The sequence below is a fragment of the Athene noctua genome, chromosome 4 (assembly GCF_965140245.1).
Source record: "Athene noctua chromosome 4, bAthNoc1.hap1.1, whole genome shotgun sequence".
In the NCBI taxonomy this organism is placed as follows: domain Eukaryota; kingdom Metazoa; phylum Chordata; class Aves; order Strigiformes; family Strigidae; genus Athene; species Athene noctua.
This window is the reverse complement of record NC_134040.1, coordinates 28,893,581-29,037,759: the sequence shown is the minus strand read 5'-3', so window position 1 is coordinate 29,037,759 and position 144,179 is coordinate 28,893,581. Positions and strand designations below refer to the sequence as shown.

Sequence of the window (144,179 nt, the reverse complement as noted above, 5' to 3'; positions counted from 1 at the left end):
TTCAGAGGCTGTGTAGGGCTGACAGGCCAGTGTCTCTCTCCCACATATAACTGTGAGAACAAACTTTGATAAGGGTTGTTCAGTATCTGACTTGTGAAAGAAGAAATATCCAAACTTGAAATAAATGAAGATTCTTATTTAAAAGTGACTATCTGTTGCAATGGCTCGTCAGAGTGAAATAGATTCCTCAGCTCCGAAAGGTGTCTAGTGTTTGGACACTTTTCTAATTTGTGTGTGTGTTATGTGCCTTTTTGTTGTAGTTGTTATTGTTTTTGTTTTGTTTGTTTGTTTGTTTGTTTGTTTTGTTTTGTTTTGTTTTTTGTTTTTTTACTATTAACATTACATATCTGTTAGCATTTTACTGTCAGTCCTAAATGTTAAACAAATGTTAATTAGATGGATACTTGCTATTTCAATGTATCAGTGTTAGGAAACAAAATCTTTCTTTTCAGCACATGGGATACAAAACCAAGGTAGTACTGCCCTACTGCTGTGTGTTCTCTGATGGATTTACAGAAACTTCTTATGGCTTTTGGTGGTCTTAAATTAATTTTTTGGGGGCTAGGCACTATATTGCCTGACCATATAGATTCCCAACACTGGAATCTCTGAGAACTATAGTACTAAAAATTTTACTTTTAAATTAACTGGAGATGTTTTAGATCAGAGGAGTACTATTTGACACTGTGTGTTCGTGTTTTTCACTTGATTCTCATTTATCATTACAGTTTCTAAGTAGCTCACACATACATGCTAATCATTCCAACTTCCATAGATCTGTGAGATACGAAGGGGGTAATCAATGTTGTGTAACAGACTATTCCAGATGAGAATAACTTTGTGCCTTGTGAATTTTGTCTGAAGTCAATGCAGAGAGCAGAGGACAGGTCATAAAAATGCATATCTAGTGTTGCTAATGCACTGAAGGTGTAATTGCTTTCACCTCCGGAGTAGGAAAGCTCTTGGAACATCTTTTGAATATTAACTCAATTCTTAGACCATCTTTTTTTCTTAGGGATATGTCTTATCAATTTATTAGACTGAAGAGGTTTTCTTTTTTCCTCTATGCAGACAGACAGAAAGAAAGAAGCCGGGAGGAGACACAACCAGTACAGCTGATCCAAACTGGCCAAAGAGACATTCTATACCATATGATGTCATGCTCAGTATATAAAATAGGGAGAAAGCTGGATGGGGGCTGCTGCTCAGGAGCAAGTTTAGCATTGGTCAGTGAGTGGTGAGCAATTGCATTGTACGTCCCTTGTTTTGTATATTCTAATTATTATTATTGTTATTATTGTTATTGCTATTATTGTTTTCCCTTCCTTTTCTGTCCTATTAAACAGTCTTTATTTCAACCCACAAATTTTACTTTTTTTCTGATTCTCTCTGCCATCGCACTGCGGACATCAGGGAGTGAGTGAACGGCTGTGTGGTGTTCAACTGCTTGCTGGGTTAAACCGTGACATGTATACAACATTTTACCATTTATGTAGCCAAGGTTTCATGCAATTATATGAAAACTTGCTTTTTAGAGTGAAAGTATCTGCAGGTAAACTTGTAAAATAAGTGAGATAATTTGATGTTTTGGCAACAGCACAGATTTTCCTATTTTAATTGAAACATGGATTATACTGTCTTTTAAATGTATCACAGGTATATTTCTATAGCTAATACTTGAATTTTGTTAAAACTTTTTTTTTTTTTTTTTTTTTTTTTTTTAGCCAGAAGGATAGATGTGAGAAAGCCAGATGACACAGTTTTCAGCTCATAAAATATGCCATAAGCATCACTAAGCATCACTTCTGTTTCTGTGGTTGCTATCTGTTCAGTGTCATTTTATGCAGGCATATCCCCTTCTAAAGTGTAAGCATGAGTCTATCTTTTTGACAAGTTATCTCTGTAACTTGCTGCTACCTTTACAAGAGTGATGTATGCTGTATAGTGAGAAGATCCCTTAGTTGTATTTTTTGTGTTTTGACCAAATAGCTTTTAGATTTATAAACATTTCTAGAATGGTTATAATGGAACCCCTACCAAATGTTCCATACTTGTTATGATTCATAGTACCACTTTGTGTATATCCTTGCAGTTATTAAAAAACCCTAATTTTAAAAAGTACGGGATGCAAAGCAATACAAAATTTACAAGACCTCCTTCCAGAATAATTTGTATTCCTTTAGACTGAGTACATTTGGGTTCAGAGCTAAGAGGGTGGGTTCCCTTTTGCTTCTGTTAGTAGAAAACAAATCACATGTTAATTCCCTTAATTAGTTTAAATATTTCATGTCACTAAGAAAGCAGTCAAAATATAACCACATGAGCAACTGCTCTTCAAGAGTTGCAACCATGAAATTCACTGGAAAGTTTCTCACAACAGAATGTAAAAGCAAAATCAGGATCAAAATAGTGGGAATTATATGAACAAAATAATCACTGGTATCAATATTGAAGTCTGAATATTGTATACTTCCAGAAGATAACACATTTTGTATTGACTCCTTGGTTACTGTTTTTTACCTTGTCCTGGTTCAAACAGAATATGAAAGACAGAATAAATCTTGTCACCTATGACAAACTAAAGGTAAAAGTTTAGCTCAGGAAAATAATGTGCTTATTTTAGCAGGAAAGTCTGATTTATTTATTCATTTCCTCAGAGTTTTTACTTTGTGTGTATCGGTGTGTGTGTACGTGACTCCTGCAGAAAATCAAAATGCATAGGACTGAGGGTGATATGTCTCAGAGATGCTATCTGAATTATTTCAAGATTATCAAGCCACTGTTCACAGCCCGTAGGCACTGGTGAAGCTATTCATGTGCATTGTTGTAAAATAATGTTCATCATCATTAAAATGGACATACTTTTGGCTTTTTGGTTCCATTGCTTGTGGCTAGTTTAAAATTGATGTGAAAGCTCTGAAATATTTCCTGAATTATTATTTATACATAATTTAACAGAACTGTTAAATACGACTTATGAATCAAGTGACTTGCCCACTGGATTTCAATGTTCACAAAATTCATAGTTTTAAACTTCCTTTGTTTCTTTAGGTGTTCTTTAAGTTGCTTTCTATTCAGCTTGGAATGTTTTTTGCCTTCTCCAAATGCCAGTGCTTAGTGTCCACACTGATAGATTTACATGTCATGTAAGTATCCCTTCAAAAACAGATGCCTGTTATGGAAAGTCAAAACTGGAAAGATACAGATGTACTGAGGCTCTAAGGGAGCTATAACCATTAGCCTCAGGCACATGGCACATGCAGTCACTGTTACCTGGTGCAAGTTTAGCTAGGCAGCAGTGCAAAACAGCTTGCTTCCCTTTCATGTGTTATGGCTTTACAACACATTTAGGCCACAGAATGAAGTACTTCCTTACATGCCTTAAACTGAGACATTATTCTACATGGTAATACTTCCTTTCATTGCTACTTTACCCTAGAAAATGGAAGTGACATACAAAGATTGAACACAACAATTTTAGGCAGCCAAATAATCCATTACTGAAGTTAAAATGAAGGTTTTTTCTTCCATTACAGATATTTATGCTGATAGAGTTGCCTTGGCAGAATATTACCCTTTCATACATGAATATCAGATCTATCTCAGTAATTTTAAAGTTAGTAAGTCTGCCAGACAGGAGCCATTAAGCACTCCAGAGAAGTCTGAGAGTCAACTAAGAGAAATGTTCTTTATATCCTTTCTGATTATAAGGATTAACTGTATGCGTCCTTTCCTTTATCTCCTACAATCATACTGCCTTGATGTGCATTGTATGGATTAGCAAAACAGAAGTCTCAGAGGAGCTGTGTTTTGTTGGTAAGTTTTAGGTGAAACATGTATCTGCTCTTTGTTGTTGGTATCCTTACTCTCATTTGTATTGCGGTGAAATGAAGCACCCAAGTGTTCTTTGATTGACTGGTACTGGAAGAGGCCACTCCAGCTTTGTGCCAGGTGATACCACTGCTTTAGGGGAATATCGATTTTTCTTTTTTTATTGGTCTGCCTCCGGGAAAAATCTGGAAAACCTGTTATGAAACTGTATGCATCTTTCTTGTAGAGACTAGTCCAAAGCAGTGCAAAGAGCTGTGAGCACATCTGTCGTGAAACACACCACCCTAAGACACTCTTAAACTCTAAAAAAGAGTTGGGGAATGGCAAGTTACACAGGGTAATAATCCGTTCTACTTAAAGGAGATCGAGTTATTTGTATTGCATAAATGATAGAAATCAAAGGATAAATGTAATAGGATATGTAGTAAATGTTAATCGTATAGATGGCTGATGAGATTGTTTGAAGGAATAATCTAATATCAATGGTTACTTTGGCTAAAAACCATGCAGACATTCTCTGATGTATCTGAGGAAAAAAGAGCTTTAGTCAGAGACATAGCTGTTATTAAACATTGATTATAAATAATAATGTAGAGAGACAAGGAGCTCAGTAGCCAACCCTATTCTGAAGCAAAGTGAATAGTCCATCATGTGGTAGGTAAGTCACCAATTGTAGCAAAGGGAGCTGTGAGGCATTATCTATTAAATTCAGCATTTTCAAATCTACATGTTTGGACAGCATATACTTAGACTTTTTAAAGGGACTCAATAAGCATATATATTGTTATTCCAAACTACATTTCTTTAGCCAAACCCATAAGGATGTTAAAAAAAATATAACTGGGTAATATTAAAAGAAACCTCCACCAAACAAAAAACCAACCTTGTCCTGCAACCCAACATTCAGTATGTGACCTGACCAAGAAGGAAGGAAAACACACAATTGCTGAGAATATTATCCCCGTCTCCACAGATGGGCCTTCAAGATGGAAAGCATTCCTTTCTTCACCACTCCTATCTCCAGCAAAATTCAGATGTAGGGTGAAGTCAGAAAACTCCACTTTCAAAGAGACAGGCTTCTTCATATGAGGATAATTCAGTGTTTCAAAAGAGTAGCACTGGAGGTACGATACTGCTCCTCTTTCTGAAACATTAAAAAGGAGGCAAAATATTTCCTAGAAGCATTTTGTTTGTACTGGCCTAGATTGTTACAGCACTTTTTGGACTTTAAAATCTGTGGTGTTATGAATTCTATTTCTCTCTTTTTTTTTTTTTTTTGAGGATCCACATTTTGCAGCTATTTAACAAGACAGTAAGTAGAACTGCATCTCCTGCTTCACTTAAATCTCCAGTGTATTCATCCAAGTGTAAAGCTTCTGCATAAAGCAAGCGAGAGGGCTCCGTTTAGGTGTGTCTGCAGGAAATTATGATGATACATGACAGCGGTTACCCATGTTTTGAACACACATACATCACTGTGAAGCTTTAGTTTTTCTTGTACTCTACCATGAAACTCATAAAGAAATGAAGAATTTGTACATTTTGTTGTTTAGTAAGCTGTAGATCAGCAGTGATCTGAAGGCCAGCCTCGAAGTGTAGATAATGTAGTGGCTTCCTCTTTGTTTGAGCTCTGTGAACATGGTATGAAATTGAAATTTTCTTTTGTTTTTTTTTTTTGTTTAGCCACCTTTTATTAGTTTCCTTCTTTCTACCTCTATTTCAGTCTTCTTTATTACACTCCTCGCCATTGCAAGAGATTTCTGTGTAGATAACCAGACCAGAATTGCTACTGGTAAGAAAATTTGCTGCTCAAGGACATTCTTTCAAATACTTCTCTTAATATTCTTAGCAAGCAAAGAAAAGTGACTTCCTAAAACAAATTAATTTAATTTCTTGACATTTTTTAAAAAACGAGTACTGAACCATCTTTGATCCTAAGGGCTCAGTTTTTAACTTAACAGTAGTCTGCGTGGGGGAAGGCATTGAGAAGTATTTATTGCCTGAGAGACAAGAAAATGTAGGAAAAGCTGTGATCTAATGCAAGAGTAGAGAACATGAATCATGGTGGCTTTGTGTTTGTTTTTTATTTTTTTTCCCCAATCTAGTATGAAATAATGTAAACTAGACAGATAAACAACTTCTGAGTGCCAGGATTCCAGATAGTTCTGTAAAAATTACTATGACTTGAAGAATGTGTGGAAACGCTTTATTTATGTATCTCATTTGACACGTTAGAAAGCTATCACAGAATGACTTCACATCAGTTACTGTTTATTGAGACATTGTTCCAGTTAAGAAAGGTGCATACAAAAAATGGGCTTGTCATTATAGCAAAATATTGTCCTTTCCCATTACTTTTACTGTTCAGTGAAGTATGAGTGAAGTTCAGTGAAGTTATGATTTTTTTGTTGTTGTTGTTGTTGAAGGTGTATTTGACATACTAAATTATGCAACTGAAGTTTAGATGGTGTGATTAAGTGTTTTGTAAAAATAAGTCTGCCAACTGTATACAAACTACTTTACCTTGCATGCTTGATTCAGATATACTTTAGGTACAGCTAAGGGTGAATTCTTGACTACATAAACTCTATTTGACTGATGCATGTATTTATATTCCTGGATCACTGATCAAGGGCAGTTAATTGCTAAAACCAAAGTCCTGCCTAATTTGAGTCTGAGTCTAAAACATGTTGTGTCAGCAAATCCTGACCTCCGCTATGCCTCAATGTGTGGCTGGAACTGTAAGGTTTATAGCCAGTGTGCAGGGGTTTGGAGACCCTCAACAAAGATATATACTCTAACCAGAAGAGAAACAATTTATTCTGTCATTTTGGAAGAAAGCTAACATGGAAGGGAAGCTAGGATTTGCCTGAAGCAATTTTTTTTCCTGTGAAATATTCAGCATACTTGATTCAGTGGCTTGGGTAGTAAAAATTATTATTTTTTTTTTTTAGATTATCACATCTCTTTTGACACCGATACTACTGTGAGACTGATGGGAAGGATACTATCATGGTACCACTATATAAGAACTGCTTTGGTAATATTGGATTCAGAAGCCGGTATGATTTTGGTCCTGATACAATAATGTTAGTGGTATGAACTTGGTTTTGGGGCTCATAGATTAGTGGAACCCATTCTGCGAAGTGATTATCTTCATGAGGAGACCACACCTTTGACAAAATGATTGCTCCTGTGAAACTCTGCTGAACTCGGGGGAAAATCAGTTTTGCTGTAATAAGCTCCATCAGAAGGTTGCCTTGTACTCTTCACCAGCAGATTTAATTTTAAAGAAAATATCTGTTATAAATGTTTAGTCATCTTCTCTACTTTTAATCACCAAAAAAGGAATCCAGAAGAAAAATACACTAAACTAACACTAAGGGTCTGATTAAACTTGGAAAATACGGGGGTAAGACTCAACCAAACAATTCTCATTCTTGTGCTGAAGTATTGTACCTCGTTTAGTGTGCAAGATTTCCTTCCTTGATAGACCATAATAGCTGTAATAGCAAACCTTTAATGAGTTAAGGACTGTTAGCCTTGACTGCACATGATTCTTACTTTATGCTCCCCTACTTCATCTATATCCTTGAGATACATCCTTTCATGTAAAATGTTTATAGAGTAGAATGAAAAAAACAAACTTTAAAATGTACATACTAGCAGAACTTTAAATTTCAGCCTCAACTCCTTTGCTAGGATTATGGTTGATGAAAAATTACACTTGAGCACTCTCACTGTAAAAGTGGTTTTTGACTAAACAGAATTTTTATATGAAAACAGGTGCTTTCCCCAGGAGGAGAAACTGACCTACAAAGGACAACTAATGAATAAGGCACGCAAATTGTCCTGGAAAAGCAGCAGCAGGGTTTCCAAGCTTCCACCAAAATATTTGGATTTTTATTTTCTCTTCATCCATGTTTATAATCCAATATTTTGCTTATGGCCATCACCTACACCTAGAGATATCAAAATCAGACACTGATTTTATGTTTAATGGCAGTCAGGAATCATGGAATGGCACTATTGATGTTGTCAAGATATGTGAAATTTGTTAGTTACTGTAATGGTCCACCTTTGTAATAATAATAGGCAATATTTAATGGTTATTGAATTAAAGAAAAGACCAGTTATTTTCAGAGAAAAAAAAATAGCACATGGTGTTCGTTCACTGTATATAACTTAAAACTGAAAAGTTTAATTGAGGGTAAGTGATATTTATGCACCTCCGAGAGACAGATTATTCTAGAATATTTCACGTGGTCTAACTCCTTCATGTTCACAGTTCCTAGATGCTGACAGCAAGAGAGCATTCAATCAGTTGAACATGAAGCTGAGTAAAAAAAATATATACATTTCTTTGCAATGCATAATTAACCTCTGTCATGTTTTGCCCTAAGATATTGCAGACAGATGGTAAGCAGGAGTCCAAAAAGTCTTAAACTTTTATACATCTCTTCATAATATTTACGGTTGCATTAGAAGTGAGAATTATAGAAAGGATATAAACATTCAAACTTCCACTTATTTACAGGATGGGAAGATGAAATAAAATTGGTTAGTTTCAAATTTTCTTTTTTTAGAAAACCATACGTCATTCTATACAAGACAAATGCTCAAGATCTGTGTGCCAAATTCTGCACTCCTTAATTAAGTGATGGCTTTTGCCTGACAAAGACCTATGGAATTCAGCCCAGTTATGTTATTTTTTTTCCATGCAGTGTTCTGTGCTGTAAATTAGGATGCAGTAGTACAACAATGCAAGTCCTAAAAAATTAATCTATTTTCATGGGTAGGAAATTACATCTCTTGCCCATCATTAACCAGAAAACAGCCGCTCTCGTTCAGTATTCTAATCACCACTGAATAGTTTGACACATCTTTAAACGGCCATTTTAACATGTTGGGTTTAAAAGACTGTGTTGCTGACAGAGCAATTGCACAGCTGGCTGGCTGGCTGTACTTTGAGCACTAAGTAGTTGGAGCACAGCTGTGGTGAAGTAAATCATGCAAAAAATACTGACATTTAAGGTTAGTCTGGTTTGTGGTAGAATGAAGAACATGTTCCCGTAAGTTCATTGTGATGAATGCTTTCAAACAATCTGTTCTGAATGATGTTGATTTACACTACTGAAATGAACAAATTTAGAGGTGTCTTGTATGTACACTATCCATAGTGCATCTGAGTGCTGCATATGCTGAGTGCCCCATACCACCAAAGACATCAGTGCATTGCTTCTCGGTGAGATGCTTTGCATTAAGATTAACACATACTGCTGAGAGGAGGATTATTGTTGTTGTGAGGAAACAGTGTGGACAAATTGGGTGGGGGAAGAATAGATTTTTAGCCCAGGGCTTATTGTAAAGAAATAAAAGGAGTCAACTGTTTCTTAATGTACTACATTGTAATAGAGTATACAATCTGTTTTAGGCTTAAATAACTTTATATTTTCCAAAGCATGTAATAGTTTTTATGTTTTTAATGTGTTTCCAATGTCTTAGCTAACAAAATTGGTATAATCTTTTTAAATCCCTCAGGGCTATTCCATCAATTTAGTGACTATCCCATGAATCTGTCAGAGAATGTGTGAAAATATATCCAGATTTTGGAACAGATAGGAGGTTCCACTGTAATTTCAGATATGCCCTTCGGATCTTGGGAACTGTTACTGAGCCTAAACAAAAGTTTTGCAGTCTCATATCATATTTAGATTTTTTATTATTGCGTTGTGAATGACCTAAAAGGACTAGAAATGCAAGGAAGTCTGTTATGAGGATGACACATGCCACATTATGCTGAGGATGGCATGTCACTGAAATCTGGTGAGAAAGCAGAAAAGTGCCCCAGAGAGCTCTAAACAGGTAATAAAATAAATATTTTTAAAGTGGAGAAAAAGCAAAAGTTTGTGTTGCTCTTTTAAGCCTCCATAGGAGTACTTCAGCTGTAGAAAAAAATGGCTCAGCTTTTGTGGTTATTAGCCCAGAGAGAGCTGTCAGTCAACTTGACTCCCTTGAACTACTCACTGCAGACCCAATTACAGTAATTGCCAGCTTGTCGCTTATACTCTGGCAACAGAAAAATGGCTTTGGCTTAAAATTAATTTATAGAGTTTCACTTCTTTTTTTTTTTTTTTTTTTTTTTTTTTCAGAAATATTTCCATCTTCTGATTTGAGGTTGGTTGAGAGGAAAGAGGAAAACACTGGGTGCCTACAAATACTGGGGTGCTAAGGCCTCCACAAATCTATGCCCAGCAAATGTTTCTGTAGCTTTCCATCTGGGGCATCATCTCTCCTAGCTCTACCAATATTAAATTAAATTATCTTTCACAAATAGAACAGCTGGTTAATGTGAGAGGTGTAGTGAGAGCAGAGTAAGCTAGACAGTAGAGAATAAAGGGAAGTTTCAGGAGGATCAGGAAGGGCGTTCAAAATAAGAAGAAAACAAAGAGCAGCCCCAGGGCTGGAATATATTTTAGCTATTTGATTAAACATTTGGCTTCCTGCTGCTTGATTTCTCACCAATAACGCAAAATCCCACACTCCTGTTGAAGACTGGAGACTCAGCAAAAGCCTCTTTTCCTTGGCCTGTTCAGGCACCCATCTTGTCCATGGCTCCCGAGCACAGCAGGTTTGGAAATGCTCCTCTTCCCACGGGGAAGATGAACACATGGCTCTGGATCCCACTTTTGAAACCTGCTCAAAGAGAAATACAAGTGAGAGGCAGGAGACTTGTTTTATTAACCGTCAGTGCAGAAGGGATGAAGGAACAGTCATTTATTATTAGCTATTGTAATTATACACATTAACTGTAACAGTTACCAAAACTCTGGTCTTCTGGCTAGAGTAGAAGAAAGAACTTCTTGGCCTTTCATAAGCGAACCCCCATGTGAGATATTGATAGATTTCATTCATTCGTTCATACTTTCATTAAAGTACTCAAAACCTGAATTATTTTTATTAAGAGAGGAGTAGGAAAATGTACCATTACTGTAGATACTGAGAGGTTAATACTTGTAGTAGGAAGGCTTTGCATATCTGTTTGAAAAGAGAGGGAAAATTTGTCCCTAGAGATGGAAAACTCACCAATAAATCCATTCTTTACATTTTTCCAATGACTATGCAAAGTAAATGAAGTTAAATCAGTAAGAATTTTCCTGATATTCAGATGAAATACAGCTCATAACAAAGTAAGTGCTTGACACATTGCTGGCTGAAAAATGTTGACGAAATTTAGACCCAGCTTCCTGCATGTAGTAGGATTTAATATCTTGTTCCTAAGTATCTTCTTCTAGTTCATTATTTTGTAAAAATACTCGTTTCAACAAAAAAATTAAAAAGTTATTAGAGCTTAAATTTATAAGGAGTATTTGTTTTGCATAAAGACGTAATGTTAGAAGAACTGTTTTTCTTATAGAATATAATAGTTATTCCAGGAATATGAGAATCTCTTTACAAACAAATGCTTAAGATCTTTAGTTAATTATATACACTTGAGTTTTATAATATAAACCCTACTAAAATACACATGTTTTTTTCAAGTTTGAAAATCATCAATGTATCTAAGTGGGCCTCTATTTAAACTAAGTCAACTTGTGCTTTAATACTTTCAGAAACCTTATTAGTTGACTATGTCAAACTACTGAAAGAATTGGCATATGTGGAGCTAATGATCCTTGTAAACGGCCTTGACTTGTGAACCCATCAATACGCCATATATGTCATTTTAAATATATGACATGAAGTTTTATTCTCATTAAACAACAGGCATGTAGCTCCCAGAAAAAGTGGTTCAAACAGATATGATACATTCCCAGCCTGTACCAGTCTTACCATGAGAACAGGATGGGCAATGATTTATAGTTTCTTCAGCTATAATGTCTTAATTAGATATATGTGATGAACAGATTTATATATGGAAAACTTAAAATGCTGACTTGTTCCACTTATCACTTAAACTGCCAACACTTCATATTTTCACATTTAATGTTTTCACATAAACTAGTAACATTTTCGGTAACCCCTACTGAATCACTTTAATTGCTGTATGGAAGAAAAATAAAAATGTTACTTCAGGAAGGACTGAAAGCACTACTGTTTGGTTTGAGTTTGAATCTTTCCATGTAGGAACAATGAAATTTGTTTAATAACCATTTAATTGGACTTTGTTCTGGTGACAAACAGTACTTGGCAGGAAAATACTGCCATTATCCTAGCAATGTATGATACTCAAAGGCTATCCCTTCTTGGCTGCTTTTTGAAGCCCTCAGAAGAGACATAAGTAGTAACTTTTCCTTTTGGTTTTGCTGCTAGGTCTAAACAACCTTAGGCTAGTGGATATTTCCATGCCCTTTTCTCAGCTTGTCCTAAAATATGAGATGAAATAGAGGTGCTGAATTAGTTGCAATGACTGCAAAAAACTCAAGGGACCTCAACAGAAGACTAAAAGGAAGGCTGCATGTGAGTATGACATAAACAAGAAAAAGAAGAATCAGAATTTCAGTTGTTTTCTTTCTGGACAGCAAATGTGGGAAGGCAGCCTGCTCATGAGTTAACTCAAATTCAGTCCATAGCAGTAATTTCATGGAAACTGACAAAAAATGCTGGGTTTTGGTGTCTCGGTTCCTCAGAAATTCCTGGAAGTTGTGGGATACAAAGTATTACGATTTTATGTTCTTGATTTTTGTACAGGAATGGGTACACATTCCTCAGCAATTTATTTGTTATATCCTTTCTTGAGTTCAACACCACTGGAATAATTAAATTTTCTTCATATGTATTAGCACAAATAATGATTTCCTGCTCTAGGTAGATACAAATACTCATTGAAAATTATAAGTATGAATTGCCTTAAATCTTAATGTAATTCTAATTAAAAATGTGGATTTCAGCACCAGTAACTTGTTTCCTTATCAACAGTGACTGCGATCTCTTCCTTACAGCTTGTTTGTATTTGTGTATAGAAATACAATATAAGCCTTCAGTAACAAAGCAATGAAGAAATCAAAATATGGATAGATTACTTGAATCATGCTCAACTCTGAACATAGCTGTAGCAGTCTAGTCTTATGCAGCAAGCTTTCTTTATAACTCTAATTCCAGATTCACATAATCTCCCTCCTATATTAATGTGTCAATTCAAGTACTCTTTACTCTTGTCCTACATTTGATTAAAAAAGAAAAGGAAAGAAAAACCCCAAACCATCTGGCCTATATAATTTTAGAATAGGTTCCATTAGTAATGGTGACCTTGGTTGACCTTATTTTTGTTTTAGAAATGTGCATGCCACGTAGTCGAGTGAGCTAAAGACCTATTTTCTAAGAGAACACAGAAATGAGAACATAATGTTAGTGAAAGAAGAGTGAGCCTAAACTGAAATCAGTGTGTAACATACAGTCACAGAAGAGGGCAGGGAGAACAGGAGGCATGCATAATCCAGCAGTTGTGCCTAGTGACATGCAATATTAAAAAACTCTGCAAGTAGTATGGATAGATTATCTTCACTTAACTGTGTTTCCTCTCACCTTGCAATATATTGCCCATAGGACACAACATGCAGCTCAGCGTAATGATGAGACTGTATAGGGAAGAATTCAGATGGGAATCAATTGATGTAGTTGCCAAGCCACTCTCCATGATATTTGAAAAGTCATGGCAGTCAGGTGAAGTCCCTGATGACTGGAAAAAGGGAAACATTGCACCCATTTTTAAAAAGGGTAGAAAGGAAAACCCTGGTAAGTACCAACCTGTCAGCCTCACCTCTGTGCTTGAGAAGATCATGCAACAGATCCTCCTAGAAGCTATGCTAAGGCATAAGAAGGACAGGGAGATGATTTGAGACATCCAGCATGGCTTCACCAAGGGCAAGTCTTGCCTGTCCAACCTAGTGGCCTTCTAAGATAAAATTACTATATCAGTGTACAAGGGATGAGCTACAGATGTTGTCTATCTGGAATTCTGTAAGACCTTCAACACAGTCCCCTGCAACATAGAACCATAGAGTCATTCAGGTTGGAAAAGACCATCGAGATCATCATGTTCAACCATCAGCCCTACTCTACAAAGTTCATCCCTACTCTACAATGTTCTCCCCTACACCATATCCCCCAGCATCTCATCTAAATGACCCTTGAACACATCCAGGGATGGTGACCTCACCACCTCCCTGGGCAGCCTATTCCACTGTCTAACCACTCTTTCTGTGAAAAATTTTTCACAGAAAAAATCACATCCTTCTCTCTAAATTGGAGAGATATGGATTTGATGAATGGACTGTTGGTGGATAAGGAATTGGTTTGATGGTCGCATCCTGAGCATAGTGGTCAATGGCTTAATGTTCAGATGGAGATCAGTGATGTGTGGTGTCCCTCCATACTGGGACCAGTACTATTTAAAATCTTCATCAGTGACAGAGACTGTGGGATTGAGTACATCCTCCGCAAGTTTACAGGTGACGCAAAGCTGAGTGGTGCAGTTGACACATCTGAGGGACAGGATGCCATCCAGAGGGACCTGGTCAAGCTCGAGAAGTGGGCCTATGTGAACCTCATGAAGTTCAACAAGGCCAAATGCAGGGTCCTGCACCTGTGTTGGGGCAACCCCCAGTATCGATACAGGCTGGGCGATGCGTGGATTGAGAGCAGCCCTGTGGAAAAGGATTTGGGGGTACTGGCAGATGAAAAGCTGGACATGAGCTGGCAATGTGTGTTTGCAGCCCAGAAGGCCAGTTGTATCCTGGGCTGCACCAAGAGAAGTGTGGCCAGTAGGTAGAGGGAGTTGATTCTCCCCCTCTACTCCGCTCTTGTGAGACCCAGCCTGGAGTTCTGTGTTCAGCTCCGGGGCCTCATTATAAGAAGGACATGGAGCTGTTAGAGCAAGTCCAGAGGAGGCCACGAGGATCATCAGGGGCTGGAGGACCTCTCCTGTGAGAGAGTTGTGGTTGTTCAGCCTGGAGAAGAGAAGGCTTGGAGACACCTTCCTGCAGCCTTTCAGTACTGAAAGGGGGCATATAAGACATATGGGACAGATTTTTTAGGATGGCCTGTTGTCATAGGACAAGGGGTAATGGTTTTAAAATAAAAAAGGGTAGATTTTGATTAGATATAAGGAATAAATTTTTATGATGAGGGTGGTGAAACACTGGAGGAGGTTGCCCAGAGATGTGGTAGATGTCCCAACCCTGGAAACATTCCAGGCCAGATGGGGCTCAGAGCAACCTGATCTAGTAGAATATGTCCCTCTAGATGACCTTTAAAGGTCCCTTCCAACACAAACTCTTTTATGATTCTATATATAAAGTGTGAGCCAAACCTGCACAAGTGTGCCACTCCAATGTGGGAAAAGTTGCACTGGGACATACAGTCTGCTCTGCCTTTTTGTAATTCCTGAATTAGACCCCTGAAATCCTGAGCTTCCCATTCCAGGATGCTAATGGCTGTAAAAAGTATTTTTGTATTTAAATGCAAATTGTTGCTTTACTTGTCCTCAGAAAATCAATACTATCCCCAGATGCAAAGGTGGGAGGCATACCTTCAGAAGCTGTGAAAAAGAGTTTCTCTGAGGTTGTTTATAGAAGATCATTTGAAGGTTTTCTTTTTGTTTTCCTCCTCTAAATGGTCTAATCAGGCGTATGAGGTTTAGAAATAAGAGGCAAACACAAAATCCAAACCAAATGCCAGGTCCCAACTTGCCTAAACATACAGCTTCTGTTATTCTTTGCCCTGGTTTGTGGACTCTTCTAGGCAGCAGGCCCCCAAAACATGCTTCTTTACTGATGTGTGGGAGACCTTCATGCATTGGAAAAGTTCTGCCTTTTTCCTTTTTGAGTAACTTTAACCTTACCAAGACATTAATAAATGAAGAGGAGGAGTGAATTAATCATGGATTAAAATGGCAAAGATTGACATTCCCTGCAAAATTTCTTTGTCATATGTGCACACACAAATTAGAAAAAAGGTAAGGTCATACAGAAATGATTTCAGGGGAAGAGAAGGGAGCAAGTGAGGAAACACTTGAAGTAGCAGAGCCTGAGGGGATTGCTGCTCCGGAGAATTTATGGCATAAAGTTTTGGGGGGAACACTTAACCAAATATATGTATCATGACCTATTTTTGAGGAGCCCTCACAGGCAACTTAAGATGTGGACTGGGCATGAACTTTGATCTCTCCCTCTTCCTCTGCTTCAGTACCTGTGTCTCTTGCATCCTGCTGTAGGAGCATGCACACCAGACATTGCCTGCATGTGCCACTGACATCCCACAGTGAGGGAGTGGAAGTGGCTCTGTAGCCAGAAGAAGCTGGGACAGCCCCTGTCACTGGTTAAAAATGGGAGAAAACACATCTAACTGTACTGCTTCCTAAGTTGGGACTAGAGAGGAAAGGGGGATGGGGGGAGAAGATAGTCACGGGACTTTCTTACATTTAGCTTCTGCTTCTAGAAACATAATAGAATAGTAGGGAAAAATGTTTCTCTGAACATATAAGAACACTTGGAGCAGGAAGCCTCATGTTTCTTATAAAAGTTTTTTATCAGGCATGTTTTTAGTTGTTCTTTTATGTTGAAAGTACAACAGAAAATCTGTGGCTGCACAGGCTGCAACAGCTGAAATGTCTTTGGATTTTATTTCAGGAATTCCTTTCAGCCTATATACTATGAAATCAGCTAACAAAAGTTATTTCACATTTAATTGAACAAAAGTGGTACTGCTTGTTCCAAAAAAAAGGGCTGAAAGATCACCAGATGTAGTAAAAATAATATATCAAACAAGGTAGGAGATGTTTAATGAGCTGTCTTAGGGACTAATAATTTAGCAGTTGAAGTAACATGTTTCTTATGGAAAGGGTAAAGCATATCTGTGAGTTTCAAACAGGCAAAGTGAATGGTAAACGTTGATTTAGAGTTAAAAGACTGTATATGCAGGCAAAAAAAAAAATATATGAGAGCACTGATATGGAAAGATGTCTGTTAAAATGAGTGAAGTAATTCTGTAGTTACTGTAGACATGGTGAAATATAACTTACCCCTCTCATGAGTGTCTTTCCAGGGGAATATTACATGAAAGAAAACCTGTTCAGAAACAGGCTTCTCTATATGCAATTTTGGCTGTAGGGATTGTATTGTTTATTATGTTAATTCTACAGGATTCAGAGAGATTTTTCCTAGAAGTGGAATGCTTTGGAAAAATATCTTTAGAGGAAACTGTGAAGTTCTCCTCCTCCAAACCCTCCCACCTAAAGATTTCATCATGGAATCTGTCCTTACGCCATTACAGATGAATCAGGCTTCACTGGAGAGCGAATTACCGGATATATAATTGGCTTACAGGTGAAGAAGAGCAACAGAAATAGAAGGAGTGACATATGGAAAAAGATAAAATGGCGTTAAAAAATGCATAGCTTGGCTTCAGAAATTACTTCGGCTGTGATGGGGTTTGATGATAGTTTGCAGCTATTGAAAAAGTGTGAAATAAAAAGGAGGAAAAGAAATTGTGTGATACTTAGAGTATTTTTGTTTACACCAAGATTGAATTCAGCCATATGCTTTCTGTAGAGGTGCCTGTACATTCCTTTCAGCCTATATCCACTAGATTTTTAGCCAGATAGCTTGAGTTCTGTGCATAAAGACGATATACAGACCTAATATTTCACCAGTTCTTTGCCATCCATATCTCTGTCCGAATCACATCTTTATAGGACAGATTTCACAGATAGGAATTCTTCCAGTGTGACTGCAGAAGCATGTATGTATCCCAGTTCAGGCTTGTGCATCACCTGCAGAGCCCCATGGAAAGCCATACCAAGGCTCTCTGAACTATGGTCTACTGGAAGGAGAAGACTTGTCTAAAGTGGTTTATAAAAGTTTACTCCAGAAGTGTGTGGCAGGGCAGGGAATTGAACCTGCTTGGCATGATATGAAATAATGCTGTGGTGTGAAAGGAATCCTATCCTATGAACAGAAATATCCCTCAATTAAATTATTTTATAAACAGAAATGGATAAGCAGTACAGAAATGGATAAGCAGTTAGTCAGAGGTGGTAAGTAATCCTGTTCCTATGATGATACCTAATTTTCTCCAGTAGCAACACAGATTTTTCTGCACCTGGAAATCAGTCCATTTCATTGTGAAAGCTACATTGAATCTATGTGAGGCTGTAGTCAAAACTGAATTAGTTTCAAATGTCTGCGGTGTGGCCAAGACCCTCCTGCAGCTTTACCTTCAGGCTTCCTCTCTTGCTGTTTTTTTCCACTCAATAGGTCTAGTAATTTTGTTGGTATGTGTAACTGGCTGTTGTTTCCTTTTCAGTGGTGCAAGGTGGTCATCATTCCTTTGTGGTAGTTTTATTCCAAACAGTTGGCTTCCTGATAGCTGGATGTCTTTTCCCATTAGCTGGCTGTTTCTTCTTAATGATTGGACTGCTGCTTCTTGTTTTCTTTTCTTTTCACAGCTCTCAACTTGTTGCTTTAGTTGACATATCAGTAGACTCCCTGACAACATCAAGTATCTCCTTGTGTTACCTCTCTTCCTCCTGCTGCTTCTGCTTTTTGCTATATCTCGCATTCTGGTTCTTGTTCATTGAGACTATTGTTTGGAATAAAAGTCAACATTTCCTTGCTGATTTTATTTCTTTTTACTGATCTATTACTTTATTTCCTGTTGCATTATTGGCCTTGAGCTCTACAATTTTACTCAAGACAGTTGGGCTCTTTTGAATCCTTCTATTGCATATTTATTGTATGTCCTAAAACAACAGGTAATTCTGGGTGGGCCAGAGTGATTAACTTATGCATGGTTTAGTTGTGCAAATGTTTTAGACGTTTTTAGAGTTTCTGTTCCTAACCAGCTCTCTGTGAATCTTAATGGTGTTAACAATGACTTAAATTTGAAGCTGGACTTTATCACCTATTTCAGAAATGTGATATAGGTAACATAATTAAACTTCTTGTTAAGGAACCAAGATATGTTTTTAACTGAAAGATATAGGTTAATTAGCATGAAATGTGGATCAGAGATACTGAACAGCAAGACTTTGATTTTTCAAACTCTGATCTTCAGAAGATACTATGTACTTTTCTGTTGATGATGCCAACAAATGGTGTGTTTTTCAAAATCAGATTTTAAAGTAACCTGCTAGCAGTGACGAATCATTTAGAAAAGAAATGAACTTCTCTTAAATTCTGTATGTGTCACATGGTTCCATTTTTGTCAAAAAGGGCTCAGACTGAGCATTCTGTCTACCCTCTGTTTGTGAGAACAGTGTCACAAAACTATGGCTGCTTCATATTTCTTATAATTATTTCTGTTCAAAGAGGCACATAGCAAACATTCTTAGGCCACTGAACAGTTTTTGCCTTTACATGCTTTGGCCTTGTTTGTGAGATGAGATAATTTACAAAGACTAGCAAAAGAGAAAATTCTCTGGGATATAGTGATTTTTTTTTTTTAATTTATTTGACTTTCATTAATATTGTATGTGCACTTCATTATATTGCTACTATTTATAGTCATGATATGCTGGCATGTGGCAGGTGCTCTCACCCAAACAAAACAGGGCTTCTTGGCTGCTGAAGTGTAGCAGGTATTGATTGCCCCTCTTCTTAGGGCTTCAGAGTAGTTGGGGCCTTTGGTCAATAGGAACTGCTATTGACTACAGATGAGATTTAGCTGCACATAAATGGAGTCCCCTGGGGGAGCCATTTTGAGTTAGTCCCCCTGGAGAAGCATGCAGTGGTTGAGGACTCTCCTCTTGGGTTGGGATGCTGCCCAGGGAAACTCCTTGATGTTACTTGGGTCAGGATGATGCCCTGAGAACTTCCTTGAGATTGAGAGCTCTCACTTGTTAGGGAGGCAACAGGGAGTTTTGGGTTGTCATTAAACCCTAGAAGTCATAGAGCATTTTGGGTTGTCGTTAAACCTACGGAGTGGTGATTTGTTCTGTGTTTTGAGTTGTTGTTAAACCCTAGGAAGTTGTTTTGTTCTTCTCTCAGGGACATTTGAACCTGTAATTGAATAGTGTGGAGAGCTAGTTAATTGTGTTTACAGTAAATTTTAATTTTTGGTGATTTTTTTATTTGAGAGCCTCTGTAACACAGCAATGGCTTATACTAAATTATTACAAAACCCAGGTTTACAAAGTGATCTGCAGTAGCAGGTTGATGTGGAAGACAGTAGTCTCCATTGCCCATTATTTTCCTGATTACCATCATGTGACTAAAAGGTTTAAAAGTATAAATCATGTGACATGCAACATTCACAACAAGTGCAGCTGGTGGGACCTGGGTGACAAAGCCATCTTTGGATGACTGAACTTCAGTTTTCAATTAGCCGCTAAGACCAAAGGAATCTTGTCACTTATGCTAGAAGCCAGAGTGTTTTTTGAGTCAGTGGGTACCAGCCCATGATTTGGGCATTGGATGATTGTGTCACTTTTACCTTTTCATGTCTCTTTTTATGCTTCAAACTGTTTGACTCTTCCCATCCCATGAACAGTAAAATCTAAGCTATTCTTTTGTGCTGTTCCAGAGCTTTATTAGGACACAGGAGCTGTCAGAGCTGTCTGCAGTCATTTATGTGGGAGGTGTGTGAGGGGACTTACGCATTAACAGTACTGAAATAATTACCGTATTTTACTTGGCTAATAATCAAGTGGTATTTGTTGCCAAAAAAACCACCTCTGGACAGGGGATAGAGGACTATCTTATTCAATAAACTTTGTACGCAATAATTCTACAAAGATGAAAATATAAAATGCTGATGGAAAGAAGCAATTACTTCTAAAAGGCGTAGGAAGCACTATTTATGAAATAAGCACCGTTTGTTATGATTTTTCATTCAAAGTTTGAACTCAGAATACCAAAGCCTTTGGGGAATAAAATGTTAAGTAATTCTGCAGTCTTAATTTTTTTTAGATGCTGCAGTGTCCCTGTGTTGCCATGGTAACACACTTTCTGTGTAATTGCCAGACTGCCTTACAGTGATGCAAATAAGTAAAGTAGTTGTCATATGGCATGACCCAGGATTATATTTGAGAGGAGATTTATTGCTCATAGAGCAGCAATAACACCAAAGATATCTGTCACCTGCAGGACAAGGAATTACATGTTGCTGAAGTGCTGTGGAAACAAATGGCAGTGAATGTGAAGCACTGGGCCTAGGTGTTATGCCAGAGGATTAGAAACCCTCCCCCAAGCCTGCTCTTGCTGAGCTTATTTTTACTCATGCTTTACATGCGTGGAGGATCAGAACTTCCACAGCTAACACCAGCCCTAAGCACATTATTTAGGAATTTCATTTGTCTTGGAGGTACAAGAAGTCTAGAAGAAAGAGATTTGCAAAGAAAGAGAGATAGCCATGGCATTTGCTGGCAAAATCTGGCCCCTTCTCTGAGAGGAATTAGTGTTGAGATCCAAAGAAACCCTCTCAAAAGAAAAAAAAAATTAATAAAAGGGTAAAAATGTGAGGGGAGGGAGGGGGAAAAAAAGGAAGAGAGACATTAAAGTTTTCCTTAGTTTCTGTTTGACAAAGGCAGCTCTTACATCTTGCACCTTCCTTAGGGTATTTTTGATGTGAACCACAAATCCCAGTGGTTTCTGGGAATATCTACTTGCAGGAATCCTTCTCACAGCGATGTTTTCTTCCCTCAGTCCTCACTGTGTTTTGATGTGTTGCTCCATAAGAAAGAAAGCACCTAGCAATTTCTTAATGATGAACCCTGGCCATTTCTGATGAGCAACCTGAGTGCTCATCATCCCATTCAGTTCAGGCTGAAAATGTGGTCAATTTCTGGAAATACAAATTTTAAAACATAGAAATCAGGAAAGAAGAAAACCCCAAACCTGCAAAAATGCATTTCTGCATCAGTCTTGGCACTGCAAGAATTTCCTAGTTGCTCCAAAAGTGTGGGGACACAGCAACTAGCTCAGCTGTTGTGTATATCACTTTCTCTGACGCCTTTCTCTCTTATAGGCTCTCTTTGTTCAGATGGATTCTGCTAAAGCTCCCTCTTTCACTGCCTCAGCATTTCAACTAGGATGGGTGCTGAAGGATTACCCCATTCTTCCTCATAAAACTGGTTTTTATTTATTTGGTTGTGGTTTTTTAGCAGCTCTTTCTATAAGATCCTTTTCAGTTTTTTTTTTTTTTTAAGCTATGGTATCCCCAGAGTGATTTTTTGCTTACACTGACTCAGACTGTCGGATTCTGACAAAGACTGAGAGTCTTTGCTTACTAGACTTTCCTTGCTGGTTTTCTTAAAAATGGCTGTGAAGTTACTTCCTCCCTTGTGAGTCTACTTGGACACTTGTAGTAAGCAGGATGGTTTCTCATCCCGTGCTACCAAGGGTTACGTTTCTTTTCTTCTTCCCTTCAAATTTACATTTAATTAATTAAAATTAAAGCAATCTAACACTGTTATTTCCACTGTGTTCCTTAACTAGCCTTTCTTGCTTCTGTTTCTGCAAATTATTTTAAGGCTGTAACAGAACTTTATCTTCCTAGATCGGGAGTAGGATTTATTGCTTATGCACAACAGGGTTTATGACTTCCAGCTTACCATTAGCTTCTTTCTCAGAGACCATATGTGACAAAATTGTAAAAATAAAAAATCTGACATTCAGAGTCTTGTTTTTTCCGAAGTTATTCTCTCCTGCTTTTTGGCTGTCTGGGAAAGATCTTGTCATTGCAATATGTAACACTATAAATTGTGAGTTAGTATGAACAAATCATGACTGTTTTCTCCGTATGAGAAGCATTGTAGAATAAAATAATAAAAGCACAAAGTAGGGGAGCTGCTATCCATAAAACTACAGAACAGATTCAAATTGCATAGAGCCCATAGCCTCACAGGAACCATGATAATCTTCTTCCCCCCCCCCCCCCCTCCTTTTTTTTTTTTTTTTTTTTTTTTGAGGAGAAAAATGTGATGAGTGGCCATATTTCATATCATGACTAGATTTCAAGAATCACTCTTTGCTTTTACAGTATGGTTGGACTTTGTTCTGCTCTGGATTATCAACTGGAATGATAGAATACAAAAAGCAATGTCTGAGCATATTTAATTGATAGAGACTATTACCCAAGAAAAATTGTTATCCCTCCTGTGTAGGAACAGTGACAGAATCACTGTAAACATCCTGATCATGCAAGCTGAAGTCCACAGGCTTATGCCACTGACACTCATGGCAGGATAATTTAATTTTTAATGTTCAGGACACTCAGCTGTATCAAAATCAGATTCTTCCTTTTTATGTGTCCTAGAACTCTCATATTTACAAAAATGTTACTAATTGATACTGAATAAAAATTACTGTGTCCATAGTCATTCTCTACTAAGCTTGTTTTAAATTTCAAGTTATTTTAGATGTTAGAATTAGAAGAAAAATATTGTCTTTGAAGGTTCTGTATGTGCCACCATTCAATCAGGAAAATCACTACAGTTCAGAATGGTTCTCATTATAACATTTTACACATCCCATTAAAAAGAACGTGTAAGTTGTTTGAAGGAGGAATGATTTTGTTGTTGTCTTTATAATGGCATGTTGGGCTATTACTCCTACCTAATGCTAGTAATAAAAATAATAGTCTATAATTGGGATGTCCAATAAAATGCTTTTAAATGGGAACACGTAAAATTATTTTGTGAAGGCAATAACCTTGGTAAGATAGATGAAGACTTGCTTATATGAGTCTGTTTGGGAAAAAAGGAGAATATTGTGAACATATGTGATACAGGAATTTTAAATTACAAGCTAAATTCCTTTTCTCCACTTTCTGGTTATATTCTGTTTTGTCCTTTTTCACATTCTCTTTATTTTGTTTTCCATCCTTTGGTGCTCACATGAACCACTGATAAACCCAAGGGAAAATATGAGACATTTTCAACTCATGCCAACACTTGTCTCATCCTCAAAACATAGGCAAACAAATACCCTTCTCTCCTACTATTTCTGAAAATAAAATAATTTGTTACTTACTTCTTTTACTATGTGAAATCACCCTCATTATCTATTGGTCATAGCCCTGAAAATCAAGAATGAAAACTATGCATTTCCAGCTTTACAATTACACCAATATTTTTTAGATATCTTTCCATATGGGACTTCAGTGTCTGAGATCCACTCTTAGGCACAGAACGCCCAGACAAACACAAAAAATAAGTGTGTGTGCTTATTTATCTCCCACAACATTCTGATTCTGCCACTTGTGACAATGTGAATGCAGAACAGAAATCCAGAACCTCAGGAGTTCTTGCCCTGCTGTTCTTTCAAAGTGCTCTTTAGTCTTGGGCATATTACAATTACAGCTTGTTTCCACACTTGTAACCCCTTCTGTAAACTGAGCAGGAGACTGTTTCTTACCAAGGTGTCTCCCTGGGGTGTCCTAAGGATTAATTGCTGTAAGTGCAGTTCCTGGAACACATAAAATTCCCTATAAGTATCCATTATTAAATGTTATATCCCCTCAAGTACTTATTCACATTAGTTTTTTTTACTTAAGTAACCCCAGTGATATCTGTTTCTATTAATTATTTTTACTATTTGTCACTCTTTTTAAACACAAGATAAATGTCTTTGTGGGAAAGCAAATTCACTGGACAGCTGTTTTCTTCTGTATTTGAAATATACATAGCACTGTCTTTTTCCATTGCTTTATTCACTTACGTTTATCTTTGTCAATTAAGTTTTTACTCCAGTGGCTTTCTGACCCTTATTTTCCTTATTGGGGAAGTACATAAGAATATTGGAAGTGAAAATTGCACAACTCAATAGCAGAGAAATAGAGTAGAAGAGAATCAAGCATCATACATCCTTGCAACTTGCAGAGGTCTCACAATTTCCATAACAGTCTGAAAAATGAGAAAGGATGAGGCGGCAAGGAAGGTTTCAGAAAGCTACGACTTGAGCTGGCATGCAAAAAATGTAGGTTTTAAAAACAATTCCATTAACTTATAATTAGTTTGGCATCCAGTTAAAACATTGCTCAGAAGGCTGTTCTTAAAACTGGCATTCCTTATCTGCCATTTTTCCGCTCCTTCCATTCACTGAAGCTGCTCCCTCTCTCCATGTGTAGTCTTACATAAGCAGACACAGAAGTTGTCTGTCCTGGCATCCTCTAGGCAGAGGGCTCCATTTCCTGCATTTTTCTGATTTCCTATTAGCATCCCTAGTGTATTTACAAACTTGTCTAAACAGAGTTAATAAAGTTGACAAAAACAAATCAACCTGTCCTCTTCTCTCCACCACCTTTCCACTAAACAAATGTAGTGACTCCCTCCATTAAGAAAACAGGATTTGAACTACTCATTCATTTTAATCTGCAAGAACATATAGGTAGAGAAACCTAATCTGATGACCTAAATTAATTCTTCACCAACAGGGAAGTTATTTCATTCTTTATGCTGATGTGGTTGAATTCCTATTTTAGGAGTTTTCTTTGTTTCATTTTCCTTAATTTATTTTGTAATATTAGCAATGTCACGATAAATCCAAATTTAGGAGTCTCTCCCTCTCCTTATTTAAAATAAATAAATACATAAATAAGTGTCATCATGAAGCTGGTTAATAGCTTAGGACATTCATGGCTAGACCAAGATAGGCCTGGTTCATGATGAGTTTGAAACTTTCCAACCATAGTGTATTCGATATCTTCCTTGTCTTAAAAAGTGCTTAGCAGTATTAGAAACTAATTAAGGCTGAATTCATCATTATGCATAAGCATGTTCCTTAGGTGGGGGACACAAGCAGTTCTACTGACTCCATGTTCTTATTCATAGGCTTTAATTTGAGTACCTTGTTGAATCAGAACAAATTATTCATATGGTAAATGGGAAAGATAGTTCATTTGCTCTAAATAAAAGCATATAGGACACACATTTTGATTCCAGAAAAAATATGCCGTCCTCTCCCACTTCGCTGAAAAATCCCAACATATTACACTTGCCAGATACTGAAGTGATATTAAGGACTTATTACTTTCAAATTTAAAATCTACCTTTGATTTATCTTGGTTCAAAGCCTTGGAGTTGTAATAAATTGTTGAATGTTTTTATCTGGTTTCTGATATGTCCTTGGCAAGGACACATATAGCAGGGAAATGAAAATCTTGGACTTTTTGTAGGAGAACTCTTATCCTGGGATTCTGTAAATAAGAATTCTGTTTAGGAATTTAAACTAGCCTATACTCATGTATCAACCTGTTAATGTGCCAGATCTGACAATATGTTAAGCGTATGAAGCTGCCCAGAAACTAATTGAAATTACTGGTAGTCAGTACACCAGGGAGCACAACCCACATTTTTCTGTACAAGCAGTGATACATAACTATGCAGCCAATGGCCAAAGTTCAATATTATAAAGCAGAAGGAGAACCTCCCCACCCCTAAAAAATCACATAAAATAATCAGATTATTTCAGCAATTTTCCCCACACTCCATCCGCTGTATAACACTGCTTTCTAACTGCATTCCCTCCCTTTTTTCCATTCAAGAGTATCCTGTATTGTAACAAGGGCAATCATCATCTGGCTCCCAGCAGTAAAGAATGCAAAGCAGATGGAAGCCAGCAAGTTACACAGGCCAGCAAACATTGGCCTGGGTGAAAATAGGCACGGTGTCTCATTTACTACATGCTAAGATGGCTGTGCCGGGAAAGTACTAATTACAGATGTGCAAAATGGAAAAATCTGTGTCCTTCATGCCTTTTGGAAATCTTATACTTTGCCTTGATCTGACCATTCTCCTCCTAGACCCACAGCCTTACTGACTCACAGAAGACCCTGAAATTAATCTTTCAAATTCATTTGTAATTCTTCCATGAAAGCTTTAAAATTTTTTTATATGTACAATTTTGCTGCTCTCAGATCACCTTGTTTCAGTGTGAATGTGGCTCTCATTCTCAGGCTAGAGGTCAATCAAAAGAGCATGCAATTCACAGTTCTTCAAAAAAATTGTAAGCTACAGATTTAGTGGCAACTCTGGGATCTCTAGCTGAATCAGGTTTTCTAGCAGAAACCTCCATGGATTCCAAACATGTTCATATATATTAACAGAGGTGAAAGATGTTGGATAAAGATTTTAGCATCATGAATTAGAATTGCTACATTATTTTTGAGTTAACAGTTTAAGCCTATACCCTTATGCATATTTATTAGAGTATTCCATTGATTTTGAAGGGCACTGCAACACGGTCATCTGTTCTCTGTACATATAATGGCATCTGGGACAAGCCAAACTTGTTCAAGTCCTGCCATTTCTAAGAATACAAATTCTTGGAACAATGACCAGTCTAGGCTGGGATGGTGAAAGAAAGAGAATACAGGTTTCTTATGGTGTGATTATCTGACCATGAAAAGGCATATTTTTACAACAGAACGTAGCTCAAGATCAGGAGAAAACTTGTGATTACTTTCCCTTTAAAGTACTTCATGCATATGCCACAACAAAGTTGGGGTCATAGATGATGAATTATCCAGATTCTGCCTAATGTGGTGGGGTTTTTTCTTAAAGTCTTATAAGTTTTGTTGTTAAAAACTCCCTCTCAGTCTTTATGACTTACTCATCACAGTGGTTCACTAACGGATGACAATGATTGTACATCAACCTTCAGGCACCGAGCCACTCTGGAAATGTGGATTTCCTGGCTTCTTCTCAAGAGAGAAATATATTGAAAAGGCCAAATAGAGAAGATGGAGTAATGGCTCTTAACAGTATATTTCTTAGGATATCAGTAGGAGAGAAATTATGATTGTGAAACTATAGGGTTGGCATCCCAGATATATTTGTCCTTATAAAGTATTAACTCAGTCTCTGAACATCTCCCTTTGGGGCAGTAATGACTTGCATTAGGAGTCTTAGATACTTCCACCAACAGTCTGACAGCCTTAACAATCCCAGTGAACTCAACTGTTGGCATTAACAAGGACAAGCAGGCAGATTACATGTAATTGCCTATTAGGCTAAAAGTTCCTAAAATCAAGCAAAAAACCCCAGGTGGCTGATATTTTTGAATAAAGACAAACTGTAGACCATGGCGGCCAGGCTATGGTCCAAATATTCACCAAGTCTACAAAAAGTGGATGTCATGGTACCCTTGGGGGACACAGTCCCTTCTGGAAAGTGGACATTTTTGCTCTTGGGTGCACTGGAAAGTGTTCTATTCTGTGGCTTTTCTTGTGGCAATAGATAAAATAAGCCCTTACTATTCATGGAGGTTTTTTGGGGGGTTTGCTGCCTGTGTCTTGATAAACAACTTTCCTCAGTCTTGGACTCCATTCACAAATGTGTTCCCTGGGCCCAATAAAGTAAACATAGGATAAACAAAGTCAGCAATGCACATGTTCAGATTATGAATGAATCGTGTTACTGCAAGGTATGGAGTCCATTCCTCAAGCTGCCAGAAGTGAGTCAGTGGAAATACAGGTTCTTCCTAGGTGAGATTCTGTCCTGATACCAGGCTCTTATTTATCATTCTCAGGAGAAAATTCACTGTGGTAAGCAGTCGGTTAATGAGAAACAAATTCTACAAAAAAAAAAAAAAGTGAAAAATACAACTTGGTAAGTATGTTCCTTTTTTACACAACAGTTTGTGAACACATAATTAAACACTTATTCGACTGTGGACTTGATTTATGGCAGACCAACTCAGTGATATATAATCGAGTTCTAGTCTTGTCTATTTAACTGATCAATGAGAAAGTAACGTGCTGTAATTTAATAAAACTGAAAATATCAAATGTTTTCAGAGTGTTGTTATTTGTCTTGGAAGATTGATCATAAAATATGCAAGATGACCCTCAGATCCAAAGGTCCAAGCTGCCTTTTATACATTTTTTTTCCCTTCCCCCCCCCCCCCCCCCCCCCCCCCCAGCATGTCTAAAAGCCATGTCTTTCTCCCTTTTTAAACACACAGGCTTAACAGTTTCAGGCCTGAAGTCTTACACTTTGTGAGCACTCAAACTGCTTTATTGTTGCTTCCCCCCCCCCCAAGATTCTCATCACTTTCTTCGTTTCCCAGAAAAAATATGGCTTCTAATGTAATTTCCCTGTTCTGTCTCTATGAATCCATTGCTATTGATCTTTCTTAGAATCCTCATATCCACTGATGTCCATATCACCATCCATAGCAATTTTTTAATGAAAAAAGTAGCAAGCAGAAAAGTCATTACTGTTCTTTATTTCTTAAGATAGTTCTAAATGTTAACTTAAATCCTTTGTGCAAGCATTTTTTTATTTGTGTATGTATGCGAGGCTATGACTAATGAAGAAGTCATTCAGCCAAAAGAAGCCTCAGAACAGAAAACATATATCCTCTGGTGACACTAAATTAACTGTTTTTTTAAGTGAACATAGCACATTATCATTAGGGCTTTATTGCAAAATATTGTTGTATATTTTTCAGTTATAGAGAAGGAATATAAATATTGTATCTAGAGAGTAGTAGCTGAAGGACATACTCTTTCTTGCTCCTAGAAAAGGCACAGAAACATATGTTTGCCACTGTCATTACCTTTGAAAGAGACTAGGTGCTGAGGTATTATTTTTACTTCACAAATTTCCGCCTTAGAACAAATATAATCGTTGAAAAACATGGTGGTAGAGGACAGCCCTTGTGCTGGCAACTTTCTCAAATCCAAAGGTCTGAGTGTGCCTCATATGTCTTGGCAGTGAGGATACCCTACAATATATGCTAGCATTCAACGGAAAATTAGCAGCAGCAGCATCTGTGGTGGGAGGTGGTAGAAGTGGGAAGCCATGACTGGAGAAATGCAACAAATCAATTTCCAGATGAACTTAAAAAGCCTCTTTAGGGAAAGATCCAAACAAGGGTGACAATAAAATCTGCACCATGACGGTAGTAAGGATTAGCATTGCCTAGCAGCTATCTGTTTTAGTATTATGAAGATACAGGAATTACAGCTGTGTGGGCAAACCATGCACAGAGAGCAATTAGTGCTAAAGGATAAAAATAATGTAAATCCGAGAAAGGTGGTTGCAATCCAGTCTTAATTTAGAATCTGTTCTTTCTCTAACTAGCTAAATTGAATCAGCTATTAATAATGCAATGACCTTCTGAGAGATTCAGCCCATAGATGTGATTTAGTCTTGATGTGCCTAGAAAATGGTGTTCTAAAAGGGTAAACAAAAGTTTCAGACTACAAGGTTCTTTGCTGCTTTTCTACTATAGATCCTTCACTGGAAGGGGGCAGCAAGTATATGCTGGCATCTTTGATATGAGATTCAAGGTAAGTCTGAATATACATCAGATCCTGAGAAGCAGAAAGTGCTTGAGTTTCAAATTGACCCACATGTTTGAGTCTATTTATTAATTGTATTTTCACGTTTTAAGGAATTAATATGACTCCCCCTTACAGGGGAAAAAAAAGTAAAGTATCTGTTCCTGCTTGTATCATGATGTATGTAATAATAAACATTGTTAGGTCCAACAAAACTGTTGAATAAAAATCTTCTTGGCTGGGAGTATGGCTGGAAGTACAGCTGAGCCTGTTAAATAGCTGCTGGCATGATACAAAGGCCAGTCCTGTTCCTCTTTCTGCCTCCCTGTTAAGCACTTTCCTTTTTGGGTTCCAGCACAGGCTCATTATAATGACATCCTGTTCAATGGTGAATTTGTTCAGGGTGCTGATCCAGCAGAAGTTAGGGTACAGTTGTGGTAGTTTGGGATTGGTTCACTGCAAGTGAGAGGAATGAGAAGGTTATAACATAAGGAAAACGGTGGGAGCACTTGGCTGCAGATAGGGGTTAGTTTTCCTTGGCTGCAGTACATGAAAGTACTGAAAGTGCATCTTAATTGCATATAAACATACATGCATATGCATAGATGCAAATCTACTAACAGACTTTAAGGAAACTTCTGTATCAGTAGAACTGGTTATTAGAAGGGCACAGCTTCTCTGCCTTATATTTCCAGACATCTGCTGTCACTTCCTTTTTGCTGTTTTCTTCCTCTTCACCCCTGTGACTGACACAGTTCCCAGCAGCATGACCCAAATATTAGATCAGTGTCCTAAGCCAACTGATCTCTGAACAGTTTGGGAAAAAAGAGGGAGTCCTATGCCATCCCCAGCAGAGGCAGCTGTTGCAGAAAGGCAGGCATTTGAAGACTGTGTCTTCAGCCATGGTCCTGTGCAATGGGTGTACTAGAGCAGTCCTATCACGCCTCTATTTTGCTAAAAAAGAGGCCCAGAGATTGAGATCAAATATTGGTCTCCTGACTGTCTGCATTACCTAACAGTTAGCTTTTCTAGCTGGCCCTGTTTTGGACCACCTATCTCACTTTCTAAGGCTATGTCAAAGTGTCCTTAGTCATGTGGATACATGCCTGTCTGGCTTTTATTTAGCATTATAGACAGAGCTTGTTTGAATTAGAGAAAAATCTCCAGAGAGAATTGCTCTACGTATCCCACAACAGTAATGTAATCCCAACCCTTTCTTAATCAATAAGTATCTTTTGTAATCCATCTGATGTGTCAAGTCCTTAGTTCTGTGTGCAGGGCTAGGGTGAAGACTCCCTTCCCCACGTCTTATGACTGATGTGAGTAGGTCCTGCCCCTGCAGGCATGATGTATCACTTGTCCATCCACAAAGAGGCTGGGTTTTTGGGTGAGGACCCAAGTCACAGCCAAGCCCAATTTGTGTATGCAGAGAAGGAGAATGCTGCTCTGCAGTTAATTAATAATCCAGATCTTGATATTCAAATTATATTTACTATCACATCTGTGAATCTAGCTGAAGTTAGGTCATGGAGTGTGTTTCCATGCTTATTTTTCTTCAAGTCAAATCAGCTACTGAAAGAAAAGGGAGTTTTATCTGAGTCATTGCTGAATAAACCCTCAGGTCACATTCTGGCACCCCAGCCAGAATGTTGGTCCAGCAATCCTATTGCGGTTGTATTAATAATGAGGATATGACCTCAGGAAAACTAAAAACATCTGGGTCTTCATGAGTCTTTGGCAGTGCAGTACTTTGAGATAAAGGCACCACTAAATAGTGAAGGTGCTAAAAACTTTGAAACAATATTAAAATTAATTTATTATCTCTTGTTCCTTTTGTAAGCCTCATGGATAGGATTGTGTGAAGAAGTTGACTTTGTTTTAATTGAGACATGACAGAGGGAAGTGTTCCTCTGACGTTACTTTAATTACAGCAGAAGGAAAAATCACAATAGCAGAAAGTACTTGAGTAGTAATTTCAGCAGGTGCATTGGTAGTTATAAGAAATCTCATTCTTGCTTATCAGTGTTAACAGGGGGGATATTGTTCCTTCAGCCCTTTGCAGTGAAGAACCAGATTATCTCAAATCAATCCCAAAGTGCTATTTCAATAGCATGAATTTGGGAGACCAGCAATTTCCTGATGTATTCTCTTTCTGTTCATTTTAAAATTACTCTTTCCAGTAGATAATATGGGAAATTAACTTCTTATGTCCTCCTGGTGCCACCATAGACACATTATTTGTGGAGACCAATATCTCTCTGATGTACACAGTGCAGTGATGTTCAACCATTACATGTCACCATGAAGACTATAATGCTAGCCATACTAATTCCTGTGCAATAGTGAATGGGAAACAAGAAGCTTGGGATAAATCTAGAGGTCAGGAATGTTTATTAATTGTCCACATTAAAAGTATGTTCATTTAGAATGGATAGTAATTGGAGCTGTTTGATAGATGTATGATAGGACAACATTTCTTTAAAAGTAATTTCTTTATCCATTTTCTTTAAGATGCCAAAGCACATCTCCCTGATGAGAAAGAGCTCAGATGGATCCCCAGAGATGAGCATTATATAATGAGGGCATGTTCCAGGTTGGTACAAGCTTTAACAGAAACTAAATGCAGCAAAGATACGGGTTCAAAATATATTCTTTTAAGAGCTGAAGCTAAAATTTCGAAGGATTGAAATAATCTTCTTTTTCAAGCTCTAAAAAAAGGTAAATATTCTCACATGAGGAAAAGAAAAGCTGTGTTATCTTAAGAGTATCCTCGCAAAACATACAGGGTGGGGACTGCTTCAGCCATACACTTCTGCATATCATTCCCTATGTCAGAGCTGTCTAAAATATATTTGAAAAAAATCACTTTTATCAGTTAGGGTTTTTTGACTGCAAGTGCTTTTGACTCTAAGCACTGGGATCCACTGAAATGTTTTATCAGAAGTTTCTTTCTTTTTGAGATAAAGCAGTTTCAAGGAAAAAAAAATAGCTAATGTCAATAATTCAACATTCCTGTGTTCCCATCACTTTTCTGGTGTTGAAGCTAAAGCCATATTTGCAGAAAAGGTAGTATCTTTTGAGTAGGACAAGCACAGTGAGCAAGCTATTGGTGTATTTCATACAGCAGCTGATACTGTTGAAAAAGACAAATTCCTGCTCAATCAAATTAATTCCCCTTCCTCCCCTGTCCCAGTACCTAAACATTTAATTGGCTCAGCTGTAGCTATTTTGAAATGTCAATCAAAAATGTTGAAGTGAGATTACTGGAAATATTCTTTTTAATCTCTTGAATAACAGTGGGCAAAATAACCCCGCCTATACTTTCATAGCATATCATAGTGTTAAAATTAGATTACATGTAACTCATATTTCTCTAACCTGTATAACTAGTGTGATCTCTGCAAAAAACCCAGTGATTTATTTGTTCAGTGGTGCTTGTGGGATGGAAGTAAATATTACAAATCAGGGCTGAAATGTGCACTCTGTATCACAGGAGTTCGCCTGCAAAGATACTAATGAGGTGGAATAGTTGTCATTCCTCTTGGAATCAAAGAGAAAAAAACCTCCTGTTGAGCCATGATGACTGAATTTTCGAAATTACTTTTTAGTTTACTTAAATGAATTAATACTAAATTGACCTTTAAATATTAAGAAAGGCCATAAATGAGCAAAATTTACTCATGTAGCTGGTCTCAACTAAAGTCTGACATATTTGTGTCCCTGGTTTGATGAAATTTAAGAGTTGTTTAAACTCTAGCTGTCTGTTTAAGCCTTCATTTGGATTGGAATGCTTATTAAAGTTCTTATTCCTTTTTCCCTGCCTCAAAAATTCTATATCACAAATGCACCTTAAAAAATCAAGATAATAGAAGAACTATAAATATATAAAGTTAGAGCAGGATGAACACAGCAATTGCTTAGTTTTTATCTTCCCACACGTATTTTAAAGACTGATTATTTAACACACTAGTTCAACCTTATTAGGCATTTTAAAACTTTACATAAAATCATATGCACAGCATCTTAATGTATTAATATAACAAGGGATAAAATCTGTTTGAAATGGCTAGGGAGACATTTGCTTTATGTTCTAAAATGAGTTTTTATGAAACTCCTACATGGGAATGAGAAGTTGGGTTAACGGCTCTTTTAAGTACTCTAGTGAACTAGTTTTGGAAACTAGTGCTTACTTTGCAATCATCTCTGCATAGCACAGCTTGCATTTTCATGCAACACTTTCGCATGTCATGTTGCATAAGCCATTGAATTTTAAACTTTTTCTCCATAAAACGTTTTGTGTGACTTTGTTATTAGATACCTTCGGCAATAGGAAGAGAATAGTGTTTCTGTGCAGCACAAGAAATTCAAACACAAATGTCTTTATTTTATAGTGTATATTAATTTGAGGTAATGCATTGATTAAAAGGATTTGTATCAATGAGGAATAGAGTCTGTCACCTATAGGCAGAAACTTGGAGGTTAAGTTCAAGTAAACATTTACAGATTTTGCTTTTTCTACTTTGCTAGGTACTTACACCTTTCTGCTCTGCCAAAAATGGTATAGACGCTGAGCTTTTATACCATCGGAGCAACTGTCCTTGCAAATCCACAAAACCCACCCACCACTCTTCATCCAAATTAGACAATTCTGAAGCATATGGGGAAAAAGAAACTAACTTTTCTCATAATCTTTTTTTTTTTTTTTTTTTTTTTTTTTTTTCCCTCCCTCCAGAACACATAGCTTCTGGAAATAACCTGTACAAAGTTTCTGCAGGCTGACTTCCAAACCTGTCTTGATCACAATACTCAGGAATCTTCTCATGATCTCCATCCCTGTTTGGTCATTCTTCATGTTTCTACATAACAACATGGGGTACCATAGTTGAGATGGGGTTTGTTCTGTTGCTGTATGGTGATAGACAAATTTCCCTAGTGTCACACAGAAATAGAACAGTGACTGAGGTGCCATTATGGAAGAGGTGGGCAGATAAATATGTGCCTAGAGTGTAAGAATGAAGTGTCTTGGTATTTTCTAAAAATAGATTCCAACTTGATTTTTATAGTTGTAAACTCAGGAGAAGACGTGTATAACTACCAGGTGACTGTTCTGGACTTCGAGTTCTCTCTCTTTCTGCATGCCCTGTGTATTAAGGTATCTAACATGGGGTCTAGATTCTGCTTAAGTCATAGTTTGGATAGAGCTGCAACTGCCTGTCTTGGGACAGTGTGCCTAGGACCTTGTGACTGTGCACACACCAACAGATTGGACCATGGCAGGTCCATTTTCCCCCTGGGTGCAATACCTGATATGACAACTGCACATGCAGAGGGGGTTTGCTCTCCAGAATACTACTGCTTTGGCCCTAAAGAAAGTACATAGAGTTAAATTGATTTATTGAGTTTGTTGATAAGTTTTCCCTTTCCAGAAAGGAATAAAGAGACTGTAGCTGACTCAAGGAAGAATTTCTAGTAGATATCTTTAAAATTATTCACTATTGGCAAAGCTCTGATTATGAAATACACAATTCTGTCCAATATATATAAGTGAATTCTCACCAATTTAATGCTGTTTAAATGGGGATTATATCCTTCTGCCTCCAGGCAGACCTGTAAAAACAAATGGTACAGTTACGGCCACATGACACATTTGATGGTTGTTTCAATCAAGATAAGGCTTGGACACTATGGTGTTTTTACACTTGTAAGTCTGTGGATTCATCCCCTGAGAGTCTGAGAAATGGAACCATGCAAAGTGTTTTGTTTGTAGGCTTAAATTCACTATGTATCTCCACTGGGAGGTTTCTAGAAGTCTGCAAATTGAAAAAGCTTGAAACCAAACTGCATTAGGTCATTATATAAAAGGAGGGACAGCAGGATGATAAAAATATGTATTTCAAAGATGTATTTGGAAATACAGGCCCTTTATTAGAAACATAACAGTGTACAAGTTAGAAGATGATCACTGTGCTTTCATAGGCCAGTCTGTACTTGTTAAATGAAACAGAGAATGTCTAGAGAGGAGCAAAGGTTATCCTGGTGGGTAAGGGATGTAGAGGAAGGGAGAGGAAGGCTGGCCACTGACTGACTGCTGATGTCAGCCTGCCTACAAACAACCTGAATACTGTTGAGATTTAACTGTATTGTAATTGCTGTATAATTAATTAATTTAAGCCTTGGAGAGATGCCTTTGTCATTTTAAAACTAAACAAATCCCTTAATCCATTAGGGCAAAATGCAATAGTTTGGAGGGGGTGTGCATTTTTTGAAAGCTTGGGCCCTTAACTGAATCTCCAGGTGGAGAGCTTTCATGCTGCAGATTAGTATCAAAAGCAAAACTCTACCTGGCAGCAGCACTGCCCTGGAGGTGCCTTTTCTGCGTAACTAAGGCAGTTTCTGCTGGGCAGAGCATGACTCAGACTTCAGCAGTCCCTCTCCTGGCCGAGTGTGTGAACGACTATTCTTTGAGCTCCAGAAGACACTTCTTTTATTTTATCCTGATACTTAATTGCTTTTTGCTGCAGAAAGGCATATATTCTAGCTTTAGGTTTTATGAACACCCTGATAAATTTGTTACCGTATTTTCTTCTTTAAAATAAGGGTGTTGTGTTTTACGAAATCGGAGAACAACATTTTGCACAAACTTTTCTGTATTTCTGGTACTTAAATCTGGATAAGGAACTGGAAGTGAGTTGATAGTGATTACAAGCTACTCTATTAACTGCATCCCATATAAATAACAGCCTAAAGTAACTGCAAACTATTTTATTCTCTGTATTTACTCTTACCTATTTATATTTTTTTTAACTAATCAAGGTTGAAAAGAAGGCCATAGAACTCTTTGGGGAATACATCCCCTTTTAAGAAAGGAAGAGAGGGGGGATTCCTGACCATTGAGAAAGGCTTTGTCAGATGATCACGCTGTATAAAATATGCAAATGTTAAATCCAGTTTTAACACAGGAAAACAACAGTACCCAGCCCAGCTAGTAAAAAAGCTTTTGCATTTGAGTAAATATTTCTGTCCTTTTTTCACCTTTGTAAAAGTGACTTGTCTCTACTAAAAAGCATTTGTGTTCTACATTTTCTTATTTCAATAAAATACAATGCTACATCCAGGTATCTCTGAACATCTCGATTCTACTTTTAGCCTTAGATATCAAAGTTCCTAACTGAATTAGTGAGATAATTTTCTTACCTTGTTATGGTCTTCCATTAACCTTTCTCATTTCTCTGAGATTTATTATCTATTCATTGCTCACCAGTGGCTGGAATATATTTGCCATTTGCTCTTTAAAGGTCTGGGTATAGTAAGAGGGATATGGATTTTAATCACATTAATTCTTAAATGACTTTGCTAACCTTTTTCATTTATCTTTTACTTTCTTGATCCCTTTTTGGAATGGAAATGAATGATGCATGTCTGCTTCCCCAAAATCAGGCCTAATGAATCAGTTCTGTAGAGTGTGTGTGTGTGTATATATATATATATATATAAATCACGGCTCACTGATGAAGAAAAAATATATTTGAGACAGTAGCATTTAAAAGAAATTACAGTGATATTGTAGGATCAGTAATTCTTAATATATGATAAAATTATAATAAGATGCTTTATTATTAAATATATTGTTTTAAAAATACTTTGGCAGTTTTGTAAAAATACTCTCCCATTCAGTAGAAAACCTCCACACAGATCTTCACTCATGCATACATTTTCATGAAACTTGAGAAAAATCACTTCTGATTTATGTAAGCACTTATTTTACGCTTCCAAGGCATTCAGAATATATATTTTTAGAAAATATACAACTGTGAATCTATATTGAGCATTAAGGGGAAAATCCTAAGCTTATTAAACAAGGGAATGAGCTGTAGTCTGTTATCTTGGAAGAAGGTAGAGTTTGTCTCAACCAGCTAAGAAATCTTTAAAGCAAGTCATTCTACGTTTAAAAACTCTAGAGTAAACAAATGCTTACCTAACATATTTTAATACTATACCTTTTCCTTAATCATTTCCAGGTGGCAGAGTGAGGTTTCTTGAACAAGGGCAAGTTTCATATGATGTTTGAGATGGAATCAATATATATTGCTTGTTTTACTAAAATACAATTGTCTGCAAAGACAGCTCTGTCCAAATTCTGGACAGACTTGGTATTTAAATACCTGTGCAATAAAAGTTATCATTGTTGTCAGACTGACATTCATTAAAAGTGTCTCTTACAATAAAGTGTGCTTCTCAGTTTTGTAGCATGTTTATTATAATGTTATTGTTACATTAATTAGCTTTTATTTTTCTTCTACCACCAGACAATAGTGCTGAAACATTCAAGATGTATAGAGCTAAAACACTTTGCTCTGCTCCTGCCTAAAGCTTTCCCAGTCAACCCTGTTTCAGTTGACCATACTGGTGGAGATGATGAAAGAGGGGTTTCCACTCAATACTTTAAAAGTTTAAACAAAGAGTGAGAAACATGTCCCAAAATAGAAAACATCCAGGAAAGGGAGAACTCTGTTCAAACTTCTGCTTTGTTCCCTTTTACTTACCAACTATTGTGCGTGTCCCTCTCATAGTCTCCTATTACAGTTGTTCCACTTTGCTAGAAACCCTCTAATTTCTTGGGTACGTCTTTTCAGGACCTGTGGATACCCACTTCTTTTGCCCTTCAGTGGCAATAACTCTTTTTTACTTTGGTGTTTTCTAGAGACACCTTATCAGAGTTTCCTTTCTCTCTTTGCCTCTCCTCCTTAGGCCTTCACTATAGTAGGTACAAGAAGACAAGTCTCAACTTTCCTCTGCAATGAAAGTGGCCTTTTCAGACACATGTTCCAAGTTTCAATTCCTCTTTCTGAAACACCAGTTTAAAAGCAGATCCATATTATTACTTACAGGAATAACAAGCATCTTATACAGAGATACTAAAGCTTTATTTCTTGCTTTACAGTCCCAGTTTACATCAGTGATTCAGAACCATCTTTCTTCTCTGTTTCTGATTAATTAACACTAAGTTTAGTAACACTCTAAAAGGAGCTACTTACAGAAGTGGGACATGCTCTACACTGAAGACCCTGCCATGATGAGGCAGCCACCAAACACACCACCTAAGGGGAACTCAGCATGCCTGGACACCTGCCTGTGTTTCTTCAACATTCTCACTGCATGCATGTCCCTATTCATAGTGCAGTAGTAGTGGTCGCTATCTCCTGAGTAGACCTTGAGGACCTTAAGGAATCTTGCCCTTCTACGAATACAGTAAGAGCTCTTCCTTTCTCTTTGCTATCACTGTACACACAGATTTATGCTTATTCCTCTTGCCTTTGATGTTTCATGCCTTCTGAAAAGAATTTAGTCATCTGCAAGGTCTTAACTCCTCAAGGCTGTAAATGCTGCATTTTAAACTGTTATCCTTAAAGTCTTTGAACTACCCTCAATTTAACATTAATTTGCCTGGGTTACTTGCCTTGAGTTAATTAGTCCTCTGTACTGCCTACCCACATTCTTGATTTGTTTTAAAGGCTTCCTTACTTGTACAGAAAAAAGATTTCTTCTTTCTTCATGTGAGTGAAGTGAAATAATGGTCTTCAGCATTCTGCAAGATTATTAATTCAGGAAGTTGAAAATCATATTGTCATTCTCTATGGGGAAGCCTATTATTATATCACCATTAAGTACTGATTAAATATACATTGTCCTTGTATAAATATATTATGATAATAGTCCTTCCATGATCTTATAATACTTCAGGATTATTCCAAAATCAATACATGTAGAAATCCCATTTTTTTGAAACTATAATGTGTTAACTTTCCTTTACATAGTTCATCAGATAACAGGTATAGAAGAGAGACTGTGGATCATAGGCTAAACTTTGGATTTGCAATATATTTTATAAAAACTGTATCAGCATCCTAAAGTTTGTAGGGGTACTCATCTTGATACAGTCAGTATAGAGTAATCTGCAGATGAACATGAATTTATAGCACTGAAACCAGGGTTAGTTAAAGTTACTTCCCATCATATGTTCACCCTGCCATCTAAAAACTGCCAATTTTTATGAGCAACTTTTGTTGCTCGTACTGCCAAATTCTACACTGTTAACAGAATCTGAACTACTTCAAAGCTTCTTCACATTTATCTCCCTAATAACTACAGTATAGGAATGCTCTCACTCAACCATAACTTCATTTAAATATGGCACAGGTATTTGGGTGGAATAATGTGCTAGTCCCTGCCATTCTTCTGTGAAAGATATCTGAAGGACTCACCCTCAAATCAGTCTCTGAATTGAAAAGTCTTGGAAAGAATTATGGGCCATGTGAAAGTCAAGAGCATTGATTTCAATGTGATTGGGATTTTAACACTACAGCATGGTTTGCCTGATGACTGGAATGCAGAAGTATATAAGAAGTTGTGGAGACATAGTAATAATGTGCAATTAGATACATATGATTAAGATCAACATTTCGCAAAATGCATTTATGAGGGAGTCTAAGTACAAAAAATATAAGGTCATGAAAATTGCAAGCAAGCAGAGTTTATTTAAATAATGTGTGGGAATAGTATCCAGGATCATCTTACACTTACTCTGTCATTTTCAGCCAAATAAAACCATGTTATGTCATCTGAGGAGAGTTACATGGCTTTACAAGTACTATTCACACCTTTTGAGACATATGTTTTCAACACTTGGTGTATTAGTGAGGTATAAACTTCTTTATTGCAAGAATATTTTTTCAGTTTCTTTTAAGTGATGGAACACCAAAGACTGACTTTCTGTTTAAAATAATGTACATGAATTTAAATGAAAAATGTTGAATAATATTTAACTCTGAAATACTCATTTTACCAAAGTATGAAGCAACAGAGGAGCAACTTGAAGCCCGTGTTTTCTTTCTTAAGATGGAACAGGCTGGTAGAAAATGCAGGAAGCTGAGAAGAAAATCACCCTGAAAAAGGAAGACAGTTGGGTAAGAGTGACGTATTTGAAGAAATGATTCTTTAAGGTCTCTTCGGATAACTCAATCCATGTGCGTTTTGTTTTGATGGTTTCTTTTTTTTTTGTTTTCTTTCTTTATTCAGGATAAGAATGAATTTGAGGAAACACTGTGTTTAGACCTGAATTAAATAAAGGCATGCTGCTGTGCAGAAAAAATTAATTTAATATCCTACATTTCCTGAATGTGTTCATGAGGGCCTGGATTAAGTGACACAAAACCAGGGAAGCAAGATGTTCTCTGAAATCCGTACTCCAGTGAAAATGTGAGAAAGCTACAAGTGTGCCAAACTGTACTGCAGGTGCATCTCTAACACAATTGTCTAAACAGTGCACAAAGACTACTTCTCATATTTTCTTCAAATTTTTGCACATAGGCTGTTGGTCTTTTTTTGGCAGACTGATCTCTTAGTTTAATACTTATTATAATTTACTTCTTAGGCTCAGAGCTACAGAAAGGTCCTTATGCAAGCAGAAACTCCTGCTAGTCTTTTTAGAATTTCAAAAATTAAGACTCCATTCAGCTACAACTTTTTCCTTGAAGAGGAACTGTGATTTGGAATTGTAACAGTCGTCTACACTTCTCTGTGGAAGTAATCCTGCTGGGCAAATACTTAATTCAAAAACCCCACAAATAGTCAAGGATATGATGATATGAAGTTTCTGCTAAACTGTTGCCTGCAATAAATGAGAAGCAAAAGAGAAGAGTGGGAATTCTGTGAAGAGTGTGGAGTTGGAAGTTGGAGATGTGTGACTTGGCAAATTAGATTTAAAAAGACTTTTTTTGTCTGTGTCTCTCCAGTCTCTTGCATCCCAGGTCACTGCCCCTCTGCTTCTGGTGTTTGTGAGAACAGATTCAGGCTTTTAGGGACAGGCAGCACTGGGAAGCATCTTGCTCCAGCTAATAGGCTGGAGCTTTGTGACTTCTGGCCATGCTCATGCCTTCTTTTTGATACAGCAGCAATCCGGGTTAACTAAAAGCTTCCTTCATCAGATGTGGTACTGCATTCCTCAGGAAGTGTGGGGGAGGAGTTGCCCCAGTGCTCCTACAGCATCCCTCAGAGTTTCTCAGGAAAAAAAAAAAGGGACTTGCAATGCACCACATCAAGCCCCTGAAGCCAGATGGTGCAGTGAGAAAACTACATGAAGGGCCACCAGGAAAAAGGGGAGAACCTGTTGCCATGTTCCCAAAATGTGGCATGCAACTTTGTCTACCAATGCCAGGCACTCACCAGGTTGAGGTGAGGACCTGTCCAGGTTCTTAGTTAGACAGTAGGGACAATCACCAAGAGCTTGGAGAGCTAAGCCAGGTACCACCTAATCTGTTAGAAAGGACATATGTTCTCAAAAAATCTTAGTAATGTTTAATAAACTCTTGCCCTAGGTATCCCTTTTTGTGTGGCAGATTTGAATAGCACTGTTCAGAGCTTTTGGGTAAGACAGCACTTACTTTCTAGACAGCAGCATAATATTTTGCTAGCTGCTGCTCAGTTTTTCTCTTGTGTCAAGCAGTTGCTACCCAGATGCTCTCAAGCACAATATTGTGTTGACACAAACTCTCTGCCAGGTGCAATGACTTAAACATTCTCACTATGTTAGTGAGATATGAGGGCAGATCTGTTTTTCCTTAAAAATCTCTTTGTACTTGCAGGCAGTTTTGACTCAGTGTTGTGGAAATGAATATTAAAATGCAACCTAGTTTTCTTCCCCTATAAAGCATGGATGGCTACTGCAGACACACATGTGAAAGAGAAAGCATTCTTTGGATTCCCTTAGTGAGTCACCTCTGTTCCACTAGTAATTCATAGCAATGAATTGAAAGGAAGAGAAGGAAGATCAGGCCTGCTTACACCAAGTGTCATCCATTTATCTAGTTATTTTTTATTTCAACCCAGGGAATGCTTAAAACACTAACTGCTGGAATGCAGCTGGACTGAGGTCTGCCAAAGTCTGATGCTTTTTCTTGAGCCCTGGGCTGTGCTTGACACTTTTAGGTACAGAATTAGGTAGAGATGAATTGGAGAACCTTCATTTACCTAAAGGTCTCTTGCACTGAAGCATATGAAATAGTGGAGGAAGAGCTCACACTGCCAGCTTAGGTGCATGTTAGGAGCATTCTGAACTCATGCATCCTTGGGTACTTCAGCCTCCTCCAGCATGGGCTGACTGAGGATCCATTTAATCAGCTCCTTGGGAGCTGGGGTGGTTCTCATCTGCCCAGCTAAGGAGATTTCTGATCTCTCTATCTGTTAGTACAGCAAGGGACAATTTAGGAAACAGCAACACGTGGAGCAAGTACTGAAATCTAGCAGTTTATTTATGCAAATGTCTTTACTATGAATTAATTTTCATCCTGCATAATATGTGATCTGCAGTGTGCAGAAAATATAAATTCTTCTTTTAAATGTATAAAAATACTATAATGGCGTTTACTTAACCCATATATATCTATAAATAGCTCAGTGTTTTTGCAAAATGTGAGCAAACTGTCACAGACTACAGCTACACCTATAAGCAATTATGTGGTTTATGTTTTTTTCTAGCAAACATGGGACACAGCACAACAGTCTTCTTCCTAAATTTTGCTATCTGGACTTCATAGACAAAGAAGCTACATTTGTGTTGACTCAGGATGGAGCATTGTGATATTTCTGTTCTTGTTGAATCTAGGCAAGACATTTCATGTTAGAACTGTCATTGGATTATTTGTTGTTAGTGACAGAAGAACACCATAGCGTGTGTTTTAGCTAACATTAGTCACAGACAGGAGAATTCTTTGAAGTCCTGGGAGGCAGAATAATTTTAGAATGCAGATTTTTTGCCACCCAAGATAAGGTAATCTTGGATCAGCAATAAAAGCTTCCCTGAGTAGGAACAGCTATTGAACAGACTGCTAAATAAATTCTGGTCATTCTTTTAAGCAGCACTGAAATTAGGGCAAGGGCTGAAATGTTTTATCAGAACTTCAGAAAAGCATCTTTTTTTTTTTTTTTTTTTTTTAAATTCAAAATTTCAATGCCCTTTTAGTAGGAATAATAAAAAAATAATTAAAAAAAAAAACAAACCCAACATTATTTCAGCAGTTTACAGGCAATCTGAAGGTCTGTGTTGTGTTTCTTGTTCTAGAGTGACTTGTGTTTGTTCACAAAAGACAGTACCTTTTAAACCACTTTGTCTGGAAAACTCATCTCTTAGTAATCCCTTTGTTTGTCATGCTGTATTCCTTTTAAGTTTCTGTTTGTTTTTATTAATCTTTCACGCTACTGACTCTCTAAAAGCAGACTTTAACTAATTAATTAAATATTTTAGACATAGAAGTATCACTGCTTAGCTGCGTCATCTGGCTACAGACTGCATTATAGTGGGGGAAAAAGACGTGCATAAGTGCATCCCCTTAGAAGTCATCTGAGGCCTTGAGGCTTAGGCAAGTCCATTGGTCATTGATAAATTCATGTGCATTGAACATCATTTAAGATGGCCAATATTAGCCAGTGAAGAGAGCAGATGAGGCCTTTGTGAAAGCAAAAACTGCTATTGATGAATGATTCCTGGTATTGCAGTCACCACATGTCATGGGCAGCACAAAGTCTCTTCTGTCTTCATATAGCTGGAAAAAGGTTGATCCTAACTGGTCCTATGTCTGTAACATTTTCTCTGAATATCAGTATCATTGTAGCAATAGAAAAACATTTGTCTTTGAACTTCAAAATATATTCAAACAAAATAAACCTCAAAGTAGTTCCATGTTGTCATGCTGGTATTTAGAAATACCAAATATTTCTATCCCTCTAATAAGTGCTGCTTGCCCCAAGCTGGACACCTGGAACATGACAACATCACAAATCTATGAGAAACATAGTCCAGGGAATATTTGAGTGAACAGCTGAAAGATAAAATAGATTGTATTTATACAAGTAACACAAATGTAAAGACATTTATGAAATTATTTAACATATATTTGCATTTTCTGCATTCTGTCTTGTCTATCCAGAGTGAAGTGTTTTGCTGTAACTTCCTTTAAGCCTGCTGGGATATATGCGCTCCCCATAGATGTGAAAGGAAAACAGGAATTTGCAGCTGAAGAAAACTATTGCTCTTTATAAAAGCAGATCTCCCTTTCCTCTTCTCACTCAAACCAAGAGTTATGAGCCAATTCTATTTATCTGAGCTTTCCCATCCCAGTTGGTGTGTGTGTTGCGTTGCCTTCTGCTGCTTGCCTTATGTTTGTCCTGTCAAGGAAGATCTACTCTGAAAGGATGATGTAAGTCTCATTGCTTCTGATAGTTAGCAAAGACTTTCTGCTCATTCCTTCTGTAGGTCTTGGTGTAGACACTAAAAATCCTTGTGTGGGTTTTAAGGTTCAAATTTAGGGGAAGTATAATCCTGGGAAAGAAAAAAAACCAGTCATCAATGTATAAGATGCGAACTTGCGAAAGCTCATTTCAATTTCCTGTTCTGCTGAACGTACCAGTGCAAGTCATCAAGTGACTTAAAGCTGATTTCTGCTCTTCAATCAGGAAATCTGTATAACAGGTAGAGCTTTTAAACAAACACCATCACTCTTCCCAGTCTTGGAGTGCCACAGTTAGACAGAGTGTCCTGAAGACCAAAAGTTGCTCAGGTGCTTACAACAGTGGGTACCATGTAAGGCCATAAGATTTTTCTTGCTTCCTTGTTTATTTTACTAGCATCTGTTGTTGAATGGTGCATTTAAAAATAATTCACTTCTCTGAGGAATCTGGTGAAATCTTTAAATATTGAAATAAGATTGAATTCTAGTTATATATTTCAGCAAATATAGCAGAAAAGAAATAAAACCTTTTAAGTAAAATAACTTTTTTTTAATCTTGAAAATAACAATTTGTAGAACTGATGCCTTCCAGTCAAGCGTTTCAAGTCCTATTCAAACCAATGGCATGACTCCTTACCTTCCAGGGCACTTGCATCAAGACTCAGGAGAGTCCCACAAACCCAGATGACTGTTGGACACCGCATATGACTCAGAGTTAATTGAAATTCAGTAATGAATGACAGCATCCAATACCACTCTGCAAATAATAACGCAGAAGGGAAGAGAGAGTTCTCTGTTGACTACTCACCTGAGGACGCACAAGTACACTCTTTCTAACCAACAAGACCTAACACATCCAGTGTTTGTGAGACACGCATACATGCAACCCAACAAAACAATAAAATCGCAACAATACCACACTTTTCTCCTCAAATGCCTTCCAGTTCATCAGCAGCATGGGTTACAAGGGTGTGGGACTATCACAAAGAACTTCTCACACACTGCCTCAGTAATCTGTCCCTGTACTCAGTGTTGCTGTGATTTGGGATCCCCCATAGGGCTGTCCAAGTTGTCTGAGAATGCGAATGAGGAGTTACTTTCAAGTTTCTGATACATCTAAGGTATGTGGTTCACCTGAAGTGTAACTTCAATGCATGAAGCTATGGTCATAGCTCATGATGCTCAGAGAACATTACAGGTAATAATTGTGACTAGAGCCTAAAACCCAGAACATTTCTCTGGTGGAAGGCTTTGAGCAAAAGCTCATTATAAATATATGCCTACCCCATGTGGCTTTTGAAGAATGACAGTATGCTCTCACAGCAACAAGGAGCCACTGTGACTGCTTTCCTTAATAAATGTGGTTTTTTCTATTTTTTCATGCAACTCATATAAAGATTAGACTCTAGTCTGGTATTATGGTTACTTGAAGTGTCTGTAGGGAGGGAATGCCATGAATACCCATGGAAAAAATTATTCTGCTTCTGTTATGTAATGTATTTCACATTAGAATAAATCACAAAGGCTCTTCATTTTCAAAGTTGTATTTTTTTTGTTGTGGGTTGTTTTTGTTTTGTTTTTTGGTTTTTTTTGGTGTGTTGTCATTTTTCTTTTTCTGCATATTGATATTTGTGAAGTCATCCTATCTTAGGACAAGTAGTTAAAACTAGTTTTACTATAAGGGTTGATTCTGCCTTTGGTATCAGTTGTTAATTCTGCAGTTGCTAAAGCCTAATACGTGGGGACTTGCAGGCAGATCCAAAGAAGACTTGGATTGTAGATGCTTAACTAATCAGATAATGAAGAATTGTAAGCAAAGGAATTTTTCACACCTGGAAAGGGAAAAACAAGGGCCTTGTACCTTAGGCATGTCCAGGGTTAGACAGCTGCTGAATGAGCGTTCTACAGATTTCTGGTTTTGCACTTGTGTCTTTACCATTGTAATTTCCCACAGTTTGGACTGTCATTTTACTGGTTATTTAAAAACAAAGAAATCCAGTTTGCTCCATCTCTCTTCCCAGTTTTACTGCAAGTTATAAAATATCTCAAAGTTGAAAGTAACAGGTCATCCTGTCAGCCCAAGTACTTTTCTTCTTTTTCCTCTCATGCTCTGCTGTGGAGTCATTAAGCCACTAGAGAAGGAAAACAAGGGGACCTCCAGCTGCAAGCAGCAACAATTAGGAGGCAGGAAACGGGGAAAACAACAGAAAGAAGGGTAGGAAAAAGAATCCTCCAGTTTTTATAGTTGATTCTATAGTTAACAGAAGAATTTTTTATTTTTTTTTCCCCCACTATGTCTGTGCATGCAACGTCACATGCTCATTTTGGAACGGGTAACGATTCAGAAGCAAACTTCAGCAAAACAACTTCAGTCAAAATGTGATAAGCCGGTAGGCCAGTGATGTTATAAGGATAACTGAGAGATGTGTTTTCTGCAATTAACAGACTGAAAGGAAAGGAGAGAGATGGAGGTTAGTTAGAAAAAAACCAAAAAAACCACACACACACACACACAAAAACAAAACCCCAAAACCACACTGTTATCACTGGTGTTAACACAATGTTATCGCTGGTGTTATTTCTGAGTTAAGAGTGCAAAATGAGGGTACGCTAAATATAAACCCTTATCTGTAATTATCAAGCTTGTCCTGATCTATTTGCGCTGGAAAACCAAAAGTGAATGAGAATGGATCCTAGCGGTGGTCCGGTTACTACCATAGGAGGACTGGGTATAGGAAAGGAGGGCAGTGTGCTTTAAAAGACAACACATCCGAAAGTAATGCAATCTGAGCAAAAAAGCAAGGTTTGTTTTCTTGGCTGCCTGCATCCTGAGCTCACTTTAAATGACAGACTTTTCTTCTCTCTGCATTTCAATTAGACTGTGCCAATGGGCAAGTGGGGAAAGGAATATTAATGAGGCAGCCTCGGAGCCGGGAGCCGGCGGTTGTTCCCCCCGCAGGCCGAGAAGGGCGCAGGGTGGTGCTTGGGTGAAGCCCCGTCAAACGCGCACTTAACGGGAGGTGATGCAAAGGTTGAGAGGGGCCGCGGAGAATGTGGCTTATCGTTCCGGGGACCGCTGCTCGCCCACTTCATCGTTCGCGCACCGGCGGAGCTACCGCCCCCGCCGGCTGCGCGCAGGCGGCGCGGCCACGGGAGCCCCCCTGGCAGGAGCCGCCGTTGAGCAGGGTGACTTGCATCTTCCCTGTCCCCCGCGGAGACCCGGGGGCGGTGGGCCCGGCGCCGTGACGCGCCCCCCCGCGCCCCGCGGAGCCGCCGCCGCCCGGGCGCGCCGCCACGCGCGTCCCGGCCGCCCGCCAGCCCGCCTCCGCGCACCGGCACGCGCGCTGCCCGCCGCCCCCCGCGCGCCCAGGCACGCGCGCGCGCCCGCCGCTCGGGAGCCGCTCGCCGTCCTGCCCGCGCCCGCCGCCGCCCCGCGCTCCCCGCCGCCCGCCGCCTCCTGCCCCGCTCGCCCTTCCTCCCACCCTTTGCCCCCCGTCCCCCGGCCGCCAGCCCGCCGCTCCCAGGTAGGGTCCCCGGGGGGGTCCCCGCCCGCCGCGGGCCACACGGGGCCGGCGGCGGCCCCCCCCCCCCTCTCCGCCAACTCTAGCCCCCGGGCCGCGGGCAGCGCCTGCCTGCGGCCGGGCTCTGCTGCGGTCCGCAACTTGTGGCCCTGCGGGGGTTACCCCCCCCGCGCCCCTCGCGGCGGCGGCGGCGGCTGTCGCCGGTGTTTTGCCGAGCAGCTGTCAAACGTGTTGGGCGCTCGGCGGCGGCTGGGGGCGGCTCGCCCGCGGTCCCCGCACCGAGCCCCTGCGAATGGCATGACTCGCCCTCGCCGCCCGCCCGCCCCCCGCGGCTGCGGTGTGCCGTAGTGAGGCGAGGAATGGTTAAACCCCGGCCTTTTTATACGTACGTTTTTTCTTTTTTGTTCCTTTTCGTCTCGGGGCTTTCAGCTTACGGAAAAGGAAAGCATCTGATGCGTCTGCTCACATGCCACTTTCGATCATACGTTGCCTCTTTGCACAGAGCAGGATCGTTGGGAAAGATGGAGATACAATAAGTTGCTAGTAGTGAAAAGTGCTGCAGGAATCCAGTGGTTTCCTTTCTCCACTGAAGTGACATATTTTTCCTCGGGTTAAGTTGAAAGCACTGCTTGGCGGAAACTGTAGCTGAGAGTGGGTTTGTGTTTTTCTTGCACGGTTAGGTTTTGCAAAGAGCAGCGATGAAGAGGAAGCTGGCACTCTCCGAGATGCAGTTGGTTCTTCTCGTTTTATTGGTGTGGCTACCAACAAGGTGAGCGGATGTTTTTGTTGTTCAGTACAAACATGTATGTTACGATCTGCTAAGGGTAAGCTTGTGCGAGAGGTTATAAAAGTATAGTATGTAGCAATGTAATAATAATAAAAAAATCTTCCTTAGCTGTTTGAATGCAGTGTTACACAGTTTCCAGAGCAAATGCAGTAAAAGGTAGTCTAGGGACCATGCAAGACCAATCTCTTGTCTTTAAACAATTTTTGAATTGATGCTTTATTTCACCATTAAAAAAAAGAATTCCTTTCAATGCCTTATTGGATTTTAAATATTTATTGGAGTTACTGTATCACTGTGATTCTATACCATACAGAACCGTTAAGATGGAGAAGTAGATTATTGTGAAGTCTAATAGCAAATCACAGTTCTAAAATAATGCTCGCATATTTTTTAATATGGGCATGTCTCATGTTTTTTTTTTTTGTTGTTTTTTTTTTTTTTGTCAAAATAACAGAATTCAAAATGATACTTAAGCTTTAAACCTCTAGGTGGAGATAGCATACAACTTCACGATCATATATAATAAAACAATACCCTAATTTATTAGTCAACTTTTCTTATGTTTTTTAAAGTTCTCTATTTCTAAAGTGACAACATAAAAGAAAGTAATTTTAATTACATAATAGTTTTGTGTTGCTCACAGTCCCTAAACATGGAACTAACTGTAGTTTGTAACTTCAGTTTACTTGCTTTGGTTCTTACTGCAGTAGGTCTTGTCCTAATATGGCAAGGGTCTCAAGCTAAATAATGCAAGTTTCCTGTGATTTAAAAAGTCTGCATTTATTTTAGTCTATTTCCTAGTGAACAAAATATTTTCTGAAACTATGTTTCCTATTTCACTTTATGCCTAACTATGATGCAGTATTAGTTGAGTCACAGTGGGCCAGATCCTGCAAACCCTACTCAAGTGAGTAATCTCACTGACGTCAAAAAGACTACATGCGTAATTAAGGAGTTTATGCCTGAGTAAAGTTTTCAGGATTCGACCTTAATTTGATATAATGCTATGATCTAATTTTTTAGTGGTATCTTGAGTTCAAAAAACTATTGTATCTCGAAAGGAGCTTAAAAAATGGCAGACTTACAGTACAGAAATATGTTGTCAAAATAAAAAATGAGCCACCCAGTAATTAAAACTGAGAAAAAACTCACACTTCAGTAAAATTACACAGGACATTTTGGTATGTTCTTTATAACTTACCTGATTTTGGTCTATTCTATGGTTTATGTGATGGAAAGCACAGACTGCAATGATTTACATTTAAGTACTTCCTCCATGCTGTTGAATTGGGGACCAACATAAAACCCTGTCTTTAATCATTTTATAGCTTGCTTTAGAGAAAATGTCACCCAAACCCACTTTTGGTTTGGAGGAGGAAGAAAACATACTTGTTTTTATGGCATTCAGAATGCTTTGATCAGTAGTTCATTTAGAGATGATAAATACTCAGACATTTCAGGTTAAGAATTTAGAGGACTGAAAATGATTATGAATGATAATGCATGTAGCATATGACACTTTCCTTCCTTGATTCTAACATTCCTGTGTTAAGTAGGTAAGACTGATGAGCTCATGCATTTCACATGCATGGTGCTTAAGACTGTTGGCACAGTAACGTTTGTATGTGTAAGGCTTTCTGCATGGGAGTGTTTCCCTAGTACACAACACCTTTGGTCTGGGTGTCCAGGTCTGAGAGGACTGTTTGGCACCACAGCTGACTGGGCAGCAGATTCATGTTCCAGCCCCTAGTGTTTTCCACAGAGATATGACCCATAAAGTCTGTAACATCTTCTTTATCGCGGAAGTCTGAAACAATCAACGACCTATAGATTCTTCTTGACACTTCATTTATTATTTTTTCTATACAACTTTTATAAGGTTTGTCTGCATCTAGTGGAACATCAGCTAGTGCTCTTTGTAACAAAACGGCATTTTAGAAACATGAAGGCTATTTACAGCTATCCTGCAGCTTGCTAGTCAGCAATCGACGTTCCCACCCACCAAATACTGACATCAGAGGACTCCCTGAGCATGATTGCTGGAGTTTTCCCCTCATGTTATTTCTTCTGGTCATGTACATTACATGACCATTGGGTGGAAGTATATCCACAGGATTTACCCAGAGACATAGTTAGGTGAGAACAAATAGGATAGAGCTGGAAGGAGATAGTTTTGTGTGTGGGAACCCGGGTTGTCAGTCTGGGAGTGACATGCCACTGAGGCCTGGGGAGCTCTTTTAAGCTTTTGCACCTGCACAGCCAAATGCGTTAGTGGAGCCTGAAGTGGCACTCACGGTGATGCTATGCTGGCTAGAAGCAGAGGCTACTGGAAAGTGACTTCCTGGAAATTTTAAATAGTATATCATTGACTCTTATGTTTCTGAACATGTTATATATAAATTGTGTATTCATATACCCTTAACTGCACCCTTCCTGTTAGAGGGCAGCAAGTTAAATATTCAAGGCCAGTCTGCAAAAACTGCATGTTGAGTGTACATTTAAAAACATCTAGCACTTTCTAAAATGTAAAATGTCCATTTAGATCAGTGCTGGCTGACTCCCTGGAAGACGAAGCTAAGAATAACATCACCATCTTTACAAGAATTCTAGACAGACTTCTGGATGGTTATGATAATCGTCTCAGACCTGGATTAGGAGGTAATAAGAACAATTAAAGATTGATTTTAAAAGATCAGTTTTAATGTTCAGATTTTATGCAGTGATATTCTTCCTTCAGGTTTGGGTGGGTTTTGGTTTTTGTTTTTTTGTTGTTGTTTTTTTTTGTGTTGTTTTTTTTTTTTTTTTTTCCCTAACAACTGGTATGTATCTTGATAAATTATTCATAACTCTATATTCACCCAGCTGAATCATTTGAAGTTTGCGGAAGATAACATCTATGAATGGAAAGGAGGTACTTTCACACATTTATCTTAAGTAAAAAGGAAAAAAACCCCTTGGTTATTTAACATAGTAAAACAGAGTGAGAACAAAAATAACATCTAAAGCTGTTATTCTAGTCAGGGAATTTTGGTTGAACAAGGAATGCAGGCTTGATTCCCTGCAATGCGATGAGTATATGTTTTCAGAAATCTGCACAAGTGTTTTGTGTGGTGTGTGTAAAATCCACATTTTAGATTAATTCCTTGTCCCAGTAAATTCAGTGGGAATGTTGTATTTTTGACTTGCTTGGAATTAGGCTTTCATTGGTAATTAGCATTTTGTTTCTGGGTACCTTGCATGTATTTGCGCATTTGAAAAAAAAAAAAAAGAAAAAATGGAATATTGGAGGACAGAGGTCACTGCACTCTTGTGCCATGACTGTCAGTTATTTTTCAAAATGTCAGTTCACATTTTCATTTCAAAGCTGTATGCCAACTCATGTAAGTATGCAAGCAAGAAATTTAAATAATTTATTTGGTGTTGGAGGTATTACTGTTCAAAAAGATCTCTATGGCATAGGGAGGGGCAGAATATCTTGGTTTTGATAATATTTTATCTTCTATTATTGTTTATATGCCATTTATACTATCTAAAAAATATATATATATCAAATATAACACTGTTGCTATTATTATTATTATTATAATTTGTAACAGGTAATTGTAATTTTCAGCCTGGAGACTGTTGCAGCTTGCTAAAACTAATTCTGGTGCAAAATCCCTGGGAGCCATTCCTGTTCCTGTTGATTTCAGTAAGATCTGACCCAAAACTAGAGACCTGCTCTAACTTTCATGGAAATTAACAACAACTCTGATCAAATTAGGAATTAAAGCTCAGGTTTTAGCCAATGCTCTTCCACCCTGACCTGTGGCTCTGCTGTTCTGGTTCTGGAGAATCTTGGCTTGCATCTGACACAGCATAACGTGGGACCTGGTGCTAGCTAGAAATAGCTAATGATACATTAATCTTAACCCAGGATATCTTTTCATTTCCATTTCTGTCCTCTGTACAGTTGAGACTTGTGCAGTTTTTTATATTTAAAGACTTTTTAATTTAGATGATCATTAATGAGACATACAGCACTGTTGATGTGAGAATTTATATAGTGATGTTTTACATGGAGATTCGATTTCCTTGCAAAATACCCAAATTTATGAATTTAGACATAGTATAAGCATACAACGCCTTGCACATGACTTGCAGAAACATTTCTTATCACAAAGCTCATGTTTAATTGGCAGAGCTTTTAAAATAATGGGTTTTATTAGCAAAATAATGAACAATTTTTTCCTTGTTTATAAAAAGGAGTGTGCCATTTAATGGGAACAGTCTGCAGTACCTTTGCATATCATTTTTTTTTTTAATATTAAAATTTATATTGCTGAAAACATCAATTTTAAAAAATATTTTTGTAATGGATGATTATTTTAAATTTTCCTTTAAATCTCCTTCAAAATACCTCCCTCTTTTTTCTTTGCCAAGCCTCCTAAATAATTAAAATATACTTTGGGAGCATAAAAATTAAAGAATTAACATCTGTTTGATATTGGCATACATGGTAATCAACCCATGCAGAACATGTGTGAAATGAAACTGTCATGCATATTAAACGGTGATGATTCACGATACATTAATCTTAATCTGCAAGAATACTTCAGTTGTGGATGGATGGATGGATTCTTATAGTTTAAAAGAAATCTTATAAAAGCCAGTTGTGGTAATCCGTGATATGAAATATACCAAACAATGCTTTTGTACATAGTGCTTAATATTTATGGAGTATTGTATTCAGGAATTTTGTAGCACTTTATTCCTTTTTGTCTATTAACATGTACTCTAAAAGAAAAATGGAAATCATTCATCCTTTTTTTCAAACACTATACGCCTAGTGAAGCCTGATCATTTCTAGAAGTGTTTTTGCATAGACTACTGCATTTTGACCATGCCACATGTCATTCATTTAATATACTTAATCTCAGTTCTGTTCCACTTGCATTTACATGAATCTGAAATAATTCAATTGAAACCAGTAAAGCGTTTACTTTGGCATAGCAGCTTGCATTATCCTGCTACACTACTATGACTGAGACACAATCTGGCCTAACTTGTGCTATAACAGAAATAGTCTAGGCTCTGAGACAGATTCTTTCAAAGTCTTCTGAAAGCAAGGGTTGATCACCAGCCCACTTTCACCTGTTGTAAAAGACATTTTCAGAGATGTCTTATAGCAAAAATTCAGCTCTTTAAAAAATTTATTAATTTCAAAAAATGTTTTTAATAATGAAAACCGTTAGCCTAACAACTGGCATTTCAGCTAGTTATTGATCAATAACATAGACATGTATAGGCTTCTTCAAAGACTGTATAAATTCAACTAAGTAATTGTTTGGGAATTCATTCTTGAATTTAGGGATAGATTTATAATTAGTTTTACTGGGAGACGGTGTGAGTACTTACAGTACGTAACTTGATTCTTTACTGATACATCGATACACTTCAGAGCTGAGTACTATTTTCTATAGACTTTTAAGGCAGAAATAACTTTCACTGGTGATGCAGCTCTGTCATATAAAATGGCTTCGGCTGTTGTCTATTGGCTGTCCTAGTAGCTGGGATCCTTGACTGATGTATGAATACTATATTGATTAAATATCCTGCAACATGGGTGTGGGCAGGGAAGAGAAGACACTGCACTGTCCCCTGAAGCCAGAGGCACATGACCTAGATAATACCCTGACCTACTGTGTTGATATGGATAAGCATGAGGGTATACAAGAGGAGATAAATTTTTCTCTGTATTCATTTTATGCTAAGCACAGGATTGCAGTTGGAACACTTGACTGCACTTTCAGTTCTGACATGAACTATTTTACCCAAACATTCCATACCATTTCTCTTTACACATCAAAATAAATTACAAGTTCAGTTTCAAAATAAATTCCCTATGTTGTTAGCCGTAATCTGTATGAAATACAGCCATGCAAATGATAAATCATAAAGAGTTTGATTGTTTATGATTTTCTTCAAAATCATGAAGTTATTTTCTTCTACTTATTTGATGTAATGTTTGCTACTTAGGGTAGCAATTTTCCATAAATCCTTTGAGTTTTATTAGCATATTGAAAAAGAAATCCACAAAATAATGGACACTAAGCAAGAGACCAAAAGAGAATTTAGATCTTCAAATAATGAGACAACAAAATGTTGAAGCTGAGATATATCTGCATTCAAATCTGGAAGTGATTGACTTATTTGTCTGCTCTGTCTGCTTTACTCTGCCCCATGGACAGACATGATTAAAGGAAAAAGGGACATATATTAAAACAATCACCTCTTTTAATATGTTGATGTGTATTAGTTGTATCAGCAAATATGTATATATGTTTTAAAATGGTAGGTTCTTTTTAACGTTGAAAAAGAAGAAGGGAGAAGGAATGGAGATGGTGCTAGGATCTCTTACCATCTCCATAAGGTGTTCAGCCTGCTTTACTTTCTCACACTTGAAATTGGTTATTTCCAGCAACTATAGAACTTCTGTCTCTTCTACTCTTCTAAATTTATAAAATATAATGGAATACAAGACTTAGAAAGTATAAAATTTCAAACTTGGAAAAAAACACAAAGGGAAGTTACAAGGACAGAGGGCTGGACTTCATAGCCTGAAGGTCAGATTTTCAGCTGCCATATTGACATTGAAAAGAGCTATGCAAATTTGTACAGTTTGAGGATCTTTTAGCAAACTGTGGTCAGTCTCATCTGCTTCAGGAATGGCATTCTCATTGTAACCAAAGAGGTGAATGTTGGTTATTGAAGAAATTGAGGAAGATCAGACAGAAGGCAGGTGAAAACTAAATGCCACCATGGTTCCATTTTGAAGGATCCACCTCTGCTGCAAGGTGACTTTCAGAGGTTCTGATTGCTTTAAACAAGAATCTCCTTTGCATTTCACTTATAGACATACCAGAACCTTTTTTTCTTCCACAATATTTTGTAAATAAATTGAACAGGAAAAGCCAAGGAGAACTAAGAAGGTTTAGTTCTATCAGAGAGATGGTGAGCAGTGAGCAATTGTGGGTATGATGGTTCATCTTTGCAGTACTGGGGATATATCATTGCATAGGATTGGTGTACTAATGTAAAGTATCAGACTGTGTGATTAAAATCATAACCAATATGAGCTAATAGGGAATGAATATTTCTTCACAGAAAACTTACCCCCCCACCCCCCCACCCCACCCCCGATCAGGAGAGCTATATATCTATGTATGTGTGTATTTATTTATCAAAGCATTATATGTCTTCAGTTGCCAGAAAACAAGGCCATGATCATATGTTGATAACCTGGAATATGTAAAATTTAAGACAGTGTATTTATTTATCTCTGTGATTCAGTCTTTAATCAGCTTTAGAAGAGTTTGTAGCTGTAGCAGTCCCTAGCTGGGCATTCAAAACTTAGTGGCATTTTTCAGCTTCATCATCCTTAATACACATTCAGAGTATCCTAAAAGAAAGTCCTTTGACTATTTTTGTTGCAGAACACTAAAGGAAAGTTTTCACTAAATACTGTTTTTAAAGGACAAAGTGCAGTTCCCCTGCTCAGTTCTGGTTGCTTCCTTAGCCCTTCTTTGTTCCAGTTCAATCTTTTGGAAATGGTAATGTGTCTCTGCCAGTGCTAGTGCAGAGCAATTCAGAGCAGCACTTGCATTTCCTGAAAGCCCACTAGCTATGCAGTTATGCCAGGATACAGAGGAGTAAACTACTTTATGTTCTTTCTTGGGCATACCTGGAAAGGTCACATGGAATTTAGCTATCACTGAGCTTTCAGAGGAGTCAGTGAGAAACTCATATTAATTTATGTTAGAGTTGTGCATAAGCCAGAAGACGGATACTTGGAGAGTAACCCCCCTGCAATCCAGGAAGAGCTAGTCAGTGACCTACTGCATCACATAGACACACACAAGTCTGTGGGAATGGACGGGATACACCCGAGGGTGCTGAAGGAGCTGGCTGGGGTGCTCACCAAGCTGCTTTCTATCATTTACCAGCAGTCCTGGCTGACCAGGGAGGTCCTGACAGATTGGAAATTGGCCAGTGTGACACCCATCTATAAGAAGGGTCAGAAGGATGATCTGGGAAATTACAGGTCTGTCAGCTTGACTTCGGTGCCCAGGAAGCTGATGGAGCAGCTCACCCTGAGTACCATCACACAACACATGCGGGACAACCAGATGCTCAGGCCCAGTCAACATGGGTTTATGAAAGGCAGGTCCTGCCTGACAAACCTCATCTCCTTCTACGACAGGGCGACCTGCTTATTGGATGAGGGAAAGGATGTGGATGTTGTTCACCTTGAATTCAGTAAGGCCTTTGACACCATTTCCCACAGCATTCTCCTGGTGAAACAGGCTGCTCATGGCTTAAATGGGCACACGCTTTGCTGGGTAAAAAACTGGCTGGAAGGCTGGGCCCAGAGAGTTGTGGTGAACGGAGTTAAATCTGGTTGGCGGCCGGTCACGAGTGATGTCCCCCAGGGCTCGGATTTTGGGCCACTCCTGTTTAACATCTTTATTGATGATCTGGACAAGGGGATCGAGTGCACCCTCAGTCAGTTTGCAGATGACACCCAGTTGGGTGGGAGTGTTGATCTGCTCGAGGGTAGGGAGGCTCTGCAGAGAGACCTGGACAGGCTGGAGCCATGGGCTGAGGCCAACTGGGGGAGTTTCCATAAGGCCAAATGCCGGGGCCTGCCCTTGGGCCACAACAACTCCCAGCAGCACTACAGGCTTGGGGAGGAGTGGCTGGAGAGCTGCCAGTCAGAGAGGGACCTGGGGGGGTGACTGACAGCCGGCTGAACAGGAGCCATCAGTGTGCCCAGGTGGCCAAGAAGGCCAATGGCATCCTGGCTTGTGTCAGCAATATTGTGGCCAGCAGGGACAGGGAAGGGATCTTACCCCTGTACTCGGCACTGGTGAGGCCGCCCCTTGATTCCTGTGTTCAGTTTTGGGCCCCTCACTACAAAAAGGACATTGAATGACTCGAGCGTGTCCAGAGAAGGGCAACGCAGCTGGTGCAGGGTCTGGAGCACAGGTCCTACGGGGAGCGGCTGAGGGAACTGGGGGTGTTTAGTCTGGAGAAGAGGAGGCTGAGGGGAGACCTCATCGCCCTCTACAGCTCCCTGAAAGGAGGTTGCAGAGAGCTGGGGATGAGTCTCTTTAACCAAGTAACAAGCAATAGGACAAGATGTAATGGCCTCAAGTTGCACCAGGGAAGGTTTAGACTGGATATTAGGAAGCATTTCTTTACAGAACGGGTTGTTAGGCATTGGGATGGGCTGCCCAGGGAGGTGGTGGAGTCCCCATCCCTGGAGGTGTTTAAGAGTCGGGTCAACATAGCGCTGAGGGATATGGTGTAGTTAGGAACTGTCAGTGTTAGGTTAATGGCTGGACTAGATGATCTTCAAGGTCTTTTCCAACCTAGATGATTCTGTGATTCTGTAATATATATTGGCAAAAAACATTTCTTGTAAAAAATGGAAAGCAATAGAGAGGAGGATATGAAAATCCCATTTCATTAGTTATCTGCATGCAGATGGTGCTAAAATCCAATAACAGAACTAACTCAGTAGCTGTAAGCATTCTAGGAAATGAATCATTAGGAAAGTGGAAGGATAAAAAAAACCCCATCAGAAACCGTTGTGATACTGAAGAACAAACCAACAAAATTGATTTAGGATAGACTAATGGCTGAGGAGCTAAAGAAAGCTTATTTTTTTATTTATTGAAAGTCTGTGAATAAATCAACAGTGAACATATCAAAACAAAATTAATGTTACAGCTGTGTAGAGTATTGCAATTGGGAAAAGTGTTGCACTGTGCAAAGTGGAAAAATGCTGTGCTTCACAACAGTTAACAAAAGTCTAGGTATTTTACAGTAATGTTTATATACCTATAAAGGAACTTATCTGGTAGGATCTCCTAGCTCACTGAATATGTATATTCAGTACTTTTTTTTTTTTTTCCCTGGCAAATCATCAGCAATTGCTTCTAATGCTAGAAATATTGCTGATGACATCAAGGCTGAATTAAGGCTTTGTTTACTTTTATTTCAGCTACAAGGAAGACATGAAAGCAGATACTGCAGATTTCTGTGGAGCTCATTGGAGTTCATTGTGAATCAGACTGACAGGATGGTTTAATTTTTCAGCCAGATTTGATGGGCTAAGACAAGCATCGCTTTTTTTCAGTGAAATATTTATTTTGGATTATTTCGGAACTGGTTGCAAAGCAGTGGCCTTGCTGATATCCAAGATATTCTACTGTTGAGTATTTCCCAGTAAGGCTTCTTACCATGTTACATACATTTTGCAATGAGTTTGCTATCAGAAATATAGAGCTGCTTCTCACTCAGGCTGACTAGTTTTAATAGCCAAGTACCAAAAGATTGTAATATTATTACCATTGTGAGATGATACAATAGGTACAATGCCACTTGAATTGGAAATATTATTTAAACAATCTAACTCTGAAGTGTTTTCAAAAATATTTAAGTGCATTAGATATTCATTCAGGATATCTTTGGAGGATTTTAATGGATTTAATGGATTTTAACCAAGCAAAAAGTGAATTTAAAATGTAGAAATCAATGTGTATGTTTCTTACAATGAAAAGAAAAATGTTAGTAGTTCTGTAGCAACAGACACATTTGTAATACAAAATTAATAATATTCTGGGCTGCACTAAAAGCTGTACTTATAAACAGTATCAGGGAAATCCTTCAATGTTTACTGCTATGATGTATCCATGGAGTACTCAGTTTCATATATTCTTTGTATAGGAGGCATGTGGAAAGTTACATTTCAAATCTTTAATAAGGTGTACTAAAAAAACAGTGCTAACTAAAGAAGGTAAAAAGGAACCTGTAGAGATCTCTTATTGAATTGTATAATCACCTAAAGGTATTAAGAAATTTTTCGTGAAGAACTATTAAAGCAGCAGTTAATAAAACTATTGATGCTCCTTGAGTTTTTGCTTTTAGATATACAGAACACGGACAATATTTGGAATACACTGTCCATAGAGCTGGAAAAATGGATCTTAGGAGTACATTTGATTTAAGGAAAATGGTAGTTACATCATACTGTGATATGACATTGTTTTAGTGATGTTGATTTCTGCTCATGTGACAGCAACCAATAATTAAGCAAATAGTCATGCATAACTTTCTTTCAAGACAATTCCTTGGCAAGTTTGACATTTTATTTTCCATGGAAACTAAAAACTTGAGAACTTCTTCAGCTTCTTTGTGTAGAAAAAGGCTTTTTTAACCTTAGTTCTTGTAGTCTCTAATGGCAAATATAATATTCAAGTATATTTCCTGTATTTTAGCACTCCGTAATAAAAACTGCCATGAGACACATCTCTTACTATGTGTTTCTATTCTGCATATTACAACAGGCTTCTAATCCACTCAAGGCCTGATTGTAGTGAAAACATTGTAGCAATACTATCTTTATTTATGAGACATAATGTAAAATGATAAAAAAATGAAGAAATACTAATTTTTTTTCCCTCCTCTGCTTTACTGGGCAAGTTCATAACTGTTAGGCCAATAATGGTGATTTTCAACACAGTCACAGAGGTAATGATTTCTCAGAGAAGTGGCTGAGTCTCCATCTTTGTGGAGACACTCAAAATTTGACAGAATATGATCTGGGCAACCTAATCTGTCTTCAGAGCTTGCTCCGCTTTGGACCATCCAAAGGTGCTTTTCAAATGGAATTATTCTAAGATTCTGTGATTTACAGCCAGCAAGACACTGAAATAATGCCTGAAGTTTTCCATCTTAAGTGGCAACTGTGAAAAAAATAAATTTAGAATATCAGTTCTGGAAGATATATCTGAATAAAAATACCTGTGTAGATGAAAGTTTTAGACTGCCTGTAGATAGCAGAATGCACAGTGTTGTACAGCTCTTGAGCTTATTATTCATAAACAATCCACTGTGATGAATAGAAGATTTGGGGCAAATGAGGAAGGTCTGGAAAAATGCAGAGCACATATCCTTTTTTATGGTCCTTGCCTTGGATTTTCTAACATTCAGTAGAAGCTTGAACTTGACTAATAGACTAAAAGTGACTCTAACCACATTTTTCCCACTACCAGCTGGAGTCCTGGTAAGGGTTAAATTTGGGAAAATACAGGATTTGAAAGGAGAGGCATTGTATTTAACTGAATCATTTCCGGTTTACTTTGTCATCATTAGATGGCAGCATACAGGAAACTTAAAAGCTGTACAACATTCTCTATCCTAGAGCTCAACACTTCCTCAAGAAGCACTCAGAAACCTCTAACCCTGCCCTTCTGAAGTGCCCTGAGAGAGGTCTTTCTTTTTTCTTCTGTGTTCATAGTTGCCTTTTCCCTTTCTAAATATGCACCTATTTCATACATTCTTCTAGAAAATGCATAACTCTCTTCTTTGACCAAAATTCCATTAATTTATTACACTCCATCTAAATACAGCTTTCCACAAATCTAGGCCAAACATGTCATGTAGATGCAGCTGTCTAATTTTGCTTTTTTTTTTTTTTTTTTTTTTTTTTGTGGTATGAAACCCAGACATTACCCTCCTCCCAAGTACAGTTTCTTACATCCAGCTGTCTACAAGATTTCTTATATAATGAAACTGGATTGAGGAAGTTAAAATGATGTGAGGGCAGACTCATGGGTAGGTACACAGCAAAGATCCTTCTCTACCCACAGGTTGTATGGCCCTCCTTTTGTGCTAGTAAAATTTTGTCGGTGGTGTTGAGTGGTCTGAGACAGATCTGTTGCTTCTGGAAGTATTCTTGACTACATATTGCTGCTTCTGTTTTCTTGGAATGTGACCATTTTGTTATTTTTCACAATAACCTTTTCAATGCAAAATCTAGTGCATCAAATTTTTACAATTAGTATTGTGTAGAAAGAGAGGTATTTAATCAACAAGGATCATGCAGAAGGACATTGTAATTACCTGTACATTAAAACTGCATCTGTTTTGTTTTTTACAGTATTTTGATCTGTATTAATTGTTGGTATTAGTAGCTCTTAATAGTGGCTACTATTAGTATCTAACAGTAGTTTCTAAAGACTCTGAGACATAGATACAGAGTAGAAAGTAACAATGTTTTTCAAGAACCTAGTATTAGGGTAATAGAAGCCACGGTGAAAAACAGCTATGAGCAAGGAACAGCAGTAAAGGCAGGAAGGCGGGACAAAAGAAATGGAGAGTGAAGGAGGGAGCTAAAATGATGATACTAAACATCAGCCATTTTTAAACAACTGGCAAATTAAGACAGCTGAATGATAGGTTTTTAAAATACCCTTTGGAAACTTGAAAGTAGAATAACGTAAGCAGCTTTATCATTATGCTATATGCATGTATTTAAATTTCTGGCATTAATGTTTTCCAACAATGAGTCATCGGTCTCAAAAAGCAGCTATAGAGGATATATTGGATAACATTTTGTGTTGCTGTACAATTCACCAGCCTGCTAAATTAAAACATCAGCAGAAGATTTTGAATTAATACTGTCAAAAGTCTAATAAATTTTAATGATAAGAATTAAAGCACTTTAATATGCCAAGATTAATCTTTAAACACATTTTTATGTCTGTTTTTTTCAGGTTAATGCTTGAATTAAATTAATCACAAGCTAAAGGAAGTTTTGTTTACCACTGTCATCCTAATAATTGTTTTATAATGCAGAGTATGTCAGCATTAGTTTTCTGAAATCGTTTGTACATCAGGAAGGTATGATTTTGTTAATGTGCTGGAAGTGGTATTGCTATTTGGGAACTATTCGTGTGATTACTTTGTAGGACATAGCTCTTGATCTACATTTTGTAATTCCTTGCCATATGTTTAGGGCTATTTAATAATTAGAGCAGTTAACTCTGTGAAAGCAGTGTAAATCTATTTCCCTCTTACCTGGGATTATTATGCACATCAGCCAACATGAAACATTTTAATAAAGCTGTGTAGCTGAAGTCAGAGATTGGATTTAGTTGCACCTGAACAAATTGCATTTATATGTCCGCACATACATATTAGGTTCTGCATGTGCATTTTTTTTGTTGAACCAGTAGAGATCCTACATCCTAATCTGAAGTTTGTTTGGGAAAAACATGGATGTCCCATGTTCCATCTCCATAATCTGTGTTTTTACAAACTGTTCAATAAGAATCAGTTAAAAACTGATGTACACTGTAAAACCTATGTGTCTGTTATATGTACATCAAGACTTTTCTCACAGTAGTGACACTGAAAATATATCAGAGAACTCAGACTACTTTGCAAAAGAGGTGACTTTTATATCTGAGTAAATAAAAAAGGTACATAAGGGTGAAGTAACCAGGAAGTATGATCCACCATTGGTAATGGAACAGATCCATGTCTCCAAGCCTCCGTGCAGTGCTCAGTTTTACAGGTCACATAATTTCTAACACAGATTTGACATGAATGGAAAGGTTTATACAAAAGACATATTGCACCTGGAAAGATGACTTCCAAATAAGATATTTTCTGAAACTGCTGATTTTTTTCTTGAAGTGTTTATAGTATGCTTGCCTTTGTGATCTTTCATGCAAATGTAGTTTCCTGGAGTTTCCTATCTGTCTTTAACAACTTCTTCTGTTTTAATTTTAAAAATTGTATCCTCTTGATCCCTTAAATACCTGAATGTCAGAAAAGCAATGTATCTTCTGACTGAAAGATTGCTCTGTCTTTAGGAGTTCTTCTCTTTGTTGGTCTCCATTGCTTGTTGCTGATTCTCTCATCCAAGAGAGGCAATTTTCTTTCAACACACTCCCTGCTTTTCCTTTCTTGTATCCTTTCTCAGTTGTCCTAAGATAACAGGTTCTTCAGACCACTTCTGTCAGGAACTTGGGAGTTATTAGAACCATCCTTTTTCATTCCCTCAAGTGTATGAGCCTTTCAGGACAACACCAGAGAGCAGAAAGGGAATGGAGGGGGAAGGAGAGTGTGCATTTATCTTTAAGAAATTAGAGGTGGGTTGAAGTGACAATTCCTGCCTTGAATACACCAGCCTAATATTCTAGATATTTAATTCTGACTGACAATTTAAAGGCTACTCTAGATGGTTTTTTATTCTCATTATTTGAAGTAATTTATATTTTTCACAATTTATAGGCTCACTAATTAAGTAATATAGTCCTTCTGGATGAGGAGAGGTTGAGGAACAGTTACAGTGTGGAGTATATAAATGAGGAAAACTAGAAGTTTGAGCCTTAGATTCAGTGTCTTGTTGATAAAACCCATCTGCCATCCTGAGGATGTAGCATGGCATTTCACAGACTGTCCTTATCAGTGTCCACAGTGCTAATTGAGTACCAGTGAACTTCTTTCTATTAGGTCTTTAAATGTGAACTTGGTACTGCATTGCCTCATGCAGTTTGTGAACAAAAGGAAAGATATTTCCTCCTGGGAAAAGAAATAAATAAATAAAGGTGAGAAGGTAGAAATATAAGTGCCTCTTGTTTGAGATCAGAGAGGTATCATATCCTTAATAATCCCTTTCTATCTGCTGGGTGCTAAAACCTATCAGAGAATTCTTTATTTTTTTACCAGGTATTTTGTCTTCAGTTGACCATAAAAAAAGAACAGATAATCTTGTTTGCTGCTGCATAATATACCATTTTTTAAAATGACCAATTGTTTAAAAATAATATTCTGTGATAGATGCTGTCTGCATTTTCACAAAGCTGTAGTATCCGCCTAGAAGAATATGCACTTTAAGAAAATAGATTCTAATTAAACTCATATTAGGCATCGTTTTGAAGTAAAAAAAAAATACTGTTTTGTATTTTCTGCCTGTAAACCCCACCCCCCCCACCCCAAACCTGTTAATTTGATATTAAAAACAGATTCTTGTCCCAAATGTATAGCCTTTCCATACGTAAAATCCTGATGGTTTCTGCAAGTCCCATGGACAGCCAGACGGAAATTCTCTTGTCACGGGCAACCATAAAATACAAATCTGAGGCTGCTTAATCCAAGCTCTGGGAATATCCTGGGAGTTTGTTTTAGAGGAGATTTGGGGAAACACTGCTATTTGTAAAGTAGCTTGGAGACATTCAAGTGACTCAGTTGTGGGACTATTGAGTGCTACAGTACACTTCTTATAAGCATATTACCCAGCCTTAATCTAAGACTTTTAAAAAAATTAACTAGATAACAGAACAGTACACTGACAACTCTGTAACATGTTAAAACGGGATTTTTAAAAAGATTGCCCCATTACTGTCCATATTGTTGTTTTTTGCTCATTTGGGGGGTACCTGTTCAATTTAAGTATTAATATGATTCTCTGTTGGGTCAAGCCATGTACTCATCTTTTGTCAGGACTCCTGTTTAGCAATGACCATCCCACGGGTTGTCCTGCCAAACAAAAAAAAATGTTAAGAATAAAACAAAGACAGCTTGGCACCCAGTCTGATTTGTGCAGTGTTTCAAAACCCGTAACTCCATTCTTCTTTCCCCTGAATTACAGCAACTGTGGAGATCAGGGAAGTATAAAGAAAAAGTGTGCCTACTTGTTCTTATGCACTCTGGGTATTTAGGATGTTAACATAACACAACATCTAGCTGATTTTAGTAAATCCATGCTAGCTTTTTTGAGAATATTAGAGTAGTCTGGATAAGCATTAATTTCCTGTACTTCATAGTTATTTCACCTGGCTTAAAATAGGAACTGCTGGCTGGTTGATAGAAGGGTTAGAATGCTGTCAGGTTTTTTTGACAGTCTATCACAATCTTCTGAAATGTTATTACATTACAGAATTTCATACAAAATTACCTATTAGAAATATAGTTGAGGCTTCTGCTAAAAAAAAAAAAAAAAAATTACATTGAGTGTCCACTAATACACAGCTTTATTAAATAAAGGCACCACCTTTTCCTGTCATTGCTTCCTGTCATGCTTGAATGCAAAGTACAAGGCTAGCAAAAGATAAAAAAACTGTAGCTTAATTTTTAATGACTGTACAATCCAGGACTATAGTCACCAGCCACTATACATGAAGAGTAAAATGAATCTGCCTGAAAGGATCATAGTTTTCAATGCTTTCTTAAGTCTGTTGGTCTCCAGATGAGCTCCATCAGCCTTTGGGACTTTGGAACATGTGAATTTCATACTTTGCTCTGATAGCAGTGGGCCTTGGGAAGATGCCGACCTCTGATGACAATGAATGCTTGGCATAGAACAAGCAAGACTTTTCTTTTCAGAGCTTCATCTCAATTTCTGTCATATCCAGGGTGCCAACCCTTTTTGCCATGACTGACCACAGAGATGGGCATTCTCCAAAGACTTTCTCTAGAGCTGGCCATCACCAGCGGAAGGCTTTTTCACTGACTTCAGTGGGCTATGTCATACTACACAAATCTTCATTAAATAATTAACTAGGGTAAGCACTGTGACAATGTCTGTTTGAGCTTAGAAAAACTAGTATGTAGCCAAAGGGTGAAATCCTGTTATGTATTACATATGTATTATCACAGTTCCTTGGTGATAACTCACTCCAAGTGTGAGTTCTGCAGCCATTTCATGTCCTTGATGTGGAAGGACTTTGACCTCTGATGTTTTTCCAGGAAATTATGAGATTTTGTATTTTTTAATGTTTGGAATGTGGGAAGATACTGAAAGAGAGCCACCTTTCATAACTTGTATTTTCACTGACAAGTTGACATGTTACCAGCATAAGTCAAAGTGTCTCCTGAAATCTAACCTGGAGAAAATCTAGGCTGTGATCTTGGTTAGAAAAGCACCTGCGCCTGTGTAAGAGGAAATGAATAAGCAAATAAACTAGCAACTAAAATCGAGTGAGTCAGGAGCCACTGTGCAATTAAAAACATATCTTAAGAAGCCCAGACTTGCCACTTCATGACTGTAAAGAGAAACCTGAAGCAGCTGCTTTTTAAAAATGATACTGCTGTTATGGGGAGATATGTTTTGGAGTACAGGAGAGGCTGGCAGAGTGAATGTATCAAATGAGATGATTTATCAATGCCTTGACTTAGAATAAGCCTAGAAGGGTAATGCAGCAGAATTTGACTCTTAAGTACTGAGGTCATAAAATTGAAACATTAATAAAAAAAAAAAAAAAGCGAGGGAAAGACTTCACAATATAAGTTTCTAAAATCTGAAATAATTTTGGGAATTGTTCTGCCTTACCTGCATGTTATGGTTTCCTTTCTAACAGCACAAGCCTCTAAGCAGAGTAGATATTAATAGAAATACAGTTGCATAGGAATAATACCTTTGCTATCCTTACTTGTGTGATGACACTGATTCAGGTCGGTCCAAATAATTACTGCTCCACTTTATCAAAGTCTGCTCCTTTCATTTCCAGACTTGTTTGAGTGGTCTTTGTCTTCCTCAGTTTCATTCTTTAGACAGTGTTGGGGCAGCCTGGTTCATTTTAGCTTTATCATGCTTATCCAGTTGATCTAAACAATGCAGTAGTCCCATTTGTTACTCAGCCCTGGTTATTATATACAACCTCTTTGCATCCTGATGGAAGCTGTAGTGTATAAAGGGATAGGGTTTAGTGCTGATGTTTTATTTTTCATTTGAATGCCATATAGTTTTGGTTTGCTGCCAAATGTGTTGTGTGTTAGCTAAATTCATTTTACTTCAACCTTTTAAGTAACCTATCTAAGTAAGATCACATTTCTTACAGCCAAACTCCAAGTTTTCACTTTCATGTTTCTATTGAACATTTTGTGCAACTCCAACTAAAAATGACTCATATTTGTTGTTTATGTTAGAATGCTTTTTAATTTTTTTTTTTTTTTTTTTTTTTTTTTCTCCTTGGTGTGTGAGGATGTAATGAAAAGGGAACAAATTGGGATTTGGTGGATTTCATGATAATCTGGATTTATGGGAACAGATTTCATATTACCCATGCGTTTAGATTGCTTTTCCCAATGATTTCATTCACTCCTTGTTCCTATTTTCAACATTTTGTTTCTCCCTTTGTTAATTGTACCATAGTCAAGACTACTGTTTATAATACTCAGTTGTCTCAAATATTTATACAACCAAAGCATCCATGTTGTATTTATATCTTTACTATGAACCTGTAAATTAGAGGAATACTCTGTTTAAAAGAAAGGAAAAAAAATCCAGAAAGATGTCTAGATAGTTAACTGCTGTCTTAATCACTTGGCAGTTGATACCTTTGAGATTGTCAAGATGTTGCTTGAGGTGCAATATTTGGTAGTGGGAGAGAGGGCTACAGCAGTGGGCCCCTGTGAGAAGCTTCTTGAAGCTCCCCCAGCACCAAGCTGGACCCACCTTTGCACCAAGGCTGGGCCAATTCCCTGTGCCTCTGTGATAACGTATTTAAGAAGAGGAACCTGGAAAGGGGAGTTGGAGTTGTGAGGAGAATTTGCAAGGAGAACATCTGTGTGAACACTGAGGACAGTGGAAGAAAGGAGAAGGGGGGAGGTGCGCCAGTGCAAAGCTCCTCTGCAGTCCGAGGTGAGATGGCAGGGCTGCCCCACCACCAAACATGGGTGTCTACAGTGGAGCAGATGCTGACATGCGGCCTTTGGGGAGCCTCACACTGGAACAGGAGACTGTGCCCGAAGGAGGTACGGACCCTGTGGGAAGAAGGCCCTGCTGTTGTAGGTCGGCACTGGAAGGATTGCAACATGCAAGAGTGACCCACATGCCCATGGGAGTGAGTCATGTTGGAGATAGTTTGTGGAGGACTGTCTCCTGTGAGAGACTAGAACAGGGGAAGAATGCCAGGAGTTCCCCCTGCCTTACGTGGAACAAGTGGCAGGACTGACCTCACCCCCCCATTCCCTGCCCCACTGAGGAGGAAGAGGTAGACCATAATGGATGAGTCATTCCTCCCTGTCCTTATCTCAGTTCCTGAGCATTTGGTTTCATTTTCTTCTTCCCAGCGCTGGGGGAGAAATGGGGAAGCGAGCAGCTGTGTCTGCTTGGTGGCCCTCTGAGCTCAAACCACCAAGACTTTTGCTTTATTTTCTCCTTCTCAGTGCTGGGGGTGGAGGGGTAGGGGGGAGTGAGCAGCTGCGTGGTGCTTAGTTGTCCTCTAAGCTCAAACCATGACAAAGTACCAGCAGGATTTAAGTTAGACAGTGGTTGATTGGTTGGCCTGATGTGATATGGACTGCACCAGTCAGTACAGTAGTCTTCTCATCAGGGATGATGTTCTACCTTAAACTTCTATTCTCTACCTGATTTGGAAAAGGGATCTGAGTCCATGTCTCCCACTTTCTGACTGTGTTAACTAGACAGAGGGCTTTTGATCATTCTGGGAGAGTGGTTTCTTCCACTGGAGATGTTTTACTTTGTGTAAAATATATACATATGTGTCAGAACATGGATTGAGACCTATGTTTTGTACTACTGGACTGCAGAGGCATTCACAGTCTTTGGCCAATCAGACCCACACAGACTGAGGGCTTAGGTTTGGCAGTGTGTCCATCTCTTGGACCCCATGTATAGTGGAACTCATTGCCAGCTCTCCTTTGTGGAACATGGGGAAAGATAGGCATGTTGTCACACCTCAGAAATGGTGTGGGTATAACCTTAAATGTCTGCAAAAGAGGTTCATAGAGAATAAAATGAGTGGGGATCTGTCAAGCTAACTAGATAAAAAATGTTGAAGGGAGGCATGCAACTGAAGTCTTCTTTCCAACACAGGTGAAACATCCAACATTGGCTGGGAAAACATTACCAGTCTCCACTTCATCTGCAGTAGTGTGTCCACTCTAGAGCTCTAGGCCATTCCTCCTTTCCTGAAAAGAGCCATGAGAGTAGCTGATAGCCTGGGATGATGGAAACTTGTGTGAGAGAGAGAACACCTCTTGTCAAGTGCATGCTCTGATTTAGAGCAGACATGAACTCACGTTACTGTGTGTCAGGGTCTGTTGACCACAAAGGTGAATTTTCTAAGATAGGTCATTCTTCCTCAGTCTTTGGAAGGAATTATTCTGCTTTGTGCAAATAATTAGATATTGAGCAGAGACTTCGGTTTATGTCTGCTACATCCCATGAGTACTGCTAGGCTGTGAAATCAGTCTCTTGCTTGTTTTCTTTCTTTCTGTCTCAATGTCTTTCTGGCCCAGCAAATTTGTAATTATTTATAGTTTAAGGAACTCGTTGGGTCTTGGTTGAGAGCCAGTTCTTTAAGCTGCTTGGCAGCATCAGGATATTTATGCCTTAAGGTGGAAATAGAAGCAGCTAGGGAATTTCAGGTACTGACAATGTTAGACAGGAATTTGGGACTAAAGGGTATTCAGACAAATAAAAGTGCAAAATTTAGTCATTATGATCTGGACCACAGAGAGATTCAGATTAACTTTTATTGATTTAAGTGGAAACTTAGAACTTAAATAACTTTGTGGAGCTTGTCTGATACAGTTAAAGAGATAATTGGGCACCAAAATCAGTCTTTCGCCCTACCCTTGAGTTACTTTCTCAAACTTATGGAGGAAGCCTGCAATAAAGTTAAAAATGCACCTCAAATGTCAGCTCTTCCTTCATACCAACCTTTGGAAATGTGTTTAATTTTGTTACCTGAAGTAATAAGATTGGCAAATTAAAGGTCTCTTGGTAGAAAGAGAGAAGAAAAAGTAGTAAAGATAATGTTTGTGTATGTGATCTGAACTCTTTTTCTTCTTCAATTTGAGTGAGAGTCAAACCCGAAATCTGTCATATGCATGTGAAAATTATCTTAGTAATGTGTGAATGTATCACTCAGCACAGAGAGAACTTTATAATTTTCTGTTTGCTAGCTGGAAACAGTGCTCTTACAGTTTGCACCAGTGTGTTTTACATACAGGACAAATCTGAGTAATTACCCAACTGTGGAGATATATCACATTATTTAACTTGCAGATATGCCTACATTTCACTCTGTGCACATTTTGTGGGTAACCTGCACCTAAAAAAAGACATTAGCTTAGCTAAAAACTAAAAATGTTTTCCCAAATAATACTTTTGCTAAAGAAAAGGATGTTGACAATTAAGCTAAACACTTTTTTTCCAGGTTAATGTGTGGTTTTTAAATGGTCAGAAAGTCTCGTTCATCTCTAAAGATACACCTACTTTTAACTGAAGTTTTGTATTACAGCAAATTCTCCTTCAAGTTTGTATTTTCCTGCTATTTCAGACTATCTACATTCAATTTCAGAATAATAAATACTGGTTTTCTGAAATAAAAATTCCAATTCAAGGATGGACCTATATACAAGACCAGGTATTCAGTTAGTCTAAATTACATAATGGTATTTATTTCAAGAGTATGGTATTGTGCTATAGGATTGCCCAACTTCATTAGTTCTGTGTAGGCCTTTGGAGGGTCTCTGATAGTCTTTACATGGAGCTGTCTATTTAGTATAAGATATAATGCTGGTTAATAGATATAAGCTCTTCAAAGGGAAATAATTTGGGGGTCTGTTAGCCTACTGGCTTTCAATTCTTGTATCATTCTTCAGAATATTTTCTTGTTTCAGTCAACACCATGAGAAATCAAGTGGAGCACCTGCACTTTTACACCAAAATGAATCCAGAGAACAACTGTTAACAGTCACACAGCTATTAGTAGGTCTTACTGGTAAACTTACCCTACATATGCTTCCTTAAAGATGGAGATTTGAAAGAGAAGTTTACTTATGGATCATATTAAAAAATTGTCTTGCTGACAGACCGAGGATAGAGTAAGGCTATTGGAAGTGAAACACTATATCAAGGAGGGAAATGAATTTGTTTCTTCTCAGAGTTGCCTTCAATTTACAAATTGGAAGTGCATTTATGTAGATATATGTGGCTTTGAAACTGTTGTAATTTAACAGTGGATAATGAATGGAGATGCTGAGTAGTTGGATAGATAAAACTGTCACATAAAGCACCAAAACCATATATAAAGAAGAACAGGCAGAAAAGTATTTTGAAATATCTGTATTCCTATGGGTTTTGATGCTCTTACGGCTACAAGTTGCATGACCTCCTCTGACCCCCACTCCCTGCCAGCCAGACAGTGTCTTGAGCTGTCAACAAACACACTAAAGAGCTTGTCAGATAAGGCAGCATGTCGAGTTGGAACAGTGTTTGATGGATTAAGACCCTGGCTGTTTCACCTGTGCAATTCCTGACTTGTATTATGAATGACAATTTCAAAGCCTTTGGGCAACATTGCCAAGCATGCCCTTGGAGACCATATTACAATGTCAGAACAATGTCAATTTCAGTTAAATAATTTTTTATAGCAAAAATTAAAATAATATCGAGCTTTTGACAGCATTTCCACAAAAACTCAGAAATCCTCAGTTAAGTCTCCTACAGCACTGCAACTTGAACTCCTTTTTTATGTCTTGTTGACATAATTAAAGAGCAGTATTTTATTTTCACTTGTTTGTTTGTTTGTTTTTCATGCTATAGCAGCCCTTTAGTTACTGCCTTGCAGTGTTCTCCTGGGTACTATTTACTCTACATTTAAAATAATATTTGTAAGAAATTGTTTCATGCTATGCATTAGCTAGAACTGCATATTTATATTTTAAAAGCTCTGTCCCCCCAAGAATACTTTTGATGGTTTTGGATTACTTCAAACAGATTGGCTTTTATTTTAGCTGCCCAAACCCTGGATTTACAGTTTTATTGACTGAAAATTCAAATAAAATTTTTAAAAAGTCCAGCCCAATCTATGGGCCTGTTTTCTTGTGAAGAGAGCCTTGACACATTAATAGATAATATACCCAGCTTCAAGCAAAGAAACATCTGGAACCTTGCTGATGGTCCACTCTGAAGACTTTGCAATGATCACACTCCTTTATTCTCTTCTTTTAAACATACCTAGAATGATCCATGCATGTTTTGTCCTTACTCTCTGTGAAGAAAGACGTGTATATTATTTTGGTGAGAGAAGGAATGAGCAAAACACGGATCATTCTCAAATTTGAGAAATATTCAGAAGATTTATTTCAAGAAAGATAATCCTGCCTCAGAGTTCTCCAGGAAAGGGAGAGCTCTCAGGTGTGCCCAATGCTGCATGCTCTACTTCATGTTGCAGACGCTGGAACCCTGTGTACCCCTTCAGAGATGCAAGCAGCTCAGAAGGGGTGTTTGAAAGAAAGCAGGGAAGTTTTGAAAACTACCTAGCAGGCAGCAGTCCAAAGGAACTCATTCAAAATTGAATTGTATCTGTGGAAATTTCCAATTTGACAAATTGGTAAATGCTGATGAGGAACTTTTTCACCCAACTTTTCTGACCATCTCCATTTCTCAACCCGTGATTGATTTAGACTTCAGCCATTGTAAATTCTCTGTCAAGCAGCCTACTTCAGCTGAGCCATCTCTTCTAATGAGGAACAAGTCAGCAGGACTTTGGACCATCAGAAAGGGTATCCTAGCAGCGGAAGAGCTGGCATAATGAAATGGATAAAGGCACTGATACCAACTCTAACTAAGCTCTGAACTCCTAATCTTTGATGAGTCAATGATGTTGACATTTTCCAATGTGGATACTTAATGTTGGAGAGCTGAAGACAGATTTGGTAAACACCTGTACTTCACATTACTTATCTTCATTTAATCCTTCTGCCTCAACTTCCAAAGTATGGGAAAATGAAGGTAATAAAATTATCTTCAGAGAGAGGTTATTATAATTAATGGTTGTAAAATCCTAAATGTAATTAAAGCACACAGTAAACCTTCCAGCTAAGGAGAGATAGGGATCTATAAATCTGTGATTTGGTATATCTATTGCTTTTTCTTCTGATTTTTTTTTTTTTTTGTATTGATATCATGAGTCTTCAAGTAAAGAAAGGGAATCAGAAGAAACCAGTGCTTGAGAACCACGTGAAACATGATCTTAGTAGTTGTTGCTTTTACTGCTACCGTAGTATGTGTTTTTCTTCCTCTCTTTATTCTTAACTTTCTTGACTCTTTTTGTCAGTTTACTTTTGGCTTCTAACTTCTGAGAAACTGGCGTGAGCCAAGTCAGATAAAGCTTCTCTTTTAACATTTCTGACCAAGTCAAGTTAGAAATGATGCTATAATAGCATTTTCTGAATTTCAGAGCACTTCATGTGATGATGGAATCTACATGTCATATTCTTTGCCCAAGACTTTTTCTCCTAAAAGAAGCATCAGAAATAGAAACTATATGCTTACCCTTTCCTGTTCCTCTTTCTTTGTTTAACCTTCAAAGGTAGTGATTCAGGATAACTTAAGAGCTCACAAATATAAATTAGTCAGCCACTCTTCCTCCGAACAGAGGGTTCTTTAAAAACTAGCCTGTTTTTCAAAAGCACTAGGCCTCCATCGATTTAATCACTTTTGGAAATAAGGCCTTAGTATTATGTGTTTACATGTCAATTAAAGAAAAAGATTTTATAATTGTAGTGGAAAGTCCTTAATTTTTCTCAAAAAAATAGACTCTGAATTTGCACATGAACACATGTTGCATCAAATATTTTTTAGCTGAATACATTCCTTTGGCTTTACCATAAGCACTGATGATCCAGAACTTTGAATTTCCAGTGGGTTAATTGTGATGACTTGTGCTGTTCTTGATAGAATGTGAGTTACAAAAAGCCTTTAATTGTGGTGCCTGCTGGATGAATTCTGATTAGAGAGTCCATCTGAAACTGTACTTTGTGCCTATGAATTGTTTTCAGTAAGTTATTAGCAGGACAATGTAGTATGTTTTAATACAGACTTGATTTGATGAGCATGTATTCTTTCAAAGCAATAACTACAATATTTGTTGTAAAAAAGGAGGATTCACTTTTTCTTTTCATAGACCCTAATTCTGAAACCCTGAGTTCATATTTGTAATTCAGAGAATTTTATTTTAACACTATTTAAAGTAGCAAAGAAGAAACAGACACTAGGATCAGGCTGCTAACACTAACATACGGTGGTAGCAATATTTCAAGATTTATTACATTTCAGCTTCTTTTGTCTTTAAGGACCAGTTTTCTTGTATGTAGGGTATGAATAGAAATGTATAAAATACACAAAGTTTTGAGAGAAAATAGGAGGCAGAAATAAAAATCTGCCAGTTCCTCTTTTGTGTAATTTCCTCTTTTTTTTTCCTGTCTTCCTTTGTTCTGTTTTCATATCCTTCCTTTCCCCTCAGTCTTCTCATCTCTTGTAACTTTTCGGCTTCCTTTGTTCCTGTCATACCCTCTTTCAAGATGTTCTACCTACTCCCTTCACTCTCTGCTGTGGGGTGACTCTTGCCTGAGGAGAAGCAACCTGGTGAAGTGAGTGCTTGTCATCAGGATGAACCCTAGCTTTGGGGGAGAGCAACTGCTTGTGTTAAAACTCACTGCTGCCACCAATGCCTGGAGCTGTGCTGGTTTAAGGCAGTTTTGGCAAAAAAATGAAATAAAGGTGCATGATTAATTTACATCCATTCCCATTCCTGAAGCTATCAGGGATGAATTTGCCCCATGACTTTTTATATACATTTAAGTGCTTATCTTAATTGTGACAGCCTGAAATTAAGCTCTTGCAGCTGAGGATCTGTAGATAGCAATAAAACCTCTTCTTCCCATCCATCCCCCCTCCACTCCCCAAGTCTTGATTCTTCATGCCAAGGATTTAAAATGATTTGAAGTGAGTAATGCATACCAAGGGAACCTACAAACTGTTCTAATAGCATTTAACAATATGTTGCGGTCATCTTGTTTGTTCTCAGCTTTGTCTTCTCATTTCTGATGGGATGGATCCAGAAGTATACAGAAATAAATTAAAACTTAAAATGCAGGCAAGCCTGAAGATCCCATGTCTTTTAGTTTACTATATGGAAATTGTAAAGTCATTCCCATGTGCCAAATAATATGTCAGATGCAAACAATTGATAACAATAGGGTGAGGCTGCAAGATGACCACACTTCCAACCATTTGGGGGGGTGTGGTGTGTGCAGGTTAAGATTTGCCAAGTGACTTTGTTGTCTATAGGAGGATTCCTCCAGATTATATCAGTATAATTGAAATTAGCCTTTGTTCTCTGCTGTTGGGATACTTGATTTTCAGTCATATTTTTGTAAAAACAGAGTTTCTCATGGAATTGTAATTAAGATTTCGTGTTGTCATTATAGTACAGGCCAAATCTCACAGTAACTGGCCAAATTTCACAGTTAGTCCCTGAAGCACTGTTTTACCCCCTGAAGAGTATCTCTCCTGTCACTTTTCTGTCTCATCTCAGTCTGTGCCAGGTAACCATTTGGAGAGAATAATCTTTTTTTTCTGGAGAGTCTCCCACAGGCAATATGCAGTCACTAGTCTTCTGAACTGTACCTGTGGTTTCTGTATGATATTTCAGACAGATCTGTACTTTATCCTTGTTGAAAACCAAGAATAGTGCAGACTCAGCACCTCTTGTTCGCTGACTTAAAATTAGTTTGTAAGATGTTTGGAGTAGAAATCAACTCAGCTTGTGTATGGATGTTGCATATGGAATTACAGAAGTCTATCACACAAATAAATATCTGTCAGGACATGGAGGTGAAGTGTGCTTTTGAACTTTCAGAGTGATACATAGTAAGCGTCAGCCTTTATTTATTTGCTTAAAAAGAGACAATCCTGGAAAGAAGATTCTTTCAGGTAAGAAAGGCTTTGCAAATTCCTGTATTCTAATAAGCAATTGTCTACTGTTTGGCTGGAGAAGGAAATTCAAGTTTCCTTAAAGATGAGAGTGCAGGAATACCTCCCCTGTGCTCCAGAAGTTTTCTGAAAGTACTGTGTCACACCATCTCTGTTTTGCCTGCAGCTACACCCCTTTGAAAATGCATTACTCCCCATGCAGCTGCTCATGGAAGTATCTTGCTTTTTCCTGGTGGCTTGTAGAGCATCTGCTGTGATGAATGAATGCTGCTGATTCCTCCCAATAGAGGGCAGCGATTATACTGTTGGCCTCAATATAATTAAAAGTAAAATCTGCCTATGCCACAAATATGTCAAAAGGTAGCTTTTAGTAACATAGAAACTATTAAATATATTAAATGATGATTAAATATGGAAATCATAATATAGCAGCAGGATCACTCATACAACAGGCAGCTATATTTTTAGGAATGGGGAATTCTGGGGTGAGTCAAATTGCAGATAGTTATATTCAAATATTTCTTTCTAGCCAGCAACTGGTTTTAAGGCAGATAATTCCTTGTGTTGACTGTCTTGAATGCAGACAGTAATTGGCAACTGCTGTAAGAAATTTCCTGCAAGTGTGTGCTATCCCTCTTAGTGAATATCATTCCATTTTGAGCCTAATTGAAAACTGAAGATAGAAAACTCAGCAATTATTTTTCCCTGCAGTACAATATTTAATATTCTGATTTCATGGCTGTCTGACTACAATGATTAGGAAGAACATTTTCTTATAGTATTTACAGTACCACAACAATGTATCAGGAGCAAGGTGTATCAAAGGGAAGGAACTATTACGTTAAAATATGTGCCACTTAAAAACATACCCAATTAAAAAGTAGGGTGCTGTTGAGTGTTACATGTGGTCTAGTCAGTAATTGCTTTGTAAGCTTTTTCTTGTCCTTGGCTTTGAAAAAGCTATTCAGGATGAAGAAAATAGCCTTGAACTAGAAAGGCTTCAACAGGAATGATCTGCAACAACAAAGAAACGCCTCTGTAACAAAGGCATTTTATGTTTAGAACTGTACTGCCATGTTAAGTCCAGGGCAGTGTGGTTATTTCTGCTGGTGGAGAAACAGGAAATATGTGTGGTAGTTGCTGACAGTTGTGCAGTCCTTTAACTGAAAGAAACTACTCAGTGGGACAAATCTCATCCCACAACCTCTGTGTTAAGTAGGGTAGAACCCCCCAGTATTTACAACAGGATGCTGGTTAGGAGTAAACAAGAACAGAAACTTGTTCAAAATGTCTGGTAGTTTTGCATAGAGTTTGAAGAAGTACTATAAATTTAAAATGTTTGTTTTTTTCTTTTTACATCAGATAGTATTACTGAAGTCTTCACTAACATCTATGTGACCAGTTTTGGACCTGTTTCAGATACTGATATGGTGAGTTTCTGAATCTTTTGGATATATGGTAAATGGTGTAAGATATATACTATTAACCTCCTTTAAACTTATATTCTGCTTTTACTTATTGTGGACAAACTGGGAATAATTTCACTGAAGTCAGGAAGTGCCAAATCTCAGTAGTTCTAAAGATAGAAACTGGTTTATAGACCTTACATGATAAGTACACTTGCATTATCTGTTTAGTTTGGACCAGTGAATCTTCTGTTTGTTCCCACTGGCTGTACCTTGGTTCATATGCTGGAGCAGTCTTGAGATTGGTGAACTGGATTTCTCTTGAATGAAACTAGAGTGAAAGGTGCACTGTATTAGTCTGAGGGACCTGACTGGGGTCAGTCTAAACTGAACTTGAAAGATCTAGCTTGGAAATTGGGTCATCATCATGATTGATTGTTCTACAGGTCTGTCCTTCATAATTTGCACTATTTAGTAACCGTTTAAATGAAGTCAGTGACATGAAAAAGAAAGAAACTGTCAGAATATTTATCTGGATTTCAGTTTTTCATGAAAACATCAATGGGAAACACTGTGAGACCAGTAGTCCTTTGTAGGCTCACTGCAAATCATACATAGATCAGGGAAAACGTGTTGCACCTGGGAGAAAGATCTTCATGGATATAACATCTCTAAATTATTTCCTGCATGAAATTATTTTTTGAAGTGTTTTGAACATTCACGTTTATATATGAGACATAAAGTACTACCTATGTGTATCTGTAGGTATTAAAAAATGATTATTTTTAGAACCAGGTAATATTTAATTTTTCTGTGAAAACTTTCAGGTTATGCATCATACAAAAGAGGAAACATCTTGATGTTACAATCTAGGTTATAACAAATCTAAATATTTCATGGTACGGTGTACATTTTAAAAATTATTTGCTCACTGACTGACAGGTAGTTATAGCTTTGGAGAATATATTCTGGGGTTTTGTGTTTGGTTTTTTGTGTGTGATAGTTGCAGTTTTCAAGCTTTGTATCACGGAGGCTTTACATGAGAAGTAATTTCATAGGAAAAATAGACATTTATTTTCTTTTTTCACTATATGTTACTGATTCTCTGGAGATGTTTTTTCCTAATGATGTTAAGTTTCTGAAATTATTCTTATTTTATTGCTAAATATAAACCCCAAGTATCTAAAGCTATATACAAAGGGCATATGAACATCTTGATCTTGTTAGGCTAGTATCTCATGTCTTCACAGTGTTTACACTTACGGTATTTGTGTGAAATGGGATTTATTAACCCAATTTTAAAAATGTGGTACTGAGGCACAATAAGACTTACTGAAGGCTGTGCAAGTTATTTGGCTTAAATGAGAATTTAAATAAAACCTCTCTGAGCCTAATCCCTAGCTCCTGAAACACTTTTGACATCAGTGTGTAAATCTGTGGAGAACTCTGGGTGTCCATTTGCACCGACAGATATGACAGCACGGTAAGCGGTCAGGTCCTTTGATGCTACAGCTATAACAACCCTGTGCAGAGGTATAAGTCGAAACAGAATGCTGTGCAGCAGAACAGCAGCTGTTACTGTAATGGGTAGGTCTACTTGCAGATAAGTAGATATGTATGAGCAGTTTAATATTTACGACTACAAGTTTCAGGGTTAATTTAGCTTGTTCAGTTGATAATTCTAAAAACATTTTGAAACGTATGAGCAGTCAATTAGAAAATTTCAACATGTGAGTTTTGAAATAATGGCTTTCAAACTATCATATATTCTGTCAAAAATTAAGACGACATTAGAGTTTTTACCATGAGTACTCTTTCATTTAGGCATTGCTTTAGTGAATTGATAATGTAAACTACCATACAGAGGGTTTACTAATATTTTATTCCGTAAATGTTGGAAGCTCTGGAATATTCTCATTTTATAAGTGTCCTCCTTAAAAGGCTTCACTGGAAGAACTTGACTCTTGCCCATGTCCTCTTAAATCTCCAGAGGACTCAAAACTGAATCTCATACCTTTTCAGGAAGGTTGGGTCCCAGCCACTGAGGTCCTCTGCTTTCACAGACTGAGTGGTGAGGCTCTCAATGGCATCAGGTTTTTATGCTGGACACTGCTGTTTCCCAAAACTCTTATAGTCGTTCCTTCCAATAGGATTCTTTCCCCTGGGATTTTTCATAGCAGTGAAAGTAAACAGATGTATGCCTTCACCCCTTTGCATTATCTATTTGACAGTTTGGGCTTTTCTCCCCTTGGTTAGCATCTTGGGAAGAATAACAGTGCTTAGGAGAAAAGTCTGTTGAAAATAGGAAGGGGACTCACTGCCATGGGAGATGGTCAATATGTATTTATAGTATGGAAGAAGGATGTGGCATGCTGAAAATGATGGGTGGGTTAGAGCTAAGGACACAGTTGTTGCATAGTGATGATTCATAAAGTTGATAAAATGTCATTCTAACCTTTGCTGTTGTTGAATTGATAGCAATTTGTAAGGTTTCTGTTGTCCTTACTGAGTATAGTAGTTCCCATTAATGATAATACAGTATTGTGTGCAATCTGTGACTCAGTATGATTGCTAGAATGTAGGTTTTTATTCATATTCCCTGTATTTTTCCAGTATCACAATTTTGCCCAAAAGTAATGAAGTCCAGGGGAATTTGATGTCTCTCTGATTTTAGGCTTGTTGGAAGCTTTCATTGACAAATTTAGGAGGAAAAGCTGAGGCTGAAATTTTTCTCCAGATGGAGAAAACCTTTTGATCCTTGCTGTGCATTAACATTTTGACTAAGTTAAAAAGATGCTACTCTCTGTTGTGTTGAAAATAGTCAGCTACCAAATCTGTTGACTCTTGGCCAGAACTCTGTTGCAAACTGCACTTCAAATGAACTGCTGTGACTAAAATATTAGTGTATCTATACTAGCTGTCATAAAATGCTATTTTATGTCAACCACAGTATTTAATGTCAAAGGAAATGCCAATATACAACAGGGATTTTCAACCATTTGCAAACTACTAAGAATCAAGGAAAGCAACCCAAAATAAGTGATTAAACAGATTGTACTTTCACTGTTCTGTCTTTTTTGAACTGTTATTTCTCTGAAATGTTTAAGTTCAGTATTATGATGCTATGCCTTATAGGCTTCCAACCAGATTAGTGATACAAATTTATTTTGACATTAGCCTGAGAGAAGAAAAGCTGCATTGTTTAGAAAAACAAACCAAAAATTGAAGAGAACAATTGAAAAGCAAAGCATATCTGAATTTTCTATAGCATTAAAAAGCTAAATTTTTATTAAGGAGACTAAAACATTTGTAATTACATTAAAATATTTAATATTTGAAAATTCTGAGGTCAAGGATAATTTTGGCTGGATTATGATTTGTAGGATAACAAAATGGAAATAATTTAATTTAAACATTAAACCTGATTATTTCTCTGTTTTTTCAAAATCACTTATTTGAAGTCTGGTAGATTTATGTATCTTTATCAATATACATGCTGCTAACTGATTTTAGCACTGCAAGCAAGGTACTTTTACAGCTTTTTCTCAGACTTTCTTTCCAGGCTCTCCTGACACTTTGACTTCTAAAAATTCCCAGATAGCCATAAGTGCTGATAGAAGTCCTTGACAGAAAAAAAAAAAAAAGAGAAACATGTTTACTCCTCAAGCAATAGTTGTTGTATGTAAGACAGAGCATATAAGGCACTGAGAGCCTTTACAGCCTTCTGCTGTGAAGAAAGCTTTGCCAAGATTTTGCCAAAGTCGTTGGGTAGAGTTGTCCCTGCTTTCCTACAACATGTAGTTAGTAGGTGGCAGGACCTGATTCAGTTTTGCTTGAATATTAAAGCTAACAAGTTTTCTGAAAGTTTTGTGTTTCAGCTTTCAACCTTAGCATTTTACTGTCTTTGGAGACTTTTATTTACTAGGGTTACATCTTTGTTTTCCCCTGTTTGTTTGTACACAAAATTTTTTCCTCGTTTCTTGATAGACCTCTATTTTTTCACTCTAGATTCAAGAAACATGAACATTTCTCTGCAGAGATGGTCATACCCAGCTTGTTCATCACTACTTATACTTCCATCTTGTCAGTTCCCAATTAAACCTTCAATAAATGTTTTCAATATTTTAAATAGATCCAGAACAGAATGTTTCAATGACATCTGAAGGTCAGATCCAGAGGTGACCTAAAGGATTGTTACAGCATCTCTCCTTACAACTGAGAATGGTTCTTTAGAGAGAGTGGCTGAACTGGGAACTGTGTTTCATTTTTTTGGTCTGTTTTTCAGATTTACTTATTGAATTTTGTACTTCAGATTTATTTTTTTTTCCTACAAAACTTATTTTTTAGCTGTTTCAAAGTCCAATTATTAGCTATGGTTCCTTAACTGGATCAAAGCTTTACAGAGGTTGTATGATATGTAATTCAGGACAGAATAAGGGAATGAACCAAGATGTTTTTCTCACAAAGATTAAAAAACCCACAGCAATTATTTTATTGTAGCTTTCATTTTAACTCAGTGACAGAAGAGTAAAAAGTAGAAAGCAAACAGAAGAGATAAATATACTTAGTTTTCTTAGGTCTTGGGGAGCACATAGCTTATCTTTTTATCATTTATATGTTTCTGAAAAGTCAATAAATTAGTTACTCTATTCCCTTTTTGTATAGGCTCAGGTCATTGCCTTTGCAACTTAAATCCATAGGCTGAAATTTTGAGGAGTATATCTCACACAATCTCTTGCAGAATTTCTGTCCTTTTATTCTGTTGGGAAGCCTTGTTTCCCTCTGCAACATCCTGCCAAGTGGATCAATATTGGAGATTGATTTGTCAGAGGCTGTGTCCAAATCCTTTACTGACATTAGCTCTCAGTGTACCTCTTGTTTGGATTCATGTCCCTGGCACCAGGCATCCATTGTGTTTCAGGGTTGCTCTTTTTGAATGTCTGAATAAAAAAGTGTTTGTATTTTCAGTGACAGCAGTGTGAATAATATCCTGTAGTCTCTTTTCTAAATAATCCCTATTCGTATCTTTCACGTTACTCTCTTATTCCTCCCCAGTGCTTATTTTAGACTCCCAGTTCATTCTACATCAGGTCTATGGAAAGAGAGAGAAAATCATTCAAACAAGGTCCTTTTCATAAATGGATATGAATAGGAAGACTTTCTCTTCCCTAGACACTATCATTCAAACATTTTTTCCAGATTTTTTTCAAATACTTCTTGTTTAGATTAAATGGTTAGACAAAAATGACTGAAGTTGGCAGACAAAGCAGAAATAAAAGGCTTGAAATGAGTTCTTCAAATAGAGGAAAATCATGCTACAATTCCCTAGAAATATATCACATATTCTTTATAGTATTAAAGGTTGTATATATCTGGAAGACATTACTTATGCATTTAAAAATGAATACATGTTCCTTTGAAATGCAGTGATGGCATAGTGTTTAAGGTTTTAACGGGGCTGTTAAGGGTTTTGATAATAAATAACCAGCAGTGCAGTTTGAAACCACAACCCTCCTTCATAAGGGAGTTTATTCAGATATTTTCAAGAATCCTGTTCACACCTCCCAAAGACCTGAAAGGATTTTCTGGCCGTCTGCTATTTACTTCTACGTTCTGTGTGTTGTATACATCAGAAGGCAAGTTTTGTAAAACAACAAATGGACTTAGTTTATACATCTGTGCAGTGAGATTTGGTGTTAGATACACAGATAGTGAAATACTTTTACAGAGCCTGAGTTGTCAGTGTTTGTGATTGGACTGCTGAGGATTTTTTGGGAGAGAATTTCATCCTGATCTCTTTTAGTCCTGATATTGTTAGATTTTTTTTTTTTTTTTCTTTTGAGCAGAGATAAGTAGAAAGTGCGATGGACATGGCAGAAATGTTGTTTGTCCAATCTGGTAGATAGGCCTATGTAAAGCCAAGCCATACAAAGGTATACTTCAAGAACTATGAGGTTTTGTAGGCTGTTGTAGTGTGTTTGTCCTTGTGTATGCCTTTTGCACCAGCATAAATCTGTCCCACAGACAATAAAATGACCAGGAAAACTAACTAATGCATTGACTCTTCCACTGTAAAGCTTATTTCAGCATTCTTTCAAAAGCTACATACAAATTCTTAGCGAAGAATTTGGTAAATTAATTTGCAGAAGTTCATTCACAGACTTGTACTCATCTATCAGATTATAGCAAGAATGCATATACTGGGCAGATTATTTTGCTTTGAATAGAATTTTTTTGAGTTTCCTGTCTAAAACTCCTTCCTGATTTTCTTGGAAGTGTTTTTGATACTTAGTTACATAACAGCCATGTTAATATTCAACCGTACTAGTTGTTTACTAATATTGTTAATGTTTTTAAGATAAACTGAAAGAAAAATTACACATTGCCTTGTATATATAACACCAAGAATGTGCTTTTCAAGAACTAAAATTAAGAAATTATACTAATGTAAAAATAAATATTAATATGAAGCTCTATATTAGCTAGGTGAGATTTAGGTCCATGAATCTTATGTGTTCATCTCATCAGCGTATGAACCACAGCATTTCTGACTGTCTTTAAGGAATCAATAAAAAGATATGTGTGCCATTTTCCCTCTCCTTATTTTTAATATTTTGTACTTGCCTGTTTAAAGTTTTATATTTTACAGTATTTTAAATTCAGTTTCATGGTGGCTTTTATGGTATGTCAGTTAATGGCTTTAAAAGTGGTCAAGAAAAAGCCAGACTTTCTTTAGAGAATTGACTGAGAAAAATCTTTACAAGTAAGGAATAAGGAACTCTGGCCTGAACTATTCACTAAACAAAATGCTGTGTTCCAGGGAGTGATTAATAAAATGCTCAGTCTGTTCCACAACAATACTGCTTGCTAATGGACACTCACAATTTTTGAGATGTTTGGAACATTTCCATCTTTAGTCCAGATGCAAAGACTGCCAAAATCTGCCAACCATTAGTTGAGAGGATGAGAGTACATTTTTTGTTGTTTAAACTCTTCCCATTCAAATCTGGCCTTAGTGAAAAAGAATGCCATGTAGTGAGGAGGGATTACTTATACTCAGGTCAGTTAAAGCTTATCCCAGACTAATGTCTTTTTTTACTGTGCATACTGTTATGCACAACAACTGCATACTAAAAGAAGAATGCAATTCCTTCACTATTTTATTCTTCTGACCATTGAATAGGCACAGGCTCAAGTGTTTCTTAACACTGTAGTAAGAATTTCATCATCTGTACCTAAAATTTCATGTAAACTGGTATAATACATATCTGAAAGATTATGTTTAATTGTACTGTGTCAGACCCCAGATGTGAAAGATCCATTTCAAAAAAATCAGTAGAAAGCATTTGCTTGTCTAGAAATGATCGCAGGAATCCTTTGTAGTCCTGGAAGTATGCTCTTGTGATTTTGTGGATATCACACTGTATACTGGAGAGTGGTTTGGTAATATCCAGAGACAGCACAGGTTTTTTCATATAGGAGAATATCTGCAGATTGTATTAAAAGAGTATCAGGTATTTGAGTCTTTTTTTCCAGAGTCCAGATTTATGTTTCTAACAGAATGTTAGTCTTACTTGGAAAGTAAATTTTACACAGCATTTAACCACAAAGTGGTAGATATATGGAATAGGAAATAGTTACAAAATCTTTCTGTAGCATCTTTCAATAAATTGTGATTTTTTATCACATTGATTATATTCAAAATACTTTTATTGTTTCCTGTTTTCTCATCTGTTTTGTATGCTCATCATTATAGGAATATTCATGATCATAAGTAGAATAAATTTGACTCAGGAGGGAACATGGGATCAGTGAATATAGCACTGGGATGCAAAAGGCATGGATTGCATTTTGGTTTTCATAATCACTCTGTAAATGGACTGGGACAAGTTAATTTCAGCTCTGTGCCTTTGTTTTCCTTCATACAATACTGAAATCACAATGCTTCCTTTGAAAAATGCACTGAGGTCTGTAGAAAGATAAGTTATTTAAGGACTATGTGAGATTTTATTGTTGTGGTAAATGGAAGGAGAAGGTGTTCATGACCATTCACACCAAACCTTGGTTTATGCCCTGTTTCCAGCTTCTAAATGGGATGTTCTGCAAATAAAGACTTCTGTCATGGATTGGACAGAGACATTAGAATTACCTGTGGATATGTCAGAGATTTATCAGTGGGATCTTTCAAGGCTGCAGCTCAGATTCTCTCCTGCTTATTCTACTTCCTAAGCAGTTGCCATGCATCAGATGTGTTTTTTGAAATGTTGCTGTTTTGATTTAGTGTCATTTTGTGTCTGCTTTATTTTTTTTTTCTCTATTTTATTTCTCTTGTAATTCTTTTTATATATGTTGGAATACAGTGAAGAAGTGGGACCTTTGAAATTCTTTATTGATGGAAACACTACAAAAACTTAAGTTTTGTATTGTAATCGTTTACTTGCAAGGATATATGTCAAAGGAACCTGTAGGACTTATCCCTGACTTCTGTTGAATTTCAGTGAGATTCAAAGTCTTACTCCTTCAGGCTCTTCTTTCCAGTTCTTTATACCTCAAACATCAATCTTATCATATATAGCAATGATTTACTGTCAAAGCCCCTCAGATAGAAACCACAAGGAGGCTTTTAGGGCAATAGTTTTCCTTGAATTACCTGTTATTTCTAACCAGATTTGATATATTCCCCCTGCTTCAAGCACACTGTTCCTCCTGCTCCTGCTCCTCCATGATTTTATGTGTTTTGTGACTTTCCCTGGTCTACAACTGAACTGATAGATAACTTGGAATTTGTAAATGGGAGTTTAGGTGGCATATTTATCAATTAAACCAGCATATTGAATGTGGGACAATTGAATGTGATTGTCCTGGTTCAGCTAGGATAGGGTTAGGTTTCCCCAGCAGAGAGAGAGGGGGAAGGGATCTCCAGCCGGGTTATTCATACCATGCTGGGGTCAGGTTCAGGGGTGGGACCTTTTTACTTGCTCTTTGGTGGGCTTGATGGCGGGAACCTGTTTCGTGACCCTTTAGCAGTATTTCTCTGTATATCGTTTGACCTGTTCACTATTATGGCTGTTTATTGTTGTTATCATTGCTACTGTTGTTGTTCAGATTGTTTTACCACACTGTTGTATTAAATTTCTTCTTATTTCAGCCCGGGTCTGTGCTTAACTTCCAGCCCGACCGGCCGCGGGTGGGGGAGGGGCAACAGCAACGTTCTCTCCGGTCCCGGCAGGGCTTAAACCATTGCAGTGATCTATCGTAAGGAAATAGGCACATTACTTGTCATGAGGCAGTGATGAGAAACAGTAAAAAATCAGGAATAGTGTCAAAGAAGTACATATTTAAGAAGTGCATAATTTTGTACTTCAGAGATATATTTACTAAATATTACTAGAGATAATAGCAACTGGCATAAAAGACACCCAGGCAAATGAATTTTTTAGTGTACTGTAGTGTTAGTTTTATTTAATATTTGTTTGAGTAACTATAACTGTAACTAGAAAAATAAAAAAATTGTAGTCATGTAAGACCTCTTAATATAGCTAAAAACTTCACTTGTGGTTTTTGTCAGGTTAGTTTATAAGCACCCCACTACATAATTCCAAAAATATCTCCACAAGAACCTGCCACAGTTCCTAATGACAACTGATTTCTCTCCTGCCCCTGCCATGTTCCTTCAGGTAACAAAATTCTCTTTCCTTTATTCCACATGCTTGTCTTTGCCTCTGGTGATGACCTGGAAAAGGTCTTTACAGCTCCTTAGCTCACAGACCAAAGGGTCTGAAAAGGACTGTTGCTTCTTGCCGTCTACTCAGCACTCCTTTTATACCACCATATGATTGACTGAGAACAAAACTTAAGCCTTCTTATTCAGCACACAAGGGGGCCAGCAGAAAGAGAAGGGGGCTAAGTTCCTTGAAATCACTTTTATATTGAAATCACTTGAATATTTTATATTGGTTAAATTTTTTCAGGGCATGTCCATTCAAAGATAATTTACTCAAAAATGGTTTATGTAAACTGTAGCATTTGCAGAGTAATTGTAATAGTACAGACTGTTGTAACATATAATACTTTGAAATCATGATTCCATTTTGCACCTGTCCCACAAAACTGAAGTTGCACCAAGGTAACGTTTGCCAGTTCACAGAATACAGTTTGCTTCCAGCAAAGTTTTTAAGTGCTTCCATTACCAATTTATATGCTGTGCTGACAATATCAAACTTCTAAATCCATTTACAGATCCAATTTTAAGTTAGTTAATTAATTTACATTATCAATGTTTAATCAGTATTTTTGTTTGTTTGTTTAGAAAAGTAACAAAACCCTGTAGATGGGATATCCAGCACTGGCTGACACAGGCATCTAGTCTAGGTCATCAGTCTGGTTTTGGTTGTATCCTTTTCTCTAGACTGTCCTTCCTTCCCAAATTAGTCACTAGAGAAAAGTTAAGCAGACTGTGTGTTGTCTGTTAATCATCAGTCCTACCTATGTACCTTTGTTAATAAAATCCACACCACTACAGAGCTTTACTTTCCCCTTTGGAAAAATCTTCCTATCAGTCTGCCCGAATGTAGTGTACCCTTTATGGGTAGCCTTGTTTACTTCTTCCAATCTCAGCCATTCTCTGTGCTTTTGAAATGCTGTGTTACTCTCCTTTGGGTGCATCTGCTGCAGGAACTATTAATATCCTTCTGTGTATTTTTTTCTTACTTCTTAATGTAAAATATCTATGTTTATTGAAATTACCCTTGTACCACATACTATGTGTGTCAGGTACAGAAATCTAAATATTGGAAGGGTTTGACATACAAACAGCTGCTATCAATCACAAAGGAGAATATCGTACTCTTAGTAAATTGACTTCCTTTTTATTATTCTCAGTATTATACAGTTTTGTGTGGTAGTTTTTCTCCACTGATAATTTTACCGATGGAATTTTTGCAACCAGAGCTTTTCTATTTTGACCATCAGAAAGCAGATGAATGTTTCATTGTGTCAAAAAAAGGTATATCTTTATTCCATTACAGGAATACACAATAGATGTTTTCTTCCGTCAGAGATGGAAAGATGAAAGATTAAAGTTTAAGGGCCCAATGAACATTCTTAGATTGAACAACTTAATGGCCAGCAAAATCTGGACCCCAGACACATTTTTTCACAATGGGAAGAAGTCGGTGGCTCATAACATGACAATGCCAAACAAGCTTCTACGAATCCAAGATGATGGGACTCTCTTGTACACCATGAGGTAGGTCTTTTCATCTGTTCTCTATTCAAACTATTTCTCAATGTGATTTTTCAAGATAACAGTTAAATAAATTTCAGGAGGACTCTTCTTTGCTTCATTTCTGTCCCAGCAGAAAGAAAGCTAGGAAAACAAACGTTTTGCTTCCAGTTCTGTTACAAGTCTGTTGGTTGATTATGATCAAGTTAGATCAGTTTTCCTACAAGTTCCTCAGTTTTCTTACCTCTTGGAGACCTTCAGATGGGAATCACTCTGTAAGAATTGTTAAGAATACTCAGTTTACCAACTCCCATCTTAGAACAATTAAAATAGTATTTGACTTTTGACTGTTACTGTACCCATTGTACCAACTAAGTGAGCCCTTAAGCAAATTCATTATTAAGATCAGTGCCAATAAAAAATAAAGAGGAAGAAGAAAGGGTTAATAAGGCCTCAAATTCTTTCCAGCAAGAACTACTGTTATGCTGGACAGCTGGACATAAAAATATGTCTTACTCTCTAATAACTGTTTCTTTATATCTAATTAAAATATTTTACTTAGACTTTTTTTTTTCATGCTGTGCATAATTAGCAGCTTAGATAAACACTTATCTGTGAAAATGTATTAAATTTGTTTATAAAATAATTTATAAAAAATTTTACATACATATGTATAGACATAAGCAGAATTTTTATATGACTGATTTCTTCTTTGATTACTCTTGTTGCAATAATGTTGCCTATATGCATTTTTAATCCAAATTTCCAGAAACCCAAACTTAGTTTCTTTTTTTTTTTTTTTTTAGAATTTTTAATACATTGAATTTGTTGTGAATGCAGATTTAAAATCTCCAGCCTATGAAAGATATAAATTGTGACCTGTAAAGCAAACATGTACTGTGCAATTTTATCCATGCAACTATACAAACATTCCTTAACCTGATTTACTATAGAATTCCCAGACCATTACAGGATAGAATGTTGATGGGTAGACTGCTAATAATGTTGAATGATGCAGTGGTTGGAGAGGTTCAGAAAAATTTGCTGGAAATAAATTGAAACCCCCATTTATAGTATTTTTCCTTGGACTCAAATCAATATTTTAACTTGTATCTATATAAACTGATTGAAATTCTCTCCCTCCAGAAGGTGTTATAAATATATGCTACAAATAATAAGAAATACTGTTTGAAACAACTGTGAAGAATTTAAAAAAACCCCAACGGTTTCAAACTGTTTCAAATTATTTTTTATAGTATTAATCCCCATATTTGTTACTGGAGTATTGCTGGGATATTTTCACAGAATGAGCAAAAGTGAATGTATTGTTAACATACTGTCATGCTTATACATAAAAATTATGATCACAAGTAACATGGAGAGCAAGTAGCAGCAATCTTTTGAAAGAACACCAACAGGTTTTTTTCTACATCTTCCATTCAAACTGTAAAAAATATTAATTCAGAAAACTATGGAGTACAGGTTTTTTTGCAAATTAACTGTATTTTGTGTGCTATTGTAATGAGCCTTTGGGAGCCATACAATCACACATGTGCCTCAGAATATTATGAGAGAAAAACTTACTGTTCTTAATAACCTGCAGTTACATAATTTATATTTTCATTTAAATGGCCTTTGCTCATAGTTTTGAGGTCAGCTCTTTCAGGTTTTTGATGTGATAAGTCAATGCCTTCCAAAGGCATAAAAGAGAAGAAGCAAGAGCTGATTTAAATTTTAATTAGTTTAATATAGCATTTTAGTTTCATCTCCTAAATCAGCATGAACTCTGTTCATTTCTGTGGAATTGATTTTCTTGTCCTGATAACTGACTTAAATGCATAGCGGTCTTTTGCCTTTCAGGCTTACAGTCCAAGCTGAATGTCCAATGCACTTGGAGGACTTCCCTATGGATGCTCACTCATGCCCACTGAAATTTGGCAGCTGTAAGTATATAACAAGAAGTATAGCCTTTTGTTAGTGAATATCTAACATTGCTCAGCATCCCTTTGTTTCAGTAAGTTGTTATATGAGAGGTTTAAAATGCAAGATGGTACTTCCAAAAAAACCTGTAACCTGACACATCTAGATCTCTTTTCTCTATTCAGTATTGTGTCTTCTATTTTAAAGCTTTCTTGACTCCAGTTAACAATAAACACTATGCACCCAGTTCAGCACCACTGCACTGATCTAATTTTATTCCAGCATGCAAACCATACCAATTGAATGCATACCTAGGTGCATGTAGCTTGTGTAGTATTAATGAAGAGAAGAATAAAGACTTCAGAGAATGGTTGTTTTCATTTATTGAAACATTTGTTTTCTCTTTATTGTTAATGATATTTGGGTTTATATTTTGTTAATGAAGGCATCAACAAATGGCTTCTTGTGGATAAAAAATTTCACTCATTAGCACATCTGCATGTTATAGACAGGTGGACTTTGATCTCATTAGTATTAACAGCAGCATAACTTCATTTTCTTATATTACAGTATTAATTCTTCTTTATGAATTAGGATCACATTATAGATATTTCCTCGATTTTGTACACTAAAAGTTTTTTTTGTGTGTGTGGTTGTGTTGTTTTTTGTTTTTTTTTTTTTTTTTGTTTTTTTTTTTTGTTTGTTTTTTTTTTCTTTTTTCTTTTTTTTTTTTCTTTTGGCTGCAGCTTATGTTCTCTGCTGGGCCCAGGAAAGGGAAAGGTTTTTTTAGGAAACTGGTTAATACCTTTAAATTCTGGCTGATTTTATGTTAATTGCAACCCCCACAGGTTGCAAAACAGGTGATATGCTGCCCCTAAGGACATTGTTAACCAGATTAATACTGTCAGAGCACTGTGCACACTCTCTTCACAACCCTGACATATCCCCTTTCCTTGGAGTTTGGAGCAAATTAAACCAAGCTTGTGTTTCTGATGGTGTTTCCACACTAGAGGGAAATTTTATCTGTGGAGATAAAAGATCATTAGAATTACTAATAATAAAAGCCTTTTTTTTTCCCCCTCTAAATATTATATTTATGATACATAATACAGCTTAACTAACACTAGAGATGTTAGCTGAAATTGGCTACTGACTAATAATATTTACATATATATGCACAGCAGGGTATGTTTGATTTATAAGGTGTGGGAGAAAAAAAGACTCATATGTAGCCTCAGAACAGCTTAAAAAAGCCCTGTAATAATGAAACTGATACACAGGCCAAGAGGCTACTTTTTAGTACAACTTAATTTGCATTCCTAAATTGGAAACCCTTCTGACTAGGTATATTAGACTTTGTATGAACAGTTTTCTCCTTTTTCTTCCTTTTTTTCCCTCTCATTTATTTGTTTGGGATTTTTTCATTACTAATTTGTTCTTTGTTCTCTGTCCATGGTTTCTGGTTTTCTAGTAAGCAGTAGAATTTAAACTGTAAGCAATGTGATTTTAGAAAAGTTGTCTTTCATTTCCCCTGTAGTCACCTGTGCTTCATCCTGTTGTCCCATCCAGGGGACTCTTATTTTGAATGGCTTCACACTCATTTCTTTACCTAGAACTCATTTCTAGACTACTGTGCATTTTTCAGCTTTTATTCTGAGATAGAATTTGAATGATGAATAGTGGTGAAAATAAGCAGGAATCCCAAGGATTTTGGTTTAGCTGAGTCAAGTCTGCTTTGTCACAGCTCTTCATATGCTGCTAATCTTACATTGCTAGGAGGATCCTTGGCCTTATGAATGTCTCAGATATCTTTTTTTATAGATAAAAGTCAAACTGAAGGTATTGGAGAATCTGTAGCTTAATAGATTGTCTGTCTTTATTCTTATCAAATGTCTAACCAACAATGGGGAGGATAGGGACAAATCAGCAATTGGCAATACTGCTGTTATACGTTAAAGCAGACGTCTTCTCGTGGGAAGCTGAAAGATAGAAGGGAAGTGTTAAAAATCTCTACATGCTACCCACCTAGATTTTGTCAGTCATGCAATTTATGGCTAGTTGCATGAAGCTTCTTTCTGGATCTCCAGAGATTTCCTAAGTGAAAATGTTTGCAGCTCAACAGAAATGTTGCTTTTCTTTCTCACTTCACTACAGTTATGGTATAAGACTTTAAATGCAGTTTTCTCAGTCAATCAGAATGAACACACAATTTCTTATATCAGTGGTTTTTTACCCTTTTCCTTTCACAGTCCATTTGTTAGTAGGGTATCAGACTGGAAAAACTTGCAGGATATACTCAATCTTTTTATTTCTTACTGGAGAGGCATTAATGCTTTTTAAAATACAGTGTTGATTTGCTTTCATTCTAGTTTATTTTGACAGACCTTAAGCTAGATACATGCTTGATCATGAACGCACTGAGAGAGCAGCCTGTTTAATGTCAGTGTGTCCCACAAAAACATGCCAAGGAATGAAATTTAAGAGGGTATGCAAGGCAAGGCACAGAGCCACTACAAGTTTAAGGGCATTGTCACTGAACATGGCTTCCCATATTTAGGTATGAATTTCAGCTAATAATAAAATATTTGTGATGCATTCCCAAAGAGGAGAGTGGGGACAATGGAAAGTCAGAACAATATATGAATGAATTTTCAGAAATGCTGTGTGTCCTAAATCTTACAAATTGTTGTTTTTTTCATCTAGCTTACCATGAGTTTTAGGGTACATATAATATCTAATCTCTGACAAGTTTTTTAACAGTGTAGAAGAGATGCTGTTTGTAATTTAATAGCAATAAATTGTGGTTAATAAAATCACAAATGAGTGCTCTGTTCCCATGATGCAATGGGAATTTATCCTGCAGTAATACTATTTTAAATGGCCAAACATATTTTTTACCATATTATTTTAAGCTTTTGGGGTGGGTCATTTTGTTGAAAAATAAGTAGCTCTTACAATTCTATGAGTTTTAATGGAAGCTGTTTAATTTAAAATGCTGATAAAATATTTTATTTCCCCACAGATGCATACACAACTTCAGAAGTTACATACATTTGGACTTACAATGCTTCAGATTCAGTGCAGGTGGCACCAGATGGCTCAAGATTGAATCAGTATGATCTTTTAGGCCAAACAATTGGAAAAGAGACAGTTAAATCAAGTACAGGTTAGTAAAAGATACTTCGAAAAAAAAGGCACTGACCTGGCTATGAAAGGCATTGCTGCTGGTGTTAGAAGGCTACTGAGAAACACTGTTGCAAAATGTGAGATATTGGACACAGTTTATTAATGTATGGTACAAGTGTCACATAGCAGGGCTTCACTGATTCTTTCAAGTTAATAAGTAACTGGTGATAGCAGAGGTGCACTTGTCCCCAGTAACATTTAATATTACCTGGAGCTCAGTCTTGAATCTCAATGTAGACTGGGATAATTGTTTAACTTCATATGGTAAATGACACCTTTTGTCTAGTAGATGGTGAAGCATGCAAGTTTCAACAATTTTTCCCTTCCAACATGTTTTTGGCATTAAACACTGGATTATTCTACCAGACTGTAGACTATGTTCCTGCATGTGCCAGGCTGTGATGAACTCCCATGATTGCCTTCTGACTGTAGAGTAAGTTCTCAGGGTGCTTTTGTGTGAACGCAGAGAGTTGTTTATGTGCAGAAGCCTGAAGGACTGAAGTTTTTGTCAGGTGTTACAAGAGTTCCTGTAAGTTCCTGAACACTGGTCTTTCCTGGAGATCAATTGGAGTAAGATGTAGTTGGACCCAAAAACTTTCTTATATTCTGTAAGATGTTTTCTACTACAAAATACGTTCTGTGCAATTTAACCCTAGCACATTTGGTTTTTATAAACATACCAAACTTTTACCAAAGGGACTTTCATAAGATGATAACCTTTTGTTTCATTATATTTTGTTTGTTTGTGGCACCTAGGTGAATATACAGTAATGACGGCTCATTTTCACTTGAAGAGAAAAATTGGTTATTTTGTCATTCAGACTTACCTACCCTGCATCATGACTGTCATTCTCTCTCAAGTGTCCTTCTGGCTAAACAGAGAGTCTGTACCTGCCAGGACAGTCTTTGGTGAGTATACTGAGTAGCATTAGCTTTGTTGGCAACAGCTGAAGCTGCTAGGAAGCATTTCTGAAGTGTGCTTGGTAAAGGCCTTTTTCATTCAAGTTAGTGTGTTTGTAGAATGCGATGCTTTTTCTAGTTCGAACAGCTTTCAACTGCAGCTTACAGATCTCCTGAGAACCCTAAAGTTTTTAGAAATTATCACATAAGAGAGAATTGTCCATATATGCTTGACTCTCTTAAGAAGAAAAAGTTTTCACAGAATGGAAAAAGATTATAATGTTTATATTTTAAAAGTAAATTTATATTATTTTCTGAAATGTCTTACCTTGATATTATCCAAGTATTTTGGTACTTGGTAGATGTGGAGGTTTGAACTCAGCTGGCAGCCGGCAGTTCACCTCCCCCTCCCCCTCTGGTAAGATAGGGGAGGGACAAAAAAAGAGGATTCATGAGTTGAATTAAAAAAAAAAAGAATTTACTAAGTATAACAAGAGAACAAGAGTAACAATAGTGAATTCAAAAGAAAATGGGTAAAATGCAACAGTGGCTTACCGAATGCAGCAACCGTCCCCCACAGCCACAATACCCCCGGACCCCGAGGAGAGAGCGAGGCCCACCCCACCTGGGCATGACATCACATGGTGTGAAATACTCCAATGGAAATTAAGTCCATCCTGGTCGAAACCAGGACAGTAGACAAACATGTTTCTAAATATATTTGTAAATTAAGCAAATTAAATTTGAATTTTTTGAATTATTGAATGTGTTAAACTTTACAAGCTGCAGTTCTTTAAAATAAACCCTATTCTGGGGGTTTGGCAAAACTATCTCACTAATTCAAATTAGAATGTACTATAAGACAACAAACAGCTTCAGCGCTGTAAAATGATGGTGTTTCGCTTACAATAAGGTTTGCTTTCTTCTTTATTAAAGCAAAGTAACAAATATATTTCTTATTTGCATAAATTAAACATATTTTGATTTGTTTACTTTTAAAGAAACAGAGACTAGCACAACAAAACATAAATAATACCTGTGTGGAATCAGCCATCAGAATTGCTGCAGAAAATTGTATGATTACGCAACAGTAAACACCATGCACTCTTCAAAAAATAGGCCAAGCTCAAATGCATATTAAGTATGATGCACAAAAAAGCACTTACTTTCTCTCCTGGTAGAGAAAATGCCACACAAAACATTGTGAAAATTGCAGGTTTGAATATGAGCCTTACTGAAGTCAGATGAAATGGGTCAGTGGTTTTAGTGGGTCCAGAATTCTCCCATGTTTTTCCAGGCAGTTATTAGGCAGATTTTTGTTTTTCTTTCTTCAAAATCTCCTGTGAATTTGTCCATTTCTGCTTATCAAAGTGCACATTTCAGTTTTCCAGCCTTGCAAGTACACTGTCAAATGCTTCTATATCTCTGTCTTTGCCCTTTTCTGTACCTCCTCCTATACATTTAAGACGGTGTAACTGGTTGTCCAAAAAAAAATCTCACATCTTCTCTTCGTAAAATGTGCCATTACTGTGTTGTTGATAAAAAGGTGCTACATCAGTAACAAGCACTAGGATATTTTTCCTGGAATTTTGTGTCCCTTCCTGCATTCCTCTTTCTTGTTCTTGATTTATTTATTGTTTAATTTATGTTTGTTTTGTTTCTAAATAAGTAACATCTGCATGGCAGCCTACTGCTTTACTCTCCTGGGGGTTTAGCATAATATGGCTAATGAACAGTGTCTTGTTTCAGGATGTCTTGAGCGAACTGGGTTGAGTGGTTGCAAGAACAGAACCACACCACCCAGTGACATAAAATCTAAGATCTGTTTACTAAGCACAATGGGTGTATCAAGGAGTTAGCAATTTCTATGCTAGTATTTTATTTCTGCCACACACATGCACCTCACACACCAGTCAGAACTCCATCCCTTCCAGGACAGTTTAGACTGGCACCCTTGATCCCAGGGGAACAAGACATGTACAGGCTCTGCCTGATAGAACAGCCTAGTCCCTGCATGCAGCATTTGCACTTCAGGCTTAACCTTCTGTGTTGGGTTGGATGTCCTCTGAGGAGCTATTTCTTAACATTCTTTTACAGTCTAGATGAGATTGTCAGCATAAGCTGCCAATGGCCTCTTTAACCATGTAGCCCCAGGAGAATCTCCCAGTCTTTCTCCATACCTGCTGGCAGCAGTTGTCACTTGGATTTCTGATACCCTCTGGTCTTCTGCCTAAATGTGTTCCAAAAATGTGAAGTTAGCCACAGTTTCACAACAAAGTTAATCTATTGCTTCTTAATGTTTTCTGGCTCATACTGAATTAATCTTGACAGATAGAGCTGGACAGATAAGAGTCAAGGTCTCATTTGAATGGTACTTTCAGGTAGAGTCCACCCAGTGACACATGAAGCTCATGTTAAAGTTAATAAAACAAGCTACTTCCAGCAGGGAATATAAACACTGCAGGAGATTTTACTTTACATTTTTATTGATCATACTTAATTTTTAGTTTTTATATGGAGTAGTCACTTGCTAGATACTTGCTAGATGGATTATATAATAAATATATCAGTATTAAAATACAGTTAAGTAGAAGGTACTAGTTTCGATAAGGCTTTTTTCAGAATCAATGAGAAATTTATTTCAAATACCTTCTTGAGAGCTACCAAGTCCCTCAAAAGATGTAACTACTGGAGTACTGTTCTTTTCAAAAAACATAGCTTCCAGTTTTTCAAAGCACCACTTAGCATTTTTTTTTTCATATTTGAAAGAATTTACTTTTCTTTCCCCTTTCTATTCTCTCGTAATGTAGTTTCAAGTTCTAGGTTAACATTAAGGGCTTGGGATAATGAGGATTCTTTTATATTGAGCTCTCTAATCCCTTTCCTTTATGGCACTATTTAATATTGCTGACCTAAGCTATCCCAAAATTAATTATGGCTTAATGTCATATTATATCAGTTTTGCTTTAAATTATTGGAAGAAGAAAGTTTTATCTTCATTAATTAAATAAGTCTTAAATGTGTTTTCTCTAGCAGATAAATTTGAAAAGAATTTGATTGCATTTTTAACAAAAGGGAATAAGCCTGATTCATAATGCCTTCATTTAGTGCAAGATTACAATCTGTTTCATTTAGTAATGTGTTTATTGTTACGCACTTAGTGTCAACAATTTTAGCAAAACTAATCTTGTGCAGTTTATTGAATTCTCACTTCATTTTTAATGGGTCATAACATTTAGAAGCATCACATATATTTGAATAGCAGCATTAGATACAGGTGACAGAAAAATCAGAAATTAGTTTTCTTAGTGCTACAGTTATGTATGTGTTTTTAACTCACATGGAGTAGGAATGACAATGTTAAAATGAACGTAGTTAGATATATATTCTTTGATACCCAACGCAAGCAAGAACAACAATGAATAATCGTATTATTTTTTAGTACCTTTTCCAAGATGTAGAATTTTAAATTCACATAGCTATGTTCTTTTGTGAGGGCTATTATTTAGGCCTTTTACTTTCATTTTTAAAGGAGATGTCCACATTCTAACATGAGAAGACTAGGACATGATTTAGCTGGCTGAAATCTGTTCAAATTAGAAAAATTGGTTGATACACAAGAGGTGTAATTAGGCTCCAAAACAACTTGTCCCTCTCTAGGAGTAGCCTGAATTTTGCATACAAATGTGGGCATAAACTAGTCATCATGACAGACTTTAACCTTAATATTTATGTGCTAGCTCCTTTCCACTGTATATTTTTACTTAGGCATTTCTAGTTTTTCAGTTCGCCTCTTCTGCTGTTGTGTGGCAGTGCCCTATGCTGTTGAGTGACAGAAATTGGTTGACCAAAGGTGGCTGTCTAACTTTAAACACATCTTGAATCGTATCCATATGTCCTGGAATCCAAAATACGTCAGAGATGGTATTTTCCACATAGTAAGTTTGGTGTCAGTGAAAAGCATTGAATTTGCAGACCTGGACATGGGTATCCTCTCTCCAGTGAATGGATTCCATTTCAAAAGTGGGACCATAAAAAAACAGTCCTAGGCAATCAGATAGCTCCAGCCTTCACCTGAATAGATAAAATTGTAGTGATAGAAGATATTTAACTTTTATAGGCATGCACTGCTGAGAACAAAAGTTGTAGTGATGTTGAGGTATATTGACTGTCAAGTATAAAATGCTTGGTCCTCTTCAGAGAAGGAAAATGTCAATGCTTTATTTTCTGGATTCTTTTTAAAGGCTAACTGATGACTGCTTGTGGTCTCTCAGAAGAGGATACCTGTCCATGTCCTTCAGGCATGCATTCAGTGCCACATCTACAGGGTGCTGGGCTATAGAAGATATTTCTTGGCCTGTATATAAACTGTGGTCTTTCTACATCATAGTGAGATATCATGCAGTCTTGACATAGCCTGTTAAATTATTTAGGCTGTTCAGAGTAGTATATGATTTAGGGGAGAAGATTGTTTTACTCTAATATTTTGGCTATCTCATTGTAGGGGGACAATCTACTCACAGTTTTTTATACCAGTTTTAGTTCACTAGTGCTATGAATTAGATAATGCAATGAGGAATGTTTTTGATCTGGTCAGTGTATGGGTTTTGTGGAGTTTTAAGTTCAATCTTTGTGAAATAAATTTGTTTTGTTTTACAAGTTGACCATGTTCCTCCACATTAATAATTTTTCAGTCCTCTCAGGTTTAGTAGTGACAAGGAGGAAGGTTATTTCCATCCTCTCATTTTTCTTAAAGAAGGCTTGATAAAACTGATTTTTCTAATTAACTATAATGTGCAAAATCATCTGTCTTTTGACTGAAGGAGAATAGCAAGTATAAAAATACTAGAGATTCCTAAACTGACAGGTATCACAGATTAAATTTTCTGTCCAATTTTTTCCCACTCAATTCAGGTTAAATGACTGCAGTAGCTTGAATGTCACTGAATTTATAGAGTGAAGGAATAAATGAAAGTGTGTTGGCAATTGTCTGACAATGCGCTGTTTGATTAGCATTTGGTTCACAAAGTGGTGCGGATTACTGAACTTTTTGGAGTACTTGTCAACTGGTAGCAGGAGAGACAAGATATAAATTAATGATATTTTAATTGAGACTAGGAAAGGTCAGCAGGTAATCTTAAATTAGATTTCTCAAGAAGCCAATGGGACTTCCAGAAGATTAGTTTATTCTGAAAGGCAGGAGTTAAACAGAACACTACCTTAGCAACTGTATATATTTACATGTGGATAAGGTCACCTTACCTCTGAGAAACAATCACCTTAGTGATACTTCTGTATAATTAAAATTATTTATCTGCATCTCAGGACCAGTGTTAAAATTTGCATGTGATAATTTTAAATATAAGATAGACTGCCTTTTCTCTGAGGTGCTGAAAATAATTAAGCCATATGTTGTGTAAGTGTTAGGAGAGAGTAAGTTCTTTACAAAATATATTGTCTAACCATTTCAAACAATATAGTATGATAGCTGCTTTTCATCGTATAGGTTAGTAGATCCCAACAGTGTCACAGCTGATTCCAGACCAAATCCACTTCTTTAATTTATGGAGGCTGAAAAATAGCAATTAGAGAATTATGTTCACTAAGGTGTCTGGATGACTCAGCAGGATGTTTCTGTGCCTTGTTTTCCCTGATGCACAGGGGACACATCAAAAGAGAGTCACGCTGAGGCTGAGTCCACTTAGCTTTGCTCTGTCATCCTTTGTAGCACTCTCAGAGATGGATATTCTTTACAGGAGGGATAGAAATCGCGAAGCCTGAAGAGGTCTGAGTAGGTATATTTGCTGCCTCTCTTCCCTCTCACACAGTGGTTAAAAATGCTTCTCTTGTAGCAGAAGGGAAAAATTTGAGCTATGTTGATCCTGCAGAACCCAGCTGACAGGTTGCTGACAGTGGAAGATCTGGCTTAGGGAGAGACTTTACTTTCTCTTGGGGATCCTCTTACAGCAATTTTATGAGTGTGTAGTTTCTGAAGCTGTGATTTGTTGTTACTAATATTTTTGCCATGGCATCTCCTTTTCCTGTCGTAATGGAGTGTAGGTTTGCTGATCTGTGCTAAGTACATCATTGTGTTGCTTTTCATTCTGGAGACATATTTAATGGTGTGCCACAAAGGAAATAGTTTAATTTGTCTAAGTGTGATGCAGCCTGAGGTGGGAAAACTGATTTACTTAAGGAATGGAGACTGTGGGTTTGTGGCTGTGGGTTTCTGCTTGCTAAAACTGATTCAGAAAAATGTTCTTCTCTTCCTTTCCTCCCACGTACCTTTTTTTCTGATATTTTTGAGTTTAAATCCTGTCTTCCTACTGGCTCTTCATTATGTACAAAGTACTGTAAAGTGCTGTCCTTTTAATAACTGCCACAGTGAAAGAACAATCTTCCTGGATCAAGTCTTTTGTTTTCTGACACATAATACACAGTTATAATAATCTGTCATTTCAAATCAATATGCTCATCTGGAAAAGATCCATGTTACCTGAATGAAAACTTAACATGTTTATGTCTTCAACTATGTCGCCAGATGGTTAGTGAGACAGCTATAGGTAAAAAAAAATAAAATAAAAAATCATCATTTCTAATAATAAAATTCAATTTGGATGGTAGTGTCTGTAGGATAGCTGCCAGACCTGCAGCCACTGCAGTGAAGCCATCAACATATTGATCATTATTACTCTAATGCTGCAAAATATTATGATTCCATTAAGGAACTGTTAATTTTGTCCCTTCTCCATCCTGATAGCTAAAAAAAAAGAGAAAAAAGAGAAAATTTTCTTATCTCCTGTAAGTAAAATATTCAACTGGTTAAAACAGGGAAGTTTAGACTTGAACTAAAATACTTCAAAGGACACTTCATATGCAGCCTTTAATATGGTTCTGGTGGTTTGTCACCAATTTAGATAAGCAAATTTTCCATTGTGTTTCACAAACATGCCATAAGAATTTTTGGTTTGTATTTTTGTTAATATTCAAAATTCAAATAAAATTGTTGATGTTGTTTTCTTGTGCCCTTGCAGGAGTAACAACTGTGTTGACAATGACAACACTGAGCATCAGTGCTCGAAATTCACTCCCCAAAGTAGCATATGCAACAGCTATGGATTGGTTTATTGCTGTTTGCTATGCATTTGTATTCTCTGCATTAATTGAATTTGCAACTGTAAATTATTTCACAAAGCGAGGATGGGCCTGGGATGGAAAAAGTGTGGTGAATGATAAGGTAAGTCCTAAGGAAATAGCCCTATTTCCAGTCAATTGCACTAAACCAGCTGTAATATATTATTTTGATGTTTGGCTATATAAAAACCCCTCAAAACTGTTTAAATCAAAAGAATGTAGATGTATTTTCTGTCCTGAACAAAAATATCTCTGTCCTCATGAAGCTAATCTCACTTGGTCTCAATAATCCAGATTTAGTTATCAAGCTTTTTTTTTTTTTTTTGTGTTGAGAACAGCCTGACTTGTTTCTTGACTACTCAGATAGAACTGTTTATCTGGTTATTCAGAAAATTTCATCCATATTATATTGATCACTTTTTAATTATTTAATCCAGTTGAGTTGGTAATAAAAAAAAGATTAAAAAATACAATGTATATTAATTTTCCTGGTAACTAAGCATCAGAAAAACAACTGAATACCCATATATGTAAAAACTATTAATTACAAATTCTAGAAGTTTTGAACATTTTCTGCATTCTGAAACTGATCGTAAGGATATGTAGCCATTAATTTTTAATTAATTTAAATAGCAGTTGTACAAAATTCTGATTACTTCACTTACGATATATTGATGCTCTGAGTGTGCAGAAACATAGTCACACCTTTATTTTCTTATATTGATAGCAGTGTAGGTGTGATAGCATGAAGAAATTTTAACCTGACAGAATTTCTTATTTTGTGAACAAAATTAACTTGGTGATACGCCTAAATTTGTGTCAAGCTTTACAGTTTATAATTTTAATAACACAGGACAAATGTTAAAGCTGACTTCTTGTTTTGACTGTCTTGCTATATTATATAATTTTGTTTTATCCCAGTCCCTAATTCTACCAATGGAGAAGAATTTATTCTGACAAAGAATACTCTGATTTCTGTGGTTCTCCTTAAAAAAAGGATAGACTATTATTTGCTTTCTAGATGATAATAGTAGACGTAAGGCAAAGTTTAATTAACTGATGGTTTCAAAGCACTTTGAATGCATAAAGCACAATGCATAAAGAAGCAAAATATTCAGTTAATGGTAAAGGAGAAATAGAGAAAATGAGTATATTGCTTATAATTCCCTATGGCTTCTGGAAAGACATGAACTATTCATAGCTTCACAATCTGCTCCCTTATGCTAGAAGTAGATACCAAATCACTACAAGTTTATCAGTATGTCATGAGTGAAGCTTTTCAGACTGGCACATTGCCATGGCATTGTAATAATGTAGGGAGCCCTTATAACCCCTCCAATCCTTTGGCTGTTCCTTTAAATTAATACAGCACTGTTGTCTCATGATCTTAGGATGCAACTGTTTAACAGCTAGTATTCTTTCCTTAGGAATGACAAAATAAGCCATTCCATTTATATACCATTCACATACACATACACAGTTCTTTTTTTTCAAAATGATTTAACCAAAAGCTAAACTTCTAACATATTCATATTCATACTCATACAAAAATACGGTTCATCTTTACTATGCAGGTCTCATTGATGGTATTACAAATAACTTCTAAAAACACACTTAATGTGACTGAAAGTAAGAAATTATAGATAAATTAGAGTGTTCCTCTTGTGATTTGATTTGGTAATCTGCTCTTATTTTTGATGAATGAATCTGTGCACCTACAGCCAGGCTTACCCTTCACCAAGTAAAGTGAAATGTGTTCCCTCAGTGACAGTCATCTGTGTTTACATTATGTGGAAATTCCCATCTAAGTGCTGTGAACATGGAATTTGTCTCACAAGAAAGCAGATGCAGGAACAAGCTACATACCCGTATTCATACTCGTGTCAATAAGGAACAATACTGAATTCCCACCTCATCCCAGATTTTCTTTTTATGTGACATCTCATGAGACAAGGTATTTGGGGTATAACATCTAATATAACATCTAACCATGAAGATCTCATCAAGATTTGTAGATGTCCCTGATAAATATCAAATTAGAGCTAATTTAATACCAAAATTGGAAACTGGGTAGATGCCTCCCAGTGGAAGTAAAAAATTGGAATCCACCTGTATGAGAAAGGTCACAAGAATTCCCTCGAGTGTGCCACTTCCTTTAGATTAAAAATCAAACCAAACTAACACAATAGCTGATGATTACTTATATGAGCCAGAAGTTAACCATTTCTTCATCTCTTTAATTCTGTATTTGTGGAAGAGATGGACTGAATCTAATATTTATTTGCCTGCTTCTAAATAATATATGGAGACCCTTGCTTCCTGAGAAACCAAAACCCTTCCATTCTCTGGAATTGCTGCAAAACAGTGAATCATTTTATAGCATTACAGTCTTATTGCAGAGCTAGTCTGTGTACATATCTATCTATCTATCTATCTATCTATCTATCTATCTCTAAAAATTCAAGCCTATACTCATTCCCTAACATCCCTGTATCTATTTATAGACATAGTGTGGCCATTGGGCTGCCATTGGCTGAACTTTAGCCATTTGAAAGCAAACACCATCCCATAAAAACACAGAATTGATGATCTTGGAAGGGACCTCTGCAGATCATTAAATTTAACTCCCATATACTCCAAGCAGGGTCAGCTAGGAACACTTGCCTAGGGTCATGTGCAGATATTTTTTTAATAGGTCCAAGGATGGAGACTCCATAAGCTCTCTGGGCAATGTGTTTCAGTGCTCAGTCACACTCACAGTAAAACAGTTTTTTTCAGATGTTTAAGTGGAATATTCTGTATTTCAATTTGTGCCCATTGCCTCTTGTCCTTCCATTGGACATCACTGAGAAGAGTCTGATCTGGTCTTCATTACTCTCTCCCACCAGATATTTATACACATTGATAAGATTCCCCTGAGCCTTCTCTTCTCCAGGCTGAACAGTCCCAGCTCTCTCAGCCTTTCATATTTCAGATGCTTTAGGCCTTAAATCATCTTTGTGGTCCTTCACTGGACTTGCTCCATTATGTCCATGTCTCTCCTGAACTGGGAAGCCCAGAAGTGGATCCAGCACTCTGGATGTGTCCCACCAGGACAGTTGAGGGAAAAGATCACCTCCCTCTGCCTGCTGACAATGCTTTTTGTAATGCAGCCCAGGAGACTGTTGGCTTTTGTTGCTATGAGGGCACATTTATGTCTTGTGTTCAACTTGGTGTCCACCAGGAACCCCTGGGCTTTTTCCGCAAAGCTGCTTTCCAGCTCATTAGCTCCAGCCTGTACTGGTGCATGGGGTTATTCCTCCCCAGGTGCAGGACTTAATTTTCCCTTTGCTGAACTTCATTAAATTCTTGTCATTCCATCCCACTTTTCTTATCATCTGTTATTTTTTAGGTTTTAATCCCAATTTTCATCACTGTTATGCATTTTTTAAACAATAATTTCTAAAACCAGGAAATAGTTCTTGGGATAGTTTTCAGCTGACTTCTGCAACTACCAGGCTGGAGTAATTAATTGCAATCTCTTTCTGACCTCTCGTGTGTGTGTGTGTGTGTGTATGGTATATACACAGGATGGTATATATATGTAAACACAGATATATTTTTCCAGAATCTCTTAAAAATGTAGACCATTACTGGAGTTCCTTTATATGTTGGTGGTATAAGATGTTCAAATAATAATAATAATAATTGGTTTATGTGTGAAAGATGGTCTAGTTTTCATTTTATTACAATGCCAGGTAATCTTTTTTTTCCAGTCCACTCATTCACTCCTTCTAGTTCTCTTAACAGAGAACATTTTAAAGATCTTGCAATTCTGTTGTAAAAAGCCAGATACAAAGCAGCTAGAGAAAGACCAACTCCATCCAGTTATCCTTGCAATCGCAGTAACAGATCCTTCCTCATATAATTTCAGTAGGGCATTTGATGACGCAAGAGTACATCATTTTAGAGCATTCTTATGTTACCTGTGCCTTCTTTTCAGATAGACGGGAACTGTCTTTACATTTGGATTTATCAGTATGGTATTCCTGGTATACTTTTTACATATTCACACATACTTATTTGTTTCTTTTACATTTGCAATGATATTTTATGAAGTCTATTCTGGCAAATGCACGTAAAATATTTAACTTCATGATGTCTTCCAATAGAAAAAAGAAAAAGCATCTGTCATTAAGAAAAACAATGCCTATGCAGTGGCAGTTGCCAACTATGCTCCAAATATTACCAAGGACTCAGTGCTACCAACCATCTCCAAGAGCGCTACAACTGCAGAACCCAACAAGGCAAAACCAGAAGCAAAGCCACAGGAAGCAAAGAAGACATTCAACAGTGTTAGCAAAATTGACAGAATGTCTAGAATAGTGTTTCCAGTCTTATTTGGTACTTTCAATTTAGTGTATTGGGCTACATATTTAAACAGGGAGCCTGTCTTACTTGGCTTTGCGCCATCAACCTAAAAGCTGAATTGCACTGAGGACTTAAAGCATCATTCTAATCAGATAGGTTGTTCGCTATGTACAGTACGACTAATAACTGCTAATCTGTGAACCATTATGTACAGAGTGTATATAGATGTTTTATCTGTGTATCTCCAAAGGAGGAACACAGTGTTAATTCATGGGTCTGTAAACAGATAGCACCCATGGCAAATATAGCCAGCTCTTTAAAAGTTATACCCAGGGGAGTTCTGTTAAACTAGGATACATATATACAGAATTATATTCTCTCCGTACAATGAAATGAAGATATGATCCTACATAATTATTTAGGAACAGTATTTTTTTAATTTAAAGTTAAAATATTTTTCTATAAAGTAACTAATTCTACTTTAATGAAAGAAACTGTCATTTAAAAAAAGGATTTTTTTAAAAAGGCGTAATTGTTTCATACAATAGCAGTACCCATGTACATAACAGAGTACGGAAATCGTACAGTTCTATTGTTCGCAAACATTCTGGATACTAGTTAGACTGAAGAGGTAGTAAAATCTACTATATGGCAAAAGTCACAAGTTTCTTACTTCTGTCCTGTTTGAAGTTGTTAATAAACTCTTCTAATTGATTTCAGGGAAAAACAAGTGTTAATCAAATTTCCAATATCAACCAACTTCTGCTAGTGAAACTCTTATTCTTTTCACTGTTTTATTTATTTGATGTTGCTAAGCCAGGTTGTCTGGTTCAGCAAAGTTGGATTATTTTTCTTTTTTCTTTTGTTCTTAATAGGATTATTGTCAGGTTCATAAAAGCACTCAGAAATTTTTCAGGGTTAAGTATATCAGTAATATATCACTCTTTTTCCTTGCTTAATGTTATCCTAAATCCTGCCATTAAAATATTTCCCTGTATTTGTCCCAGAAAGCATTGTATTCAAGGGAAAGAAGAACCATGATTTAAGTTCAGGAAATTGTCCATGTAATAAAATTTACTGCTGCTTTTGTAAATTGCAACTTCACATTTCGCTGACATAACTTTACAACAACTTTGTATACTAGAAATGGTTTTGCTAAGATTTGAATGTTATTTTTTTAATAAAAGGTCATGCATCATCAGTAGGTATCAACTGTATTTCATATACACAAATATAACAAAATTGGAGCTGCCATTTACAATTTTATATGAACATTTAATACTGATTAGTAAAACTGTTTTTCATCTGAGCCTTTGCAAAAATTCTTTAAGCCCCAAAAGGCCTGGTAAATCATGACATAAGTAATAATTATGTACTGTATTTAGATTTTAGTGTACTTGGCCAATCAAAAATATTTTGATTCACACATACATTAGCAGTTATTAGTTGACCTTTAAGAAAAAGATACACCTTTATGATGATGTCTTCTAGTAGAGACATATGTAGTCGTATAGTGTCATTTATTGCAGTTTTGTACAGTACTTGAGTATAGTGCATAAAATAGATATGTTCAGAATTTAACAAAGTTGTACAAATATTTCTAAAAATCAAATAAAAGAGTATCTTAAGACATGGAAATGCGCTAAAAACGACAAAAAGAAACACTGCTTTCATTTGCTGTTTTATTTTCTTGCTTTTTCTTTGCGTTTAATGTGATTCTGTTTTGTATTTTGTGTGACAGTATAGATGCCAAGGTCACAAATGTATATTATGAATAGAATTAATAGTAAGACAGAGTTGACTTCAGTAAAATAAAGACATTTAGTAAGTTATAAATGAAAGGGAGAAGCATGGACAAGGTGTGTATCCCTTGAAGTCCCTCTAATTAAACCATCAGATTCAACCTTTCTCATCAACAGTAGTTAAAAAATGAGCACTTTACTCAGAACATGAAAATAAAAATATCCTTATTTTCATATATATTTATATATAAATGTAGATCTTCCATGTAACATGGAGATGTGTGCAATAGTGTGATTATGAGCATAAGGCTGGAAGGCAAGCAATAAAAAAAAGGTTTTTTCATAGTATAATTATACATATTTAAAATGTTTCATTTGTAAATTATAAATTATCCCTTTAATGTCACATTGTCCAGGTATGAATAAATATATAAATATGTACATATGTACAAATAATTGTAAATATAAGAACTGTAGAAAAATCCCTTCACTTTTAACTCTGTTTTTGGCAAAGGGCTCTGACTGTATAGTTTAATGGAGGCCCATGCTAAACTGCTCTTGAACTTGAGTAACTCCATTGTTTTCTGTAGCTGAGGTCTCCTTCCTGTGACCTAGTGGGAGTTCTTACCTCCTGTTCACATCAGCAGATCTAGGGACTCTCTGAACCTAACTGGACTGGGGTATGAGAAACAGAGGACTGTGTTTCACCCTTGTTCACATCCCAAGTACTCCAAACCCTTCACAATTTTTAAAAAATGTTGTGTATTGCTCCATGCATGACACTGTATAGTCAGAACTCTCCCCACTACAAACATGAGTGTGCTCAGAACCATGTTTGATTACTTGGTAAGGAAGGATTTTTCACCTTTATCCAAGAACGGAACCCCTCAAAGATTTTTAACAGTACAAGTCTTCTCCAACAAGAGTTTTTCTCTGGAAGATAACATCTGTGTAAGTCAGAGCTGCATGCAAAAAGTGTATCTTCAGTTTCCACAAGAAGCCTGATGCTGTCTCATATGAGTCAGTTCTGCTATTACCTCTTTTATTGGGTATGATTATTTTTTCATTCACTGATCATTTTCTCTACACTTGTGTTATGCTTAGTCAGTCAGAAGAAAAAACAGGTGGTTATCACATGCTAAATATACATTTATTACACACTACTATAGAAAAATAGGCATACTATATAAATTCACTCACTGGAAAATATAATACATTTTTAATATCTACATGCAGTTATTGTGGGCATCAGCAAGGCTTTTGAGGGCATACACTCCAGAAAAGTTCCACTTTTACATTTGGTTCAGTTGGCCTGTGTTGAAGCAAACTCCTTCAGTGGGAGGAAGGAGGCTGCTTTATAGTTTCACTGCTGAAACACTTATAGTGAGTGAACTGACTACACACAAGTTGCAAATTTTTAAAATTAACAACTGGCTAAGTGAATTTGAATGTAAAGTTTTAAGTGAATGCAAGCATCATGCGAGGAACACCGGAATTACAAGAGTTAGGCCTTCTTTCATTTTGCAGTATAATCTGTGTCTGGGATTTTAAAGCTGGTCTCACAAATGTATGTGCCAAATACATAGAAGTTTCATTTAATTTGAATAAAATTTGCTGGTCTTAAATACTTAAAGCAGGGAGAGAGAGTATGAGTGAGCACACACAAGTCACTTTGCTATCAAAGACTTGCACATGGAATCTACTAGTGAAATTTTTGGTTGATATGTTAATCTATTTTTCCCAGTATGCTTGGGCCAGGTTGTCACATTTTATGTGATTTAAGAAATTAATACAATAAATACAATAATATAACACTGTGGTAAACGTGGATTGGAATTACTATAATTCTGAACAAGGTTTATGAAATAGGTTTCCAGTGTAATACTAGCGCATGTACTTCTGGATGTATGTAGTTGGTAATTTAACAGTAATTTATAAATCAGCATGAAGTATATACAGATCAGCAGGGTTTATCAGCCAGGGTTGTCTGTGGGACACTTCTTAACAGATTCCTTTAAAAGAGTGGCTTGCAAACTTCTTAATGATATTGTAGCCAGTGAAATTACCTTCACCTTCCATATCTGGGTTAATTCAACTTGTAACTGCTGCGTTGTCGAACACCATTAAAAAAATACTATGGTAGATGTTCTGAGATACAAGTTTTAGCTTGGGAGACTATTCATACAACTGAACATTATGCTAAATTGAGGAGCTAATAGGAGAGAATGTGAAATAGCTTCACTAGACACCAAATGGCAGCCTTACAGAATCACCTTCCCTTCCCAGTGATTATAGATAACATATGGGGTGGTGAGAGTTTGCAAAAGTGGGGTCACCATAAACTGCCTGCGTGAAAGCAGCCAGAAGCAGATGGGAAGAGGTAGGGGTGTATGAAGGAGGAAAGGGGGAAAGAGAAGAAGCAAATGGCTTTGTTACTGTGTCAGTGGATTGAAGAATCCACTGAGGAATCCATTGAAGAAGGTAAAGCATGTTTTTGCTTCAGCTTCAGTTCTGAGCCTTATTTTACTATATGGAAGTTGTGGGAAAGTAACTTTTAGAGCATATGAAATTGAAATATTTCTTGTGTAATTCTGCTGAACTTGAGGGACATGAGTTGTGTCTTTGAAACAGAGAGGCTTCTGCTGACTGCTTTGTGGAAAACATGCAACGAAGCAATGTCTGCTTCCTGCTGTATGGGACATCTAGGGCAGAGGGGGAAAAGAAACTTCAGGAATTAAGTAGAACTTCGTTAATTCTAGGTTTTGTTTTCTTAAGAGGTGTGACTTTCACTTAAGCACAGATAGCATCCATCCTCTGTATCTCTCATTCTTATTCTGAAAGTGGTTCACAAGTTTTTGCCTTGTCCTTTCACAAAATAGATTAACTCGATGCTTCTGAACATTTCCATTCCTAACAATTTTGCATGAAAGATGATTTCAGTATGGATATGAACCTATCATCAGTCTATGCCCAATTATGTGTAAACACATAATGCTAAAATTTAGAAAGCAATGCAATGGGTTTTATAGCAGAGGAAGAAAACATTTTAAAATCAGCCCAGAAAGTTAAATAGCTTCATCTAAAAAACACAGAACATGATAAATGTACAAACATCTAAACTAATCTAAACAGAATTTCTGAGTGTGGTATAATTTGATGTAATATATAAAGTTTTTTTCTTAAAGACTTTGAAATGTTAAAGTAATTAAGTGAGTTTATATGAAAGTCAGCTCACACTTCAGCCTCTAGTGAAGGGAGTCATTCTTTATAAAGCAGAGTTTTAGGATTCCTTCCGCCTCGTCCCAGTGACAGTGTACCTTCTGCTAGAATGTTGTCATTTTACAACATAATTTTAAGTAATATCCCTTTAACATTACCTTATCTTTTTTTTTTTTTTTTTTTTTTTCTGTCAAGGAGGCCTCCTCTACCTCATTTCTGTAGATAACTCAAACTCCCTAACAACCAGAAGTTTCAGTAAAGGACTTCATCATTTTAGACCTTTAAGTTAAGACCTTAAGTGGAAGTTAAAGGGTCAAAAGTTTGTTTCAATGAATGGCAGATGTTAAACACATTAAAAAAATTTTCCTCTACTATAAAGTATTTAATTTGCTAGGTTCAGATCTCTCTAGCTGAACCCTTGAACTCATATTTTGGAGTCTGTGATTACATCTTACTGGAAGAGGCTAAACTTTGAGGGCTTGACATCTCTGGATTAGATCAGGGCAAAATTTGCACTGAATTTAAAATAAAACTGATTGGTATCCTCAGGATGTTTGTCTACATCACTGAAGTCAGTAAGGATTTTTTGAAGAAGGGAAGTACACCTGAGAGTACACCTGGGCTCTTCTTTGGATAGAGGTGTTTAGTTCTTTAACTCATGAAAATAAGCCCTTTAAAAGAAGAGCCAGCCATATTGAAATACAGGACTTGATATCTGTTTCATTCCTGGTATACATTAATGCCTTTTAAGATATTGTGGAAGTGCTATGAGTTAGGAGTAGGTGATAACACAAAAAGGAATTTGGAGGTTGTTTTAAAATATGCAAGATGATGTATACTATTCCTCTAGTGTTGGTGTCTACATAAATATATATGAATATATTTTTATGGTTGGATGATTTAAAAGTTATATTTTGCTTTCAAATTTTAATTCCTTACATAATGTTGTGAATACCTCACTCAATCAGGTGGCCTGGAGCGTGTCTTTATGCATTCAAGGTTTTTAATGATTGCACCGAGTGCTTTCATTCATCTGATATTCAAAGAGGTGAGCTTCAGCAGGTTGAAGTGTTATATTTGTTTTACAGTACTTCATCCATCTATCTACACTGTTAAGGATGGATGGAAATAGAAAATGGACCAAGATATTGCTTTGATCAACTGCTTTTGATATTCTTTATTGGATGTTCATTTTGGCTGAATGTATCAGTTTATAGGCTACTGTAGCTTAGCATTAGCACGGAATGCAATGTAGTACTTCACATCTATTAGAATACATATGTACAATATGTACCGTATCTATAAACTGTTAAAAAATCAGTTCCTAAACATCACCCCTTCACTCCTCTCCCCCCAGATAGTCACTTTATTAGGAAACATTTGAAGGCACTTTAATTTTAATGGAAGTGATGACACTAAATCTTGCTATATTTGATTTTTAAAAAAATAAATAAATAATGTGGAGTCTGATTCAGACATTGTTAGCAATTTCTCAGCTGTGCTGGAGTCAGAGAGCATTTATGCATCATATGACAAATCTACTTTAGTGAGTCACTTAGGTGTAAGAATATATAAGAGTTTGAAAATAGATGCTGCCAGTATATTAACAAGAAATAAGGAAACAGGAAGAATGGAACCAATAATTTTAAAGAAAATTAAACACCAATCAAATATGCATAGTAAGAAACTGCATGATAAATGTAAGTATACTTAACCTTGAACATCAACGTCATATAAAATCTTCTGGGTGACAGTTCACTTATTTAGTAGGTTTCATAGTTATAAATAATTAAAGAGGATGAAAATATTCTGTAATTTGTGACCTTGTTTTAACTGGAAAAAAGTTGTTACTTTTCTAAACTGTAAAAGAAATAACTGGATTTATGTTTGAATGTGTCACTGCTTGCTGTTGAAGAATATTTATTAACCACATGCAAAATATTGCTTAACATTATCTTTTTGTACTTCTTATTAAAGTTAATTTAAATATAGCACATTTTGTATTTTTGGTTTTAATACTTTGACAGCACAAATGTTTAATTCCCCTCACGGCTTTTCTCTTAGGATTTGTGTGTGGGTTTTTTGTTTGTTTGTTCTTGTTGGCTATTTTTAAGCAACCCATCACAGCCTCTGTGAAGGTGCTTTTTTATTAAGGATAGAATTTCCCAAAGGAAGCAAATAATATGTTGGAAATAAAATATTCCTTAGCTTGTTGAGAGTTTAACAGGGTTTTCTATTTACATGTTGAGAATGCCCTCATGGATTCATATTATGCATGGCAATGTTTCATGTTTTCAGAAGGTTATAAAACATACTGCTGCAGGGTATTCTCTAACCACCAGTTGACGTGGAACATAAGAAAACTCCTACTAGACAGCTTGGTTCATCAGAGTGATTAGATGGGGTAACAAAGCTTACTTGGAAAAAACCCCAAATATTTATGTTGTTTGCAGGGAGTGGTTTTGGTTTTGGTATTTTGTTTGTTTTAAAATGAGTGTTCTGAGTTCCAAAACTTTCAGTGGAAAGGCTATAAATATTTCAGGGATGGCCCTTTCTTTTCCTGTATAGCTGCAGCTTCTGATGGCAAACACATAAATGTTCTTCATGGAAGATGGAAGTAATTTTTTTTATCAGAAGGGATTTGGGGCTCCTTGTATCTTGGCTGGGGCTACGTAATGCTCTCCTAGTATACCTGGGGATGCCAGGACAGAGTGTGAGGAATCCAGATTGTGAATAGATAAATATATTAGTTATAATAATTTACATTGGAAAGGATTACTGAAGGTCATCCTGTCCAATTCCCTGCTCAAAGTACAGTCACATTACATGAAGTTGTGTGAGGCCTTGTACAGTCAAGTGTTGAGCATCTCCAAGGATGGAAATCACACAACCTCCCTGGGTCTCTGTCATCACCTTCATGGCATAAAAACATTTATCTGTATTTGATTGGAATGTCCCATGTTACAAACTGTGCCTATTGCTACTTGTTATATTGCTTCAGACTTCTGAGACAAGTGCCTCTATATATATTTTCCAAGCTATAGCTCTAAGTGGTTTGGTTTTATTGTTAATTTAGACGATTGAAAATGCTAACATTTGGGCCCAGCCTTACCACAAGGCTGCCTTTCCTAGAGTTTTCCTTGGAAGATCACTGCTTAGATCCTACTTGCTTGTACACCAGAAGAGATGTTTGGACTGGTCGATAACAAACTCCACCTGCCTCTGTGAATCAGGACAATATCTTTTGCATGTGTACGACGACTTCTGTCAATTAACAAGATGCAGTAGAAAAGCCTTGCTATCACATATCCTCATGTAATCAAATTGGGTGATTTTTCACATGCTTTCCCACAGTAAATTTCAGGTATTGAGGTGATTCAAACTACATATTATGTCAGGTGAGGAGAACCCTCCCTTTTATATATTGACTACCACTGGCCATATGGTAAGGGTTACAATGTGGCTGATGGATTTAATGTTTTAATTTCAACGGCATGTAGGTACTTGACTATAGAATGCTATAGATCAGGTAGCTACAACTACCTGATCGATGTCAGCTCGAACAGCAACATACCTCTGTGACGGAACAAATGCATGATGCTTCATAGCCAAATGTCTGCCCTTTCAGCTTGGAGCCTCTTGCATGAGGAGCACTCCCTTTATACTTGCTGAAAATGAACGGGGGATTTGCAGGCAGGCAGTGCACAGTGTTCTCTTCCCCTGGGGAAAGGGTCCTGTGTAGTTACACAGCCTTTTGGTCTGGAAAGACCTGTGCTTCAGTGCCAGCACCTCCCTACAGGAAGCTGTGAACATGTGAATGAAGGGCTGGGTAACTGCAGTTGTGGTCCCAAGGTAACATATCACAGCTCCTTCTTGTGCTTTGTATTCTGGCAAATGCTGGCAGGACAGGCTACATCAGTTAGGTGCCTTCTGTATGCACCAGCAACAGCCTTCAGTTCAGAAACAAAACTGTAAAACCTATTGCTCCTTGTGGCCCTTGGCTGGGACCTCTTTATGAGCTCTGTGGCATACCTTGTAGAGTTCAAGATACTGTGCTGCTTGTAGTTCAAATTCTGTTAGATGATTCAGCTTGGATTTCAGGCTTGTAAACTCTGAGTGTTAAAGGTACCAACAAACACCAACAAATATATTTCTTGGCATTGGAATATTTGTCAGAGAACACGGTCTCCTTCTAACTGTCATCACAGTCTCCTGGATTTAAAGGGAAAATCCAAATGTGAGGAGTAAAAAAATGTCAAAGAAAGTTCACTTAAGTTCTCCAGGTCAAAGTGCCATTTACAGCATATCTCTAACTGTATCCTGCACTAGGATGTACACTCCATCTGCAGATTGGCACAGACAGAGTAAGGGCATTGCCTTCCTGTTAATGGACTGGCTTTTTTTCTGGATTGTTTTGTGACAGCTCAAAAGTGTCTCTATTCCTTTTTTTTTTTTTTTTTTTTTTTTTTTGATAGTACACCTTATACTGTTAGTCTAGTCTTGATCCTGAAGTCCCAGAGAGACTGTTTATTGTATTAGAGACTGACACTGAAGTACAACGTTCTCAGTGAACTCCAGTTCTGCTGAAACACTGTCACTAACGCTGTTCCCAGGGAAATGCCTATGAACAGCACACACGCTGAATATTGAGCAATACATTGGGGAATGCGTGAGCCTGATTCTCGTTACCACTTCATAGCTTGCCATTTCTTTGCCACTGCTCCAAAAACATCAACCCTTCCTTCAAGTGGTGCTGAGAGTTTGGTCAACCCATGAAACATGGAAATCGTACTGGGATGCTGCTGGCAAGAGGCTGGACGTGGTTGTTCAGACACACTCATAGGTATGTACTTGTGTTATCTGGGCATTGTTCCCTGCTTTTCTCTAGAGCTGTAAATCAGTAGCTTTTGAGTGTGTACCAATGGGCTCCACTCTCAGTAGTATGACCAGTACTTTTATTATGTATCTATTCAAGGTATTTGCTTACTGAGAGATTTACTGTTTTATTAGGACACTGCAAATAAGACCTCCTGGAGTCACTGGATGAATCTGACTTTTTTTTGCATTTCTTCCCCTTCATAGATATTATTGTAATATAAAACAACCAACATCCCAATGCTAAGATAAAAATAAGGATGTAATTATCACTGAAGAAACAGTCTGTTCTGCTTGTCTCTTTAAAAATTTCCTTTTTCATGGATGAAGAAATGTAGGCAGACCAAATATGTTTGGAGGGCAAAATATGCTTGTAATGCTCTATTAGCAATTGTCCAAAGACAGCTAACTGAAGGAAAAAGTGTTTTACCTCAGTTAGAATATTTTCTTTTTCTGATTATTTCACCAGTATCAAAGATTACTTTTACGCTCTTATGAAATGTTGAGGCATTAATAACAACGCAGAAAATGGACTATATTATATTTTTTCAGAAAATATTGAATCAAAAAATCAGACTGTAATTAATGAGGATTTCTTTTCAATAGTATGCTTTATGTATGGATATGAAGCAAACAGGGGGCATGAGTAAATATTTTCGGAGTTGACAAATCCTGTGGGAGAAGAAAAGCATTTAGTTAGACCCAGCATGGAAAACATTTTGAACTTTGCATTTGTGGTGGAGAGGAGCCACAGTAAAAGTGAAAGATGAATATTCATAAGATTTTAAATATTGAAAAACAACCCTGCTTTCAATTTCTTTGCAGATCTTTTGAGACCTTCATAAATTATTAAGGAGGAAGGAATTCAATGTCTCTTCCACTTTCCAGACTAGCATCATTTTTTGCTGATACTGGACATGAGTAGTAAGTGCAAAAAATGTGACTGACTCTTATGAAGATTACTGTTTTGTTCAGAACAACTTACTTAACTGCTGCAGTCATCTCCCTCCCCTAGATCAATTGTTAATATTTTGAGGTAGTCAGAACTGGCAATGAAAATCCCCCTAAGTTGTGGCTTGACATATTGCTGTTAAATCTTTCTGATGGAACACATTTTCCTTCAAAATCCCTTTCTGTTCTTCCTTTCTATCACAGTCACTTGACGCTAAACAGGTTAGTGTTTGCAGAAATGACAGTGATGGCAGTTTAGAGTCAAACTATGCTTCATACTGTATTATAGGTAGAGTTCAACAGCTTTTACTGAGGGCTGTGTATGGTGGTCAGTGTTTCTATTTAAAAAAAAAAAAAAAGAAGTCTGACAGTATTAATACACTAGAACAAGTGTCCAGTAATGAGCCAGTGACCAGGTGATGCTGGGAATATCAAACACTAGATCCATAGCTTCACACCTCACACTAAGAGACAGTATTAAAAAAAAAAAAAAAAAAAGAGTGGAGAAAACCTAAAGCAATACAGGAGGCTTCTGAAGTACATTGATGACATGGCACAGGTGATGGAGAAGCCAACAAGGGGAGATGCACTGCTGTAGTTCATTCTTACAGACAAGGATGGACTGGTTGGGGATGTGCAAGCCTTGGGTGCACTGACTATGAGATGGTGGTGTTCAGGATCCTGAGAGGAAGAAACAAGGCAAAAAGTAGAATTTCAGCCCTGGGCTTCAAGAGAGCAGACTGGCTCTTACTCAGATCTCCGCACAGTGCTAACTCCACACTCAGCCCCAGGCTGCTGAGGGATATGCTTGAAAGAGTCCCTTGGTAGATGGTCCTGGAGAGAAAAGGAGTCCAGGGCATCTAGTTGATTTTCAAGGATCTTCTCCTCCAAGCACAAGAAAAGCCCAATTCAGTATTCCAAAGTAGACCAGACTGGATTTTTTCAGTGATATCTAGTGAAAGGACAAGACGCAAATGGCACAAACTGGTATACAGAATGTCTCATTTAAGCACACAAAACCCCCTGCCTTAGTTTGAAAGTGACTGAGCACTGGACAGGTTGACCAGAGATGCTGCGGTGTCTCCATCTTTGGAGATATTCTGGACGTGTTGCTGAGCAATCTGCTGTAGGTGACCTGCTTGAAGTAGGGAGTTTAGACAAGATGATCTCCAGAGATTCCTCCTAACTTCAGTGACCCTGTGACTCTGTGCAAAAGCTGACAAAGCTGGTGTTGGGAGGAAGAATGAACTTGTAGGTATTTAAATTGCTTTCCAAGGATCCAAGCAGATCACTGTCTCTCATGGCACAATATTAAATGAGCTCTAGGTTCAACCTTATTTCCTCTTATGCAAATGTGTTCTTGGCTTTCCACCTTGGAATATATCAACTCCAAGATCTGTGTTAAATATGAACTGTACAGATCCTGAAAATGTGTCATTTCCAGCTCTGAAGAGGTCTACTTGTGGTCAGAGGAGATAATTTTGGCCTCTTGGATTATGCAGCTCCACCAAAGACTCCTTGCTGGGGTGGACTGTGGTGCAATCTGATATCAACACTGACATTTCCTCTAACTTATGGTTGCAAATTAATGTGTTCTTCCCCTCTTCATTTTCAAACCCAAAATTTGTAAGACTAGCAGCCATTTTTTCTTCAGATTCCAGTACCAACACAGGCTGTATAAAGAAAGTGTGATTGTTAGAAGTCACAATGATAGCCCTTTAACTCTAGAAAGAGATTGACTTGAATAGAAATCCATTACAAAAAGAAATGAATACCTAGCTTTTTAGAAAGGAGCCTATAGGTACATTGAGAAAATAATTTATCAAACTTGCAAAGATATACCTAGCCTTACAATTGAGCCTGAGGCTGTATATGACTGAACTTGCTTTCTCTTACTCTCCAAGTCACCTAGCTAACCTGATAAATTCAGAATCTGGTTCTTGGTGAATTACATGACAAGTTAAGAGTAGTCCTGATTTAAGGAAAAACCTAAACCAACCCCAACAAAATAAAAATAAAAAACAAAGGTAGGAAGACTTATGTGGGCACACATAAATGCAAGTATGTATGTATATATTTCAATCTTCGGATTCTAAAACACTGAAAAAAATGGTTGTGCACAACAGAGGCATTATAGTCCATTTCTGTGTGGGAACAAACACTTTATAGTCCAGCCAACAAACATTATAGTCCAGCCAGTGATTTTCTTTCTTCTTTAGGAAATGAGGAGCCTGACATGACGGGAGCATTGAGTGTGACCAAAGGCAAGAGATTCACCACAGCTTGAGTTAATACATGCATCTTGCTACTTTGCCAAACCTGACCAAATTGCTAGCCTTCCATAGCCTTTGGTTCGTACTGGATTTCTGATCACACATTACACTGCAAGCAAGGCATACACAATGTCAGCTGCCTCAGAAACAGAACTTATACTCTGCTACATCTGTAATGCAGCATACATCCATGTCTGTCTCACTAGAAGCAACAATCATACTTTATAAATACAATACAGCCTGGGTTTTGTTATGCAAGTTTGTGATTTTATGCGAATCATGAGTATAATATTACAGTAAAAAGTATTTCAACAAAACCCTGATGCATGCTGAACAGGAGATGTGGATTATACCTGTTATTAATGAACCATGCATTATTAGAGGAATGTTCAGCATAAGCTATGGGCCTAAGCCACAGCCTTATGGCAATTATATTTGTATTAGAATTTGTGAATGACTAAAAACTGTTGCTTGGATCACATTTTGAAACACCTTGAGCAGAACAGCTAATGCCTCTTCAAACTGTTGCATCAGTGAGGAAGTTTCTTAATCTGGATAGACATAATAGCACAAAATGTTGAAACACTACTACTGATAATGATGCTAAATGTTAATTTACATTCTTTATTCATTTATTTTTGGCCAGATTAGCTGCTTAATTTGACCAGTTAAGCTAAAACAAAGAGCAAGTGTTAGCCAAAAGTAAAGAATGGGAATGAACATCCAGAGGTGAGGGAAGGGTTGAGCATAGCTGTGAACCCACATCTTTCAGCTTTGTCTACTCTGTTGTGGTTTGAACCCTTGGGCAAAAACCTGTCCTAATGTCCATGATGTTGTGAAGCTCCTTTTGGCACCAGGGTTTATCCCCCACCTTGTTACTAGCATTTACTTTTGTTTGTAATTTAGCCTTTTGATAAATGTTAAATTTATATGATATTTTTCATAGGAGGCACCTTTCCTGTGTATCATGAGCTTCTTTATCAACTGAGTTCTCTTTATATTCAGTAGCATGCTCCCATAGACTGCTTGGTTAGCCAGCCACAAAAGCAGAGCTGGCTGTCTAAACTCCACGACCCATACATACCCTGCTAGAGAGAGGAATAACTTATGTTAGCAGATCCATTGAACTTCAGGGAAAATTTGTCTGTGTGACATTACACATCAAACTGCAGCATCGAGGACTGCCTCTTTTCCAGCATCATCTGCATGTAATAGAACATTACTGTTAGGAGTGCTAGGATTTTTGCTAATTCTGCAGATATTGTTTTCCTGTGTTAAGGGAATTTAGGAAATTTAGCTGGATGTCTTGCATTCCTACAACAGTCAACACAGTAGGCAACCCATCACTATTACCCTTTTTCTTACTTTGTATGCTGATATCTCATTTTCCTCAGAACAACAGTTTCTATACCTTGCAGTTGCAAAGAAAGCCTCCAAGTTGTATACTCAACATCAAAAGGTACAGCAGTCCCTGAATCTACAGAGTCAAAAACCTCTTCTGAGAAGTGTCATTTTAGAGTGTTGTGGACCAATCAGTTAATCATTTAATTGGTACTCCAATTAAGATAATTTAAGCCATTTGAGCAAGAAAGAGGTTTGTTTCCTCTGCTAGGCTACAAATACTTTTACTAAAAATTTTTAACTGCCTGTAGTGCTTAGGAGATGGGAAAAAGGAAATAATAAGAGTGAACAGATTTATGCAGCGCTACACCATCAGTAATCAAACAGAATTAAGTATTGCAGGTGATACAGACACTTGCCCTCTAATAAGGAACATTTCCCATGGTGGGGCACAGACTAGAATCGCAGCTACACCTCACTGTGCTGCTGATAGGTAGAAAACTTTTGTCCACCACAGAAAAGCCAGTGTGTGAGAAGGCTTTTCATGTGTTTCATGTTGTCAGCAGTTTCTTCTTTATTGCATGACTCTTATTACACTTTGATATCTTCTGTTTGCTAGTCTAAAGTTGCATGAAATTGTCCTTTTAAAGTTAAGATCCTACAACTGAATCAATGCCTTGCCTGCTATTCATTCTCCATTTTCACAATGAAAATTTCTAAATTGCCCATTCATTCTTGCAGAGCATTAATGACAATCAGATGATTTCCATTTATTCTGAGCTTATCACAATGTCATAAAGAGCTGACTACTTGAAATTAGTGCCTTTCTTACCACTTACACATTACACTTGCTGCTAAAGCCCAAGTATTTATGCCTGAAGTGTAGCTGCTTTGTTGCCAAGTTATAAAAATGGCAGCATGTTAACTTTCAAGGCCAGTAAGTATGATGCACATATCAATATTGTTTAAATTATTTCACTGTTGATGAAATAATGATCATCAATGCTAAAGGAATAATCACAATTAAATGGGAATTTGCTCTGAGGGGTATTTTGTTAATTTTAGCAGTGTATTTGGGTTATGACAACAAGTATGTCTCAGCTATTACTTCCCCTGCTAACTCCGATCAGACCTTAATCCTTTCTGTTCAGAGTTTCTACCTGTTTTTATTAACTGGACTCTCTTTTCTTTTTTTTTCTTTTTTTTTTTTTTTTTTATATATATATATATATATAGAAAGGTGGATAAACTATTCCCTTTCCACATAGGAGAATTACTTCTGACATTTATTTTTTTATGGATGTTGGTATTTGATTTCTCATGGTAGTAATTACATGTGGATCCCTTAAACCTGCTCAAGAACCAATTGGTTATTGTATTCTTGCATCCAATTACATTTTCCAGTAACAATTTTGTTTTTCACTGTGGTATGTGATCTAATCACAGATTGAATACTACTGTTCAGAACATTCATAAGTCTCTTTCAGAAATTCTTTCAGAATTTATTTTGGTCAATGGTGAAGGAATCTTTTATAAGTTTTGAATCTCTAATTAACATATGATATGTGTATTATTCACATCGATTAATGGTTTAATTTACAAGTTCACTTATTGATAGTTTCTAAAAATGTAGACCGTATATAAACTCTAAAACAAAAGGCTCAGTCCACCTAAGGATTTCTTCCGTGGGGTAACAGGTCACTGCATATCAGAATTACATATCTGTATTAGAAGAAATTACCATTCAGATGACAGAGTCTGCTTTGTATCTATTCCTTGACGAAAACCATAGCATTTGATTTTGCAATCAAGTACAGCATTATACTGCAAATAGCCGAGGAGGCATAGGCAAGTAGGCATTTTTGACCTAGTGAGCACTTGACTTTGACTGATGTGATGTTCTCATATGTAATTGTCTACATGTTAAATTTCATTTAAGGAAAAGATCAAATAAGATATTATTAAGTACCAGTCCTTCACCTTGGGCCTCACCAGTTCAGACTTCTGCTCAAATTGCGAAGTCCTCCTAGGTTGCAGCTGAAGAAGTGTGGTGTGGGTTGCATTCCCACCTTTCTGAACTTCAGAGGAATCCTGTCATGGAGTCATTTCATCCTCTGGCAAGAGTGACCAGAATGTTCTCCAGACAAAGGTACTATGTAGGCCCACATTTCAGGAAAACTTTTAGTAACCCAAATGCAGAGTAGGATTTCATTGAGGCAAACCCCTTTGGTACTCATTTCAGTTCTGATTTTCACATTTGCTCATATGGTAGTTACTTTCTTCAAGTAATCCTGTTTAAATCAATGGAGCTCCTCACAAATCACGTTCCAGACAAGGTGGGCTGTGAGGGTAGGTCTGGTCTAAGTGACTTTGATTTTCCTTCCAAGTTCTCTGGTTCCCTTCAACATGAACAGGCACCTTGTGGGACCACTGTAGCAAAGCTTAATGGTTCTGTCCTACTTCCTGTTGAGTCCTGGTGATCAGTGATAGTTTATTTGGTTTGGCACATGGTAAGTGAAACACCGAAAACTGGAAGACAAGCACCCTGCCAATCAACTCTCACAGTGCAGGTGTGCAGCGGGAAGGGAAGGTCCACAGTTGTCTCTTTCTGCTGACCTGCTTATTCATAAGCTTAAGTGCAGTCCCAAAGAAAGCAGGATGGTATGCAGTGACGATGATGCCATTGCTCTGTCCTCCCATTGCAGTGGTCCATAGTGTGGTCTTGTTGCAGAAAAGACAGTGACATTTTTTCGTAGGAATTGTACCAAGAATTGTCTCAATCTACCTAACCAAGGAATAATTCTAACAGTTAAACCTGAAGGCATTATCTGTCCTTCAGGGACCATTATTGTTCATATTTTTCCATTTTGCATAAAAGCTTTTAAAATGTAATACATAGTTGAGGCTGTAAAATAACCTGGATGTCTGTTTAGCATCCCACTCAGATGAAAGCTCAGTGAATTCCCTACTGAAAAAAAAAAAAAAAAAAAAAAAGGAAAATGGTTTAAATGAAAGAGAAAAAACTATGGAAATCACCTCTGTTGTATGGTACAGTACCAGAGGGAGTCAAAGAAAAAGAAAATGTGTAAAGCAGATAAGAAAATAATTAATTGGGAAATAATTAGAAGGGGGAAGTAATCCAGGATGAATACTTAAGAACATGACTCACACTATTTTCATAACAAGTTACAAACAAATTGCTTAGAAATTTGGTATATTGTTTCTATATTTAAATATTTTGAATGATTTTTAAAGATAAAATCTTGGAAAATGTTCTTATTTCTAACCTGGACTGCCTGACCTACCTTTAAAGAATTGATGCTTTTTCATTTTCTTTTGCGGTTCAGAATATCTGACTACATAAAGGAACATGATTTATTGATACATTTGTTTTAAAAAGTAATTCAATAAAAAGCACAACAGACATTTTTCTTACCAAGCCAGAAATATGACCATTTCAGTAAACTGATAAATTAGAGTTAAAAATGGAAATTGCACAAACCACATTGTATAAATAAGCATGAAAACAAGTTTCTCATTCATATGAAACACCTATAACCAAAATAAGTGAGAACAGTCTTCTATGAGAGAGATCACTTATGCTTTAAGGGTTATTTTTAAAGTAATTTAGAGTAATTAAATGTAGTAATTAAAAAGAAAAGTAATTAAAAGTATTTAGAAAAAGAAAAAAAAACTGTGTACCTTTTCAGTCCTCCCTGATCATGGAAATGTACAAAACTCTTTAAAACATAAAAATATTTAACAGGCACCTGGATTTCAATAAATTTAATGTGGGATGAGAGTTGTATTTTCATTTCATGGTATATTTCCCTCGTTGGCAATCAGAAACACAGTTTAGGGAATTGTCATTAGTTAAATAATTATGGAGTAACTCAAAGTTGTCTCACACCCAATGCAACAGCATATGAATATCAGTACTTGTAATGTTTGTGAATAATTTAAAAGAAGTCTTTAAGTGTTTATGAAAATGTATTGCTACCTTCTATGGCATATCACATCCTGTTGAAGCCTCTGAATAAATGGACCCTTGATTTCATTTCTTCCCCCAGGCGGATGATGGTGCAGAGGTGTAGCTCTCACCTGGGCTTATTTCCCTCCAGTATGGGCACACATGAGGAAAGAGAGAAACAGATTCTTTAAAATTAATGTAAAAACATTTCTCTGTTTTTGTGAGTTGCTCTTTCTTCTTCTATACCTTTTTCTTCACCAAAAGATTAATACTTAGATGTGCTTTTTACTCAGAAGCCATGCCACTGAGATTTTGGAAAGAGGGGCCTGTACTGAATTGGACTTTAAACTTAATAGGGAGCTCTTGTTGCAGTTGACTTTAAGAAAACCTTTCTCTACTTAAAGTGCCTCCCTTTTTGTTCTTGCAGCCTTCTATCAGGTTTCAGAGGCTATATTACAAAGGGGAGGTTATGTAATAATGTACCTCTTCAAATAAAATGTATTTCATATTCATTCTTCAGTACCATATATTGCTTTCATAGTCATACTTGATAGTCACCATAAATAAATCCAGGGTTAGATTGTACCTCTCAAGGTGACTTGTGCAGGATAAAGGCAGTTATTGTTTCAGCTCTTTGTAATGCATGGAGAAAGTAAGGAGGGTTTTATCAAAATAAAAATATTTCAGTTTTGTGCTTTTTTTCATGGCAAAAAAGTCAGGCAAACAGAAAACTATTGAACTTGTACTTTGTCAAAGAAAACTTGCTGAGCAATTGAGGGGGAATAGCTTTTCCCAAAATCAGTTTCTTTAAATTCCATTTGGTTGAGAGCTTTTTGTTTGGTTTTGTTTTTTCTTAGCACATTTCATCCTGGTGAATTCTTTCTTAGATTAGTGAAAAGAATTCTTCCTTAGTATCAGGCTTTTCCAGATCTTTCCCAATCTTTTACAGCTTCAAGCTTTTCCAAAATTGGTTTGTTCAAATTCCACTTGTTTGGGGGTTTGCAGTTTGGGCTTTTTTTGTTTGGGTTTTGGTTGTTTTCCTAACATGTTTAATTTTAGAGAATTCCTTATTAGCTTAGTGAAATGAATTTTTCCTTGGCTTCAATATTTCACATCATATTTCTTTCTATAAAAGTGTGAGAGCTCACAAGAGCATTTCTGAGTCCCCTATCCCCCCTCAAACCCAAGGAAGATTAGATTCAATGCACCTTTTACTTCTTAGGCACAGAATGCTGAGAAAGAAACACTCATTCATTTTCAGAAACTTCTGCACGCCTTGGAGAGAAGTCAGTAAAAGGCAAACCTCAACTACATAACACCCTTTGCAGTTAGTTTGAAGGTATGAAAGCATAAGCATTTATAATGTATGTAAAGCCATAATCCTTTCCTTAGCTCTTCTGAGAAATTCTGCTTGGTTGCCCTGCACTGGCTCAGCGGCTGGGACAGGGAGGGGATAAATCAGGGGCGTTTGAAGCTGCAGGCAGGTGCAAAAGGCAGGGCCAATCTCCTGCTCCTGTAGGGCAGCAAGGGCGGGCAGGGGACTGCCACCGCCTCTGCTGTGCCTGAGAGGCAGGCTGTTTGCTGTCCCCTCTTTCTCCTCTGCAAACTGACTTCGAACTGTGCAGAACCAGATGCAGGCTGGTGTGTCCCATCCTTTTTGCAGCAGAAGAGAAGGCTCAAGGAAGAAGTAACAAAAGTTATTCCAAAAGTCTTGTGGAGAATTACAGTTTCGTGGAGAGAGCAGCAGAACTTACCAAGATATAAAAGAGAACATGCATTTAAGTCAGAGGATCCATACCATTCGATGTTTTTTTCTACAGAAACCAAAATTTGCCCAGAAATGGCCTAGAGATGATTCAAATCCTTATTAATTCCCAGCAAATCCCATGCTAGTACTCTATCATAAAAATGGAGTACATTTGTTATGATAGGAAGATAGTAGGTGCCTTAGAAATGCCTTTGAGAATAAAATTCCCTCTACGTGTATCAGACGTTAGCAACCATTTTACCTGATGTATTTTGGCAAAGTAGCTTGCTATATTTTTTCCTTTTAGAAGCAACTGGGATTGTTTAAGTATTGGAACAATGTAGGAGACAATTAGAAATTGTAACAAGTATTAAATAGCCCTAAAGGAGCCTCTTGGCTCATAAAACTCACAATGTTCTGACAAGGGATGTTTAACTTGAGTTTATTTAAGCTATTTTCTACCTACTCCAACTTGCCTGATGTCTTAAATTATTCTGAAATGTAGAGTGAGAGAGTATATTCATTCTTGTACTTGAATGCCTTGGACTGATCTCCAGGAAATTCTCTTAAAGATCACACTGTAGCTTTTGATAAAATGCAGCTCAGACTTTTATAATTTCCTTTCCTTCAGCATTTCCATTCCCAATTCAGTTAGTCTGAACTGCGTGAAAAGGAATGTTATTTTGCTTGTCCTTTAACTTGCCTCACAAGAATTCTTTGCACTTTGCATGCACAGAGGATGCATCTGTACTTTCTATTTTTTGCCCAGACAGGAAGAGTGAAACGGTACTGTCATTTCCTTCTCTAGAAATAATAACAAAGAAAGGTTATTTTCAAAATCTTGTTCTCTCAGGTATCTCTTCTTAAGTTTGATTCTGAGGTTTATGAGGCTTCTGCTAACTCATGAGGCTCTTCCCTCCAACACAATGAAGCTCCTAGGAGGCTGTCCACAGGCACTTCCCTGATGCTTGCACTTCAGCCCCAGAAAAGTAGTTGTTGGGATAATGTCTCACAAAAGGTCATTCTTCAGTTCCGTTACGGATTTCTATTACTAGGAAATTTACTTACACAACTTGCTTACATTTTAATTGTATTTTCATTGGCACAAGCATTTTATGTGGCAAAAGAACATTTATAACTCACTGTCTATATACAGATAGAGTTTTGTCAGGATGTTAGAGCTGCTACACAAATCCAGTCACCACAGCATCTTTGACATGCTGTGTTTAAAGCTCAGCTGGTAACTTTGCAATGAATTTTACTTGGAAATGGTTTGTTTTCTGTTAGAACAGCCTTTACACAGCAACAGGTACAGTTAGGAGATGACTACGTAGTAGCCACATTCAGGGATGCATAGTGTAAATGATGAGGGAGCACAAGCAGCCCTTCCTTATCCCTGGCACTTTCATTTAGAGTGTATGAAAAATGTCTTGAGACATATATTAATATCTAGGTAGTGACTGTGCTTTGCAAAAGCTGTCTTCTAAAAGATTTGTTTGTCTACTATGGTATCCAACAGGGTTTTTTTTGGTTTTTTTTTTTTTTTTTTTTTTTTTTTCTAAAATGAGTTTCACACTTAGATGTCATTTCAGTCTTGAAGAACTATTACTTTAATCTACTGAACACTGGAAGGTCCCTAAGGGATTTTAGGACACCACTTAAAGTCAGCTTTTATAGCTCTTTTATGCTTTATGACTAAGACAGCCATTTTGAAGTGAAAAGAATACCTACAAAGTATCTATGGGGAAAAAAAAAATTATGCTTAGGCAATTCAGACTAGGGAAAGGAACAAGCAAACACATTAATAATTTGTTATCTTTAATCAAAAGCTACTGTATTACTCCCTTAAAGGGAAATTTCCTGAAGATATTATCTTTAAAGATTATTGATTTATGTTAGGATGACAGATTATTTAAGAATTTCAGTGAATTGAAGGAATCAGACACATCAGTGAGGTAAAAAGACAGTGATTCCCCTGGAAAGGACTTTTGGGGTGCTTATGCATTTAGCAGGCTGCTATATTTAAAGATACATTGTAAAACTGTGGCATACAAAGTGATTTGTTGTTCAGTAAGTGCGTTTTGATCTGACAGGCTGTGACTTTTATCAAGGATTGTAGCAGCTCATTTCATAGGTATTTACAGCTATTTTATAATTCTTTTTGTAAAAAAAATTAGGAGGTAGTATGGCTTTCTGTGCAAAGGGAAGAGATTGACCTCCACAGGTGCTGTACAGGAGCATCAGAAGAGGAACTGTGCCTGGTGGAGATTTAGAGAAAGAGACCCTCCAGCCAGCCTGCATCAAAATGGGATTACCTGGCCATCCACAATTGCAGCAAAAGCACGCAGGCATTTCAGAGATGGCCAGGAGGTCAAATGGTGTCTGTATGGATGAACTGAGGGTACAGTTAACTTGTTCATGTGTGACATAGGGCTCCTTATTTGTGTGATTTAGGAAGCACTGCTCAGTGACTGCAGCTAGCTAATGCTATGAAGGCTTCTACTTTTAGCTCTTGCTATCCCCGTTTGTTTCCAGAGCATCAGGGGCTAGGGGGAAACCATGACAGTCTTTTTACCAAATTGCCACTATTCTCATTTTGATTGTCATGGTATAAAAGGTGATGAAACACATCTACTCACTAGGCCCTCATATATGCAGAGCACTTCATTAAAAGCAGAGCTATCCTATTAGTTTGTCTGTGATTACATTGGATATATGTGTTAAGCAAAAGATTAAAAGATACCTGTGATATGCTACATATCTTTAAGGAGTGATGCATCCAAATTACAGTAACACCTCAAGGGTAGAGTACCAGACCAAACATTGTACGGTGTATGTGGACTGAAGAAACACACCTTAGGCAAAGCCAAGAATTTAATGTTAGTCCAATTAAAGTATCAGAAATCTAAGCAAAGACTTATTAATAATCTAGTTACAATGACGCTAACATGTACAGTTGAAATTATCTAATTACAGCTATTTCTCATTTATAATATGATTGCTGAACACAGACTTCCTAGTATCTATCCTTGTCTCTTTTATGCTCACCTTCTTTATTCTGGGTCATGAGATTAGAACAGTGTTACTGTTACTTAAGCAGAATATAATAAGGGACCAGGGTTGCACTGAGGATCCAGCATCTCCAGTGCTTCCCTGGAAGGAACATGTGGTTATACTAGGACTTCCTCCTAGTTTCTGGTTTCACTTGGGGTTATTTTTATGTTTACCAGCAGTCTTACTTGGTCTTTCTTCAACAGTCTGCAAATTCCATGTTATCATTGGGTTTTAGTATATATAGTGTGTTTTTCACGTGTCAGATACTTGTCTTTTTTGCTTTGTTATCCCTAAATCCAGTACTACTCTGGTCTGCAGCCCTAAGGCTTCTGGTGTCACCCTGCTCTTGCACTTTCGAGGCTTATTCTGTCATCTTGTGCTTAAATTTTTAGAGCTCCCTGATGTTCTTCAAAAGTCTTTGGAGCTGTTCTTTTCTAATAATGTATTAATGTTATATTATCACAACCTAGTCAACCCTCGTTCAAGGGTTATACAAGAGTTCACTCCACAAAAAGAATGCCCCACAGGCACATGTATTTGTACACCAATATGCTTTGGTAACTACTTGTTAATACCTATTAGTTATGGCAGTATCACTGTTATCAAAAAGGCTTTACAACAGGAGGGATTTCAGTCACTAGAATTGGAGTAGCTATTTTTAAAAGTTTATAGTGTGTTACTTTTGGTGACCATCCTAAAGCATGTTTATAACTTGTCAGTGTGAGTTAGTGGCTTCTAGAACTCACAGCAGATTTGAACAGTTGAACTCAGATCTTTAGTGTACTTTGCATATTGTCAGAAGTGGTGTAGGATTAACAGTGGAGCAATTCTGTTTGAGTGCAGTGCATATGCAAAACTCATTGCTAGGCAGCACTGGGATGCGATTCCTTAGTCATTGATTCCAGCTCATCATTATTGAAAACATGATTTAATTCTGGTTGCAAATTTAACAGTTGTTTAAAATCCATTTAAGTTTTGTACAGGTCTAAAGCAAGTTGGTAATACAGAACCAAGAGCAGCCTGATATGCCTATTATGACATCCTCTCCCATCCAAGACTGGATGTTTTGACAGTTACATATTCCAAATGTGATTTGGAATTCCTTACCAAAAACTGTGGACTGGCTCCATCAGGAGAAAGGGCTATAAAAATAAAACATCCCAGCTACCAGAAAAAATTCTGGGAAGAAGTAAAACTTGTTGCAGAGAAGAAGGAGAACTGGGAACAAACTCCTAAGAGCTGTATTAGTGGAAGATCTTCAGGGGACAAGAGTTTGAGCTGATTTTTGAAAAGAATATTTGAATAAGTTTGACAAGGAGTTGAAGAGGATTTAGCCAAAGACTTAGAGGCATTGAAAGGTTCTAAAACTTACAGCATTTGATGGAAGAAATAGTATCTGAAGACCTGGTGACAGAACAGTCCCCTAGTGTTTGGAGAATTCTGGTCAAAAAAGTCAACCCTTCTTCAGACCTTCAGGCATCAAACATCAATTCTCTTAGTCCAGCCACCAAAAATTCAGAGAGCTATTTAACCCTAAAATTCTGATACAGAATGACATTGCAAATGGATCATTAAACCAATCTACCTGGTCTCCTACCTCCTGTTGAAGAGGTGCTCTTTGCTTTCAACTTGTCTGACAGTACAACTATATTAAATCCAAAGCAACTGTTTTGCTTGGAATTTCTCACAATTTTTACAGACTTGGTGATGACATCATGTATTTGCCAGCTTGTATGCTTTCTCCAGCTATTTCAGCTGCCCTAATACACTATCTTACACTTGGTTCCCTAAGAAAAGACAAAAATCATCACAACAGATGTGTTTCTGGTATCCTGGGTGGTAGAGCAATAGGGGAATAAGGTTGGACGATCTGCATGCAACATAAGATTCCATGTTGGCAAGCCTGAGCAATATTTTGGGCTCCCGCACAAAGCAGGAATAAGATGTGAAATTCAAAACAAGACTAGAAGGTATTGGAAAGCCACCATTATCTAGAGGGATGAGCGCTGTAAATGCTTCTACAGCCAAAGGTGAAGGACTACAGCTGGAAATGGCAGAAGGAAACGTTACTCAGCCTGTGCATACCTATCTCTGCTGTAGGAAACAGAGAGGCTGTGATCTACCGTCTATCTAGAGAGACTAGATTGACAGTTTCTGAGAAGAAAGAGGAAAGGCATCCTGCAGTGTGTAAAGAACCATTCAGTCCAGTGGAAGCAAAGAACTAGACAGACACTTCATGTCGAGGAAAAGAAAGCCTTCTGCAGACCCAGCCTGGAAACATCTTCCAGTCACATAGACCTAAGGATGTCACACAAAAGGGTAGAAACTTCTTAGCTTAATATTTGGCTTTAGTTTATCTAGCTCAGATGATGATGAACATTGAGAGGTACCATGCTGTCTGTTAGTATGGTTGTCCTTGTAGCTAGCAGGTGATTTTTCTGGAGAAGTAGAAAAGTAGCCACAGGCCTATGTATGATGAAAGTGGGAAAAGCCTACCCAGCTTCAGAGGAGTGATAGGCAGAATTGATTTGGCACATTCATCTATGACTAGAAGATATTCAGAGACGTGAATCAGAGAAGTGTGGTGTTTCTTTTTGTTACCTCTAGTTGGAAAAATTCTCAGTGATTACCATAGGTAGCATTATCAGCATGAGATCTTCAAGACCCTGAGAAGCAATCAATGGGTTGTTTTTTTTTTTTTTGTCTTTTATCATCTCAAAACTCCAAATAGATGCACTGTGGAGGGAAGAGTGCAAGAGGCTGGGCATAAATGGGGCATAAGGCAGAAGGGAGATTCTGATCATACTGAGCTTTCAGGAATTGAGTGCACTCTACTAATCTGTCAGAAACAGCAATTACCCGTAGTGATATCTACAGTGAACATCTGAAGGAATGGAAGGGAAGGGCTAGTCACACAGCTGAACTGTATGTTCCCTATGCAGCAGAGAAACTGAATCCTCCAAAAGGTAATTATCTCCCTCACATGGACTACATAGCGATCCTGGGAAATAAATCTCCTAACCTAAGCACTTCAGAACAACATCAAAGTCAATTGTATGTCACATATATCCAGTCAGTTGCTAAACTGGCATCTTAGTGGTTTACTTCCCAAGTGTTTAACTGTTAAAATAGCTGTAGTATTATAAATATCTTTGCTTTCATGAACACAAATGGAGAAAAAAAAAATTAAATATTTTTTTCTATTGGGTGGACCAATGCAGAATTGCAAATCAGAGAGCTTGATGTAGTTATACAACAGTGGTCACTTTCTAACAGTGGTCACTTAGCTGTTGTCAGAGTAAGAGTAACAAGAAGTCATTTCTGCTGGTGTGAGATGGTAGGTCTTCAGTATGAAGAATGACTCCTATAGACAGCATGAATATCTGGACCAAAAGAATGATCTGGGCTTTCTCTCTCCCGCATCCCATAGGTAGGAAGATACTACACCATAAAATTACAAGTGCTGTACCTATTTTGCAGGTAAACAGCAGTCCACAGGGTTTCCAATTCAGGTTCTACCATGATCTGTATGTCTGCACCCAAACCAAATACATTTGATCTATGTCTACAGCAGCATTTTCATTGTTTCTTGTCTTTTCCTTCTTTCTTAAAACCTCTACAAAATTAAACAAAAAAGCCATTAGATTAACTAGCTAATGTATAAAGTAGCAGGTATAAAATAGCAGGAGGTTCAGCAGCATTATTTTCTCTTACACTCATAGGAAAATTACTATTAAAAGCCACAGTAACAATTTACAGTGTAAGAGTAGTGCTTATGTGTGCATTTTCTGACCTGTTCATCCCAGAAGCACTATAGCATTGCAGTCATAACACCATACTTTTGGCTGAGAGGACAGGACCACTGCAATACAATACTCCTAAGGCATGTCTGCTTAGAAAGAAATGTGGTAGCTTCAGTAATTTAGGTTAATAAATCAGTTTAGTTTTAGCTTAGCACTTGGATACTGACATAATTTTGCCAATTCTCAGGAGTGTCTTTCTATTTGTAGACACCAATATTAATGAGGTCAAGTTGTGCCTTCCTGAAGATAAGCCATAGCTTGGACTGAATCACCTCTCTTTCCAAACACACAAGTAAATCATACAGATGACTTTTAAAAACTTTACTTTCTATGGATAGATAACAGAAGTAAGATTGTTTCAGTATAGTAATTTTTTTAACCTAAATTACTTCTTAAAGGAAAATTGGACAGTATTTCAGGGAGCATTCTTACAGGATAAAAGCTTATCCTGATATCTTGAAATGCCTCTAAACAAGAACAAAAGGCCATCACATCACAACACGTATTTGGTAAGATTACATTAGGTACATCTAGTAAGACATCCCACCATTTATATTATCAAAACTCTATGCCGTAATTTAGTCTATGGATTTATTTTCAATACATTCTTAATCAACAGGGGCTTGGATAGGGTTAATAAACTCATCTGTCCTCAATAGATGCAGTGTGTAAGGTCACCAGGTTGTCACAAATCTTGAAGATGATATGCTTGTGAATAGGCAGTTTACTCTGAGTCCAAACGAGAAATAGGTGCTGCTATCTAGTACATTCACATAAGTCTTCAGCAAGAGTACTTGCTGCTAGCAAGAATCTATGTCATCCCAAAAAGGCAAGTGGCTTTACTGTTTAAAGACAGTTTTTAGTGTTTACTCACCATGACGAAAATGTTCTGCAATAACTATTTGGCAGGTGACTACACCACTGCTATTCAAAAGTATTTTGCAGTTGCAGTAGGCTCCAGAAATCCCTGGTATTTGTGCAGCTATGACTCACTTTATCTGGGGCTTACACAGGGACTACTGCTCGGCATAATGTGGCAGTGACTCAAGGCCAAGAGATAGCATGAATGTGTCTTTTCCATTGGTACTACATTTATTCCAAGGGGCAGATCTCATTCCGTTATCGGCTCAGTCTATGGAGATACAACAATGTCTGGGACTGGCTAAAAGCAGTGTCTCTCATTCTTGTCATGATTCACCTAGAGACCGCAGCTGGACTTCAAGTAATGCTCACATCTCAGGCTATAAATGTCAAAACCTGGAGGCAGGACTTTATCGGAAGATGGCATAACAATTTACTGGAAGAAATGTGTAAAATCAGCAAAGGCAAGCAAGGTTCATGACAGAAACAAGGCTGTGCAGAAAGACAACACTGAAAAGAGTGACTGCCTTTATATCTTTCTGTCTTTTTTTGTCTTTCCATAAGATTTTCCACTCAAACCCTACACTTTTGACTAGGTGGAGTGTGCACAACCACCACTGAAATTTAATGAGGTAGTTTAAGAAATCATACTAAGTCACTGATATTATAGCAGATACTTTGAAGAAATTATGGGGTGAGAAAAACACAAGTTGAAAAAACGTAAGTGGGGGTACGGTCCTCTTAAAATGATCTTTTCTTAGCAAAACCAGTGTGATCCAGGAGGAGCTGCAGACTCTCTTGTAAATAGACATCCAGGTCCTGGTACTGATCTCAAGGGGACTGGTACTGATCTCTGGGGACTATGATAAAGAGCTGCTGTGGAAGATGGATGCTGAAAATTCCTCAGCTATGGGACACACTGTCAAATTCTGCATGAATGGCAGCTTCTAGTCAACACCTGTCATAAGCCTGTGACACACTGAGACTGGCAGCTGTTAACATACTGCAGTCTTTGCAATACTTCCTGAAGAGGAAGGCTAGCCTCTGGGTGGACAATATTATGCCACAAGCTAATGAGTACTTAATGGTGAAAAAGTATTAGTAGCTTAGAAGAAATATTTTAAAGGAACTATGAAATAAAATAGATTAGAAAATTAATTTTAAACTATGTTTTATTTTATTAAATCTGATTAAATTATAATGATACTCTTCAGACTAAATAAAGAATCTGTTTTACATGGCTAATACAGTGTGGTAACCGAGGTGAAGCTTCACAAAAACATGCAGTGCTTTTAACAGCTATTAGGGAAATCAAAGACTAACATCCAGAGTATCATTTGCAACACAGCTGAAGCAGAAGATAATATGAATATCACCAATCTTGTCAGTGGAATTATTTTAGGAGATACTTTCAAGAGAATTGTTGAATTACCCCGGGGAAGGATCATACTCAAGAATAATAGAGTCATCAATGATACAAACTGAAGCAGCTGTTCCATTAGTCTCCAATCAAAAGGGTGAATTGGTATTGATAATCATAACTGATAATGACCTTCCTGAGAGCATAAGATAAACCATAAGATAATTCTTCCACTTTTAAAAATAGTTGATTTCTATGTCATTCCCTAGAATTATCTCTCCACAGCAACATTTTTTTGTCATGCTAGACTGATGAATTTTCATCATATGCAGATGCTAGAATATGCAAGTCAGTGATTAAAGACAATTGCAGAAGCAATAGTTTGTCTAGGAGCAAAAGACCAAAGACTAAGGGTCTTGTAGTCCTACTTTCTGGTGGTGTTTGAGAGAGAAAAACACTATTCTCCAGGACATGTTAACAAACAAAATCAAAGCACTTTTATATTGATGATGCAATGAAATTGTTTTGAAAAACTACCATGAAATAAATCTTTGAAAGATTAGCAGACTTCTGCATTTTGACACAGTGGAATATGCATTTATTCTTTAAGCTCCATTATATCTCAATGCTGCTTAATGTTGATATGTTTGATATCGAAAGCAAATGATCACTGGTAATTAACAACATTTTCTTTAGGCAATCTAGTAAGGACCTGTCATGACACAAGATTTAGGAAGGTTAGGGTTTTTTTTCTTTTTCTCTCAGTAATTAAGCTTGGAAATGATGCTGGATTTTGTCCTGTTCCTGCTACTGCAAATAAATCTATTGATCTGACAGCTGAGTTTACGCCAAGCTATACTGTAGGACAGTTCTGTCTGCCTCTGTAGTAATACTCAATAACAATTAAAATGATTTGAAGCTCAGCTAGATCTCTGCTTATTTCCCTAGTAAGCACAGGAGATACTGATGATTGTGATGCATTCAAAATGGAAATTAAATGTTTATTTTTTAAATTGTCCTATAGTAACCAATAATGGATAGTAATCAATAATGGGAAGATTTAAAAACAACCTTAAAAGAAAGGTGGAGATGCAAAATAAAAGGAGAAAATTAGTGCAACTTCAGAGAATGTATACCCTCTGTTAAAGGCAGAAAAATACAGTCTAATACATGAAAAAACAGTCTGTAAATATCTCAGGTTTTTTTAACCATTGAGAAGTCTAGAGGTCAATTAATAACAGTTACAGAAGTTCAGCAAGTGACATAACACATTGCAGAGAGAGTGTAAATGTTCTGGACAGCAATTATATCACCCTTCATTTAGATTTGCTATGGGATTCTGTTACCAAGAGTTTAAATCCTCATTCTGAAGAGAATGTTTTTCAATTATCAGAGAGACCAGTCTTATGAAGAGACCTTTTTATGTCTTGTGCTTTGCAGATTAAAACACTTCCTATACTCTAAGGAGGATTGGTCAGGATAGGGTATACTGAAAAGCCACTTTCAACTTTCAACAAAGGCTGAGCCAAGTATCAACTGAATCTTTCTGAAACTGGAAAAAGTACAGATCACAGTCTTTTGCCTGTCCCATTATTTTTCATTTTCACATGTCTTTGTCTTCCTGATCTGGCTGGAACAGTAAGTGCTCGCAGTAGTCAGGTAGAACAGCTGCCCTGTTAGCCTCTAACAAAATAAGACCAGACAGACAATCAAATATTAGTCTCCTGAGAGCATCCTATGACCCATGAAACAATTCTTATTCTTACCATTTGCAGGGAATTTCCATCCTACCTGGAGACAAGAGGAATCAGCAAAAAGAAAAGAGTTCTTTTCTATATGATTTCAGAGTATGAGAGCACCTACGTTGTCAGGCTGATTTGCCACGATTCATGCCAGAGTCCTGGTCCTCTAGTAATTCACTGTGGCTTTGGCTACATTGGCAAATGCTGCAGTGAAATAGAATCAGGTCTTCAGAGACAACTGGTTGCTGCTGGCAACCCAACATCCACAGCAAGTGTGTTTATGGGTGTGTGTGTTACTTTAGACTAGCACTAATCTAGTCCCATAGACTGAAGACCCATTAGTGCTGGAGCACAGTAGGTTCCAGCATTCCTGGAAAGCACCTCCAAAAAGATGCTGCAAGCAGCTTCATGTGCTCCAGGGCCTCTCTGTTATGTCACCTAAAGCTCAGTAGGTGGAGATGACTGGGAGGCTCACTTAGAAAGATCATTTGAACTGAAGTGCCAATGTATATAATGTACTCTCTGTACATCTGCACCACTGCAGTTCACTTGGTTGTACTATGTTGCTTCCTTGCCAGGGAAAACAGCATAGACTGGAGAAGAGTTTGAACCAGTGCTCACCCCCTGCCCATGACAATGAGGTAGTACAAGCCGAACTTCACAAATGAACTAGACTACATCTTGGTGCCCCAGTCCCCTGTAAGCCTCTTTGCCTTCTCTGCAACATATACACGCCTCACACTTGCAAGTATACCTTTTCTGGTCGGTCACCATATTCTCTAGTAAAGTCTGCTGTCTTCAAAGATGTGTCTTGGCAGATGGGAAATCCAGAGTCCTGGCCGCCATTTTCTGGGAAATTGTCTGAAAGGTGAGAGAGAGGCAAAGATAAAACTGTGCTCTTAGGGAGAAGAGGGAGGGATTGTGGATTTATGCCCTGTAAAAGAGGAAGGATCAAAAAGTGTTTGCTGTTTTCTGACTCATGTTGAGAATACTTGTGGGTCTAGTCTAAGGCAACTACAGTAATCATACACCAAGGGAATACTTGTACTCTGAAGTTATCTTTCTATACCTAAGCAGTTTATCCTAGTTACTACAGATCTGCCCACACTTCAATTTGTTTTTCATTTTGTAATAGCTTAAATGGAGAAGAATAATATGCTAAATGTAAAGGAATATTGTCTTATTTGCTCTAACCTTTCCCCTCTCCCTTGGATGCAAAGATAGGTGCAGTCTTCTCCTTTCCTACATCAATTATTCCCTACTTGAGATTACTTCTTTCATTTAATTTTTAAGTGCTGCTAAAGGCATACAGTTAGTAATCATTTTAATAAATAACATAAGTGAGTGAGCAGTTAAATCAATGTATCTGAGATGAAATCTTAATTAAAATGGTATTTAGCTATGGGAAGTGAGAGTTTCATAATTTATTTTCTATTAAGATGTTGACTGTTTCACTGAACACAATTATTTTGTGGTTTTAATCACAATATGAAAGCTTCACTGAAGTTACATTTCTGTATCTTTCTGTTGTCCTCCCATGGATATCCACCATCCTCATATTTTAAAATCATGCCCATTTTAAAAAGTCAGTGCCAAAATGTTCCCATTCATTTTCTTTGATCTTGAAGTTTTTTACATATATCGAACAGTAGGCTATTGTGCTGTTTAGGATACCTTAATTGAATTTTATTAAAGAGTAAATATTCTGGTAGGATTAAGCATGATTATGCATATTCAAAACCACTTTTTCTGAATTGCCCTAAGAAGAATGGAATTGCTTTCATTGGGGCTGCAGGTTTAAAATACTATGCACGTGATTCTGCACTTACATTTGTGCTTACTCAAATGCAGGCACATAAATCACATGTGCAATGTGCACACTTGTTGCAGATATCCCCGATCATTGCAGGGGGATTGGACTAGATGATCTGTAAAAGTCCCTTCCAACACAAATTATTCTATGAATCTAGGGAGTGAGGTACACGCAGGAAAGTGCTTTCTGCATCCACAGTTAAGGTCTACATATGTAACTTCACCAAAAAAAAGTTATGTAAATTTGAATCTACCCTTGCATGGCTGCAATGGTCCTTGAGATCTTGTTACTGTATATGCTTTCTTTTGGTGGAGAACAGAACACCGTAATTTTCTCTTCCCTCTCCACACACTGGATGACTTAGCTGTCAGCAGGGTAAGTGCTCCTTACAGAACTACCTGAGTGAGGACCATCAGCTTCTGTCAAGCACAGTGAATAAAGATGGGTGCCGCACTAGGGCTAGATTTCCAAAACTCTTCATGCACTCTAAACAGTATGCAGGCACACAAACCTGCCATCAAGTTTCACACGTTCCTATCAGGAAAGTAGTTATGTCCAAGAGAAATACAGCAGATGTGTGATGTCAGCTATGGAAAATTACATATGAGGGTGTTTAGGTTCCTCTGTGGTCTTGAATAATTAAATTTTGAAGAATAAAAATGCTTTTCAATACTAGCTGTGGAGGCTCCCAGGTGAAAAATATTGTGATATTAGCTATTCTTGTTTGTTTGTTTTCCTCCTCCTTCTATTTGGACGTCAGCTTTAAGCACAAAAATTCCTTATCCTGTCATTTTAGATGCATTACAGATTGTAGGTACCTTGAAGTTGCATAGATGGCTTCCAGACTGGAAATCACAACCTTTTGCTAAGTGCTTTTGCTCCTTTTACAGTGCCTGAGGGTTAGGTGTATTTTTACAGTGTCCAAATCAATTCTTACACTTTTAAGAAGTTAGGAAAGGGGTGCTCCACCTTGGTTGTGTTTTAGAGGACGTTCACATTGCATTTGATTATCCTGTTATCTTGCACTCCTCAAACCTGGAGGGTAGAGAAAGATTTCAGATGAGCCTAGGCAGAATTTAGGTGCTGAGCTGCTCAAACTAGTGCTCTTCTGGGTGTTTGTATGGGTACTGCTCTACAGTCCTGGAGAGATTTCATAGTTAAACATAACTGCTTTCTTTGTATCTTCCACTATTAAGTAGCAACAGAGCTGAGAACTGAGATGTGATTTTTACATTTCGGTACTTAAAATCCTTACCAAAATCAACCCTTGAATTATTTTCTTTTTTTTTTTTTTTCTTTTTTTTTTTCTGTTTGCCAACATACCACCACTTCCCATTTTATAATTAATTTTCTATACTTTGATGAATTAATCAGTATTCTCTATTGCTTTCTACAGACTTAACCAAACTGAAAATTTAATCTGTAATTTTTTTTCTATTTCTTGTCTTTAAAACTGTTACTTCAGTGAGGAATCAGTTAATAAAATAATCTGAAGAGCAGGTTCATAAGAACTCACGATTCATCTTTTCAATGTGCAAAGTTAGTTACTTTGGCAGTAGTCTCAGGCAGTTTCTGAAAGATGGCGTTACTGTCCTACTCGCCTATAACTATGCAGCTCCTTTAACAAAAAACTGATGGACTTAAAAAGCTTTTGAAAGACAGTGAATTATGTAGCCCTGTACTTCTTTTCATGGACTCAATAAATATACCTAAGTTAGAGACAGTGGTTTTCCTCTGCAGAAACCATTCTAGTTTGTGTCTCTTTAATAACAATAACGATGGTTTGAATCCTACAGTTTTGCTTCTACATGAACTTTGTGCAATCTGCTGTTTCTGAAGTGATGCCTAGCAGGTCTGAAATGCCACTGTTGACACCTTTCTTCACCTTTGTGCCTTTTTTTTTTTTTTTTTTTTTTAAGACAGCCCTCCTACTCTCAGCAGAAGATGATTTAACTGAGAATTAAATGTTGTAGGTCAGCTGCTCCAGTACCAAGTGGCTGATGAATATCAGCAGGCCTTGGTAACTCACTGTCTTTTAGTTTATTATCCTTCATCAATATCTCCTTCCTTTGACAGTCATCTAGCTAATTTATCCCGCTTTTCTTCAATATCCTCTTTTCCATTTTGTAGTTTTCCTTTACTGCTTCTTTTGTTCCTTAGAAATACAGACAATCTGAAATGATTTCTTTTCCCTCAAGTTTTCTTCTGGTAGTTAAAGAATTATTATTATTTTTGTTTACTGTTTGCTTTTGAAATTTTTATACCTATTTTTTATCTAGTATTCTACTTGCTCATGGAATAATTTCTTCTCTAGTTTTGAGAGGGATAGATTTCTATTGTTTACACCAAAGTACAAGGGAAATTCAGTTTTGGTACTATCTGAAATCAGCTTGTCCTAATATCATCCTCAGTCGTGTGTCATTTGAGGATTATCATTGGTGCTGATTTTATTTTAGGTTATTTTTAATAGCCCTTTTATATGCCTTCGCATTCTAAACCCAGAAATCAGATGAAAAATTTTACTTTCTCACTATTTGTGCTACATGTTATTTTAGGTGAAGTTCTCCACCTCTTTCAGTGCTAACAAGCTGCTGGACCTGCACAAGGGTAAAATTGAATATTTTTAAATAGATGCTTCAAACTGCTCATGTAAAAAGTTGTCTTGTAATCCTGTAAGTACCCTTAAACTTCTTACATTAAACTTTCTCAGTAGTCACATTAATTACATAATATATTTTAGTGACAGGATGAAATTTATTATAGACTAGTAAAAGAGTTTTAATGGCTCTGTAAACATCAGAATGCAAAGGCATAAGAATTCATTGCAAATTTTTGCAAAATGCAGTCAGTTTGACAGATCAATTCCCAATAAACTTTAGGACCATGGTTATTTTCAGAGCAAAAGAACTTCCCAGAGAGAAAGGGATTTGGGGACAGCCTGTGCCTGTTTTCTTGCTAAGGGGGACAGCATTCCTGCTCCTTGGAGCCAGTGCCACCAGCTGCAGCAGAGGAGCTGCTTCTGCACTTACTCTGTAATAAATGTGTCTTCTCTCCTCTGAGCTCATGCCTCTGCCATCACGCGAGTATGGTGCCTGCTGTGTTAATCCACCAATAAAGAGACCTCAGGTCATACAATAATATGTGCCTTTACCTTCTGCCAGTACCCCCAGGACTGGCTATTAATTTTCAAGTCGTTGAATTTTCACTTAATGTACTGCAGGTCTCTGAAGCGTGGCGAGTTTCTTTAACCATTAAAGCAGCCGTAAACTGCATATATAAAGTAATAACCAGATGATGACGTGTAAAGAAGCAGAACCCAAACCAAAACACTGCCTTTCATCGGAATAACCTCTGAATGGGGGATTATTTACATTTCTGCACAGTTATATCTTGACTCAGAGGATGATGATGACTACAAAAGGGTTTGCTCCTTAGTCTGAGAATCACGCAGCGCAGGTTACTCCAGCAGTGCCCCACAGAGATATCTCCGGGGCCAGGGAACTGGTATGAGAAGAGATTCAGGGGCCATCCGACCCTGAAGCCGCGCAAAGAAATACGATTTAAGCTCTAGTCCCGCCGGGACGTAACCACCTGTCCCCAGCGCCGGGGGAAGCGGGCTGCAAGCGCGGAACCGCCACCGCGGCTGCTCTTCCTGCATCGGGTTTGGAGGGGTGGTTAGGATTGGGGGGGGGGGAAGGGCTGGCTACTTTCCCCAGTAGGCCTCCCGAGAGAGGCAGGAGGAGGGAGCAGAAGCGGTGAGACAAAAAGGAAGAAGGAAAGAAAAGAAGGAGGAAAGGAAAGGGTTAAAAAAAAAAAAAAAAAAAAAAAAAAAAAAAAGAAGAAAGAGCGCGTTTTGCATGTAGTAGAAAGCTCCGGCGCATTTTATAGCGCAGCACCGCGCATCGTACGCTTTCCTCCCCCTTCCCCCCGGGGGCGCTCCGCGGCCGCGTAGGGCCGCCTGAAGCCTCTGGGCTTGCGCGACTCTCGTTTCTTGGGTGCGCGGAATTCCCGCGCCGATCATGCCGCCTGCCTCCAGCACGGCTTTAGGGGCCGCGGCTGGAGGAGTGAGC

The 144,179-nt window shown here is 37.3% G+C and overlaps 1 protein-coding gene across 3 annotated transcripts; it reads left to right on the top strand.

Annotated features, from left to right (window-relative positions):
* The first annotated feature begins 48,310 nt into the window (after window positions 1-48,310).
* Window positions 48,311-114,310, top strand: GABRA2 (gamma-aminobutyric acid type A receptor subunit alpha2). Of its 3 annotated transcripts, none has more exons than XM_074904729.1 (10): window positions 48,311-48,524; window positions 49,540-49,628; window positions 52,189-52,304; window positions 78,601-78,668; window positions 89,672-89,892; window positions 91,729-91,811; window positions 94,811-94,954; window positions 95,731-95,883; window positions 102,909-103,111; window positions 107,160-114,310. In XM_074904729.1, the coding sequence occupies exons 1-10, from the start codon at window positions 48,390-48,392 to the stop codon at window positions 107,466-107,468; spliced, it is 1,521 nt and encodes a 506-aa protein (XP_074760830.1). In that variant the 5' UTR covers window positions 48,311-48,389; the 3' UTR covers window positions 107,469-114,310. The 3 variants fall into 3 exon arrangements, with proteins under 3 accessions (XP_074760830.1, XP_074760832.1, XP_074760831.1); XM_074904731.1 differs by lacking the exon at window positions 48,311-48,524 and adding an exon at window positions 48,806-48,862; XM_074904730.1 differs by lacking the exon at window positions 48,311-48,524 and adding an exon at window positions 49,102-49,244.
* Window positions 114,311-144,179: the final 29,869 nt, after the last annotated feature.

Coding starts and splice junctions, on each gene's coding strand:
- GABRA2 (XM_074904729.1), top strand. CDS start 48,390: ATGTGGCTTATCGTTCCGGGGACCGCTGCTCGCCCACTTCATCGTTCG. Junction 94,955..95,730: donor GACAGTTAAATCAAGTACAG/GTTAGTAAAAGA, acceptor TGTGGCACCTAG/GTGAATATACAGTAATGACG. Junction 103,112..107,159: donor AAAGTGTGGTGAATGATAAG/GTAAGTCCTAAG, acceptor GTCTTCCAATAG/AAAAAAGAAAAAGCATCTGT.